General features: G+C 41.1%; 4 protein-coding genes across 4 annotated transcripts; all 4 read right to left on the bottom strand.

The window, feature by feature from the left end:
* Nucleotides 1–947: 947 nt before the first annotated feature.
* LOC120913476 (mucin-17-like) lies at nt 948–29652 on the bottom strand. Its single transcript, XM_040323440.1, has 4 exons — nt 29423–29652; nt 17809–23850; nt 2321–2409; nt 948–1876 (listed from the first exon to the last, which is right to left on the bottom strand). The coding sequence occupies exons 1-4, from the start codon at nt 29511–29513 to the stop codon at nt 1814–1816; spliced, it is 6285 nt and encodes a 2094-aa protein (XP_040179374.1). The 5' UTR covers nt 29514–29652; the 3' UTR covers nt 948–1813.
* A 7716-nt stretch (nt 29653–37368) lies between these two features.
* Nucleotides 37369–60875, bottom strand: LOC120914544 (uncharacterized threonine-rich GPI-anchored glycoprotein PJ4664.02-like). The gene is made up of 6 exons (XM_040325220.1): nt 56705–60875; nt 56501–56532; nt 54008–54032; nt 46709–51625; nt 41834–41931; nt 37369–38147 (listed from the first exon to the last, which is right to left on the bottom strand). Exons 1-6 carry the CDS (start codon nt 60873–60875, stop codon nt 38085–38087), a joined length of 9306 nt encoding a protein of 3101 aa, XP_040181154.1. The 3' UTR covers nt 37369–38084.
* Nucleotides 60876–65032: 4157 nt separating this feature from the next.
* Nucleotides 65033–68369, bottom strand: LOC120914545 (serine-rich adhesin for platelets-like). The gene is made up of 2 exons (XM_040325221.1): nt 65139–68369; nt 65033–65038 (listed from the first exon to the last, which is right to left on the bottom strand). The coding sequence occupies exons 1-2, from the start codon at nt 68367–68369 to the stop codon at nt 65033–65035; spliced, it is 3237 nt and encodes a 1078-aa protein (XP_040181155.1).
* Nucleotides 68370–70156: 1787 nt separating this feature from the next.
* Nucleotides 70157–96286, bottom strand: LOC120914546 (serine-rich adhesin for platelets-like). The gene is made up of 5 exons (XM_040325222.1): nt 96212–96286; nt 86107–86177; nt 73220–75843; nt 70245–72163; nt 70157–70189 (listed from the first exon to the last, which is right to left on the bottom strand). Exons 1-5 carry the CDS (start codon nt 96284–96286, stop codon nt 70157–70159), a joined length of 4722 nt encoding a protein of 1573 aa, XP_040181156.1.
* Between the last annotated feature and the right edge of the window lie 47893 nt (nt 96287–144179).

The raw sequence follows: 144179 nt of genomic DNA on the forward strand, positions 1-144179 counted from the left end.
TGAGTGGCACTGATAAAGTGGCACTGATGGGCACTGATGAGGAGGCACTGATATGTAGAATTGATGGGCACCAATAGGCGGCACTGATATGCAGCACTGATGTGCACTGATAGGTGGCACTGTTGGGCACTGACAGGCGGCTGTGATGGACGCTGACAGGCGACTGTGATGGACACTGACAGGCAGCACTGATTGGCACTGATAGGCAGAACTGATTGGCACTGACAGGTGGCACTGATGGGCAGCACTGATGGGCAGCACTGATGATGAGGTACTGATAAGTACTGACAGGTGTTTCTGCTGGGCAGTTATTAGCACTGTGTTGGGCACTGATTTGCACTGTGGTGGGCAGTGATTGGCACTCTGGTGGGTAATGGCAGAATTTAATGTTGGTACATTGCTGGGCACTGGTTGGCAGGTGATTGATACATCTGAGCGGGCGGTGCTGATAATCAATGTGCTGATTATCAGCACAGAACCCCGCCCCCTCTGACAGGGAGAGCCGCCGATCGGCTCTCCCTGTCAGCGCGAACCGAGGAATGCCATTTACGGGCACTTCCTGGTTCACGCTGTGATCAGCTGTGATTGGTCACAGCTGATCACGTGGTAAGAAGCATCACGATCGGAATTTGCGGGGTGTCAGACTGACAATCTTTTGTTGGCGGAAATTCCGACAGCAAAAGTCCGATGGAGCATACACACGGTCGGAGTTTCCGACCAATAGCTCACATCAGACTTTTCTTGGTGTAATTTCAGATCGTGTGTACGCGACATTACACCTACTCCTTCTACTTCCCAATTATGTGCCACTTTGTGTTGGTTTATCACATACAAGCCCAATAAAATACATTTATGTTTTTGGTTGTAACATGACAAAATGTGGAAAATTTCAAGGGGTATGAATACTTTTTCAAGGCACTGTATAAAACACAAATACAGTATATGGCTGCTATGACCTCCCTCTTTTATTGTGAGGGGACTGACTTATCCAAAAGCCCTCTATTGGCCCTTCTAAGTCATGTGACCTAAATGTAAAGGCTCTGCGTTATGCTTACAAAGAACTTGTTCTGGTGAATTACCGCATTAGCTTGTCCACGGGAGTGGTAAACCAGAACTTCATGCTTCATGTGACATCTTTTATAATTCATAAGCAACAACTGTCCCCTTGTCCTCTGTATTCTTCTCCAGATAGAAATGTCAATTATTTTTAAGTTCATGTGTGGTGTATTGACATTGCCAAAAGTGGTTGTAAACCTCTGAAATGAAGAATAAACACAGCATATTCTTCTATTGTGTGTACATGTCTCCATCCAAAGCACCAAGTGTGATCTCTGTCTCTGCTATCAGCATGAGTCACTTCTGCCAGTCCATGCCAACATCAGTCAATCCCGGAAGATGTCCCACCCTCCTTCAGCAACACAGCAGGTTGTTGAAAGCCTCAGCTGTGCATATTTCCTTATGAGACTGTGTAGAAGGGGTGTGTCCTTTCACTCCCCTCAGGCCTCAGATTACACTCAGCTCCATGCTCTCTGCTGTGCTGTGTGTAACATTCACTGTTGTACTTTCAACAGCTATAGAACAGCCAGGGTTACAGATAAATAGGTACAACATATGCAGGAGGATTTGTTTCTTCTCTGTGTATCACAGGAGGCCAGTCACTTCACTGGGTATATATAAGGATTTACAACCACTTTATTGTTTTCATTCTGGAAGTTGATAGTTCTAGAAGTGCATCACTGTATGAAGCTGACTGAAATTTTCAGGGAGAAATCTTAAACATTCAGTGACCACCTTTCAAATCTTTTTTTCTTCTTCATATATTATGCACATTATACACTGGAAGTTCATATTGATCTTTCCGCCGACCAGCCAACAACTGTCAGAAGAAAAGAAAAAAGAGCCTGTATAAGTAATTATCAAAAATGGCTTCTGCTATGCATAATAGCAAGCTATGTCATGAATTAAGGATTGTAAAACATTAATACAAAAAGAAAAAACAAGCTTAATCCCGCGTACACACGATCAGAAATTCCAACAACAAAACTGTGGTTTTTTTTTCAGATTGAATTTTGGCTCATACTTGAGTTGCATACACACGGTCACACAAATGTTGTCTGAAAATCCAAACGTTAAGAATGCGGTGACGCACAACACTACGACGAGCCAAGAAAAATTAAGTTCAATGAGTTTGAGCGAACATTCCGTCGGAAAAATCCACGGTTTTCTTGTCCGAATGTCCAATCGTGTGTATGCGGCATGAGACAAAATTCTCACCCAGCCTAATAGTAGGAACAGAACTGTCTGGATGAACTGTACTTACCCCACAGCATGTCCAAAAAGTACAGAACATCCCACATGCCGAGGCAAGTCCAATGAGAATAATAGCCCAAAAAGGAAGGTCATCTGTATCTGTCAAAGATGAAAAATAGGAGGTGAAAATGTCAGAAGGCAAAATAGAAAAATTTAGAAAAGTGCAGAGCAAATGCCAACGAGACATAAGCTTCCTGGAGATTATAGAATTGTAGGTACATAATCAGAGCAGTACCCAAAAGCAAACATTTATTATAACATTAAACATTTATTATATTGCAGCTTAGCAATTCTTATGCCGCGTACACACGATAATTTTTCAGCAAGAAAGAAAACGCAGTTTTTCAGCATGTCCAAACAACGAAGTTTTTCCAACTTCATCATTAAAAACGACGTTGCCCACACACCATCATTTTTAAAAAATGATGAACAAAGCGCGGTGACGTACAACACGTACGACGGCACTCTAAAGTTCTATTCGCCTTTGGGCTGCTTTAGCCGATTCCTTGTTAGTAAAAGACGGTTTGCGCTTTTTTGTCTGTTACAGCGTGATAAATGTGCTTACTCCATTAAGAACGGTAGTTTTACCAGAACGAGCGCTCCCGTCTCATAACTCGCTTCTGAGCATGCATGGGTTTAAAATGTCGTTTTAGCCCACACACGATCATTTTTTACAACCCGAAAAACAAAATTTTTTAAAACGACGTTAAAAAATGCAGCATGTTCAAAAATGTTGTCATTTTTCAGAAACTGAAAAACGAAGTGCAGCTCACACACAATCATTTTAAATGACGTTTTTTTCATGCTGAAAAATGATTGTGTGTACGCGGCATGTGGTGGCTGCATTTATTTTATTTTTTAGACTTTTTTTCTTTGATTTATACCTGGTGATCCTGCCAGTAAGCCTGTTGTTTTTCAACAGAACAAGCTCCCTTGAAAATTAAAAAAATTGAGTATAGAGACAAACCATTTACCACTGATAGGTGTGCTTACAATGATCAGCTTTTATTTATTTATGTAAAACTTTATCCCCAACGCAAAATAAACTGTTTGGTGCAACTGCATGTAACGTTTTAGTTAGAGTTTGGCTTCACTTTGATAATGTATCTAAGCCTAGGTTCACACTGCTGCGAATTCAAAATCGCGGTAAAATGCGCGATTTTACCGCAATTTCGCGGCTGCGATTTTGCCACGATTTTGCTGCGATTTCGGCCGCAATTTAATGTAAATCGCGGCCCGAAATCGCAAAAAGTAGTACAGGAACTACTTTTTGAAATCGCAGATGCGGCGTCGCACTGATTAGGACAGTGCCATTGCCGACAATTGCCGCCGATTTGAGATGCGATTTGACATGTCAAATCGCATCTCAAATCGTTCCAAATCGTACCCAGTGTGAACCAGGGCTAAATCTGTTAAAGCCCCGTACACATGGTAGGACATCCAACAAAATTTCCCTTGGATTTTTGTCCTAATTGATTTGTCCTGCCACACCCATAGCATACACACAGTCAGACTTTTCTGCAAACTTTTCTAAAAGTTTCCTAACATCATGTGTTTTTTTTTGCTATTTTCTGCTCTTTACCGCCACCCTTTGGTTAACTTCTGCTATTGTTTGTTGCTTTTAACATTGGTTTTGAGCATTCGTATTTGCACTTTGTCCAAAAGTTGGTTGGATTGCTGTACACACGGTCACACAAAGCACCATCGGACTTTTGTTGCCGAAAAGTTGGTCCGTTCGCAGACCCAACTTTTTGTTGGATGAAACCAGAAAAAGTTGGTCTGATGGAGCGTACACACGGTCGGACAAATTTGAAAAGTTGCAGATTTTGAAGTTGGTTGGCCAAAAGTCCTACCGTGTGTACAGGGCTTTAGGCCCCGTACACACGACAGAGTTTCTCGGCAGAATTCACCGAGAAACTCGGTCAAAACCCGGATTCTGCCGAGAAACTCTGTCGTCTGTACAGTTTTGGCTCGATGGAGCCGCCGAGGAGCTCGACGAGAAAATAGAGAACATGTTCTCTATTTTCTCGTTGTTCTATGGGAGAAGTCGGCCCACCGAGCTCCTTGGCGGCTTCATCCCAGAACTCGACGAGGAACTCGACGTGCTTGGCACGTCGAGTTCCTCGGCCGTGTGTACGGGGCCTTAAAGTGATTGTAAACAATCATCTTGTAAAACAACCCTTTCAGTTTAAAATATAAATGAATGACAAAATATTTTTGTATAGATATATATACAAAAATATATAATATATGTTTCCCCCTTTTTTTTTATAAATGATCACATTCCCTCTCTTTTCAGCTGCATAAGAGCTGGGGGAGAAGAAGCAGCAGTACACTTCTCTCTCCTCAATTATACTATGTGGCCCAATTTCTCTCCTTAAAGCGGGGGTTCACCCTTAGAGGGCACTTTTCCCCCTTAGATTCCTGCTCGTTATTACTAGGGGAATCGGCTATTTATTTTAAAATATGTGCAGTACTTACCCGTTTACGAGACGCATCCTCTCCGTCGCTTCCGGGTATGGGCTTCGGGAATGGGCGTTCCTTCTTTTTTTTTTTTTTTTTATAAATTGTTTTTATTTGAAAAAATTTTCATCAAACATACACTTGGTGCCAAGGGAGCAAGGATACATACACAATACGGCAGCAAGGGAGCGGCCCCCACAATGGGACCACGACCAAATTAACCATCATACTACTATACAATATAACACATTTCCATTATATGCATCCAAGGACACCAGTGTGAGCAACTCAAATTAACTTGTTAGACCCTTCAGTTTATCGGTCCTCTATTGAGGTGAGATGAGATCGATAATAAGGAAGGTGCTAAACCATAGGAAGTAAAACCTGAGGAGAAGAGAGAGAAGAGGGGAGACAGAAGAGGAGAGAGGAAGAGAAGGGAAGGGAGGGGAGGGAAGGCTGAGATGGTGAGGAGTAGGTTTGTAATCAGAAGAAGAACATCTTAGTCCGCTTTTACGGGAGTGAACCAAATATCAATAAGTCAGATATCAGTTTTTAACCATATACCATGTAGTCCATATCTTCCACAGGGCATCAAATTTACGTCGCACCCCTCTTCTATTGGCCAGAAGAGACTCAAAAGTGTATTGTGTCTGTGTCATAAGGAGAACCTCTGATGCGTTTGGGGCCCTGTCAGCTTTCCACTGTTGTGCGAGCAATGATCTAGCTGCTAAGAGGATATGAGTCACCACCGCTCTGCAATCCACAGGGAAGATTTCTATCCCCACATGTAGAATCGCCAAGCTGGGACTGGGCCGAGTTAGAATACCTGTGATCCTAGATATATATTGGAAGATAGAGTGCCAAAAACTAGTCAAATGCTTGCAGGACCATAGCATATGGAATAGATTACCTATTCCGCCACAATTCCTCCAGCATAACGGGGAACTTTGGTTTCCAAATTTGGAGATTCTATAAGGGGTGAGGTACCACCTAAGTGCTATTTTCTGGGATAGCTCCCAGTGGTTGATACATCTAGAGGAGGAATAGATTGAGCTGAACGCTTTAGTCCACTGAGCTTCCGTGATTGTCATTCCTAGGTCGGACTCCCACTTCCTGAAGGGTTGAGATTTAACAAAGCGCAACTTGCTTTGGAAGAGGTTGTAGAAAAATGAAATACCCTTACGGGGTGTTGGGGAAGTGTGATAAAAACTCCACACCTCCCTAGCCATGAATATACGATACGATCCCAATGAGTTCAGGAAGTGGGAGATGCGAAGATAGGCATAATGGTCTGGGGAGCCCAGGTTGAACTTGTCTTCCAAGGATTTGAAGATGAGAAGGGCATCCTCCAGGAACAAGTCCTGAACAATTCCAATCCCCCTTGCCCTCCAACTGGATAGGGAAAGGTTCGGGATGACCAGAGACAGTGTTTCCAACGGGATGGGGACTTCTATTAACTCAGAAGTAGGAAACTGAACCTCCCTCAGAGCCCTCCAGGCCATCAGTGAGGCCCGGATAGTAATCGGGAGGTCCCGCAGACCAAACGGTCTCCAGACATCTGCCAGGAGAAGAAGATCGAGGCCGGTGGCTGGACCCAGGGCCCGTTCGATGGACCCCCAAACTGAATCAGCCTGGGGGGTCATCCAAGTCACAAGTTGCGTCAGAATAGACGCTCTATAATAGTCCCTAATGTCCACCAGTCCCATACCTCCGGCCCTCCTATGTTTAGTCAGTAGCGGCTTAGAGCATCTGGGACGTCTGGAGCGCCAAATGAATCTGGAAAGGAGTGTGTTTAGGGCTTTGAGATATGTGGCTGGTAGAGGGATGGGGAGAGTTCTAAACACATAGAGTATCTGCGGAAGAAGTAGCATTTTAAATGCCGCCAGTCTTCCAGACCAGGACATTTCTACATTGGCGAGTCTGCAAACTTCTTTAGTTAATTTATCAATTAAGGGTGGGTAGTTGGCACTTGCTAAATCACTTGGGTCCGGGGTCAGCTTAAGGCCCAGATAGGAGATATGGGATTTAGCCCAGGAGTAGGGGAAACTCAATTTAAGTCTCGACTGTAAGGGGGAGGGAACGCTCAGTCCCAGGATAACCGATTTGGTAAAATTAACTTTGTAGAATGAGATCTCACTAAACACCTGTAGGGTATCATGAGCATGTCGTAGGGACACTTGGGGAGAAGTCGGAAAGAGGATGATGTCATCCGCAAACAGATTGATGACATGAGACCTATGCCGTATCTGAAAGCCCTCAATACCTGGGTGGGACCTGATCCTCTCCGCCAACGGCTCCATCAGCAGATTGAAAATTGAGGGGGACAGAGGACACCCCTGACGGGTGCCATTTGATATTGAAAAGGTGTCTGAGAGTAGGTTTGAGGTATACACCTGGGCACACGGGGAGGAGTAGAGAGCGAGGACTGCCGAGAGTATCGGCCCAGAGAACCCAAATTTCCCCAGGGTGCTTTTCATATATCCCCAATGTATCCTGTCGAACGCCTTCTCCGCATCCAAAGAGAGTAGCAGAGAAGGCGTCCGACAGGATCTAGCATGTTGCATAACCCCCAACACCCTCCTTGTAGCATCTGACGCCTGCCTCCCTGGAGTGAAGCCAGATTGGTCAGACTTAACAAGGAAGGGAAGGACAGATAAAATTCTATGGGCCACTATCTTTGCATATAATTTTACATCGGAGTTTAACAGCGAGATCGGCCTGAAGTTGGAAGGAGTGGTGGGGTCTTTACCTGGTTTTGGGATAGTAACCACATACGCCTTGAGCATCTCGGGAGGGAAGGAGGCAGAGGACACCGCTTTGGCATATAGGGTATGTAGAGCTGGGACCAGCTCGTCTTGGAACGTTCTGTAATAATCGTTCGGAAGACCGTCGGGTCCGGGGGACTTGCCTAGAGGGAGTGAGCTGATAGTCTTCCTAATTTCAGGCTCCGAGATAGGAGCATTCAGAGAGTCAAGTTGTGACTGAGAGAGGGACGGAAGGTTGACACTAGCCAGGAATTCCTGGATCTTGTCATCGGAGGGTTGTGGAGTGTCAGGGTCATCCCTGAGGTTATACAGGGACGAATAATAATCGGCGAAGGAATTCGCTATGTCTTTAGGATTGATAATTTTGTGCTTGTTGGTCGGATGGATCAGGAAAGGGATCTTAGCTTTAGTTCGGACTGCTCGGAGCCTTTGGGCTAAAAATTTTCCCGCCCGATTGCCCGACGAGTAATGGTTCAATTTCAGCCGTTGGAAATGTTTATCATATTGCTCAATAAGAAAGGACCTGAGCTCTGCCCGACGCTGCGAGAGGGTTTTCCCCAGTGCTGCATTAGCACAGGATTTATTTTGAGCTTCTAACTTTTTGATGTCATCTAGGAGCTGAGTCATTCTCAGTGTCCTCTGCCTCTTCTCCCTTGCACAGATCTGAAGTATCACTCCTCTAACCACTGCCTTATGGGCACACCACACAGTAGTTGTGTCAGAAACCGACCCCACATTATTTGCAAAGAATTCTGACAAACATTTAGCAATGGTAGTAGCATGAGTAGGCATTTGAAACACTCTCGAATTTGCCCTCCAAAGATATGCAGGACTGGGAGTGTGCCCCTCCGCCACCGTTATAGAGACAGGAGCGTGATCTGACCACGTTATATTGTGGATGGCGGAGGAGGACACTGCCTGTAAAAGCATCTTATCAACCAGTATGAGGTCAATTCTAGAATAGGAATTGTGCCTGGCTGAGTGAAAGGAATAGTCACGTTCGGTTGGATGATGGCACCTCCAAACATCAAAGACGTCTTCTGAGTGCAACAGCTGCTGGAGTTGAGGAGGGGGTCTTTTCAATGTAGAGGAGGAGTCCAGGGCACAATCAACTGTCAGGTTGTGGTCACCACAAATTACCAGGGACCCTCGTTTCACCGAGGCAATCTTAGCATAGGTCTTTTTCAGAAAACGGAGCTGATGGGAGTTAGGTGCGTACACATTAGCAATAGTGAAGGGTTTGTTGTTAATTTCTCCCACCACGACCAGGTATCGCCCCCCAGGATCTGCAAGAACTTGCTGTAAGCTGAAAGCCACTGAGTCTTTTATAGCTACCAAAACACCCTTGTTCTTGGCTGGGGTAGAGGCCATAAAAACGTGTGGGAAGCGTTTGTGTGAGAAGCGAGGCGGGTTGTCAGTGGAGAAATGGGTCTCCTGAAGGCAGAGGACATCTGCCTGGAGGGCCAGAGCCTCTCTCCAGACCGAGGCCCGTTTGGCGGGGTGATTAAGCCCATTCACATTAAAGGACACAATTTTAACCGCCATTTGGGAATAATAAACGAGAATGGAAACAGTACCTTGGTTTCATCCGTGGAAAGCAGTTCATCTTGTGGTGCGGCCAGCGTTCAGTGCTGAGTGGATCCAGCCTTCCCAGGGCGGTGGGGAGAGTAGAGGGTATATACAGATCTTTCCGGTGTAGAACAGAGTCCGACGTCCAGAGAGAAGGAGAATAGGTAAAGAGGTCAGAGTCAAAGGAGAAAAAAAACACAGAGTCCACTAAAAAAGCTTGAAAAAGCAAGAACCAGAGGGTAGAGTTTCTACCCATAATCATAATGAAGGGGGATCAAAAGGAACGTAACAACCTGAATACTCCGGATGGAGTGGGAACCTTGGTGTGGTTACTGAGCCACTACATTCTGTAGGGGGAAGGATCACTCAGTGCGCTTCTTGCCTCTTTTCTTCCTAGAGACTGTTTGCCATTGGTAGTGCTGATCAATCTTGGCAGATGGCATGGGACCAGGGGGTGTCTGAGCCGGGAGGATATCCAGGGATCGGAGCAAAGAGAGGCCCTCCTCTAGACTGGCAATGGATGTGTCTTTCCCATCATGAGTGACAGTAAGCTTCACTGGAAAACCCCATCTGTAGGGGATGTTGTGATTGCGCAGAGCTTTGGTGATCGTCACCAGTGACCGTCTCTTCTGCATAGTGAATTGTGATAAGTCTGCAAACAGTTGGAGCCCAGCAAACTGTTCCGGGAGTTGTTGAACTTTCCTGAAAGAGCCCATGAGCTGCTCTTTAACTTGGTAAAAATGTATCCTCATCAGGACGTCTCGGGGTACATTCTCAGGCAGGAACCCTGGTTTGGGCAGTCTGTGGATTCTGTCAATCTGCAGCTCTGACTCAGAGACATCAGGGAGGATCTGCTGCAACAGGCCTCTGGCAAATTTCTGTAGCTGGGCGGGGAGCACTGTTTCAGGGACCCCCCTTAGCTTAACATTATTACGCCTTGACCTGTCCTCGAGGTCAGCGACCTTTGCCCTCAGCCAGGCTATTTCATTATCATGTTCAGAATGGGCATCAATCAGTGAGTTGTGGGAGGATGCAAATTCTCCCATTTTTTCTTCAACGTGGGTGATTCTCTCCCCCAGCTCACCTACATCTGCTTTAAAATTTCTCATGCACTGCAGCATGTCCGCATGCATGGAGCTTCTGAGGGAGACAAGCATGTCTTTTAACGTAGTGTCAGACACTGCCTTCCCTGATGTGGGGAAGGCAGTGAAGGGGTCAATTAGCTCCCTCGTGTCCTCCAGGGCCTCAGCCCCTCCGCTCACCTGACTGGTGTTCGCCTCCAGGCGAGGCCTAGATTTGGCAGGGCTCCTGTCGGCCGGGGACGATCCGCCCGGAGAGTGCTGTGTGGGGCCTGGATGCATCACCGGGCTCGAGGCCGTTGATCGGGAGCTGCAGGGTGAGGTAGGGGATGCGTCCTCCAGGCCGGCGCCGGCGCCATCTTGTTTTAGGCCGCGGCTTTTGGGAGGATAGAATTCTTCCAATTTCCGGGGCTGGGACCCCTCTTTTCGCTTGCGGGTCATGCCACCCGTGTCTCCGAACCCTCCGGCGAGAATGGGGCAAGTGATGGGCGGAATATCCGCCGCTGTAGCTAAGTGCTAGGTTCCCTTGAACGGAGCAGCGCGGTCACACGTCCATACAGCCGCGCGGTAGCCGGGCGTTCCTTCTTGATTGACAGGTTTCCGAGAGGCTTCCGACGGTCGCATCCATCGCGTCACGCTTTTCCGAAAGAAGCCGAACGTCGGTGCGCAGGCGCAGTATAGAGCCGCACCGACGTTCGGCTTCTTTCGGCTACGAGTGACGCGATGGATGCGACCGTCGGAAGCCTCTCGGAAGAATGTCAATCAAGAAGGAACGCCCGCTCCCGAAGACCATACCCGGAAGCGACGGAAGAAGATGCAGCTCGAAAACGGGTAAGTACTGCACCTATTTTAATACAAATAGCCGATTCCCCTAGACCGAACGAGCAGGAATCTAGGGGAAGAAAAAAATTTTTTTTAGAAATGGGTGAACTCCCGCTTTAACATATGTTACACTGGGAGGATTTGTGTATGAAGTAACATTGCTTAAACCTATGGTGGATACTCATTGATGTCAATATAGTGGAATATCATCGCCTGGTCTCACTGTCTGGCCCCATTGGAAGCTGTGCTTGCTGTACCTCTCCCTGGGGGTGTTACACCAACAAGCTCATTCGATCCTTCAGGCAAATGCCCTGCTGGGTCCATCTTGTCTGGTAAGCCTTTGATCTTCATGGTGGTGGATTGCCTACAGCAGTGGTTCTCAACCTTCTAGTGCCATGACCCCTTGATAACATTTCCCAAGTTGTGGGGACCCCCAACAGTAAAAAAAAAAAAAAAAAAAAAAAAAACTGTAGCGTGGGTTGTCAGCACCCAAGGCAAGATGCGTAATTTGCACTCCTAACCCACAGACATTTAGCGCTCCCTTCTACTCGTACAGTATTAAATCCCCTTATGGTACATTTTAGGATGTACCACTCTCTTTGTTCTTCTTTTATCTCTTTATCCTAATTTTTTTTTGCCATCTTTCTTGTTCTTTCTGTCCCCTTTTCTTTGTTCCTCCCCCTCTTTTTCCTTTTCCTTCCATGTATTCTCTATTTTTACTCCTTCTCTTACTCCTTGGTGGGGAGTTGGGATGAGTGGCAGTGCTGGGGAGAGTTCTGATCAGCCAACTTAGGTGCTCTTGATCAAGGTCATCTGCTGATCTGAGAACTGTCGTAGGGACTTTTAATGGCATCTATAAGTGTTACTCACTGTGTCTTCGGGTTCAAGTGTCTCGTAGCAGTGACACCTATGCCGAAATCAGGAGATAGGGTCTCCTCCAGCCCCTCCCACTTCACATTCCTCACCAGTCAGCTGACCTCTAGTCTCTGCCCCCCAACCATGCTGTGAACAGAATGGGCGTGCTGCGAAGAGACTAAGTGGGCGGGTGTGGGCTCCAGGAACAGCCATGCTGGATGGCCGTGAAAAGGCTGGGAGAGCAGCGCGGGCTTCAGGAACAGCCCAGGATTCGGTGACCCCTGGCAAATCATAATTTGACCCCCGAGGGGGTCCCGACCCCCAGGTTGAGAACCACTGGCCTACAGACTACTATATACAGAGTCACTTTTATCACAGTGGATCAATTTTGGACTTTATATTTCATTTGTTTACTAGCACTTTTTTGGTTTATTTCCATCTTTGGTGCTTCACTTTGTATTTATTATATTTATTTATATAATATTGGTTAGTTATTCACTATATTCATTTGGTGCCTTTTTAACCTACACATATTATTTTGGATCATGTCCAAATTTTGAATAACACAATTTTGTTCAGTCAATGATTGCATTATATTATCACTTTGATTAATCATTTGTATAGTTTTCATATTATGTTTGCAATTTAATTAATTTAAAGTATAACACAGAGGTTATATGTACACTTATATCTTTTGAGCATACCGAGAGTAATATTTTGCGCGCCGCACTTTCTCTTTTTCAGTTCCTTAACATGTTATACTTACCTGCTCTGTGAAGTGGTTTTGCACGGAGCAGCCCAGATCCTCCTCTTCTCTGGTCCCTCTTGAGTGCTCCTGGCCCCTCTCTCATGTCAAGTGCCCCCACAGCAAGCAGCTTGCTATGGGGGCACCCAAGCCGAGCTGCAGCTCTGTGTGTCCATTTAAACACAGAGCTTTGGTTCAGCCCTGTCCCCTCTATCTCCTGATTGGCTAACTGACTTTTATTGACAGCAAGGGGAGCCAATGGCGCTGCTGATGTGTTTCAGCCAATCAGGAGGGAGAGTCTGCGACAGCCAAGGGACCTGTGGACATCGCTCGATAGAGATGGGGCTTGGGTAGATAGCATTAAGATAAAAAATCTTCTGACTTTACATCCCCTTTAAGGAAGGGATATATTATAACTGGACAATATTGGGGACATTTTGTCACACACGATTAAGACATATTTTGTTGCATTTATATAGATGAGTAGATGTGAGCAGCACATTAAATTGTTATATATATTTGTACTGATGTTATTCACATACTTAGTGTAGGCTATCTGGTGATTTATTTATATTATTTCCCTTTTTACTTCAATAGCATTACTAATACTAACATTCAGATTTAATCTCTTCCCACCCGTAGGCCTTATATATACTGCTTCGGGTTGAAGTGGCTATACCAGGATCATGGTTGCAGCTACAATCATGATTCTATTACTGGTTTTTTTCAGCAGCCAGTTCTCTTTTTGGTAAGTGATCTGAGCGGCTATAAAGCCACTCAATCACTTTTACAGGTGGTGGAAAACGGTCAGGTCACATTCACTGGGAAGAGTAGAATAACCAAAGTTCCCGTACCTCTTCTTTGATGTCTGAAACTTGAAGCATTGAGGATTTCATCACTTCCAGTTTGTTTGTTTACTGGCAGTTTTTAGAGTCATACAGCATCTGATCTCAGTTTGATCAGATGCTTTGGAGGCCAGCAGGGAGATATGGGGTTCAAAATAAGGATCTGTCGCAGCCCATGCTATGGACAACATCCCGTGTGATAGCAATAAGTTTGATCCCAAAAAATTATTTAAAGGTACAATTTAAAAAAAATATTAATTAACAAAATTCCTCCCATGCTCATGCGTAAATGCGAACACTCATGTAGAGCCTGCACACATATGTAAACAGAGATCGTTAAAAGCGAACGTCAAAGTGAGAGCAATAATTCTAGCGCAAGACCTCCTGTGTAACTCTAAACTGTTAAGCTGTAAAGAGTTTAGGTTGTCATCTATGGATAATTAATGTACCATAGTTTGGGTGTGTGTGTAATATTTGGTTTCTAATTACTCGGCATACCATTATTTATATTTTACCCAAAAAATGGGGTATTATATTATGTTTGTGTTCTCCAAAATGTATTACATTTTTTTTAACAAAACAATTGTTTACATATCGTGCGAAACAAATAATTTCAACAGCCACCATTTTTATTCTCTAGGGGAGCAGAGGTGCTTAAAAAATATAGAATGTGGCAGATACTCAGACTCCTTCTCCATAGGCAGGGGGACCAGACAGGGATGCCCTCTCTCCCCTCTCCTTTTTGCTATGACCATCGAAACTCTGGCCATTGCTCTGAGATCGAATCCTGACATTAAGGGAGTGACCTGTGGACCTCAGGAACATAAATGCGCGTTATATGCCGACGACCTCCTCCTTTTTGTCACCTCCCCCCTAACTTCCACCCCTATGATACTTAAGACACTACGGGTTTTCAGTGAAATTTCTGGCTTGCGGGTTAAAATGAACAAATCATTGGCACTGAATATAAATGTTCCCCTGGATCAACTTAAACAAGTAATTTTGCCTTCTCTTGGGCTCCCTCACAAATTCCATACCTAGAAAGCAAACTAACGCCTGACGCCAATAACCTTTTCAAAGCAAACTATCCCCCTATGGTGCTTAAATGCAGAGGAGACATTGAGCGGCAGGCCAGGTGTGGCTTGTCCTGGTTGGGCAGAGTCCATGCTGTTAAAATGACCCTTCTCCCACGTCTTTTGTATTTATTTCACTCTCTCCCCATCCCGGTAAAGAAGCAATTCCTTGATAAACCCCAGTCAGATATAGTCCAGTTTGCTTGAGGGTAAGAAAGGATACAGATGTCCCTCTGGAATACTTTTCTGCCTAAAAACACAGGGAGGCTTGCGGCTCTCTAATCTATGGGGCTACTATCAGGCAGCGCAATTGGCGCAGATGTCGATGGTTTTCTCCAGGGGCTCAAAACCTGATTGACTCGCTATGGAACGTCAAGCTATCCCTTTAAATACCATTGATTACCTTCTAGGGTGTGGCCCCAAATTCAGACCAGCTATTATGTCACCCACTCTCTCCCACTCCGTAGCCCTTTGCTCCAAGCTTTATGCTCTACACACCCTGATATCCCCCCTCAAGCCACTAACACATTTATTTCATAATACTAATTTCCCTCCGGGGCTGAATTTCGAAACATTTAGATGGTGGACAGACAAAGGCCTCTACCGGATTGGGCACTTTCTCTCCCCTGTGGGCAGCCTTTCCCTTTCACACTGCAGGAAAAAATTAGAAATGCCTGATTCAAAACTTTTTAGATTCTCCCAAATCTCAAATTTTCTACACTCCATATGAACCAACAAATCAGTACCCCCCGTTATAACTTCCTATGAACACTGGTGCTTAAATACTGCGGATCAGAGGGGAGGTATCTTGTTGATCTATACAGCTCTGATGACTAAGATGGATAAGCCAACCTATGCCTGGGCCAGGGAGGAGGACACGGACAGCACGTGGACCCCCGCGGTCTGGTTCCGCTCATCAAATTGAGCCTATAAAGGTATTCTTAATATTTCTCTCATTGAAGCAAGTCTAAAAGTTATGCTTAGGTGGTACTATGTTCCTTCCAGACTGGCAAGGATCTATCTGGGGACCTTGCCACTATGTTTTAGAGGATGTCAACTGGAGGGTTCTATGCTTCACACTTGGTGGTCCTGCCCTCGCATTAGATCCTTCTGACGGAAAGTGTTCCGTACCACTGGCTCCTTGACGAGGGTAGTGGTGACTCCTCATTCCAGCATAGCTCTTTTAAACCACTGTATTCCTGACTTAGCTAAACACTCTCAGGCACTGTCATTTTTTCATTTTATTGATAGCCAAAATGACCATAGCCAAAGCCTGGAAGAAACCCACAGTGTCCTTCCAAGGGTTCAGGAGAAAAGTCTCCTGGATCATGGTGTAAGAGCAAATCGTAGCAAATTTACTGACCAAACTGAGAGATTTATTACCACTTGGGAACCTTGGGCCACCTTCTGCAATATTTCCCTCATACCTGGAATTCAGCCTGAAAGCTTGATCGCTCCCATACCTTCTTGAGTGCATCCTTTCAAACCTCCTTTCTTCTTTCCCATGTTTTTCTTTTCCCCTCTTTTCTGATGTCTTCCCTGTTGTATCTACATTATTCTGTTGGTACTGAGAATTCTTGCTATCTGTTATAATGCACTGTTTTGCATTAGTAACAATGTTATGTGAAACCTTTCTCTTCCATTAAGATTGTACCATTCTGAAGGCCACGTGAGAGAGCTTCGTGACCTCGTCCCCTAGGATGCGGTGTGATCCCTTTGGGGCATTCAGGGGGTCGAGAATCGCAATGCTTGACCAGTTTTTGTAGTACTTAATGTTATACTGTCTGGCAAACACAGTTATGATATTGGTTGAGTCGCTCAGAACAATGCGGACAAGTTAGAATGCTATTTTACCTCATGCAATTAGAGAAAGATATTCAAGAGTATAAACTAATGCCGCGTACACACGATCATTTTTCGGCAGGAAAAAACGACGTTTTAAAAAAATGTCATTTAAAATGATCGTGTGTGGGCTTCACATCATTTTTCGGGTTCTGAAAAACGACAATTTTTTTTCTCGAACATGCTGCATTTTTTAATGACGTTTTAAACTATGTCGTTTTTCAGGTTGTAAAAAATGATCGTGTGTGGGCTAAAACGACGTTAAAAACCCACGCATGCTCAGAAGCAAGTTATGAGATGGGAGCGTTCCTTCTGGTAAAACTACCGTTCGCAATGGAGTAAGCACATTCGTCACGCTGTAGCGCGAATCGTCTTTTACTAACACAAAATCAGCTAAAGCAGCCCCAAGGGTGGCGTCATCCTTATGGAACTTCCCCTTTATAGTGCCATCGTACATGTTTTACGTCACTGCGCTTTGCTAGAGCATTTTTTTTTTCACGACCGTGTGTGGGCAACGTGGTTTTAATGATGAAGTTGAAAAAACATTGTTTTTTCTACATGCCGAAAAACTTTGTTTTTTTTTCATGCCGAAAAATGATCGTGTGTACCCGGCATTAGAGTTTGGAATGTGTTGTTCACTCGCATAACATTGCATTTTTTTCCTTGCGTTATCATATAATTATCAATAAAAATTATTGAAATTAAAAAAATATTAAATGTTTGGTGGTTCTAAGTCAATTTAAAAAAAAAATTGATTTTAACATGGATGTCAGAATTGGACTGGGAGTCAAGTGGCTAGACTTAACTTCCAAAATTATCTTGTCAGTCAAATATTAGGAATGAAGTTGGGGCTTGTTGCTACCGTGGGTATATGGTGAATCCATAGGATTAGCAAAAATCACAACGTTTTGGCTAAAAAAATTGCAGGCTCACCACCAGAAATAAACCCAACAACCCATAGGCCATTTGATTAAAAAAGGGTAGAAGAAGTTTTACGTCTGTGTATCTGTGTACATGTACACGCAAATACGTTTGGATATGTACATATCCTCATAATTTTGTGTACAAGTACCCATAATGCAGTGAATAGCCTGTACCACTGGTTAGATGAGTCACAGAAGGCAGCATTTAAAAGGTACAGTATGTATAACCCAGGAACCTTTTTATTATATGGAGAGCTCACAGCAGTGATATTGTCAGTTTGTGTTGGGGAGAGCCAACAGTTTTGTGTAGGGAGAGATACTGATTTTCTTTATTTCCTTAATTTTGGCATTGGTACACGTTCCCACAGCAGCATGGTTTCCCATTACCTTTGCAGGTAAGAATTTGCAATAAAATCATATCCACTGTAAGTTTGTATGTATGTATGTAAATATATATTATGATCATTACCTATAACCATAACTATAATAAAATTCATGCAAATAAATATACCATTACCTGTTTGTTTCATCTTGGTATATGCATCCAGCATGGTCACATTCACATAAATTATTGGATCGTTATCCATGCTAACACCAACTGATTCCGTATTACTAAATGTTATGGCAAGTGATGTAGAAATCCCTCTTGTAGTTGATGTAGTGCCTGGAATTGATATTGAGCTTTTGGTCATATCTTTTGTTGTCCCTGTTGTTACCTCTGTCCTTGCTGCTGTACCTGTTGTTGATGCTGTTGTGATATCTGTATAATTTTTCTCTGTGGTTACTGTAGCACTTGCAACTGTTGGTGTTTCTGCTGTCGCTACACTTTCAGTTGTTTCTGCAGTACCTTCCTTAGTTAACTTGGTGCCCACATCTGTAAATATTGTTGTTGAAACTCCAGTAATTGGTAGTGGGGTACTCTCTGAAGTTTCCGTAGTTGCCACTGTAACTTGTCTTGAAACTTCTAAACTTTTTGTGGATAATACAGTTGCTCCTCCTGCTGTGGTTTTTACTTTTGTACCTTCTACATTTGTTATCACACCCATGGAAGTTTCTGCTGTTGTAAATTTTGTATTTGCTAACGATGTGCTCTGAATAGTTAATACTGAAGTTCCCTCTGACGATGAGCTACTCATTATTGTTGTTCTTCCTGTATTTAATATTGTAGTGCCTTCTGGAGTCACTGTTGTTGGCATAATGTTAGATGTTGCTGACATTATTGAAACATGTGTGGATAATTCTGTTGTAGCTGCTGCTGATGAACCCCCAGAAGCTGGAATTGATGTACCCTGTGACGTTGTTACAACTGTATTTTCCGTTGTTGGTGGTGTGCTGCCTTGTGTAATTGCTATACTTTCTGCAGTTGTGACTGCTCCCCCTGTTGTTATTTGTTCTGTGCTTGTAAATAAAGCTGTGGTTTCAAGCGTAGTTTCTTCAGTAGTTACTGTTGATCCTCCTTCAGCTGATGTACCCATGGCAGGTTTTGCTATTGTGACTTTTGTAGTCATGGCCATGGATGTAGTCTCTGTCATTCCTATTTTACTATCTGAATTTGTTATGGCTGTATTTTTATCGGTTACTGGATTGGTAATTTTAGTAATTATTGCTGTGGAACCTTCCATAGTTTTCACTGTTGTACTGTCTGTAGTTATTTGTGTTGATCCCTTTGTAGGTACTGGAGTTGAGCCTTGAGTGGTGAATGCTGATGAACCTACACTAGAGGGTGTTGTTTTACTTTCCAAAGTTGTTAGGGCGGTATTTAGTGTAGTTTTTGGCGTGGTGGCCTCTGTAATTGCTGCACTTATACTTGCTATTCCAGTTGTGATATCTGGAGATTTAACTGTTGTGCCTTCTGTAATACTAACAGTATTACCAGAAGTGACTAATGTAGATAATATAATGGTACCTTGTGTTGTTGCTATTGTGTCTTTAGAATCTTTTGTTGTTAGCCCTGTTGCTACTTGAGTTGAGCTTGGTGTGGTATTGGTTGTGAGTGCTGTCAATATTTCTGTAGTTGCTGCAGTCATGGCTGAAGTCCCTTCTTTGGTTGCTGTTGTAATACCAGCTGTTGTATATTTTGTAGATGTAGTTATTGCATTTGTAGGTGCCTTTTTGGATGCATCATCAGTAGCTAATCTTGTGGTACTGTCTATAACTGTTGTTCCTTTATTAGTTGTTACTGCTTTACCTTCTGTAGTCATCAAACTAGCACCTACTGTAGTTGAGGCTGAAGTGCCCTGTGTTGTTGATTTTGTTGGACCAGTGTTAGTTTCTGTTGTTGCCTGTGTAGACATGTTGCCCTTTTCTGTGGATATTGCTGTTGTGTGTTCTGTAGTCACTACTGATATTCCCACTGAAGAAGCTGTTGTTGTATCAACAGTTTTTTCTGTTACTGTACCTTTTGTAATTACTACTGTTGATGTAAATGGAGTAGTTAATAATGTTGTGCTCTCTGCAAATGTTTTTTCTGAGGCTTTTGTGTCATCTGTGGTTTTGGGTGTGGTACCTTCTACCGTGGTTACCAGTACACCTTCTGTAGATGATACTGAGGTACCTTTTGTGCTAAAGTCGGTTGTACCTTCTGTAAGTGCTGAAACTGTACTTACACTAGATGTTTCTCTTTTTGAAGTTGTTAAAGCTGTCCTTTCTGTAATTATTGATGTGGTGACCCCTGCAACTGCTGATGTTGAACTTTCTATAGCAGTCACCATTGTGACTTGGTTGGTAGTGATTTGTGTGTTGAGGTCTGATACTGCAACTGTTGAGGCTTCAGTAGACCCAACTGGTTCAGAAGTTGTGCCTAATGTGGTTAATGCCATGCTGACTTCTGGTGTTGCTGATGTTAAGGCTCCCGTGGTTTCTGTAGCTGCCACTGTTGATACCTGAGTTGAAAATTGTGCACAATTAGTGGTTAACACAGTTGTGACTGCTGTACCTTCGGTAGATGTCACTGATGTTTTTTCTTCAGTTGTTATTACATGAGTTGGTGTTTGTGTTTTTGTCTCCAACGTTGTTGCCACTGATGTAACTGAAGCAGTTGTTACTGAAGTGCTCTCCGAAATGGATGTTATGTCCCCGGTAGTTTTCATTGTTTCCTTATTTCTAGTTGGCATGGTTGAACCCTCTGTAGTTAATGTTGGAGTGCCTTGTGGACTAATTGTGATTGAGATACTACTGGCCTCTGTTGTTGTTTTTTCAAGCACTGTTGTGGCTTCTGTTGGGTTCGGAGTAGTTAACACTGAAGTTCCCTCTGATGATGAGCTACTCATTATTGGTGTACTTCCTGTAGTAAATATTGTAGTGCCTTCTGAAGTCACTGTTGTTGACATAATGCTATTTTTTTCTGACATCATTGAAACATGTGTGGATAATTCTGTTGTATGGACTGTAGTTGCTGTTGATGAACCCTCAGAAGCAGAGGCTGACATACCCTGTGAAGTTGTTACAACTGTATTTACCATTGTTGTTGGTGTGCTGCCTTGTGTAATTGCTATACTTTCTGCAGTTGTGACTTCTCCCCCTGTCGTTATTTGTTCTGTGCTTGTAATTGAAACTGTTGTTTCAAATGTAGTTCCTTCAGTATTTACTGTTGGATTGGTAATTTTTGGTGTTGAAGTTGCGACTAGTGTGGTTAATGCCATGCTGTCTTCTGGTATTGTTGATGTTAAGGCTTTGATGGTTTCTGTACCTGCCACTGTTGATACTTGAGTTGAAAATAATGCACTATTTGTGGATAACAAAGTTGTTCCTTTTGTATTTGTGGCTGCTGTACCTTCTGTAGATGTCGCTGATGTTTTTTCTTCAGTTGTTATTACATGAGTTGGTGTTTCTTTTGTTGTCTCTAACATTGTTGTAACTAAAGTATTTGTTACTGAAGTGCTCTCTGAAATGGATGTTATGCCCCCAGTAGTTGTCATTGTTTCCTCATTTCTAGTTGGCATGGTTGTAACTTCTGTAGTTAATGTTGGAGTGCCCTGTGGAGTAATTGTTATTGGGATACTGCTGGCTTCCGCTGTTGCCATACTTGTTGTTTTTCCAAACACTGTTGTGGCTTCTGTTGGGTTCTGAGTAGTTAATACTGAAGTTCCCTCTGATGATGAGCTACTCATTATTGGTGTACTTCCTGTAGTAAATATTGTAGTGCCTTCTGAAGTCACTGTTGTTGGCATAATGCTAGATTTTTCCGACATTATTGAAACATGTGTGGATAATTCTGTTGTATGAACTGTAGCTGCTGCTGATGAACCCCCAGAAGCTGGAATTGATGTACCCTGTGAAGTTGTTACAACTGTATTTTCCATTGTTGTTGGTTTGCTGCCTTGTGTAATTGCTATACTTTCTGCAGTTGTGACTGCTCCCCCTGTTGTTATTTGTCCTGGGCTTGTAATTGAAGCTGTTGTTTCAAGTGTCGTTCCTTCAGTGGTTACTATTGGATTGGTAATTGTTGCTGTTAAAGTTGCGACTAGTGTGGTTAATGCCATGCTGTCTTCTGGTGTTGATGATGTTAAGGCTTTGGTGGTTTCTGTACCTGCCACTGTTGATACTTGAGTTGAAAATAATGCACTATTTGTGGATAACAAAGTTGTTCCTTTTGTGGTTGTGGCTGCTGTACCTTCTGTAGATGTCGCTGATGTTTTTTCTTCAGTTGTTATTACATGAGTCTGTGTTTCTTTTGTTGTCTCAAACGTTGTTGTAACTAAAGTATTTGTTACTGAAGTGCTCTCTGAAATGGATGTTATGCCCCCAGTAGTTGTCATTGTTTCCTCATTTCTAGTTTGCATGGTTGTAACTTCTGTAGTTAATGTTGGAGTGCCCTGTGGAGTAATTGTTATTGGGATACTGCTGGCTTCCGCTGTTGCCATACTTGTTGTTTTTCCAAACTCTGTTGTGGCTTCTGTTGGGTTCTCAGTAGTTAATACCGAAGTTCCCTCTGACAATGAGCTGCTCATTATTGTTGTACTTCCTGTAGTTAATATTGTAGTGCCTTCTGGAGCCACTGTTGTTGGCATAATGCTAGATTTTTCTGACATTATTGAAACATATGTGGATAATTCTGTTGTATGGACTGTAGCTGCTGCTGATGAACCCTCAGAAGCTGGAATTGATGTACCCTGTGAAGTTGTTACAACTGTATTTTCCATTGTTGTTGGTGTGCTGCCTTGTGTAATTGCTATACTTTCTGCAGTTGTGACTGCTCCACCTGTTGTTATTTGTCCTGGGCTTGTAATTGAAGCTGTTGTTTCAAGTGTAGTTCCTTCAGTGGTTACTATTGGATTGGTAATTGTTGCAGTTAAAGTTGCGACTAGTGTGGTTAATGCCGTGCTGTCCTCTGGTGTTGATGATGTTAAGGCTTTGGTGGTTTCTGTACCTGCCACTGTTGATACCTGAGTTGGAAATAGTGCATTGGTGGTGGTTAACACCACTGTCCCTTCTGCGGTTGTGGCTGATGTACCTTCTGCAGATGTTGCTGATGTTTTTTCTTCGGTTGTTATTACATGAGTTGGTGTTTCTATTGTTGTCCCCAACGTTGTTGCCACTGAAGTAGTTGTTAGTGAAGTGCTCTCTGAAATGGATGTTATGCCCCCAGTAGTTGTCATTGTTTCCTCATTTCTAGTTGGCATGGTTGTAACTTCTGTAGTTAATGTTGGAGTGCCCTGTGGAGTAATTGTTAATGGGATACTGCTGGCTTCCGCTGTTGCCATACTTGTTTTTCCAAACACTGTTGTGGCCTCTGTTTGCATTGTTATTTCATGGTCTGTTGTTACCCCTGTTGTCCCTTCGATAGTTGCGGCTGATGTTGTGACTCCTTCGGATTCTCCTGTTTTATCTTTTGTTGTTGCTGCTACTGATGCAACCGCACTAGTTAATACTGTAGTCCCTGCTGAACTTATGGTGTTGTCATACCTAATTGTCCCTGTTGTTATTTCTGTTTTTAATGTTGTGTCACCTTCAGCAGATGACATTGGTTTTGTAACAGATGACACTAGGTTGCCTTCTGTGGTAATAACGTTTGTACTTTTTATATTTTCTGTGGTCAATTTTGTACTTTCTACTGTTGTTACCTTTTTATCTTCTGTAGTCATACCAGTTTGACCATTGCTAGTTTCTATTGTATCTTTTGTAGGTTTAATAGCTGTGGTTTCACTATTTAATATTGTAGTTGCTGATGTTTCTTTAAAAACTGTTATGCGTTCAGCACTCATTGAAGTCGTGTCCAAAGTTGTTTGAGTGCTTTTTTTAACTGCTACTGTTGTAGATTGGGACATTTCTGCAATCATGTTTTTGCTAGTTGTTAATTTTGCACCTTCTGTATCCAGTTTAGCTGTACTTTCCAAATGTGATGTTGGTACATTAAGCGTTGTCATTACTGTTGCCCCTTTTATAGCATCTTTTGTAGTTAGATCTGCAATGCTATGAGTTAGAGAAAGTGTGGGGGATCGAGTGAGACTTGGAGCTGTTGCAGGGACTGTGGTGCTTGAAGATGTTTTTTCATTTGAAACTGGTGAAGGTAAATTCGTTGATGCATTTGTTGTTTCACTCTGTGCCATTATTTCTGTCACTGCAAAATATTAACAAATGCTATAAGCAAGCATATAAGATTCACTTATAAAAAAATTAACTAAAGGCTTCTCTATCACAGCTTAACATGCCAAGCTTTCTAAAGTAATCAAAAAGCCTTACTTTTTTTTTCAACCAGAATAACTATGTTCCTGAGCCAAATCTTCTTCTCTGCCTGACCAGTCATAGCTCTCCAATGTTATCAAGAACAATGTAGTAAGGGCAGGAGTTTGAATGACCCAGAGTGACAGCTAGGGAGTGCACAATTGTAGTGTCCAGTCTGTCCTGCAAAAAACAGGATGGAGGGGGATCAAGGGGCTAACAGTTTATGTGGAGCGCCCAACACAGCTGGATGTGTAGTGGGAGGAGGTTCAGCATTTAAAACAGGAGGACTGCCGGTATGTACTATTCAGAAGATAAGGATGTGCATAGGGTGTTTTTTTGGGGAAAAATGTTGCTGAAGGTGAACTTTTCAAATTTCAAATACCCCAACAAATAAATAAATATGCTCTTGGGAATTTGGATTTAAAAACTCATTATTGGCATTATGTTGGAAATCAGTTCCTAAGCTAAGACATGTTGGATAATTAAATAAGGGATCACCCAGAAGCACCAATCTTTTTGTCACTCCCAGTCTGTTGCCATTCTATTCAGCCACTGATACACAAGCTGGCATTTTTTTATCCTGCCCGAGACTGTGTGGTCGGAAGTGGGTGCAAATACCTGTCTTTAGACAGGTATCTGCACCCCCCTCCCCCTTGAAAGGTGTCAAATGTGACACCGGAGGGGGGAGGGTTCCGATCAGCGGGAGTTCCACTTTAGGGTGGAGCTCCGCTTTAACACAACACAAATTAACGTGTGACATTATCCCAGTGCCCAGTGCAGCCATTTGTAGTCCCCTTCAGGAATCTGGGTGACAATGCAGGAGCACAAATGAGTTGTTTACTCTATAACAGCTGATTTATATTTTTTTATTTTATTATACTTTTGAAATTACAAGTTAGAGCTAACACAATTTTGGCAATTAGACTTATGTATACTGTTTAATATATATATTTTTTGCTTTGATTCAACTTACAAAATCAATTAAAAGTACTATAGTTTCTTACAAAAAATCAGAACATGACAGCCACTGGTAGCACAGAAAAATGGGTGCTATTTTTAAGTAAAGGGGAGCATGTGACTTTCCTTACATGCTAGTACTTGATGATTGGCTGCTCAGACACCAAGCATTGCCAAATGAGTGGTGGAAATTCTTAGCCCTGTGTAAGCTCCAAGTCTTAGGTCTCGTACACACAACAGTTTTCCATTACATGAATCCATCAAGAAACTTGGTGGCAGAGCTTTTTTGCCGAGGAAAACGGTCGTGTGTATGTTTTTCATCGAGGAAACTGTCAAGGAACTCGACGAGGAAAAAAGAGAACAAGTTCTCTTTTTCCTCGACGGGAGTCTCAATTTCGTTGGGCTGGTTTTCGACGAGAAACATGCTAAGAAACCCGCGCATGCTCAGAATAAAGTATGAGACGGGAGCGCACCTTCGGTAAAAGTAACCTTTGTAATGGAGATAACACATTTGTCACGCTGTAACAGACTGAAAAGTGCAAATCGTCTCTTACCAAACTTTTACTTAACACGCAGTAACATGAGATTAGCAAAAGCAGCCAGAAGGGTTGTGCCAGTGGAATCAAACTTCCCCTGCCATTGTATGTGTTGTACGTCACCGCGTTTGAGAATGAGGAGATTTTGTCTTGACCGTGTGTACGCAAAGCAAGCTTGTCGAGTTTCTTGACAAGTCTAAGAAAGGAACTCGTCGAGGAAAACAATGTGTCTTTTCCGTCGAGTTCCTCGGTCGTGTGTACGAGGCCTTAGAGCTTAGACAAGGCTTCTTCTCTTCACTCCAGTTAGTTAATCAGAACAGCAGGGGAGCAGAAGGCCGGGGAGTATGTGCAGCTATCATGGCATGAATCTTTACCTATTTACTTGTATAGGCAAAGTTCAGGATTACTTTAAAGCATAACTTTATGTTATTGTACAGATCAAGCCACCCTCCCTAAGTCTAAGGGGTACAGCACCAGAGAACGGATACTTGTTCCAGTGAAAAAAAATACTTTTGTATTTTTTTAGTGACGGCACAATTTTTTTTTATATGTAGAAAAGTAGTGGCGTTGGACTTTATGTAATGAGTAAATTAAAGGTGTGGTCTAATGGACATTGGACCTAACTTCTAACAATTTGGTCATATTATTGGATGGCTCCAGTAGGATTAATAAGCTCCTGTTAACCACTTACCCCCCGGACCATATTGCTGCCCAAAGACCAGAGTACTTTTTGCGATTCGGGACTGCGTCGCTTTAACAGACAATTGCGCGGTCGTGCGACGTGGCTCCCAAACAAAATTGGCGTCCTTTTTTTCCCACAAATAGAGCTTTCTTTTGGTGGTATTTGATCACCTCTGCGTTTTTTATTTTTTGCGCTATAAACAAAAATAGAGCGACAATTTTGAAAAAAATTAATATTTTTTACTTTTTGCTGTAATAAATATCCCCCAAAAATATATAAAAAAAACATTTTTTTTTCCTCAGTTTAGGCCGATACGTATTCTTCTACATATTTTTCGTTAAAAAAAATCGCAATAAGCGTTTATTGATTGGTTTGCGCAAAATTTATAGCGTTTACAAAATAGGGGGTATTTTTATGTCATTTTTATTAATATATATTTTTTACTAGTAATGGCGGCGATCAGTGATTTTTTTTCTGTATTGCGACATTATGGCGGACACTTCGGACATTTTTGACACATTTTTGGGACCATTGGCATTTTTATAGCGATCAGTGCTATGAAAATGCATTGGATTACTATAAAAATGCCACTGGCAGTGAAGGGGTTAACACTAGGGGGCGGGGAAGGGGTTAAGTATGCCTGGGTGTGTTCTTACTGTGGGGGGGGGTGGCCTCACTAGGGGAAACACTGATCCTCTGTTCATACATTGTATGAACAGAAGATCAGCATTTCCCCTGCTGACAGGACCGAGAGCTGTGTGTTTACACACACAGCTCCCGGTCCCCGCTCTGTACCGAGCGATCGCGTGTGCCCGGCGCCGATCGCGCCCGCCGGGCACACGCACGGGAGTCGGGGGCGCGCGCGCCCCTAGTGGCGGCTGAGAGAGAGGACGTTATACTACGTGCTCTCGCCCAGCCGAGCCGACCTGCCGACGTAGAACGGCGGTGCGCGGTCGGCTAGTGGTTAAACTACAATATATTTTGCACACTTTGTGTGAATATACAAAAAATTCCCATTCTCTAAACTTGTAAAGGAAAATGTAGTAATACACAAGCTGGCATTTTTTTATCCTGCCCGAGACTGTGTGGCAGGAAGTGGGTGAAAATACCTGTCTTTAGACAAGTATCTGCACCCCCCTCCCCCCTGAAAGGTGTCAAATGTGACACCGGAGGGGGGGAGGGTTCCCGATCAGTGGGAGTTCCACTTTAGGGTGGAGCTCCGCTTTAACACAACACACATTAACGTGTGACATAATCCCAGTGCCCAGTGCAGCCATTTGTAGTCCCCTTCAGGAATCCGTGTGACAATGGGTGACACAATGCAGGAGCACAAATGTGTTGTTACTCTATAACAGCTGATTTATATTTTTTTATTTTATTATACTTTTGAAATTACAAGTTAGAGCTAACACAATTTTGGCAATTAGACTTATGTATACTGTTTAATATATTTTTTTTTTTGCTTTGATTCAACTTACAAAATCAATTAAAAGTACTATAGTTTCTCACAAAAAATCAGAACATAGAAATGACTGGAACAAAGACAGATTTTTTGGAAACATGGAAACATTTATAGCTGAATCTCAATTCACCAGTTACAAAAAAAAAAAAAAAAAAAAGTAGATATAATTCTTTATTTATTCTGACTGGTCTTAAAGGAAACTTGTACTGAGAAAACTTGGAAGCACCCAATACTGAACTCTTTCCTTAATGCAGCCATCTCTCAAGGGCATGTAGACATGAAGAGGCTGCTGGAGATCAAGAGCAAAAAAGATGAAAAAAGGTGAAAAAAGGTGAAAAAATATATTTTATTAAGAAAAACAAAACAAAAAAATACATGGTAATTGTTTCTGATACTCAGTGATTTAGTCAACTGGCATACAATCAGAATTGCATCTTTTTTTTAATTGTTAGATTACCATGGCAGCCAAGCAAACATGATTTTCAGGAGGCCAATAATGCCAGTACAAGTTTCCACTAATGGATTTTCTACTGAAAGCTCATTAGCTATTTTATTAACTTATTTTGTGACATATTATATTACAGAGGAGCATTGTATGCAATGTAATATTAGTTAATATTAACAATAAGAATAAAGTCACATTAGGCAGAAAAGTATCTTTGGAAATTATAATTGTATTATGTAAAAATGAATATGATCTGTGGACTAGAAACCTAGAAGGGTCTAATTATTACTTGGAATCCAGCAGCAGGTACACATATATCCACAGTGGTGAGCCACCAATTGAGATTGAAGAATATAAAAATATATATTATACATAGGCGTGCGCAGGGGGTGTGCCAGGTGTGCCTGGGCACACCCTAATCATCTCATGCAATACGGATTGCCCCTGCTGATATTTCACCCAAGTCCCCCCCCCCCAATGAGGCTCTTAAAACAATTGTAAAACATATAACAAATAAATAAAAATAAATAAATAAAAACTACTGACACCAACCTCTGCCTTACTGATACATCCACTGCCCTACTACATTTTAATATGTTTTTTTTTACATTTGTTTATAAGAATGTATATATATATATATATATATATATATATATATATATATATATATATATATATATATATATATATATATATATATATATATACAGTATATGCATGTGTTTGAGCCTTGGGGTGCACACCCTAATCCAATAGGCTGCACACACATATGATATTATATATATATATAAAATATAAAATATATATTATAGCACAGAACCCCAGACTGATCTGTAGTTTGTTTGGGCTTTACAGATGTCAAAGACTGTCATGTGTCACTACTGCATTAAAATTTGTGCCACAAGCAGAATACGGTTTCTGTATTTCATCAGTAACCAACCTAAGTCAGGTCATTGTTATGGACTTTGGGCCTCATTGGCACTTATGTACAAAAAATCCATATTATATGTGTTTTAGAATATGTATTTGATCTTTTTTTCTACATGTTAAACTACTTGTTTTTATGTACGGTACTTTCTTGTAAATTTAGAGTGAGAATTTTCATGCATTGTTGTGTTCTTTGTGCATTTTTAGGGTGCATATTTTATTCATATACTTTTGAATGCATTTTAACATATAAAAGTATCTAAAATACACACAAATGTATTTAAAATGTGCACACAAAATCACATAAAATGCACAGAAACATATGAAAGCCCACCCAGAAGGCAGGGAGAAGATGCTATTGCAAATGCTACTATAACTAAAAGGAAATTAAACATATGTAGTAGACAGAAATGTGAATAGGCTGTTATTAATCCACATTGGTAGATATTGAATTCTTACCTGCAGGCAGTAGGAAAAAGTAAAGAATAAAAATAATATTCCATTTAGTGCAGTTTTGGCTGTGGGGATAAAATCCATGCAACATCTCCATAGTGCAGAAACTGTATTACGAGATCTTCTCCTAATTCAAAACTTTGAAGTAAAATAAATGTCAATTAATTCATTAAAGTCCATTTTCATATGACAGCAGAAGGCAGCTGGCTAAATTATAGCTGATTTATATAGAAGGCATGTCATATTGTACAGCCACGTATAATATGAGGAATGAGGAAAAAGCCTGGGGAATGGCTGCAAGTATACAGAATAGTACTGAAACATGTTAAAACATAAAAATGGTAGTCATTACCAAACATTTCTTCTATATGGACTGTTCGTTGCATGTCAAAGTATATGAACTTAAATTCTAAATATCTTCAAGCAACCTCTTATTGAGTGCCAATATACCAAAAAAAAAAAAAAAGTACTTTTGAGGAAAAAAACAGTTGACACCATTTACAAATGTACATAAGGGAGTACTCCTACCTTTACAGAAATTAAAATGTGCAGCGATGAAACATTGTAACATAACATTTTGTGTGCTGTCATTTTAGGGGAAAAGAGACTAGCAGTTTCAGTTTACAAGAATACGGTACAATGGAGTCAGCTGAGTGTACCCCAAGGTTCACACCTATGTGTCTTTTTAGTGTGTTTAACATGGTTTCCTATGGCACATGTTCACAAATATGCGTTTTTTGGAAAGGGTCAGGGACTTTTTTCCTGCAGCAGATTGCATTTTGCGTGCAATAGACTTCAATGGACCAACACCAACAATGTGTTGCGTTTTTGAGCGTTTTTACATGCATTTTGCGATTTACATTTGATTTTTTTTCTCTCCATAACACACTGTGTAAAGCTGATTGCTAAGGAGCGGGATTCCCTGCTGATAGCTGAATGTAAAAACAAGCATTGCTGGCAAATAAAAAAAAAAGCGGCATGTGGTCCTTCCCCCCTATCCATACCAGGCCATTCTGGTCTAGTATTGATTTTGAAGGGAACCCCACACCAAAATTTAGCTGATGACTTATCGGTTGTTAAGGACACAGCGGCTGGCTTCTTGGCCTGCTCCTTAACAACCAGCTACAGTATACACAGTTTGTTAAAATCACTTGGCAATTGTATCTACACCATTTGTTAAAATGTCTGATTCATTTGGCAATTGTATCTACTCAGTGAATTGGTAAAGGTGTCCTTTACAAGTTCAATGAGATGAGGAGCTCCAGCCTCAATTTTCCAACCAGAGGTCAACAAGTGAATACGATTTCAGTGGAGAGTACTCTTTTACTGAATAATGGTAGGAGGTGGGGGCTGTAAATAAAGATTTTAATAAACATGGTCATTGACACTTTTGATTATGAATTTGAAAAAAAAATGCAGGTGCTTTAGAATATGTTTGTACTATATTTGCTGTATGTTTCAGATTACGGTAATTAAATTAAATGTGTGTAATGTTAAATGTGTGGAACATGCTTAAATGGTACAGACTGCTTTCATAAAAATCAGCCACGATCTGAAAGAGTCCGTGTCCCGTAGAATGCATGAATAATAAAAATAGATTTTTTCTTTGATCTTTGTAGGCCGTTTATAAATATCAAAGAACACAAGCACTTTAAAGGGGTTGTAAAGGTTTGTTTTTTATTTTCTAAATAGGTTTCTTTAAGCTAGTGCATTGTTAGTTCACTTAGATTTAAAAAAAAAAAAAAACATTTTTTCTTTGTCTGAATTTCTCACTTCCTGTTCCTCCTCAGTAAGCTGTTCTGGCTTCTAGCTGACTAACCCCCAGCCAGAACGTCTTGGATGATGGGGGCAAGCTTACTGAGGAGGAACATGAAGTGAGAAATTCAGACAATGGAAAAAAACAATTATGCCTCGTACACACGGCCAAACTTTCCAACAAAAAAAGTCAGACAGGATTTTTTTCTCGGAAAGTCCGGCCATGTGTAGCCTCCATTGGACTTTTTTTCTCTGAAGTCTGATGGATCTAAGATAGAGAACCTGTTCTCTTTCTTTCCGTCGGGCTTCCGACGGACTCACGGCAGACTTTTGCGCGGTCAACAAGGGATTAGACATTAGAAGGAAAATCAAAGGAAAAGGTAAGTGAACCAACAATGCACTAGCTTAAAGGAACCTATTTAGAAAATAAAAAACAAACCTTTACAACCCCTTTAATCCTGTATGGTAACTTGCAAAAAAAGAAGACAATAGTCTTAAAAGAAGGCTGTTAACAGGAGATAACATCCTAACATCTTCCAACTCCCTGCCAAGAAATTATTTCATCTCGTCCATCTGGTATATAGCAAGCCCAATAGTTCACTTGAAAAGCTCAGAAATCTTAAAGTACATTATATGTAAATACTAACAATAATCTCCTTTTATTTGCTTTAGTTTAGTCTGTTTAATATATATATATTTTTTTTACTTACCGTATATACTCAAGTATAAGCCGACCCGATAATAAGCCAAGGCACCTAATTTTAGCACAAAAAAATGGGAAAACGTATTGACTCGAGTATAAGCCTAGAGTGTCCATCTGCATGCCTCACTGTGCCTCACTTTGTCTCACTGTGTCCATGTGCATGTGTCACTGTGTCCATGCCTCACTTTGCCCATGCCTCAAAGTGTCCATGACTTGACTGACGTTTAACATGGGAGTCTATGGAAGGGGTGCCCGGCTTCGAAAAATCGGTGCTCCCTGGCCGTAGGCCCCCCAGACACCAAACTTTGCACACTCGTAGTGTAAGAGTGGGCCAAGTTCGGGGTCCAGGGGACCTATGGCTGGCCGGTACCGGGTCCCCAAATCCAGAAGATCAGGCGCAAAAAGGTGACTTGAGTATAAGCCAGGGGGGGCATTTTCAGCACAAAAAAATTTGCTGAAAAACTCGGCTTATACTCGAGTATATACGGTAAGTGAAAAGAATACTTGTTGATTGAGCAGAACTTCAGTACTGTCCCGTGTACTCTGTAGAGTTATCTCAAGCAGTGTTATCAGGCCTACTTTGGTTACTACTGTGGACTACAGAATCTCTCTTTTGTTATGAAGAGGGGAGAAGTTCTATACTTCTGCCACACTTTCTGTCCTAGGGTGACAATGCTTCTCTCCATAGATACAGTACTCAGTGCAACCACCACTTCTAAGGACTGTGACGCTGATCCATGTTGACATGCTTGCATCAAGCAATTTCTTCTGATTTGTCAGCTGCACATTCATTCTGTAAATCTCCCATCCTAACATATCTCAAAGGTGTTAAATAAAATGTAGATCCTTTACTAGTCTACCATTTGTATGCCTCAGCAGAAATCGAGATTCATCAGACCAGTCTACGTTTTCCAGTCTTCATCTATCCAGTGTTGGTGATCCCCTGCCAGGGTTGTCAACCTCCCGTAGCATTTTTTACTGACAAAACATGAAAAAATTACTGGCGGAGCACATTTTTTACTGACAACCCGAGAAATTACAGAACTTCTATTGAAAACTAACACAGTAAATATTTGAACAGTATAAACATGATATGGAAACACTAACAATAGTAAACAAAAGTAATTTTTCTTGATTTACACTTAAAAAGTCAACACAGCATGAAATTATCATCCCCTGATATTTACTGGCAGTTGTAAAACAAATCACAGATTTTTACAAATTGTCAGTAAATTTATTGGTGGTTGGCAAACCTGTCCCCTGCCCCTTGCCCACTGTACCTTCAGCTTTTTATTCTCTGGAATTCAACTGCAAAACCAAAGCACACAACAAAAATGACCACAGTGGTTGAAGAAGAAAAACGTGAATGTCCTTGCATGGCCTAGTCAGAGCCCAGACTTAAACCTCATTGAAAATCTGTGGAATGGCTTGAAGACTGCAGTCCATAAATGGTCACCATTAAATGTAACTGACTTGAGCAGGTCTGCAAAGAAGAGTGGGCAAATATTGCAAAGTCTAGATGTGCAAAGTTTATAGAGACATCTCAACAGACTAATGGCTGTAATCAAAGCAAAAGGTGGTTCAACAAAATATTGACACAAGGGGTTGATCCTTTTTCCAACTCTGTTTTTTTTATATATATTTTTTTATGACATGTTGGTGTTATATCTTTCACCTGGATGTTATAAGTAAATACAGCTGGATAAAACTGTGTCTGTCTTCATTTCAGGCTGCAATGCAACAAAATTAGATTTTTTTAAAAGGGGGTGATTCTTTTCTATACCCTTTGTACATGTGCATTCCCTGTGCCTAGAAGCTCCTGTGATTTGATCTTCATAGCTGTAATTCTACACTGCAAGATTATCTAAGGTGGCCATACATGTGTCGAATTCTGAACGATTTTTCCATCAAAAATCACACCTTTAAATAATTGTTCGATTTTCAACCATTAGTGGGGCCACAGAAACGGACGATTTTGGTGCGGAAATATTTAAAAAAACGAATGAATGAGCTCTTTGAAGAGAGATAACAAAATACTGCAGATATATGTGTCCAGATCAAATTTCATGAATTGGGTTTACATCTACTTTAAGGGGACAGCTCTATCAAGATGGACGCCTCCATGCAGAGACAAAGCGCCGAAACATAGGCATTACTGAAGACTAGGCTTTTGTCACCTGCTGCCATTTTTGGGCACAGCTTCCAGAGTTTAGTTCAAGGAAAAAGAATACTTCTGAAACAGGTGTCTTGTAGGAGAATGCTACTTTCACACTGGGGCGCTTTGCATGCCCTATAGCGATAAAAATAGCGCCTGTAAAGCTCCCTGAAAGAGCCGCTCTTTCACTCCAGTGTGAATGCTAGAGTGCTTTCACACTGGAGCGGTTTGCTGGCAGGATGCTCAAAAATTTCCTGCCAGCCACATCTTTGAGGCGCTGTAGGAGCTGAACCGCCGGCAAAGCACTGCTGCTGGTGGTTTTATCCCTTTTTCGGCCGCTAGCGCAAAAATGACGAATACGCCCGCAAAACGATGGTAAAGCGCTTCTAAAAATAGCAGCTCTTTACCGCCGACGCTGCCAACGCCCCAGAGTGAAAGGGGCCTAATAGATGCTAAACCAGTGTTTCTCAACCTTTTTTCCAGTCAAGGTACCCTTACAAATTATGTACAATCTAAAGGCACCCTTTAAAATTAAGGACAGTCCTGAGGCACCCCATTCTAAAATTTTAAAATCATTCTAATAGTTTTACATAATGAAGCAACATCAATACACGTAGGATGCCAAAATTTAGAGGTGATTTATTCTTCTAAAGCAAATACACTTTTGCAAACTGGTACTGACTATTTTATTATATTTATTTATTAAAATGCTTAACCTACGCAGTCTTACCCGAAGGCCTCAATACACAAAATAAAAGACATTTAGGTAGATTCAGGTACGTTGGCGTAACTTTGCGGCGGCGTAGCTTAAGGAATTTAAGCTACGCCGCCGTAAGTTAGCGAGGCAAGTACATGATTCACAATGTACTTGCCTGCTAAGTTACGTCGGCGTAGCCTAAATCGGCGGGCGTAAGGGCATCTAATTCAAATGTGTTTGAGGGGGCCGTGTTTTATGTTAATGGCGTTTGACCTCACGTTCTTTACGTTTTTTTTTACTGCACATGCGCCGGGCGCCTACATTTCCCAGTGTGCATTGCGGCTAAGTACGCCGCACGGGCCTATTGATTTTGACGTGGACATAAACGACGTAAATCCAGATTCACTGACGACTTACGCAAACGACGTAAAAAATTTGAATTTCGACGCGGGAACGGCGGCCATACTTGACATTACTATTCCAATAGGGCCTAGCTCTAACTTTACGCGGCCTATCTCTTACGTAAACGGCGTAAAAGTACTGCGTCTGCCGGGCGTACGTTCGTGAATCGGCGGATCTCCTCATTTACATATTCTACGCCGACCGCAATGGAAGCGTCATCCAAAATATTGCAATCTAAGATAGTACGGCGCAAGCCGTCGTATCTTAGATATGTTTAAGCGTATCTCTGTTTGAGCATACGCTTAAACATAAGTCGGTGTCGATTCTGAGTTAGGTCGGCTTATCTACTGATAAGTGGGCCTAACTCTTACCGAATCTACCTAATTGACATTAAAAGACTTTAGAAAAAAACAACATGCCAAAATGACAACACACAGAGTAAAAACCTGGGGGTCTGTCCGTCACACCACATTAAAATTAGGTGACTCCGAAAGCTTGTACAAAAAGTACGGTTTTCAATTCCTTACGGAATTTCAAAAAGTCATTCTCAAGTCTCAGTGTCAAGGCAAGGAGTTCCAAAATTCAGCTTCTTGCACTTCACTTGTTCTCCCTCCGCATTTTTTGTTTTTTAATTTTGGAATCTTCAATTTGGCCAGATTCGCCGATCTCAAGGATCGGGTAGGCGCATACTTGATGAATTTTTCCTTCAGATGCTCTGGGCCACATCCATGCAATGCCTTATGGACAAGACATCCAGTTTTGAACAGAACCCTTTCTTTAATGAGCAGCCAATGATGGAGTGATGTGGTCACGACGACTGACTAGTATTCCAATGTTTCTCCCTCGAATTCCTAGGTGTGGATGATGCATATTGCATTTGGTAGAAGTAAAGGAATGTCCGCAACAGGTGCTCTTTGCTGTGCTCTTTATTACCCAGCCAGGTAAAAACAATTAACTTGTGGTGAGGAAAGTAAAGTTGAAAAAGAAAAGAGAACAGCAGATTCAGGCGTGATGGTAGGGAAACAGTCCTGCTCCCAAGCGTAACACTTCTCTGCGCCACTCCTGCGTGAGTGGGTTTAGCGTACCCGGACAGGCCTCTCTCGCTGACCTGGCAGCCGGAGTATCACTCGAATCTTTGTAGGATAAAGTCCCTACCACAGACCCTCCTTGGTGAACTTGAACTTGAGGAAAAGTCTCTGCCACAGACCCTCCTTGGTGAACCTCAAAAAGACACCTCTGCCACAGGCCCTCTCTGATTGATAGTTACGGAGATAATCCTCCTTTGATGAATTACGCCTGGATCTCCGTCAACTTGTCGCCCAGGTACCGACTGACAGGTGATCAATCCTTCAATGTCCGGCTACTTGATCCCGGTGGTTTGTCGAGGCCCTTTTGGACCGCCAGCCTCTCAATGTCGCTCCTTAGATGGACTCCCCACCGAACAGCTGTTCAAATGCTCCGGGCCAACATGGTCCCTGAACCAGGAACACCGCGTGGCACGCACGCCCCAGCCAGGTAAGCCATAACGCTGGGGCACCGTCAGGTGGTCATCACCATAAAGGTGGATGCCAGATTCGAAAAAGAAGACCCAGAACCAATGGTGTCTGCCTCATAAATACCCCTCCCAGCATGCACAGCGAGGCCAAACCCTCCTGATTGGCTGCTGGGAAAAAGTACAAAAACCTTGACTCCACTGCTGCCACCTGCAGCACCGGGGTTGGAAGAACACCCCAGTGTAACAGAATAGCCTACAGCAAAGCCAAGCTGAGACAGAGACCCTGTTTTGCACTTAACAATTTGGATCAGAGTTTAACTACACTCTGATCTCTAAATCTCTAAATTTAACTTGCACCGGTACTATAAAGTACCCAGACACTACAGGTGTATAATGAAAACCTGTGGCTTTGTGTAACTAAAAGGCAGGGTTCATCCACCTGCTGGTTTGTATACAATTTTGAGGAAATGTTTAGGCATGTTGCCAAGGTACCCCTGAAGAAACCTCAAGGCACCCTGGTTGAAAAAGACTGGGCTAAACTCTACAAGAACTCACACATATGCTTAAAAGTAACCAGAATTTAAAACATATGGAGGCTGCCATTACTGAAATATTTTACATATGTTCTTTCACTTTTCACCCACGTATTTGGTTAATTGATGACAAATTGTTTATTTCAAAAAGTCAAACATTTACAAAGAAGTTACCATTTTTACAGAGTTTTTTCAATAAATAGCATAATAAATGTGAACTAAATTCATTTATTTTACAATTGGCTGTTTAATAAATAGAATTTTGTCAAAAAAATGTATATACATACTTTTCTATTTACAAACTTATCACAAAGCGTTATTGGACAAAGAACAATCAGCTCCATTTTGTAACAATTCAAAAATCTGTCTTTGTTCTCAATAATGAGCTGATGAATGATGAGATCCGATGGATTATTATGGGTGATTGAACAACGTTGTTATAATGTCTATGCCTTTTTCCATCACATGCTTAACTTGAATTGCTCAGCTTTGTGACAGATTTACTATGACTTAATTGAAATCAAAAAGCAGATATCATATATCATATAGTAAGCTGTTTAGCCAAAGGCGATATTTAAAGCAACTTAGTATATGGCTATAAAACTGTATGGAGTGGTTCGTTTTCTACATAGTTTACAACGCATCACAAATGACAGTTTATATATAATATTTACACTTTTTTTTACTAAAAGTTGCTAATTTCTTTTTTAATAAATACCAGTGTATTTTAAGTAATATTAAAGATAAACTCTAGGCAGATATTAAAAAAAAAATGACATGCCAGCGTATGGACATTGCTCAATGCATTCATGTCTTGCATGGTGAAAGTTGTTAGTGCCAGAAGTGCATGACTCCATGTACTAGACTGGAACTTTCAGGGAGCAATCTTCAACATTTAATGTTCCTCATTCAAGTCTTCTTTTCATCTTCATATATTATGCACATGATATACTGGAAGCTCATATTTACGCTTCCGCCGGCCAGCCAGAAACTGTCAGTAGAAAAGAAAAAGTTGGCATATGTAAGTAACATGAATGGCTTCCCCCATATTCATACATAATAAGCTATGGAACAAATCATGAATTTGAAAACATTAGCACTGAAATGGTGGAGGTTATTTACTAAAACTACATGGTGCAAAATCTAGTGCAGCTCTGTATAGAAAAAAATCAGCTTCCAGCTTTTATTGACAAAACTTGACTGAACAAGCTGAAATTAGAAGCTGATTGGTTCATGTAGAGCTGCACCAGAGTGCTCCAATTTTAGTAAATCTGCCCCGGTTACTTACATAAAACTTTTCACTAGTTAGATAACATTTAGCAGTTATAGTTCAGGTTAGTTTAAGTTAAGTGTAAACTCTTTAAAATATATGTAAACCCCATCAATAAAAACTCATTACTATCACCGATGTGCTCTTGTTTTATTTATCTTTTAATAACAAACATGTTATACTTACCTGTTCTGTGCAATGGTTTTTGCACATAGCAGCCCCGATCCTCCACTTCCCAGGTCCCCGATAGTGCTCCTGGCTCCTCCTATTCTATGAGTACCCCCATAGCAAGCCGCTTGCTTTGGGGGCACTTGGGTTTGCTTGCTCCCAAGCCCTTCTCTGTGTGTCCATAAGACACACAGAACGAGGCTTGGCCCTGCCTCCTGCTCCCTCCTCACTGCCTGTGAGCGACAGCAGTGGGAGCCAATAGCTTGTGCTGCTGTCTCTCAGCCAACGAGGAGGCAGAGGACCAGGAGAGCGGCTGCTCTTGTGCACATTGCTGGATTGTGATGGCGCTCGAATAAGTATTGGGGGGCTATGGGGGAGCTGCATAGTGAAGTTATTTTTACCTTTTTACCTTGACCAAAATGAACCCTCACAAAAATATGAGGCCTCTGGATAAGGCTACAAACACACGTGTTCCAGGTGCGAGCCAAGACTTCCTGTCTCATACCTGAAACACAATATAGTCTATCTGAGTGGCACTCAGCCATTCATAGTATGCAATGTATTCTAGCAATGAACACAAAGCTTCCTCTGATTGGCAGAGTCATAGGTTGTGACATCATTAGCCTCCTCTCTGACTTAGCTAATCAGAGGAAGCTCTGTATTCATTGCTAAAATACATCACTTTCTCTGAATGGCTGAGTGCCTCTGTGATAGACACTATAGTGCTCCGGGTATGAGACAGAAAATGTCATCTTAAACCCAGAACACAGCGCAGTATGCTGTATGTAGCCTTAGCCACCACTGCTTTTAGTAAATCACTAGAATGAATTAGAAAATACAAAAGCCATTGGTACACCATGAGTACCATGAAGCTAGTATTTTCAGAAAGAGAGGTAAGCAATGGTTGCTTCCATACCTCCTCAATAGTGGTTGCCTAAAAAGTTGGAATGAAGCATTTTTCTCAAGGTGACAAGGTTAAAGAGAGCCACACTATTCCGTTCTCATTCCTTCAAAAACATGTTATCCCCATCCTAATTTGAAAATCCTTCACTGCATTACATAAGACATTCCATTCCTTTAAACCCTTTGTTCTAGTTTATAATACAGACAAACAGCAGAAGACAAAAGCTGCAAATAGTTTTTGTTTTTTTAAAGAGTTGAACACATTGAGCACACCCCTTTGGCACCACTAACCAAACACTGCCATGAAGACCAAGGAACTCTCCAAACAAGTAAGGGAAAATGTTGTTGAGAAGTACAAGTAAAATGGTTAGGTTATAAAAAAATATCCAAATCTTTGATGATCCCTAGGAGCACCATCAAATCTATCATAACCAAATGGAAAAAACATGGCACACCAGCAAACCTGCCAAGAGACAGCCACACACCAAAACTCACGGACTGGGCAAGGGGGGCATTAATCAGAGAGGCAGCACAGAGACCTAAGGTAAGCCTGGAGTAGCTGCAAAGTTCCACAGCAGAGACTGGAGTATCGGTACATAGGATAACAATAAACCGTACGCTCCACAGAGTTGGGCTTTATGGCAGAGTGGCCAGAAGAAAGCCATTACTTTCAGCAAAAAACAAAATGGCACATTTTGAGCTTGCGAAAAGGCATGTGGGAGACTCCCAAAATGTATGGGGGAAGGTGTTCTGGTCTAATGATACTAAAATTTAACTTTTTGGCCATCAAAGAAAACGCTATATCTGGCACAAACTCAACACATCACATCACCAAAAGAACACCACCCCCACAGTGAAACATAGCGGTGGCAGCATCATTCTGTGGGGATGTTTTTCAGCAGTTGGGACTGGGAAACTGGTCAGAGTTGAGGGGAAGATGGATGGTGCTAAATACAGGGCTATTCTTGAGCAAAACCTGTACCACTCTGTGTGTGATTTGTGGCTAGGACAGAGGTTCACCTTCCAGCAGGACAATGACCCCAAACACACTGCTAAAGAAACACTTGAGTGGTTTAGGGGGAAACATGCAAATGTGTTGGAATACCCAGTGGTAAGATGTGGCAAGCTCATAGGGCCAGATTCACGAATAATTGCGGCCGTGTAACGTAACCCGTTTACGTTACACCGCCGCAAGTTTTCAGTGTAAGTGCCTGATCCTCAAAGCACTTACCTGAAAAAATTGCGGCGGTGTAACGTAAAGTCGTCCGGCGCAAGCCCGCCCAATTCAAATGGGGCGGGCACCATTTAAATTAGGCGCGCTCACGTTCTGCGCATGCTCCGTTCGCAATTTTCCCGATGTGCTTTGCACGAACTTACGGCGGCCCGACGTGTTTGTGAATCGCGACGTGCGTAACGTACTTACGCCGGGAAAAAACAAAATTCAAAAGCAACGCGGGAATGACGGGCATACTTTAACATGGTGGAGTAATTTTACACCATGTTAATAGCACACCTAACTTTGCGACGGGAAAAAAAGACTTGCGCTGACGTAACGACAAGAAAAACCTTTGTGGATCGCCGTAAATCCTCATTTGCATACCCGACGCTGGAATACGACGCGAACTCCCCCCAGCGGCGGCCGAAGTATTGCATCCTAAGATCCGACGGTGTAAGTCAATTACACCTGTCGGATCTTAGGGCTATCTATGCGGAACTGATTCTATGAATCAGCCGCATAGATATGACAAGAGATACGACGGTGTATCAGGAGATACGCCGTCGTATCTGGTCTGTGAATCTGGCCCATAAAGACTTTTCCAAAGGTACTTGGAGCTGTGATAGCCACAAAAGGTGGCTCTACAAAGTATTGACTTTAGGGGGGTGAATAGTTATGCACATTGACTTTTTCTGTTATTTTGTCCTATTTATTGTTTGCTTCACAAGAAAAAAAAAAACATCTTCAAAGTTATGGGCATGATCTGTAAATTAAATGGTGCAAATCCTCAAACACTCCATGTTAATTTCAGGTTGTGAGGCAACAGAACGCAAAAAATGCCAAGGGGGTGAATACTTTTGCAAAGCACTGTATTAAGGGCATAAAAATGGGATGGCAAAATTAAGGTATTCGCATTTAGAATGAGAAATTTTGAGGATTTCATGAAGTAAAAGAGACAGCTTCTGATTTGTATAGCCTGCTAAATTAATCTTGTCATGAAATCCTCCAAATGCTGCAAATTACAGTTGGAAGGCAGTAAACATTAGGACTGTATTGGTACCATGATAAATAGTGCTTTAATTCTGTAAAATTGTTTTATAAAAAAAAGATCCAAACTTACCATACAACAAAGGATCAAAAGCAAAACCGTTCCTGCTATTACCCCCAGGCAGACAAGTATGATACCCCAGCTAGCCAAATCCTCATATTCACTTGCCACTAAAATATCAACAAACAAAAATAGTATAAATAATTAAGAGGGGTTATTGAGATGAGGAACATGCATACAGTTGATTGGAAACAAATATGGTAGATTAGAGAAGAACTATAGGCAAAATCTTTTTTTCATTTTGGATAGAGTAAGGAAGGGTTTTAACCCCTGTCAGATTTTTTCACCGTCTGTGTCCCATTGCGGAGATTTCCCTTTACTTCTTGTCCCATAGCCAAACAGGAAGTGAGAAGAATTCTCTGCAAATTAAGGGAATTCCTTGGGGACCCCCAGGTCACCAGCACTAGTGTCCCCATTGGAAGATTTCCCCTCTATTACTTTTCTGGAGGCAACCTCAAATTTTGGATTTTCTTTTACGTTCACTTTCATTTACATTACATTTTATTAAGGAAATTCAAAGCAAGTATACAGAGATGGCTGGATATAGAATACCAGAATTTACATGGGCCCAACGACCTAAAGATATAAATGCATACCATAACCGTAACAGTGGTTTATCAATTAATCCAAAGATAACAAGAAGTTGTATAGCAACGCTATAATGCACTGAAGGAAATACAAAAGAGTACTAAAAGTTGTATGGTGAGTATTAATGAAATTTGTTACTTGTAGGCCTCAAGGAACCTATTTTTAAGCAAGTCAAATTTGTGTTGGAGTTAACTTTGTTGTGAATTGAACTGGTTTCTTGAGATAAGAAAGATTAATTAGGGGAGTCTCTGTGAAGTGTAGGGATGAGCTTAACACCCCCCTGTTCGGTTCGCACCAGAACTTGCGAACACACCAAATGTTTGTGTGAACTTTAGAACCCCGTTAAAGTCTATGGGACTCGAACGTTTAAAATCTAAAGTGCTAATTTTAAAGGCTAATATGCAAGCTATTGTCCTAAAAAGTGTTTGGGGACCTGGGTCCTGTCCCAGGGGACATGTATCAATGCAAAAAAAAGTTTTAAAAACGTTAGTTTTTTCAGGAGCAGTGAATTTAATAATGCTAAAAGTGAAACAATAAAAGTGAAATATTCCTTTAAATTTCGTACCTGGGGGGGGGGGGGGGGGTGTAAAGTTAGCATGTGAAATAGCGCATGTTTCCAGTACATAGAACTGTCCCTGCACAAAGTGTCATTTCTGAAAGGAAAAAAAGTCTTTTAAAACTGACTTGCGGCTATAATGAATTATCGACTCTGGCAATTCAGAGAGAATTCATTCATAAAAAATAAAAAAATAGCGTGGGGGTCCCCCCAAATTCCATTACCAGGCCCTTCAGGTCTGGAATGGATATTAAGGGGAACCCCGCCGTCAATTAAAAAAAAAAATTACGTGGGGGTTCCCCCCAAATATCCATTCCAGACCCTTTGGGGTGTTCGTGGCAAATTCGAAAAGCCATGGAACACCCTGTAAAAGTCTATGGGAGATATCTAAAGTGCTAATTTTAAAGGTTAATTTTCGAGTTATTGTCCTAAAAAGTGTTTGGGGACCTGGGTCCTGCCCCAGGAGACATGTATCAATGCAAAAAAAGTTTTAAAAACTGCAGTTTATTCGGGAGCAGTGATTTTAATAATGCTTAAAGTGAAACAATAAAAGTGAAATATTCCTTTACATTTCGTACCTGGGGGGTGTCTAAAGTATGCACGTAAAGTAGCGCATGTTTCCCGTGAAGGGCCTGATATAAAATTTGGGGGGACCCCCCACACATTTTTTTTTTATATTTTGGTTCCCTGCACAAAATGTCAATTTTTAAGGAAAAAACTACTTGCGCTATTAACCCCCCTGGCGGTGTTCCCGAGTCTGACTCGGGGTTAGATTTTCATGCTGTGATCGGTAACCCCCGAGTCAGACTCGGGCTCGCCTCGCTAGATCCACAGGCATGGTTTACTTACCTTGTCCCTGGATCCAGCGATGCTACCGCGCTGTGTGAGCGAGCGGGACCTCGCTCGATTCACACAGTGTCCTCCTGTGCCGCCAATCTCTGTTCCCTGCGACGTTACGAGGGCGGAGATCGGCGCCAAATTCAAAAACATACACAAACACATTACATACAGTATACTGTAATCTTATAGATTACAGTACTGTATGTAAAAAATACACACCCCCCTTGTCCCTAGTGGTCTGCCCAGTGCCCTACATGTTCTTTTATATAATAAAAACTGTTCTTTCTGCCTGCAAACTGTATATTGTCCATAGCAACCAAAAGTGTCTTTTTATGTCAAAAATGGTTTTAGAGCAGCTAGAAAACAGCGATAATAAATTATAATCACTTGCAGAATTGTGCGATAGCGATTTGTGGGGAAATTCGTCATAAAAAAAAATAATGACAGCGACAATTCTGCAACTGAGCAAATTTCAGTGATTTTGAGTTGATTACATTATTGAATAATTTTTATTATAATTATATTATTATTTGTTATAATTATTTATAATTATTTATTATATTATAATTTATAATTTTGTTTTTAAAAAAATGTCATACCCGGGATCCCTACAATACTCTTGTTTGGTCAGATTTAAGTGAGTTATTCCTAAGAATTACAGGCCTACAGTATAAAACGCCAAATTTCCTTGCAAATAATGGTACCGCTTTCAGCACCTTTTTTCTGAAAGAATCATACTGCCAGGGAGGTTAATGAATTGTCGGGTCCCGGCAATACAGATAAAAGTCATTGAAAAAAATGACAGGGGTTCCCCTTAATATTCATATCGGACCCAAAGGGCCTGGTAATAGACTGGGGGGGACCCCTGAAATTTAAAGGAATATTTCACTTTTATTGTTTCACTTTAGGCATTATTAAAATCACTGCTCCCGAAAAAAAATGCAGTTTTTAATAGACATGTGCACACTGAAATATTTTGTTTCGTAATTTTTTTGTTTTAAGTCCGAAAAATAAATTTATTTAGTTACTCCAGAAAATTCGTTTTTATTTATTTTGTTTTTCATTGGAAATTGCATTAGTCCGAAAATCCGAACGAATTAAGGTTGAATCTGACATTGAAGGCTTATGGTGTCTGTCGAATGTTCAAAGAAGATTCGACGGAGTAGCGAAACTGTACGACGCTGCAATCATACTTTTCCGGTGGAATGTTCCGCCTACAAGCTATAGTAGAATTCTAATGTTGTATGACACTAGTAATAATTACATTTATTAATTATTATTACTAGTCAACCAACATTAGAATTTTTCTATAGTCTATGGGCCGAGCATTTGACCGGAAATGTACGATTGCAGCGTCGTACAGTTTAGATACTCCGTCTAATCTTCTTGGAACTATCAACAGACACCATAAGCCTTCAATGACAGATTCAACGTTTGCATGTTGAATTGTTAAGTTTGTTCTAGCTATTTTACTGCTCCTCCTCTTTGGTTACAATCAGCCAATAACATTCATCATCATCATTATTTTTATTTTACTTCCCCCACCCAATTCCAGCAGTGATCTTTTCTCTCTATAATGTTGAATCTTTTCTCTCTATAATGTCAAATCTTTTCTCTCTATAATGTCAAATCTTTTCTCTCTATGTAGAATAATCTTGGACAAATAGAGTTAAGGTTAGGCACATTCGACCAACGAAAATGAAAATAAAGCATTTGTTTATGTCGGATCTTTCGGTTTTTGAATTCTGTGCGTTCGTTTTCGTTTGTAAAAACGATAACGAAAATACCTGAAATTTGGACAAAAATGCATTCTGACGAAAACGAATGCACATGTCTAGTTTTTAAAACTTTTTTTTTGCATTGATACATGTCCTTTGGGGAAGGACCCAGCCCCCAAACACTTTTTAGGACAATAACTTGCATATTAACCTTTAAAATTAGCACTTTTGATTTTTCATGTTCGTGTCCCATAGACTTTAACGGTGTTCGCATGTTCGAACAAATTTTTTGCCTGTTCTCATGTTCTGGTGCTAACCGAACTGGGGGGTGTTCAGCTCATCCCTACTGCTGAAGTACTTTCTTCAAATGGTTTTCACATCCCAGATGACAAGATAACAGGAAGTCACAGAGGTGTTTTCCAGAGGAGAAACTGGAGGCTGAGGTAAATCTGCCCTAGAATATAGAAAAAGCTGTTTCCTTTCTGCAACAGAGGTACAATAAGGGTGCTTTTACACTGAGGCGCTTTGCAGGCGCTTTTGCGCTAAAAATAGCGCCTGCAAAGCACCCTGAAAGAGCAGCTCCTTTCTATCCAGTGTGAAAGCCCAAGGGCTTTCACACTGGAGCATTGCGCTGGCAGGACGGTAAAAAATGTCCTGCCAGCCGCATCTTTGAAGCGCGGTAGGAGCAGTGAAAATACCGCTCCTATAGTACCCCTGCCCATTGAAATTAATGGGGCAGCGTGGCCATACCGCCTGAAAACCGCCGCTGCAGCAGCGGTTTGCGGCGGGTTTAACCCTTTTTCACCTGCTAGCGGGAGATAAAAATCTTCCCGCTAGCTGCCGAGTGTGAAAGTACCCTAATGGTATATTGGTAGGAACCTGGAATTTAGAAAACAGTGAACTGAACCATTAACGCCTGCCTCAAAACTAATCCTGGAACTAAGCCTGATCCTTACCATTCAGTAGCCTCATGCGAGACTCTCCACTGGGCAGTAAGGCTCTATTGGTGGACTATCAAATAGCGGGGAAGAGTTTGGTTGCAATATGGGCAGGGCTTATCTTATAGTCATTGCCAAATTTGAAGGTACAATAGGATTGAGAAACTTTCCAGGGACACAAAAAATCTACTTTAACTTTCATTTAAAATAGATATATTATATAGTGTACACATATATAAATCTTTACCTGGTGGCATTGTTATATTTGTAGGCAATGAGGTGTTGACTGCAATAAGGACAATTGTAATATTTCCTATATGATATGGAGTTGTTACATTTACATGGACTGTAGCGTTAATACTGATTGTCCCAGGTTTGGTGGTGTTTGGTTTTAGACTGCTGGTCACTTGTCCTCTGGTTGTTTTGGTAATAGCAGTTGAGCTTTCAGTGATATTAATATGGCTTCTTATTGTTGTTGCGCTGACTGTTGCATTGACTGACCTTTCTGTTGTTTTGGTGGAAATAATTAAACCTATGTGACCAGATGATGTTATTAAAGGTTTGCTTGTTGTATTTTTTGGTGACGTTGCTTCTCCTATTTGAGTGGCGACTGTAGAAGCTTTGCCAGCTGTTTGCTTTGTGATATTTGTAGTTGAACTCGTAATTATGTCTCTTGCAGCTCCTATGCCTGGAACAGTCGCTTTGCTAATTGCTATAGTAACAATACCTGCTGTTGTTGTTTTAGATGTTCCTACAGTAGTTTTTCCAGTGACACTTACAGAGTCCACTTTTTGGGTTGAGACCTCCCCAACTAGAGCAACAGTACCTTTTGCATCTGTCGTGCTGTGCAAAGTCACATTCCTCTCAGGTTGCATTGTTAACCCTTTTATAAGTTCCAAGGTGCTCCGTGGTATAGATTTTGTAGTTGTAGGTTGTGTTGTTGCTAATGTTTTTTCGATTATAACTGCTTTTGTTTCAGTTGGAAAAACGTTTCCAGTCACTGGAAAACTTGAGAAAGGTAAAGAAACTTTAGTAACCTCAGTGAATGGCTCAGCTGTAACTTTTGTTAGTGGAGATGTTTGCGCTGCTGTTGTACTTATAGTAGTTGGAACTCCAGATGTTGTTTGCCTCGTGTGTGCAAAATCTGCAGTTGAATCGGTAGTATGCATTGCCATTTTAGTTTCTGAGAAGTTTCCTTTCTTGACAGCTGGCTCTGTTGTTTGCTGGACGGAAGGTATTTTTGAGGATCCTGCTAAAACACTTGTAGCCATTTTCACAAGGGCTTTTAAAGTTGTTGCCTGCTTTGCAAATATTGTATTTTCAGTAGATTTGGGAATGTCTGCATCAAAAGTAGTCTCTAGCACTTGTGTGGTCTTCTCTTGTTTGCTTTCAGTAGTTGATTTTGATGTTATGATGGCTTCAGCAGTGTGTATTGCCAATGTAATGTTGTCTGGTGGTGCTGGTGTTACAGTGTCAGTTGACAGCTGCACAGTAGTAATTTCACTTGTATAAGGTCCTTTAGGTTCAGTGGTTGTGGATTTGGATAACCCTGTTGTAATCATTTTGGTAGGATGTGCTTCCAAAGTAGCATTGGTAATTGGTGCTGACATTGAAGTTCCAGCTGTAAAAGGTGCTTTTGATTTAACAGATGGAATTATGGTTGTTTTTACTGTTGTGTTGTATTCTGTAGAAGAAGCTACTTTATTAGTGCTAGTTGTTGGTGCTGTTGTAGCAGTGCCAAGGGGCAATGGTGAGGTAATTTTACCAGTTGTAAAAAGCATTATAGATGTGGTAGGTAAAGTTTCTGCTATTTCTGAAGCTGTATTTGACTCCGCTGTATGTGATATTGTGTTGGTATTGGTTGTTGCTTCTAATGTAGTAGTTTCAGATATAATGGGGATTTTATGTGTAGTGGCTGTAGTCACTATTGCTTTTGTAATAGACTCAACAGTTTGCCCTCCTGTAGTACCACTGGTTGTTGATGTTGATGTAGATGTGTCTGGTGAGGTAGGGGTTTTAATTGTTATTTCAGTGGATTTAATATCTGTTGTTTTTGCTGTTGAAATTGATTCAAAAGTTTGCAACATCTTAGTGGTTTTAGTTGTTGGTGCTGAAGTTACAGTGCCAGCTGCCATTGCTGTTGTATTTTTAAACATGATAGGTGTTTTGGGTTCAGTAGTCATGAATTTAGTTGTCTTTATTGTTGTACTAGATTCAGTGGTTTGTGCTCCCATAGTAGTATTGGATGTTGATGTAGGAGTGACAGTTGCCAGCACTGCCGTAGTATTTCCTGCTGTCGTAACTAATTCAGGTTCGCTAGATTTGACTAACTCTGTTGTTGCTGTTGATTCAGACGTTTGTACTTTTATAGTTGTTGGTATAATTGTGTCACTGCCAGCTGTCAATCTTTGTGTTGTTGTGCCAGCTATGTAATCTCCTTTTGAAGTAAGTACTGGAGTCTTATAGGTGGTCTCCATAGTGGATTTTGGTAATATTGTGGTTATTTTACCAGGATGCAGTTTTAGAGTTGTTTCAGTTTCTCCCTTTGATATAATTCCTGCAGTTGCCTCTGTAGTTATTCCCAAGGTAACATTTGCGGTTAAAATTGTCACATCCAATCCTCTGGTACCTTTCTCTGGGTTGGTGGTTACCTCTTCTGGAGTGAAGGTCATTGTCGGTTGTGCTACCGTACTAATAACACTAATTGTATTGCCTCTGCTTTCTGTGCTCAAGCTTGCTGTTTCTGTTTCTGTATGAGTACTTGTTATTATTGTTGTTGTATTTGCCTCAATCAAAGGTGTAATTTTAGATGATTGGGCTCCAGTGGTAGTTGTGTGTTCCATTGTGGCAACTCCCTTTTCGACTGTTGTAATTTTTACACTTTCAGCAATTGTCATTCCTGTTATTTCTTTTGTTATGTCTTTGATGGATTCTTTGGTTGTTGTTCCAGGTACAGCCGTGCTTTTTGTAATATTTGTCAGTTTTTCTTTTGCTGATCCTAAATGTGATGCAGGTGATGCTAAAACTTCATCTCTCACAGTCATACCTATTTTTTTTATCACTGTAGTAGAGCTTACATCTGCTGTTGTACTCTTTATTGTTGTAGGCTTTTTGTACTCTCCTGTAGCTGGTGAATTTGTAACTTCTTTATGTGAACTAAATGTTGCTTTAATGGGAGTTGTTATCTTTTCTGTTGTACCTTGTGTTATGGAACCTTCTTTACTTGGAGTCACTACTTCATTAGCTGGTTTTGAATTGGTAAATATCGTTGTTTCTGATGTCCTCTGACTAGGTTCAGATAGCGTTGTAAATTCTTTTGCTCTGCTCATTCCTTCTTGAGTTGTTTGATTTTTAGGAGTTGTTTCTTGTGTTGCTTTTATAGATATTGTTTTAGCTAATTGAGAGCCAACAGTAACATTTGTAGTTTCTTCCGTAACTGTTAACGTACCGTTAGATGTTCCAATAATCCCTGAAAATGTTTCCATTGTTGTAGAGGTTGAAGCCCCAATAAGCTCTTTGGTTGCAGGTGGACTTGTAACTCTGAAAGGTTTGTCAGTAAAGGGTGCATTTGTCTGTACATCTGCACTTATTGTACTATCCTGTTTTGTCACAGTATTTACTGGTGTTGTAAGATCAGTGGTGGTTGCTAAAGCTTGGACTGTTGTAAATGAGGTTGATAAAGTTGATGTTCCTTTATATTCTGTTGGCAAATCTACAACCATTGTGCCTGTTGCCTTACTAATATCCCTACTGGTTGGAATCATACTTGTTGGTCCAGTTGAAACCTCTGTTGAATGTATTATGATGGTTTTTACAGTAGTCTCTACTTGTTTCTCTGTTGTGTCTTTGAATGGGTTTGTGGTCATTGTAGGACTAAACTCTTTTTGTTGTGAAATTGGTTCAGTTGCACCTTTTGTTGATGGCAGCAAAGCTGAAGTTCCAGAACTTGTGAGTGTTTTTTCTGTAGCTGGTGTGCTCTCTGACTCTTTCGCACTTTCTTGTGTTGATGTCATAAAAGTTTGTACTGTTGCTGCAACAGTATAATTTTCAGAGGTGGGGGCTGACGTTAGTCCAGCTTCTGCTTGCGTTCCTGGTGTTGTGACCTGAAGTGGTGGTGTAGTAATTTTAGTCATAAATAAATGTGAAGATGTACTACCTAGACTTCTACCTGCTGAAATTGTTGCAGTATCTGTAGATGTTGAAATCACAGTTTCCTTCATTTTTCCAGCCTCTTCTGCCACTGTAGACCATAAGGAAGAAACTTCAGATGTCATGGCTGCTGGCAGTGTATTGGGGTCTAAAGAACTACTTACAGAAGAGGAATCATTTTTAGTTGTGAAATCTGTGGCTGTTAGTTTAGTCTCAGCTGTGCTACCTACAGTTGGTCCTAAATAGGATGTAGTTACAACATCACTGACTGCTGTTATAGTCATTTTTGTATCAGATGTAGCAGCTGTTGATAAAATTGTTGACTCTTCTACAGAGGTGACTACAGTGACCTTTGTTACATCTGTTGACACAGTACTTGCCGAGGTTGATATATTCTTAACATGGGTGTCTGTTGTAAGTTTTGTACTTTGTGTATTTTGTGTTTTGAAATTTTCTGTGACGGTTTGGGTTGTTGCAGAATCTATAGATGTTTGTGGCTCCTCTTTAATTGTTACCATTGTAGATAATGTTGTTTCTTCTTTTGATTTTACTGTATCTTCGGTTCTTCTTACAACAGATGTCCATGGTTTTGCTATTGAAGATGTCCCTGAACTTGGCATGGTTGAAGCATCTATGGAATTTGCTGTAGTTGTTTCCTTGGATGTAAGAGCTGTAGTTTTGCTGTCAATTGATTTTGTACCCTGAGATGTGATTTCAGCAGCTATTTTTGTAGTGGTTCCTTGGATGGTGGAATATAGAACTGTTGATGCAGCTTTTGTATAGTTTCCTAATGGTATTGGAGTTGTAGTGCCCAAAAATGAAATAACAGCCTTGGGAGCTTTGTCTGTGGTTGCAGAATCTATTGATGTAGTTGAGCTTTCTGTAGCAATTCCTGTGGTAACCAGTGCAACAGCTTTGGTTGCTGGTGAGGTTTTACCCTCTGTAACGCTCTCTATTGATGATCTTTCTTTTGATTTTCCACTTGTAGACATCCATGAAGATGGTGTTGTCACATCTTGCGGGGTGTTAAGGAAAATGGATGAATGTAAAAAATTAAAAGGAATATATTACTACAAATTTACAATTCTTACAGAAATAATATTCACAATACATTTTTCTCTAGACCAGGGGCGTAAATAAAGCATTTGACACCCGGGGCAGATCCTATATCTGACACCCCCCATGTTAAAATGTAAAAACACCCCACTGTGCCCCCTGCATACCTCTGCATCCTTCAATATCTCTTTGTTACTACTGTGTACCCCCTCTCCACAACTGCACCTCTGGACCCCTTTACATTATACAGCACCCTGCATCTCTGGGCCCCTTTACATTATACAGCACCCTGCACCCTGCATCTCTGGGCCCCTTTACATTACACAGCCCCCTGCAATCCTTTACATTACACAGCACCCTGCACCTCTGGACCCCCTTAAATTACACAGCCCCCTGCACCTCTGGACCCCTTTACATTACGTAGAACCCTGCATCGCTGGACTCCTTTGTATTACACAGCCCCCTGCACCTCTGGACCCCTTTATATTACACAGCCCCATGCACCTCTTTACATTACACAGCACCCTGCACCTCTGGACCCCTTTACATTACACAGCCCCATGCACCTCTTTACATTACACAGCACCCTGCACCTCTGGACCCCTTTACATTACACAGCCCACTGAACCTCTGGACCCCTTTACATTACACAGCCCCTGCACCTCTGGACCCTTTTACATTACAAAGTCATTGGGTCTGACTTTAAGCGGTCTTATGTTCATCCAAAGAAAAATTTGTCTGGATTCATTTTATTGTGTTTTTTATCTATGATCTTTACTCATGTTGTATTTAATAAAATTCATACTTATATATCATTTATTCTGTTTGTGGTCACTTTCAAAGTCCCACCCTTAGGGGGTTTATTGTGTTTTTTCTTTTTTCTTTTACATTACACAGCCCCCTGCACCTCTGGTCCAACAAAAGAAGGAAAGAAGACATGGAGTAAAGAAGAAAGAGGGTGAGATGAGAGAGTATTAACCACTTAAGGACCACCTCCTGCACATATACCTCGGGAGAATGGCACGGCTGGGCACAAGCACGTACAGGTACGTCGCCTTTAAGAGCCCAGCCGTGGGTCGCGTGCGCGCGCACGTGACCCGGTCCGAAGCTCCGTGACCACGGCCGCAGTCACAAAAAAATCGCTGATCGCCGCCATTAGTAGTAAAAAAAATATTATTTATAAAAATGCCATAAAACTATCCCCTATTTTGTAAACTCTATACATTTTGCGCAAAGCAATCGTTAAACACTTATTGCGTTTTTTTTTTACTAAAAATAGGTAGAAGAATACGTATAGGCCTAAACTGAGGAAATTTTTTTTTTTTTATATCTTTTTTGGGGATATTTATTATAGAAAAAAGTAAAAAATTCTATATTTTTGTTTATAGCGCAAAAAATAAAAACCGCAGAGGTGATCAAATACCACCAAAATAAAGCTCTATTTGTGGGAACATAAGGACACCAATTCTGTTTGGAAGCCACGTCGCATGACCACGCAATTGTCAGTTAAAGCGATGCAGTGCCGAATCGCAAAAAGGGGCAAGGTCCTTAACCTGCATATTGGTCCGGCTCATAAGTGGTTAAAGGAGATAGTTCAGACATGCAATAACAGGTGGCCCCTTCCAGTGTTGGACCCCACACTCCATCGCTGTGCCACCATTAGTCCGTTCATTGCAAATATCGATGTCAAGGATCCCAGATTTTATGAAATTTGGGTTGTCTATGTAGTAAAGTACTAGCCAGTTTCTCATGGATCATAATCCATGAAACTTTGTTTTTGGCAGAAGCTAGTGAACAACAGAGGATTTCCATGCGATTTAAAAAAAAAATATTAAGAATATCAGTGTCTGGGTATGTTTAGGTACATCTACTGCTGATTCATTCAAGACCACCACCCTTGCATTCTTGGGTATGTTAACTGTTACTATGGTATAAATGAGCGTGAATATTCAAATTCAAAACCGCCCAACCTTGGCATGTGTCCACCAAACGTTGAACATGGTGCTCTCCTGTCTGCAACCACAAAAGCATAGGGAGGATGAAAGAAGAACAACTTTAAACCAGTTACCTCATCACTATGTGTTATACACTGCTCATGAACTTATTAAAGGCTATGGATAATATTTAAATCCTTTCCTCTTACTGTTGGATTTAGGAAATGTAAAACAAATTTATGTCAACAGAAATGTTATCAACAAAAAGATATGGCATATTATATATCTCTAATTGTCTCTTGCATATAATACAAACATAATCTATACAGTGTAATATGTTACTTTTTTTCTGGTTATGTTAACTGAAATTGTAAAAAAAATAAATATTGTAGCATAGGATTACTTACTTATGTATTTGGTGAGGATTTCCCTCTACAAAAAAGAAAAAAAAAGTTTAGGTCTAGACATAACACTTTATATTAACATAACAGAAGTAGATGTGACTATTCCTATAGAGGTACCTAGAAAATCTGCTTTTAAGCACATCTCTCTGTATATAATATTGAAAAAAAATGTAAAACACATGCCAGATTTTTAGATTTTCCTTTTTGCTCCTGAGATATTTCCTAGTGCTTTGTACCCAGCAACAGAGTCTGGTGAAGCTGAATATGAATCTCTGCATTAAGGGGGTTAAACAGCATTTAGCTAAACGTGTGTGGCTGTCTGCTTATAGCACTGTTGTGATCTTCACTAATTACGTCCAGGGCAGGTTCACAGAACACAACTAAATTTCAAATGCCGAATCTGAACCCTGTTTAAGTCAGTGGGAGATGAATGTTGAAAAAAAAACATTAAAAACAATGGGCGTTTTGCAGACTAATAGGAAATAGATTGCTCAACAAATTGTATGGAGTTATTTTTCTTTAAATGACTTGCAAAAAACTGTGTCTGTCTCTATCGACTATTTTTTAGTGAATGAGTATGGTTACTATATACCCCTTGCTCATTCACCCAGGGGCATTATCTGGGGGCTGATAAGCCCATCCAACCACAGAACCCCACAACCACTGGGGCAGGGCTGTGGTGAAGAGGTCCTTGTCTCCATCAACATGGCAAGGTCCCTCCCCATGTTAAGGGCATGTGGCCTAGTATGATTCAGGAAGGGCTGCAGATTCAACCACCCCTTTCCTGGCTTGCTAGGCTGCATGCTCAGATATGGGTCTGCTGTGGATTTTTAGGGGGGACCCCATATCAGGATAGTCATGCCAGTGGACAAGATAGCTCCTCTGGACAGACTTCTGTGCAAAGGGTAATACATGTTCCCTGTCATGCTTGCAGGAATTGGGCGCTGGCTAATGCATACACGCATTCGCATACTCGCGCCCTCGCGCATTCTCATGCATGCTGGCGCTTACGTGCACCTGTGATAAATGCTGGTGCCAAACATGCTATTTAAACTTGTCCAGTGCTCAGGATCAGTGCTGCATTGTCTTCAGCATTCTGTGTCCTGAGAACCTGTGTTCCTGTTTTCGGTTTTCAGTTACTGACCCGGGTTGTCTGACCTCTCCCTGAACTTTGCCTGTACAGATCTTGACTTACCTCCTGACCACTGCTTCTGCCTGCTCCATTTGCTACTGTTCCACTGATCAGATTGTGACCTGGCTTGTACCTTGACCATGCTCCTGCCTGTGCCCATGTACCTGATCTGTCTCGCCAGTGTATGACCCGGCTGGCCTGACTCTGCTATTCCTCCTGCTGTGGCCAAGACCTACCTGTCTACTGGCTGTGCTCAATACCCATTGTCTGCTACCAGTATACACCTCGCCTGCCTGCTATTGCCAGTACCAGCCTTCTTTGGCCAACTGCTCACCAGCTGCCACCCTGCATGCCTTCTTCATTATAGACCTTTGGTGACTACCCTATCTGGCGTGTACACCTACTTTGCTTACAAGGCTTACAGGCACTTGTGCCATTTTGCACTCCTGCGCCTTCTGTTCACACTATCAGGGGCCCAGAGTCAGAGGTGTAAGAGAGGCCTTCCTCATCATATCAGGCTCTGCTACCAGGTACTCCATGCTTTTTTTCCTATATTTAAAATCCATACTAGATCTGAATGGCCTGCCAGGAATTATTGGCGGAAAACTTTTTTTTAACGCAAACTCTGGCATTTGTTTACATTCCACTGTTGACCAGTCATCCCCGGATGACAGCTGAATGTGGGAGGTGGGAATGAGTCATGGTTGTTAAGACGCCTGCAGCTGCTGGCTTCCTAACAACCAGCCAGAGTGGAAGCTGTCACATTTAGCAGTGGTCTGCCACCAGAGGTTCCAACACAGCTGAACACCAATTTAGTTTGACTGATTGCTGAGCCTCCGAACAACAACATTTCAGTCCAAACTTAAGTTTGCTCATCCCTATAAAGTATGATAAAATTAATTCTTCATGGCCTCTGGCAGTGAAAACAATATAGTAATATAATTCAAATAATAAAGACTATTTACTTTTTGTACAGCAGAAACTGTTAGAGCCGGTTCACACACAGGCGGCACGACTTTGGGGGCAACTCAGCAAGGCGATCTCAAGGCGACTTGAGAGGCAACTTGCAAAATTACTTCTGTATTGAAGTCAATGCAAGTCGCCCCGAGACGCCCCCAAAGTCATACAGGAACCTTTTTCTAAGTCGCAGCGACTTGCGTCGCTCCTATTAGAACGGTTCCATTGACTACTGTGGACCGCGACTTGTCAGGCGGCTGAGTTGCCTTACAGGTTGCCCCTGTGTGAACCGGCTCTAATTGTGTGATATGTTTAGTGAATAGATATTAATCAGCATTCATATCATTCAAATAAGACAATATCAAATATTTATTTGTAGCTGATTGTTTATATTAAAGACTATTTACCTGTTGAGCTTCCATTCTTCCAAAATCAACCCCTAGAAACAGCAAATACAGAAGGTCAGTATGTATCTTTGTACAATTTTAATACTATATTGCGCACACTTGTAAAATAAAAAATTAAGGCAGGAAAGCCATTAAAATACAATACTGCTGTAATTACTATACATTTTCTTCTGGGCTCTCTATTATCTCTATAAATGTATGTACCTTTTGCGATTAATGTTGTTGTATGTTCAGTCAAGTTTTTCATGCTCGGTTCCGTGGGAATTCTTTGTTCATGTTCTAAAGATTTTTTTGTGTAATTTCCTAAAGTCATTGTTGCAAATTCTGTAGCTGCTGCCACTAATGTTTCAGTAGGTTTTGCTATATTTACAGTATGTGATGATGACATGCTTTGTTTAGATGTTTCTGATGTCTCTCTTGTGGATATCAGTGTTTTTGTAGAAGCAGATGTTGAGTTCATTGAAGAAACATGTGTAAAAGTTGATATTGATGTTGCTGTGGCGGATTCTGCAGAGGATAATGTTTCTGATGCCCCTACTGTTGTTGCTGGTGTTGTAGATGTTGAGACCATTGAAGAAACAAGTATAGATGGTAAAATCGGTGTTGTTGTAGAAGTATGTTGTGGGTCCTTTGAAGAAACATATGTTGACATAATTGATGCAAAAGAACTAGATGTTGAGTCTGTTGATGAAACATGTGCAGACGTTAAAATTGGTGTTTCTGTAGAGTTAGATGTTAAATCTGAAACATGTGTAGAAGCTATTGGTGTTGCTGTAGAGGTAGATGTTGATTCCATCGAAGAAACATACTTTGATATCAGTGTTGCTGTAGAAGCAGATGCTGCTATCGATGTTGTTGTAAAATTAGATGTTGACTCTACTGAAGAAAATGTAGATGTTAATGTTGGTGTTGATGTATACGTAGATGTTAAATTTGTTGAAGAAACATGTGTAGATGCCATTGGTGTTGCTGAAGAAGTAGATGATGGTTTCATTGAAGAAACATGTGTTGATATCAATGTTGCTGTGGAAGTAGATGTCGGTTCTGTTGATGATGAGGGTGATGCTGATTCCATTGAAGAAACATATGGTGATGTTAATGTTGTTGTTAAAGTAGATTGTGAGTCGTTTGAAGAAACATGCGTATATGTTGATATATGTGTTGTAGAAGGAGATGCTGTGTCCACTGAAGAAACATGTGTTGACGTTAATATCTGTGTTGCTAAAACAGAGTCTGCAGATGATAATATGCTTTGAGTAGGATTTTCTGATGTCTCTGAGGTTGCTGATATTGATACTATAGATGTTGAGTCCATTGAAGAAACATGTGTAGAAGCTGAAATCAGTGTTGCTGCAGAAGTAGACATTGGTTCTATTGAAGAAACATATGTTGAAATTGGTGTTGATGTAGAAGTGAATGTGGCTTCTGTTGAAGAAAAATCTGTTGCTATCAATGTGGCTGTTGAAGTAGATGCTGAGACTGTTGTTGGAACATGTGTAGATGTTAATAACGGTATTGTCGTAGAATTAGACGTTAAATCTGTATAAGGCACATGTGTAGATGAGATTGGTGTTGTTGCAGAAGTAAATGTTGGTTCTACTGAAACATATGTTGATATCGGTGTTAATATAGAGGATGATGTTGAGTCTGTTGAAGAAACATGTGTAGATATTAATATCGAAGATGCTGTAGCAGTAGATGTTAAATCTGTTGAAGAAGCATGTGTAGATGTTAATATTGGTGTTGCTGTAGAACTAGATGTTAAATCTATTGAAGAAACATGTGTAGATAATATTGGTGTTGTTGCGTAAGTAGATATTGCATCTGTTAAATACATACTTGTTGATTTTGGTGTTGCTGTAGCAGTGGATGTTGGCTCCGTTGAAGAAAAATATGTTGATATCATTGCTGCAGTAGAAGTAGAAGAAGATATTGAGCCTGTTGAAGGTACATGTGTAGATGTTAATAAAGGTGTTGCTGTTGCAGTAGATGTTAAATCTGTATAGGAGTCATGTGTAGATGATTTTGGTGTTGCTGCTGCAGTAGATGTTGGTTTGTTTGAAGAAACATATGTTAATATCCGTGTTGTCGTTGAAGAAGATATTAAGTCTGCTGATGCATCATGTGCAGATGTTTTTATCAGTTTTGTTGTTTCAGATATCTCTCCTGTTAATACCTGAGTTGTAGATTTTGAGTCCATGATGGGTACAGGTGTAGAAGTTGGTGTTACAGTAAAATCTGTTAATATCAGTGTTGCTGTAGAAGAGGATGTTAAGTCTGTTGAAGGATCATGTGCAGATGTTGGTACCGTTTTTTTTGTTTCAGATATCTCTGCTGTTGATATTTGAGTTGTAGATTTTGAGTCCATGATAGATACAGGTGTAGAAGATAAAATTGGAGTTACAGTAGAAATAGTTGATATTGGTGTTGTTTTAGAAGCAGATGTAAAATCTGTTGAATAAACAAGCATAGTAGTTGCTATAGGTGTTGCTGTAGAATTGGAGGTTGGTTCAGTTGAAGAAATAAAAGATGACATTTGATTTTTTGTAGAAGTAGATGTTGAGTCTGTTGAAGAAACATGTGTTGAAGATAATATTGGTGTTGCTAAAGAAGATTCTGCTGATGGTAATATGCTTTGTTTAGGTGTTTCTGATGTTTCCGATGTTGCTGATATTGGTGTTAAAGATGGTGAGTCTGTTGAAGGAACATGTGTAGATGTTAATACTGGTGTTGCTGTAAAAGTAGATATTGGTTCTATTGAAGAAACATATGTTGAAATTGGTGTTACTGTAGCAGTGGATGTTGGTTCAGCTGAAGAAAAATCTGTTGATATCACTGCTCCTGTAGAAGTAGATATTGAGTCTGTTGAAAAAACATGTGTAGATGCTGGAATCGGTGTAGCTGTAGAAGTAGATATTGGTTCTATTGAAGAAGCATATGTTGAAATTGGTGGTGCTGTAGCAGTGGATGTTGGTTCAGCTGAAGAAAAATCTGTTGATATCACTGCTACTGTAGAAGTAGAAGTAGATATTGAGTCTGTTGAAGGAACATGTGTAGATGTTAAAGTCAGTGTTGCTGTTGAAGTAGATGTTAGATCTGTATAAGAGTCATGCGTAGATGATATTGGTGTTGTTGCAGTAGATATTGGTTCTTTTGAGGTAGCATACGTTAACATCAGTGTTGCTGTAGAAGAGGATGTTAAGTCTGTTGAAGGATTATGTGCAGATGTTGTTATCAGGTTTGCAGTTTCAGATATCTCTCCTGTTGATATTTGAGTTGTAGATTTTGTGTCCATGATGGGTACAGGTGTAGAAGTTAAAATTGGTGTTACAGTAAAAATATATACAGGTTCTATTGAAGAAACAGATGTTGATATTGGTGATATTTTAGCAGTAGATGTTAAGTTCATTGAGGAAACCAATGTTGATATTGGTGTTGTTATAGAAGCAGGTATTGGTTCTATTGAAGAAACATCTGTAGAAATTGGTGTTGCTGTAGCAGTGGACGTTGGTTCAACTGAAGAAAACTCTGTTGATATCACTGCTCCTGTAGAAGTAGATATTGAGTCTGTTGAAAAAACATGTGTAGATGCTGAAATCGGTGTTGCTGTAGAAGTAGATATTGTTTCTATTGAAGAAGCATATGTTGAAATTGGTGTTGCTGTAGCAGTGGATGTTGGTTCTGCTGAAGAAAAAACTGTTGGTATCAATATTGGTGTTGAAGTAGATGTTGAATCTGTTGAAGGAACATGTGGTGTTGTTTTAGCAGTAGATGTTAAGTCCATTGATGAAACAAATGTTGATATTGGTGTTGTTGTAGAGGCAGGTGTTGGTTCTATTGAAAAAGCATCTGTAGAAATTGGTGTTGCTGTAGCAGTGGACGTTGGTTCAGCTGAAGACAAATCTGTTGATATCACTGCTCCTGTAGAAGTAGATATTGAGTCTGTTGAAAAAACATGTGCAGATGCTGAAATCGGTGTTGCTGTAGAAGTAGATATTGTTTCTATTGAAGAAGCATATGTTGAAATTGGTGTTGCTGTAGCAGTGGATTTTGGTTCAGCTGAGGAAAAATCTGTTGATATCACTGCTACTGTAGAAGTAGAAGTAGATATTGAGTCTGTTGACGGAACATGTATAGATGTTAAAGTCAGTGTTGCTGTTGAAGTAGATGTTAGATCTGTATAAGAGTCATGCGTAGATGATATTGGTGTTGTTGCAGTAGATATTGGTTCTTTTGAGGTAGCATACGTTAACATCAGTGTTGCTGTAGAAGAGGATGTTAAGTCTGTTGAAGGATTATGTGCAGATGTTGTTATCAGGTTTGCTGTTTCAGATATCTCTCCTGTTGATATTTGAGTTGTAGATTTTGTGTCCATGATGGGTACAGGTGTAGAAGTTAAAATTGGTGTTACAGTAAAAATAGATATAGGTTCTATTGAAGAAACAGATGTTGATATTGGTGATATTTTAGCAGTAGATGTTAAGTTCATTGATGAAACCAATGTTGATATTGGTGTTGTTATAGAAGCAGGTGTTGGTTCTATTGAAGAAACATCTGTAGAAATTGGTGTTGCTGTAGCAGTGGACGTTGGTTCAACTGAAGAAAACTCTGTTGATATCACTGCTCCTGTAGAAGTAGATATTGAGTCTGTTGAAAAAACATGTGTAGATGCTGAAATCGGTGTTGCTGTAGAAGTAGATATTGTTTCTATTGAAGAAGCATATGTTGAAATTGGTGTTGCTGTAGCAGTGGATGTTGGTTCTGCTGAAGAAAAAACTGTTGGTATCAATATTGGTGTTGAAGTAGATGTTGAATCTGTTGAAGGAACATGTGGTGTTGTTTTAGCAGTAGATGTTAAGTCCATTGATGAAACAAATGTTGATATTGGTGCTGTTGTAGAAGCAGGTGTTGGTTCTATTGAAGAAGCAGCTGTAGAAATTGGTGTTGCTGTAGCAGTGGACGTTGGTTCAGCTGAAGAAAAATCTGTTGATATCACTGCTCCTGTAGAAGTAGATATTGAGTCTGTTGAAAAAACATGTGTAGATGCTGGAATCGGTGTTGCTGTAGAAGTAGATATTGGTTCTATTGAAGAAGCATATGTTGAAATTGGTGGTGCTGTAGCAGTGGATGTTGGTTCAGCTGAAGAAAAATCTGTTGATTTCACTGCTACTGTAGAAGTAGAAGTAGATATTGAGTCTGTTGAAGGAACATGTGTAGATGTTAATACAGGTGTTGATGTTGAACTAGATGTTATATCTGTATAAGAGTCATGCGTAGATGATATTGGTGTTGTTGCAGTAGATATTGGTTCTTTTGAGGTATAATATGTTAATATCAGTGTTGCCGTAGAAGAGGATGTTAAGTCTGTTGAAGGATCATGTGCAGATGTTGTTATCAGATTTGCTGATTCAGATATCTCTCCTGTTGATATTTGAGTTGAAGATTTTGAGTCCATGATAGATACAGGTGTAGAAGTTAATATTGGTGTTACAGTAAAAATAGATATAGGTTCTATTGAAGAAAAAGATGTTGATATTGGTGATATTTTAACAGTAGATGTTAAGTTCATTAAAGAAACCAATGTTGATATTGGTGTTGTTATAGAAGCAGGTGTTGGTTCTATTGAAGAAACATCTGTAGAAATTGGTGTTGCTGTAGCAGTGGACGTTGGTTCAACTGAAGAAAACTCTGTTGATATCACTGCTCCTGTAGAAGTAGATATTGTTTGTATTGAAGAAGCATATGTTGAAATTGCTGTTGCTGTAGCAGTGGATGTTGGTTCTGCTGAAGAAAAAACTGTTGGTATCAATATTGGTGTTAAAGTAGATGTTGAATCTGTTGAAGGAACATGTGGTGTTGTTTTAGCAGTAGATGTTAAGTCCATTGATGGAACAAATGTTGATATTGGTGTTGTTGTAGAAGCAGGTGTTGGTTCTATTGAAGAAGCATCTGTAGAAATTGGTGTTGCTGTAGGAGTGGACGTTGGTTCAGCTGAAGAAAAATCTGTTGATATCACTGCTCCTGTAGAAGTAGATATTGAGTCTGTTGAAAAAACATGTGCAGATGCTGAAATCGGTGTTGCTGTAGAAGTAGATATTGGTTCTATTGAAGAAGCATATGTTGAAATTGGTGTTGCTGTAGCAGTGGATTTTGGTTCAGCTGAAGAAAAATCTGTTGATATCACTGCTACTGTAGAAGTAGATATTGAGTCTGTTGAAGGAACATGTGTAGATGTTAAAGTCAGTGTTGCTGTTGAAGTAGATGTTAGATCTGTATAAGAGTCATGCGTAGATGATATTGGTGTTGTTGCAGTAGATATTGGTTCTTTTGAGGTAGCATACGTTAACATCAGTGTTGCTGTAGAAGAGGATGTTAAGTCTGTTGAAGGATTATGTGCAGATGTTGTTATCAGGTTTGCTGTTTCAGATATCTCTCCTGTTGATATTTGAGTTGTAGATTTTGTGTCCATGATGGGTACAGGTGTAGAAGTTAAAATTGATGTTACAGTAAAAATAGATATAGGTTCTATTGAAGAAACAGATGTTGATATTGGTGATATTTTAGCAGTAGATGTTAAGTTCATTGATGAAACCAATGTTGATATTGGTGTTGTTATAGAAGCAGGTGTTGGTTCTATTGAAGAAACATCTGTAGAAATTGGTGTTGCTGTAGCAGTGGACGTTGGTTCAACTGAAGAAAACTCTGTTGATATCACTGCTCCTGTAGAAGTAGATATTGAGTCTGTTGAAAAAACATGTGTAGATGCTGAAATCGGTGTTGCTGTAGAAGTAGATATTGTTTCTATTGAAGAAGCATATGTTGAAATTGGTGTTGCTGTAGCAGTGGATGTTGATTCGGCTGAAGAAAAAACTGTTGGTATCAATATTGGTGTTGAAGTAGATGTTGAATCTGTTGAAGGAACATGTGGTGTTGTTTTAGCAGTAGATGTTAAGTCCATTGATGAAACAAATGTTGACATTGGTGCTGTTGTAGAAGCAGGTGTTGGTTCTATTGAAGAAGCAGCTGTAGAAATTGGTGTTGCTGTAGCAGTGGACGTTGGTTCAGCTGAAGAAAAATCTGTTGATATCACTGCTCTTGTAGAAGTAGATATTGAGTCTGTTGAAAAAACATGTGTAGATGCTGGAATCGGTGTAGCTGTAGAAGTAGATATTGGTTCTATTGAAGAAGCATATGTTGAAATTGGTGGTGCTGTAGCAGTGGATGTTGGTTCAGCTGAAGAAAAATCTGTTGATATCACTGCTACTGTAGAAGTAGAAGTAGATATTGAGTCTGTTGAAGGAACATGTGTAGATGTTAATACAGATGTTGCTGTTGAACTAGATGTTATATCTGTATAAGAGTCATGCGTAGATGATATTGGTGTTGTTGCAGTAGATATTGGTTCTTTTGAGGTATAATACGTTAATATCAGTGTTGCCGAAGAAGAGGATGTTAAGTCTGTTGAAGGATTATGTGCAGATGTTGTTATCAGGTTTGCTGTTTCAGATATCTCTCCTGTTGATATTTGAGTTGTAGATTTTGTGTCCATGATGGGTACAGGTGTAGAAGTTAAAATTGATGTTACAGTAAAAATAGATATAGGTTCTATTGAAGAAACAGATGTTGATATTGGTGATATTTTAGCAGTAGATGTTAAGTTCATTGATGAAACCAATGTTGATATTGGTGTTGTTATAGAAGCAGGTGTTGGTTCTATTGAAGAAACATCTGTAGAAATTGGTGTTGCTGTAGCAGTGGACGTTGGTTCAACTGAAGAAAACTCTGTTGATATCACTGCTCCTGTAGAAGTAGATATTGAGTCTGTTGAAAAAACATGTGTAGATGCTGAAATCGGTGTTGCTGTAGAAGTAGATATTGTTTCTATTGAAGAAGCATATGTTGAAATTGGTGTTGCTGTAGCAGTGGATGTTGATTCGGCTGAAGAAAAAACTGTTGGTATCAATATTGGTGTTGAAGTAGATGTTGAATCTGTTGAAGGAACATGTGGTGTTGTTTTAGCAGTAGATGTTAAGTCCATTGATGAAACAAATGTTGACATTGGTGCTGTTGTAGAAGCAGGTGTTGGTTCTATTGAAGAAGCAGCTGTAGAAATTGGTGTTGCTGTAGCAGTGGACGTTGGTTCAGCTGAAGAAAAATCTGTTGATATCACTGCTCTTGTAGAAGTAGATATTGAGTCTGTTGAAAAAACATGTGTAGATGCTGGAATCGGTGTAGCTGTAGAAGTAGATATTGGTTCTATTGAAGAAGCATATGTTGAAATTGGTGGTGCTGTAGCAGTGGATGTTGGTTCAGCTGAAGAAAAATCTGTTGATATCACTGCTACTGTAGAAGTAGAAGTAGATATTGAGTCTGTTGAAGGAACATGTGTAGATGTTAATACAGATGTTGCTGTTGAACTAGATGTTATATCTGTATAAGAGTCATGCGTAGATGATATTGGTGTTGTTGCAGTAGATATTGGTTCTTTTGAGGTATAATACGTTAATATCAGTGTTGCCGAAGAAGAGGATGTTAAGTCTGTTGAAGGATCACGTGCAGATGTTGTTATCAGATTTGCTGATTCAGATATCTCTGCTGTTGATATTTGAGTTGTAGATTTTGAGTCCATGATAGATACAGGTGTAGAAGTTAAGATTGGTTTTACAGTAGAAAAAGATATAGGTTCTATTGAAGAAACAGATGTTGATATTGGTATTGTTTTAGCAGTAGATGTTAAGTCCATTGATGAAACCAATGTTGATATTGGTGTTGTTTTAGAAGCAGATGTTGGTTCTATTGAAGAAACATCTGTAGAAATCGGTGTTGCTGTAGCAGTGGACGTTGGTTCAACTGAAGAAAACTCTGTTGATATCACTGCTCCTGTAGAAGTAGATATTGAGTCTGTTGAAAAAACATGTGTAGATGCTGAAATCGGTGTTGCTGTAGAAGTAGATATTGTTTCAATTGAAGAAGCATATGTTGAAATTGGTGTTGCTGTAGCAGTGGATGTTGGGTCTGCTGAAGAAAAAACTGTTGGTATCAATATTGGTGTTGAAGTAGATGTTGAATCTGTTGAAGGAACATGTGGTGTTGTTTTAGCAGTAGATGTTAAGTCCATTGATGAAACAAATGTTGATATTGATGTTGTTGTAGAGGCAGGTGTTGGTTCTATTGAAAAAGCATCTGTAGAAATTGGTGTTGCTGTAGCAGTGGACGTTGGTTCAGCTGAAGACAAATCTGTTGATATCACTGCTCCTGTAGAAGTAGATATTGAGTCTGTTGAAAAAACATGTGCAGATGCTGAAATCGGTGTTGCTGTAGAAGTAGATATTGTTTCTATTGAAGAAGCATATGTTGAAATTGGTGTTGCTGTAGCAGTGGATTTTGGTTCAGCTGAGGAAAAATCTGTTGATATCACTGCTACTGTAGAAGTAGAAGTAGATATTGAGTCTGTTGACGGAACATGTGTAGATGTTAAAGTCAGTGTTGCTGTTGAAGTAGATGTTAGATCTGTATAAGAGTCATGCGTAGATGATATTGGTGTTGTTGCAGTAGATATTGGTTCTTTTGAGGTAGCATACGTTAACATCAGTGTTGCTGTAGAAGAGGATGTTAAGTCTGTTGAAGGATTATGTGCAGATGTTGTTATCAGGTTTGCAGTTTCAGATATCTCTCCTGTTGATATTTGAGTTGTAGATTTTGTGTCCATGATGGGTACAGGTGTAGAAGTTAAAATTGGTGTTACAGTAAAAATAGATATAGGTTCTATTGAAGAAACAGATGTTGATATTGGTGATATTTTAGCAGTAGATGTTAAGTTCATTGATGAAACCAATGTTGATATTGGTGTTGTTATAGAAGCAGGTGTTGGTTCTATTGAAGAAACATCTGTAGAAATTGGTGTTGCTGTAGCAGTGGACGTTGGTTCAACTGAAGAAAACTCTGTTGATATCACTGCTCCTGTAGAAGTAGATATTGAGTCTGTTGAAAAAACATGTGTAGATCCTGAAATCGGTGTTGCTGTAGAAGTAGATATTGTTTCTATTGAAGAAGCATATGTTGAAATTGGTGTTGCTGTAGCAGTGGATGTTGATTCGGCTGAAGAAAAAACTGTTGGTATCAATATTGGTGTTGAAGTAGATGTTGAATCTGTTGAAGGAACATGTGGTGTTGTTTTAGCAGTAGATGTTAAGTCCATTGATGAAACAAATGTTGATATTGGTGCTGTTGTAGAAGCAGGTGTTGGTTCTATTGAAGAAGCAGCTGTAGAAATTGGTGTTGCTGTAGCAGTGGACGTTGGTTCAGCTGAAGAAAAATCTGTTGATATCACTGCTCTTGTAGAAGTAGATATTGAGTCTGTTGAAAAAACATGTGTAGATGCTGAAATCGGTGTAGCTGTAGAAGTAGATATTGGTTCTATTGAAGAAGCATATGTTGAAATTGGTGGTGCTGTAGCAGTGGATGTTGGTTCAGCTGAAGAAAAATCTGTTGATATCACTGCTACTGTAGAAGTAGAAGTAGATATTGAGTCTGTTGAAGGAACATGTGTAGATGTTAATACAGATGTTGCTGTTGAACTAGATGTTATATCTGTATAAGAGTCATGCGTAGATGATATTGGTGTTGTTGCAGTAGATATTGGTTCTTTTGAGGTATAATACGTTAATATCAGTGTTGCCGTAGAAGAGGATGTTAAGTCTGTTGAAGGATCACGTGCAGATGTTGTTATCAGATTTGCTGATTCAGATATCTCTGCTGTTGATATTTGAGTTGTAGATTTTGAGTCCATGATAGATACAGGTGTAGAAGTTAAGATTGGTGTTACAGTAGAAAAAGATATAGGTTCTATTGAAGAAACAGATGTTGATATTGGTATTGTTTTAGCAGTAGATGTTAAGTCCATTGATGAAACCAATGTTGATATTGGTGTTGTTTTAGAAGCAGATGTTGGTTCTATTGAAGAAACATCTGTAGAAATCGGTGTTGCTGTAGCAGTGGACGTTGGTTCAACTAAAGAAAACTCTGTTGATATCACTGCTCCTGTAGAAGTAGATATTGAGTCTGTTGAAAAAACATGTGTAGATGCTGAAATCGGTGTTGCTGTAGAAGTAGATATTGTTTCAATTGAAGAAGCATATGTTGAAATTGGTGTTGCTGTAGCAGTGGATGTTGGGTCTGCTGAAGAAAAAACTGTTGGTATCAATATGGGTGTTGAAGTAGATGTTGAATCTGTTGAAGGAACATGTGGTGTTGTTTTAGCAGTAGATGTTAAGTCCATTGATGAAACAAATGTTGATATTGGTGTTGTTGTAGAGGCAGGTGTTGGTTCTATTGAAAAAGCATCTGTAGAAATTGGTGTTGCTGTAACAGTGGACGTTGGTTCAGCTGAAGACAAATCTGTTGATATCACTGCTCCTGTAGAAGTAGATATTGAGTCTGTTGAAAAAACATGTGCAGATGCTGAAATCGGTGTTGCTGTAGAAGTAGATATTGTTTCTATTGAAGAAGCATATGTTGAAATTGGTGTTGCTGTAGCAGTGGATTTTGGTTCAGCTGAGGAAAAATCTGTTGATATCACTGCTACTGTAGAAGTAGAAGTAGATATTGAGTCTGTTGACGGAACATGTGTAGATGTTAAAGTCAGTGTTGCTGTTGAAGTAGATGTTAGATCTGTATAAGAGTCAAGCGTAGATGATATTGGTGTTGTTGCAGTAGATATTGGTTCTTTTGAGGTAGCATACGTTAACATCAGTGTTGCTGTAGAAGAGGATGTTAAGTCTGTTGAAGGATTATGTGCAGATGTTGTTATCAGGTTTGCTGTTTCAGATATCTCTCCTGTTGATATTTGAGTTGTAGATTTTGTGTCCATGATGGGTACAGGTGTAGAAGTTAAAATTGGTGTTACAGTAAAAATAGATATAGGTTCTATTGAAGAAACAGATGTTGATATTGGTGATATTTTAGCAGTAGATGTTAAGTTCATTGATGAAACCAATGTTGATATTGGTGTTGTTATAGAAGCAGGTGTTGGTTCTATTGAAGAAACATCTGTAGAAATTGGTGTTGCTGTAGCAGTGGACGTTGGTTCAACTGAAGAAAACTCTGTTGATATCACTGCTCCTGTAGAAGTAGATATTGAGTCTGTTGAAAAAACATGTGTAGATGCTGAAATCGGTGTTGCTGTAGAAGTAGATATTGTTTCTATTGAAGAAGCATATGTTGAAATTGGTGTTGCTGTAGCAGTGGATGTTGATTCGGCTGAAGAAAAAACTGTTGGTATCAATATTGGTGTTGAAGTAGATGTTGAATCTGTTGAAGGAACATGTGGTGTTGTTTTAGCAGTAGATGTTAAGTCCATTGATGAAACAAATGTTGATATTGGTGCTGTTGTAGAAGCAGGTGTTGGTTCTATTGAAGAAGCAGCTGTAGAAATTGGTGTTGCTGTAGCAGTGGACGTTGGTTCAGCTGAAGAAAAATCTGTTGATATCACTGCTCTTGTAGAAGTAGATATTGAGTCTGTTGAAAAAACATGTGTAGATGCTGGAATCGGCGTAGCTGTAGAAGTAGATATTGGTTCTATTGAAGAAGCATATGTTGAAATTGGTGGTGCTATAGCAGTGGATGTTGGTTCAGCTGAAGAAAAATCTGTTGATATCACTGCTACTGTAGAAGTAGAAGTAGATATTGAGTCTGTTGAAGGAACATGTGTAGATGTTAATACAGATGTTGCTGTTGAACTAGATGTTATATCTGTATAAGAGTCATGCGTAGATGATATTGGTGTTGTTGCAGTAGATATTGGTTCTTTTGAGGTATAATACGTTAATATCAGTGTTGCCGTAGAAGAGGATGTTAAGTCTGTTGAAGGATCACGTGCAGATGTTGTTATCAGATTTGCTGATTCAGATATCTCTGCTGTTGATATTTGAGTTGTAGATTTTGAGTCCATGATAGATACAGGTGTAGAAGTTAAGATTGGTTTTACAGTAGAAAAAGATATAGGTTCTATTGAAGAAACAGATGTTGATATTGGTATTGTTTTAGCAGTAGATGTTAAGTCCATTGATGAAACCAATGTTGATATTGGTGTTGTTTTAGAAGCAGATGTTGGTTCTATTGAAGAAACATCTGTAGAAATCGGTGTTGCTGTAGCAGTGGACGTTGGTTCAACTGAAGAAAACTCTGTTGATATCACTGCTCCTGTAGAAGTAGATATTGAGTCTGTTGAAAAAACATGTGTAGATGCTGAAATCGGTGTTGCTGTAGAAGTAGATATTGTTTCTATTGAAGAAGCATATGTTGAAATTGGTGTTGCTGTAGCAGTGGATGTTGGGTCTGCTGAAGAAAAAACTGTTGGTATCAATATTGGTGTTGAAGTAGATGTTGAATCTGTTGAAGGAACATGTGGTGTTGTTTTAGCAGTAGATGTTAAGTCCATTGATGAAACAAATGTTGATATTGGTGTTGTTGTAGAGGCAGGTGTTGGTTCTATTGAAAAAGCATCTGTAGAAATTGGTGTTGCTGTAGCAGTGGACGTTGGTTCAGCTGAAGACAAATCTGTTGATATCACTGCTCTTGTAGAAGTAGATATTGAGTCTGTTGAAAAAACATGTGTAGATGCTGGAATCGGTGTAGGTGTAGAAGTAGATATTGGTTCTATTGAAGAAGCATATGTTGAAATTGGTGGTGCTGTAGCAGTGGATGTTGGTTCAGCTGAAGAAAAATCTGTTGATATCACTGCTACTGTAGAAGTAGAAGTAGATATTGAGTCTGTTGAAGGAACATGTGTAGATGTTAAAGTCAGTGTTGCTGTTGAAGTAGATGTTAGATCTGTATAAGAGTCATGCGTAGATGATATTGCTGTTGTTGCAGTAGATATTGGTTCTTTTGAGGTAGCATACGTTAACATCAGTGTTGCTGTAGAAGAGGATGTTAAGTCTGTTGAAGGATTATGTGCAGATGTTGTTATCAGGTTTGCAGTTTCAGATATCTCTTCTGTTGATATTTGAGTTGTAGATTTTGTGTCCATGATGGGTACAGGTGTAGAAGTTAAAATTGGTGATACAGTATAAATAGATACAGGTTCTATTGAAGAAACAGATGTTGATATTGGTGATATTTTAACAGTAGATGTTAAGTTCATTGAGGAAACCAATGTTGATATTGGTGTTGTTATAGAAGCAGGTGTTGGTTCTATTGAAGAAACATCTGTAGAAATTGGTGTTGCTGTAGCAGTGGACGTTGGTTCAACTGAAGAAAACTCTGTTGATATCACTGCTCCTGTAGAAGTAGATATTGAGTCTGTTGAAAAAACATGTGTAGATGCTGAAATCGGTGTAGCTGTAGAAGTAGATATTGGTTCTATTGAAGACGCATATGTTGAAATTGGTGGTGCTGTAGCAGTGGATGTTGGTTCAGCTGAAAAAAAATCTGTTGATATCACTGCTACTGTAGAAGTAGAAGTAGATATTGAGTCTGTTGAAGGAACATGTGTAGATGTTAATACAGATGTTGCTGTTGAACTAGATGTTATATCTGTATAAGAGTCATGCGTAGATGATATTGGTGTTGTTGCAGTAGATATTGGTTCTTTTGAGGTATAATACGTTAATATCAGTGTTGCCGTAGAAGAGGATGTTAAGTCTGTTGAAGGATCACGTGCAGATGTTGTTATCAGATTTGCTGATTCAGATATCTCTGCTGTTGATATTTGAGTTGTAGATTTTGAGTCCATGATAGATACAGGTGTAGAAGTTAAGATTGGTGTTACAGTAAAAATAGATATAGGTTCTATTGAAGAAACAGATGTTGATAGTGGTGATATTTTAGCAGTAGATGTTAAGTTCATTGATGAAACCAATGTTGATATTGGTGTTGTTATAGAAGCAGTTGTTGGTTCTATTGAAGAAACATCTGTAGAAATTGGTGTTGCTGTAGCAGTGGACGTTGGTTCAACTGAAGAAAACTCTGTTGATATCACTGCTCCTGTAGAAGTAGATATTGAGTCTGTTGAAAAAACATGTGTAGATGCTGAAATCGGTGTTGCTGTAGAAGTAGATATTGTTTCTATTGAAGAAGCATATGTTGAAATTGGTGTTGCTGTAGCAGTGGATGTTGGTTCTGCTGAAGAAAAAACTGTTGGTATCAATATTGGTGTTGAAGTAGATGTTGAATCTGTTGAAGGAACATGTGGTGTTGTTTTAGCAGTAGATGTTAAGTCCATTGATGAAACAAATGTTGATATTGGTGTTGTTGTAGAAGCAGGTGTTGGTTCTATTGAAGAAGCATCTGAAGAAATTGGCGTTGCTGTAGCAGTGGATGTTGGTTCAGCTGAAGAAAAATCTGTTGATATCACTGCTCCTGTAGAAGTAGATATTGAGTCTGTTGAAAAAACATGTGTAGATGCTGAAATCGGTGTTGCTGTAGAAGTAGATATTGTTTCTATTGAAGAAGCATATGTTGAAATTGGTGTTGCTGTAGCAGTGGATGTTGGTTCTGCTGAAGAAAAAACTGTTGGTATCAATATTGGTGTTGAAGTAGATGTTGAATCTGTTGAAGGAACATGTGGTGTTGTTTTAGCAGTAGATGTTAAGTCCATTGATGAAACAAATGTTGATATTGGTGTTGTTGTAGAAGCAGGTGTTGGTTCTATTGAAGAAGCATCTGAAGAAATTGGTGTTGCTGTAGCAGTGGACGTTGGTTCAGCTGAAGAAAAATATGTTGATATCACTGCTCCTGTAGAAGTAGATATTGAGTCTGTTGAAAAAACATGTGTAGATGCTGGAATCGGTGTAGCTGTAGAAGTAGATATTGGTTCTATTGAAGACGCATATGTTGAAATTGGTGGTGCTGTAGCAGTGGATGTTGGTTCAGCTGAAGAAAAATCTGTTGATATCACTGCTACTGTAGAAGTAGAAGTAGATATTGAGTCTGTTGAAGGAACATGTGTAGATGTTAATACAGATGTTGCTGTTGAACTAGATGTTATATCTCTATAAGAGTCATGCGTAGATGATATTGGTGTTGTTGCAGTAGATATTGGTTCTTTTGAGGTATAATACGTTAATATCAGTGTTGCCGTAGAAGAGGATGTTAAGTCTGTTGAAGGATCACGTGCAGATGTTGTTATCAGATTTTCTGATTCAGATATCTCTGCTGTTGATATTTGAGTTGTAGATTTTGAGTCCATGATAGATACAGGTGTAGAAGTTAAGATTGGTGTTACAGTAAAAATAGATATAGGTTCTATTGAAGAAACAGATGTTGATAGTGGTGATATTTTAGCAGTAGATGTTAAGTTCATTGATGAAACCAATGTTGATATTGGTGTTGTTATAGAAGCAGGTGTTGGTTCTATTGAAGAAACATCTGTAGAAATTGGTGTTGCTGTAGCAGTGGACGTTGGTTCAACTGAAGAAAACTCTGTTGATATCACTGCTCCTGTAGAAGTAGATATTGAGTCTGTTGAAAAAACATGTGTAGATGCTGAAATCGGTGTAGCTGTAGAAGTAGATATTGTTTCTATTGAAGAAGCATATGTTGAAATTGGTGTTGCTGTAGCAGTGGATGTTGATTCTGCTGAAGAAAAAACTGTCGGTATCAATATTGGTGTTGAAGTAGATGTTGAATCTGTTGAAGGAACATGTGGTGTTGTTTTAGCAGTAGATGTTAAGTCCATTGATGAAACAAATGTTGATATTGGTGTTGTTGAAGAAGCATCTGTAGAAATTGGTGTTGCTGTAGCAGTGGACGTTGGTTCAGCTGAAGAAAAATCTGTTGATATCACTGCTCCTGTAGAAGTAGATATTGAGTCTGTTGAAAAAACATGTGCAGATGCTGAAATCGGTGTTGCTGTAGAAGTCGATATTGTTTCTATTGAAGAAGCATATGTTGAAATTGGTGTTGCTGTAGCAGTGGATGTTGGTTCAGTTGAAGAAAAATCTTTTGATATCACTGCTACTGTAGAAGTAGAAGTAGATATTGAGTCTGTTGAAGGAACATGTGTAGATGTTAATACAGATGTTTCTGTTGAAGTAGATGTTAGATCTGTATAAGAGTAATGCGTAGATGATATTGGTGTTGTTGCAGTAGATATTGGTTCTTTTGAGGTAGCATACGTTAATATCAGTGTTGCTGTAGAAGAGGATGTTAAGTCTGTTGAAGGATCACGTGCAGATGTTGTTATCGGATTTGCTGATTCAGATATTTCTGCTGTTGATATTTGAGGTGTAGATTTTGAGTCCATGATAGATACAGGTGTAGAAGTTAAAATTGGTTTTACGGTAGAAAAAGATATAGGTATTATTGAAGAAACAGATGTTGATATTGGTATTGTTTTAGCAGTAGATGTTAAGTCCATTGATGAAACCAATGTTGATATTGGTGTTGTTTTAGAAGCAGATGTTGGTTCTATTGAAGAAACATCTGTAGAAATTGGTGTTGCTGTAGCAGTGGACGTTGGTTCAGCTGAAGAAAAATCTGTTGATATCACTGCTACTGTAGAAGTAGATATTGAGTCTGTTGAAGGAACATGTGTAGATGTTATTACAGATGTTGCTGTTGAAGTAGATGTTAGATCTGTATAAGAGTCATGCGTAGTTGACATTGGTGTTGTTGCAGTAGATATTGGTTCTTTTGAGGTAGCATACGTTAATATCAGTGTTGCCGTAGAAGAGGATGTTAAGTCTGTTGAAGGATCACGTGCAGATGTTGTTATCGGATTTGCTGATTCAGATATCTCTGCTGTTGATATTTGAGTTGTAGATTTTGAGTCCATGATAGATACAGGTGTAGAAGTTAAGATTGGTTTTACAGTAGAAAAAGATAAAGGTTCTATTGAAGAAACAGTTGTTGATATTGGTATTGTTTTAGCAGTAGATATTAAGTCCATTGATGAAACCAATGTTGATATTGGTGTTGTTTTAGAAGCAGATGTTAAATCTGTTGAAGAAACAAGCATTGTTGTTGCTATAGGTGTTGATTTAGAATTAGAGGTTGGTTCAGTTGAAGAAATAAAAGATGATATTTGATTTTTTTTAGAAGAAGATGTTGAGTCTGTTGAAGAAACACGTGTTGAAGATAATATTGGTGTTGCTAAAGTAGATTCTGCAGATAGTAAAATGCTTTGTTTAGGTGTTTCTGATGTCTCTGATGTTGTTGATATTGGTGTTGTAGATGTTGAGTCCATTGAAGAAACATGTGTAGATTCTGAATTCTGTTTAGCTGTAGAAGTAGATATTAATTCTATTGAAGAAACATATGTTGAAATTGGTGTTACTGTAGAGATGGATGTTGGTTCTGCTGAAGATAAAACTGTTGATACCAATGTTGCTGTGGAAGTAGATGTTGAATCAATTGAAGAAACATGTGTAGATGTTGGTGTTGTTGCAGAAATAGTTGTTGGTTCTGTTGAAACACATGTTGATATAGGTGTTGATGCAGAGGATGATGTTGAGTCTGTTGAAGAAAGATGTGCATGTACTAATTTTGATGATGCTGTGGCAGTTAAATCCATTGAAGAGACATGTGTAGATGTTAATATTGGTGTTTTTGTAGAAGTAGATGTTGAATCCATTGAAGAAACAAATGTAGATGATTTTGGTGTTCTTGTAAACATAGGAGTTGGTTCGGTTGATGAAATATGTGTTGAATTTGGTTTTGCTGAAAAAGGTGTTGGAAAAACATGATCACTCATTTTCATTGGTATAGAAGTTGATGCAGATATCAGTGTTGTTGCAGAGTCATGTGTAGATGTTAATTCTGGTGTAGCCATAGAAGCAGGCAAAGGTGTTGGTAATGATGAAGAAACATGTGAGATTGTTCTTACTGGTATAGAAGTAGATGTAGATTCTGATGTTGGAGTAGCATAGGTCAAAGTCCATAACGGTGTAGCTATAGAAGTAGATATTGGCATCGGTTTTGTAGTATTATTAAAATTTGTTGTGTCAGCTTTGATATCTGCTGTGGATACAGCATTTGTAGAGGCAGTTTCAGGTTTTCCAGGGCTGCCACGTGCACTGGGAGCTGAATGAATAGAATTTAAACCTCGAACTAGAGGAGGCTGTACATTTCTTGTTTGATTTTGCTTATTTCCACGTAAAAGTTTGGCAGATCTTTGTAGTCTCTTTCCTATTCTATTAGTTTCATCATTTGTCTGTGAAGTAGATGAAGTAGATGAAGAAGATAGCTTTTGAAGCTGAACATTTGAATTTATAGATGTGCTGTGTGTTCCTTTGGGTCCTGTTAGTGTGAAGACAGAAGGTTTGCTTCTTGCTGATGTATTAAGCACAGTTTCCCATGAAGGTGTTACCGTTATTTCGACTGTAATATAAAAACAAATGAGTCTGATTTACTGAGAAAAAAAATTTTCAGTGAAAAAATATAGTTATTGGATAGGGCAGTAAAACAAACAGTGGTGTATTAAAGAATAATCTAGCCAAAATGTTTATAAATTTTTTTAGAGTGAGGAAGAACTGGAACATCTTTCACATTTTTCACATTTTTTCTATCTTGGGCTTCATTATAAAGATCCACCTACTCTCATAAAGACAATGTTTCACAAAGCAGGAAAGGGAGACACAGATAGCAACAAAAAGCTGAAAGGGGTTCTAGCTCTCTCCTATTTTGCAAATATATAAATATTTCTGTTTGCATTGCTATTGCAGATTGTCACCATGACAGTAAGGGAGGGGAGCTCCAAATAACAGTAAAAACCTGCTTTAATCCAAACACACTTTAAGTAAAAAATAAAACAAAAAGTGGGAGGACACACACCATAGTTTATTAAAAGCCAAATATAGATTTTATTTCACTGTAGCCAGATCATTAAAAGATAAAGACTTTTGTTTATATGGACTACTGGGTACTGAATAGACATTATTTAACCACTTCCCGCCCGGCCTATGGCCGATTTACGTCCGGGAAGTGGTTATGAAATCCTGACAGGACGTTCTAGAACGTCCTGCAGGATTTCATGCCGCGCGCGCCCTGACACCCTGACACCCTGCATCTCTGATCTCGGTAAAGAGCCTCCGGCGGAGACTCTTTACCACGTGATCAGCCGTGTCCAACCACGGCTGATCACGATGTAAACAGGAAGCGCCGCCGATGGCACTTCCTCACTCGCGTCTGACAGACGCGAGTAGAGGATAGCCGATCGGCGGCTCTCCTGACAGGGGGGGTTCGCGCTGATTGTTTATCAGCGCAGCCCCCCCTCGGATCGCCACACTGGACCACCAGGGATGCCCACCCTGGAGCACCAGGGTGGGCAAAAAAAAAAAAAAGCCAGAAAAAAAAAAAAAAAAGTTAAAAAATAAATAAATAAAAAAAACAAAAAGAAAAAAGATGCCAGTCAGTGCCCACAAATGGGCACTGACTGGCAACAATCAGTGCTGCCACCCCAGTGTCCATCAGCGCCACCCCAGTGTCCATCAGCGCCACCCCAGTGTCCATCAGCACCACCCCACAGTGCCCATCCATGCCCAGTGCCCACCTAGCAGTGCCCATCTGTGCCACCCATAAGTATCCATCAGTGCCGCCCATGAGTGCCCATCTGTGCCGCCTATGAGTGCCCAGTGCCGCCCATGAGTGCCCATCAGTGCCGCCTATGTGTGCCCATCAGTGCCGCCTATGTGTGCCCATCAGTGACGCCTATGTGTGCCCATCAGTGACGCCTATGTGTGCCCATCAGTGACGCCTATGTGTGCCCATCAGTGTCGCATACCAGCGCCGCCAATCAGTGCCACCTCATCTGTGCCCGTCAGTACTACCTCATCGATGTCCATCAGTGCCATCTCATCGGTGCCCATTAGTGCCGCCATATCAGTGCCCGTAATTGAAAGAGAAAACTTATTTACAAAAAAATTAACAGAAAAAAATAAAAACGTAATTTTTTTTCCAAATTTTCAGCCTTTTTTTAGTTGTTGCGCAAAAAAAAAAAATCGCAGAGGTGATCAAATACCACCAAAAGAAAGCTCTATTTGTGGGGAAAAAAGGACGCCAATTTTGTTTGGGTACAGTGTAGCATGACCGCGCAATTGCCATTCAAAGTGCGACAGTGCTGAAAGCTGAAAATTGGCTTGGGCGGGAAGCTGCGTAAGTACCTGGTATGGAAGTGGTTAATGTGTGGGTGTGTTGTATTTTGCATTTAGGCAGTATTTATTATTTAGGCGGTATTCCCGAGTCTGACTCGGGGTGAGATTTCCATACCAAAAGCGGTAACCCCGAGTCAGACTCGGGCTTGCCTCGCTGCAGCAGCAGACAAAGTTACTTACCTTGTCCCTGGATCCAGCGATGCCACCGCGCTGTGTGAGCGAGCGGGACCTCGCTCGATTCACACAGTGCCTCTGTGTGCCGCCGATCTCCGTTCCCTGCGACATTACCATGCACGGGAGCGGAGAACGGCGCCAAATTCAAAAATGTAAACAAACACATTACATACAGTATACTGTAATCTTATAGATTACAGTACTGTATGTAAAAAATACACACCCCCCTTGTTCCTAGTGGTCTGCCCAGTGCCCTACATGTTCTTTTATATAATAAAAACGGTTCTTTCTCCCTGCAAACTGTAGATTGTCCATAGCAACCAAAAGTGTCCCTTTATGTCAAAATTGGTTTTAGAGCAGCTAGAAAACAGCGATAATAAATTATAATCACTTGCAGAATTGTGCGATAGCGATTTGTGGGGAAATTTGTCATAAAAAAAATAAATAAATGACAGCAACAATTCTGCAACTGAGCAAATTTCAGTGATTTTGAGTTGATTACATTATTGAATAATTTTTATTATAATTATATTATTATTTGTTATAATTATTTATAATTATTTATTATATTATAATTTATAATTTTGTTTTTAAAAAAAATGTCATACCCGGGATGCCTATTAGAATCTTGTTTGGTCAGATTTAAGTGAGTTATTTCTAAAAATTACAGGCCTACAATATAAAACGCCAAATTTCCTTGCAAATAATGGTACTGCTTTCAGCATGTTTTTTCTGAAAGAATCATACCGCCAGGGAGGTTAATCAGTACAGTTGTTGTTTGAAAATACAATACAAATACACTACAACACATTACATTACTTCCAAATTTTTATTCTGTCGTATGAGAATTTTCGTAACTTTAGTGATATGAGACTAGCATGCAAAAAAAAAAAAGTAATTTGTCCGATAATCCCATTGTGTACACCAGGCATTAGTCAACAGCATTAGCCAGCATCCCCACTCCTTTGTTTAGAATCAAGTTGCCAGCTGGGGTAATTGTCTTTCATGGCGAGTCTCAGGAGGAACCAGGAGTGAACTGCAATGGAGGATTAGCATTTGTATTTTAGGCAGATCAGCGGGCAACGTTCATTGCAATTGACAATGGATCTATATCACTGGATAATGTGATTGATGATAGATTTACATCATGTTTCTTTTTTTTAAATAAAGTGCATCCTAAATGCTTATTTACTTTTCAAATATTTTTGTGATTGAGTATTGCCGCGTACACATGATCGGTCAAACCGATAAGAACGGTCTGATGGACCGTTTTCATCGAACCAAACCGATCGTGTGTAGGCCCCATCGGTTATTTATCCATAGGTTAAAAAAAGCAATCTTGTTTTAAATTTAACCGATGGATACCTAACCAATATAAAAAAAAAACGATTGTTTGTAGGCCTGTCCATCGGTTAAAAATCGACACATGCTCAGAATCAAGTTGACGCATGCTTGGAAACATTGAACTTTCGTTTTTTTTCAGCACGTCGTTGTGTTTTACGTCACCGCGTTCTGACACGATCGTTTTTTTAACCGATGGTGTGTAGGCACGACTAACCATCAGTCAGCTTCATCGGTTAACCGATGAAAACGGTCCATCAGACCGTTTTCATTGGATGGACCGATCGTGTGTACAGGGCTTAATACTTTTGTGAATGAGTACCCCTTACTCATTAACAAAGGGGGTCCTGGAAAAGCACTTCACCCTTGCTGCTCCTTTTTCCTGAGTAGCCAGGCTGCATGTGGGACCCCCCCTCCCCCAACATCTATATCCGACCCACATCTGGGATAAGGGTCTGTGGTATGGTTTAAGGGAATCGCCACACTCTTTATTTACAAACAGTACCAAGCAACTGATGAATGTAATTTACCTGCAATTTAAATTGTATTTTTTATTTGTATATAGTATGCACATGCATATGTACAGGTGTGCAGCTTCACAAGCAGGATTAGGGCATCCCTCAAATATTTTATTTGAAGGAATTCTGTATTTTTAATGAATCTCTTAATGCATTATTAAAAGACACCATGACACCATTTGAACCAAATACGTTTATCTAGGTCTCATCAGATCACAGATCACAGGACATGGTTCCAGTAATCCATGTTCTTAGTCTGCTTGGCTTCAGAAAACTGTTTGCGGGCTTTCTTGTGCATCATCTTTAGAAGAGGGATGACAGCCATGCAGACCAATTTGATGCAGTGTGCAGCATATGGTCTGAGCACTGACAGGCTGACCCCCCACCCCTTTAACCACTGCAGCAATGCTGGCAGGACTCATATGTCTATTTCCCTAAGACAAACTCTGGATATTATGCTGAGCATGTGCACTCAACTTCTTTGGTCGACCATGGCGAGGCCTGTTCTGAGTGGAACCTGTCATGTCAAACCGCTGTATAGTCTTGGCCGCCATGCTGCAGCTCAGTTTCAGGGTCTTGGCAATCTTCTTATAGCCTAGGCCATATTTATGTAGAGCAGCAATTCTTTTTTCAGATCCTCAGAGAATTCCTTTGCCATGAGGTGCCATGCTGAACTTCCAGTGACCAGTATGAGAGAGTGAGAGCGATAACACCAAATTTTTTACACACCTGCTTCCCATTCACACCTGAGACCTTGAAACACTAACGAGTCACATGACACTGGGAAGGGAAAATGGCTAATTGGGCCCAATTTGGACATTTTCACTTAGGGGTGTACTCACTTTTGTTGCCAGCGGTTTAAACATTAATGGCTGTGTTGAGTTATTTTGAGAGGACAGCAAATTTACACTGTTATACAAGCTGTACACTTACTACTTTACATTGTAGCAAAGTGTGATTTCTTCTGTGTTGTCACAGGAAAAGGTATAATAAGATATTTACAAAAATGTGAGGGGTGTACTCACTTTTGTGAGATACTGTATATCCCATAGAAACATAACCTGGACAGAATGGGATTAATATATGTTTGTTATTTTAAATCCTTAGAATACTAGAATTTTCAGGGCCTTACAATTTAAAGAAGCCTAACTAGGGTTACAGTGGTTGCTAAAATGTCCTTAAAGGGGATGTAAAGGTTTGTCTTTTGTTTTCTAAATTGGTTCCTTTAAGCTAGTGCATTGTTTGTTCACTTACCTTTTCCTTCAATTTCCCTTCTAAAAATTTTTTTTCTTTGTTTGAATTTCTCACTTCCTGTTTCTCCTCAGTAAGCTTTCCACCATCATCCGAGCGGTGGAAAGTCATTTAGAACAGCTTACTGAACACCTTACTGAGGAGGAACAGGAAGTGAGAGATTCAGACAAAGAAAACAAAGAAAAAAACATTTAGAAGGGAAATGGAAGGAAAAGGTAAGGGAACCTACAATGCACTAGCTTAAAGGAACCTATTTAGAAAAAAAAAAAAAACCTTTACAACCCCTTTAAGGTCCAATAGAGCTTTTCCTCTCATTTCTCAGGTAAGTTGCCACTGACAACAATGACCATGTTATCTGTCTTTGGGGGAAACATTCTTCCCGCTGACCTCCAATCTATGGGGGCATTCCAGTGGTCATCATTGTCGAGGGGGTTTCTTTCTCAGTGACCACCAGTGTAACAGGGTATTCCTTCTACTAACCCCTAGGGTAAGGGACCCGTCTTGCTTACCCATCATGAGCTGTAAATATAATTATTTTCAGGAGACATTCCTTGAGACCTTAACCTCTTTCCCACCGGGCTTGTTTTTCAGATTCGGTGTTTACGAGACTAAAAAGTTTTTTTTGCTAGAAAATTACTTAAAACCCCCAAACATTATATATATTTTTTTCTAACACCCTAGAGAATAAAATGGCAGTCATTGCAATACTTTTTGTCACACCGTATTTGCGCAGCGGTCTTACATGCGCACTTTTTTTTGGAAAAAAAACACTTTTTTTGAATTAAAAAATAAGACAACAATAAATTTGGCCCAATTTTTTTACATACTGTGCAAGATAATGTCACGCCGAGTAAAATGATAGCCAACATGTCACGCTTAAAAATTGCGCCCGCTCGTGGCATGACGTCAAACTTTTACCCTTAAAAATCTCGAAATTCTACAGGTTGCATTTTTTGAGTTACAGAGGAGGTCTAGGCCTAGAATTATTGCTCTCGCTCTAACGATTGCGGCGATACCTCACTTGTGTGGTTTGAACACCGTTTTCATATGCGGGCGCTACTCGCGTATGCGTTCGCTTCTGTGCGCGAGCTCGTCGGGACGGGGCGCTTTAAACATTTTTTTTTTGTTTTCTTATTTATTTTTATTTAGTTAATAATTTTTTACACTGAAATAAAAAAAAAATGGATCACTTTTATTCCTATTACAAGGAATGTAAACATCCCTTGTAATAGAAAAAAGCATGACAGGTCCTCTTAAATATGAGATCCGGGGTCAAAAAGACCTCAGATCTCATATTTAGACTTAAATGCAAAAAAGAAAAAACAATTTAAACTGTCATTTTTTCAAATGACAAAAAAAAAATGTTTCTTTAAGACGCTGGGCGGGACTGACGTTTTGACGTCACTTCCGCCCAGCAGAGCTATGGGGACGGGTGAAGGAAATTTTTCCTTCACTCGCAACCCCAGTCACTTGCCGAACAGTCCCGATCGCCTCCGCTGCTACCGACGGCTTCCGGTAAGCTGCGAGGGCGCGGGAGAGCGGCGGGAGGGGGGCCTCTCCCGCCACCGATAACGGCGATCTCGCGGTGAATCGTGTACACCACCGCCCACTGAAAAGATGGATACCTCGGTTGTGGCAGCAGCTGCTGCCGTTACCGAGATATCCATCTTTAAAAATAGGACGTCTTTTGGACATGGGGCGGTTGTCAAGAGGTTAACATTGTTTCAAGGGTTCCTCCATTACAAAAAGCCTAGAAAAGACTGATATAAAGGGGATTATACACTCTATAAGCTGCTTTATCAGCTCAGCTTTGGCTTGGACAAAATTAAACATAAATAGACTTTTACAATTTTAAACTTGCCACATTAGGCTTTGGTTCAAACTCTAGTACTTTTTTTGAATCCTTCATGGCAAGTTACTCTTCCATTATTTAGAGCATGTAGCCTGCACCACCTCTTAATGGCCTGCCAGGTCACATGCTTGAATAACAGTATGGGATGGATTTTGGATGGGGGGGTCACTTCCTTTATCATTTTTGAATCTGGTTTCCCCTTAAAATCCATAACAAATCCAAATTGTATTTGGAATATGGTTGTTTTTTTCACAGGGTCAGCCTTGACCTCTATACCGGATCTTCATCAGGGATAAAGATCTGGTATGTATTTTTAGGGCAAACAGCATGCAGTCCAAACAAAGCCACTCCGAGTGCATAAGGAAGTAGGATCCCCTCTGCCCTCAGTATGGATGTATCATACAGCTACTCTGTGCTTGCTGAGGGTAGCATACACTAACATAACAAACAATATCAAAATGGTGAATTAATGGGCATATCCCATATTAAAGGGACCTGCAATCTCAATGGTTGCTAATGCAGTGATAGCATTAGGCTTTTATTTACAACTTATATATGAATGAAGCCTTATTTTTCTGCAAAAAAAAAACACAACATAATTTCACCTATAAACAGCTCAAAATATTTATTCTTTATGATATACAGTGGAACCTCGGTTTAAGAGTAACTTGGTTTGAGAGCGTTTTGATTTGTGAGCAACTTTTTTTTTTTTTAATTCTGACTGCGAGTGTTGACTCGCAAGACGAGCAGAATTCAATCTAAATATGCCTGCAGTACCTAATTTGGCCTGAGGTAGGGGGGTGCAGAAGCTGAGCAGAGCCTAAAATAGGCCTGCAGTACCTCATTTGGCCTGAGGTTCGGGGGCGCAGGAGCCGAGAAAAGCCGAACATTGGCCTGAAGTACCTCATTTGGCCGGGGCGCAGGAAACGAGCCGAAGTGTCCTCGGGCCGTATTCAGTATTGCATCCCATTGATGTCAATGCGGAACAAATTATTTTAGTTTCCATTGACTTCAATGGGGAAAACTCACTTTGATATGTGAGTACTTTGAATTAAGAGCATACTCCTGGAACGAATTATGCCCGTAATCTGAGGTTCAACTGTATTATAAAAAAAAGTGCATTATTTTTAGTTTAGTGGTTACAGAGCAATAGGAACCCCATTGGACATATTTATAAAGCAGTGAAAGTGACTTTCACCAAACATTCGCTGTTGGTAAATCAATCACTATCATTTAAAAAACACACATGCACCAGGAAGATTCACCTGTAGTGAATGTTTGATGAATGTCAGATTATTTGCTTATACATATATATAAATATGCCCTATCATGTATAAGACCTAGTATTGTTACCTCTGATTATTGAGAAAGATAATGAAAGTGTTACTAAAAGAGTTATTAACCACTTAAGGACCTATTCACGCCGATATACGTCGGCAGAATGGCACGGCTGGGCACATCCACGTACATGTACGTGGCTCTTTAAGCCCAGCCGTGGGGTCGTGCGCGAGCCGCAGGCGCGTGCACGCGCCCCGGTCCGAAACTCCGTGACCGTGGCCGTGGGACTCGCGGACCCGATCGCCGCTGGAGTCCCGCGATCGGTCCCCGGAGCTGAAGAACGGGGAGAGCTGTGTGTAAACACAGCTTCCCTGTTCTTCACTGTGGTGGTGTCATCGATCGTGTGTTCCCTTTTATAGGGAATCACAATCGATGATGTCACACCTACAGCCACACCCCCCTACAGTTGTAAACACACATGAGGTCACACATAACCCCTTCAGCGCCCCCCTGTGTTTAACTCCCAAACTGCAACTGTAATTTTCACAGTAAACAATGCATTTTAAATGCATTTTTTGCTGTGAAAATGACAATGGTCCAAAAAATGTGTAAAAATTGTCCGAAGTGTCTGCCATAATGTCGCAGTCACGAAAAAAATCACTGATCGCCGCCATTAGTAGTAAAAAAATAAATAATTAATAAAAATGCAATAAAACTATCCCCTTTTTTTTAAACGCTATAAATTTTGCGCAAACCAATCGATAAACGTTTATTGCGATTTTTTTTATACCAAAAATAGGTAGAAGAATACGTATCGGCCTAAACTGAGGAAAAAAAATTATGTTTCATATATTTTTGGGGGATATTTATTATAGAAAAAAGTAAAAAATATAGAATTTTTTTCAAAATTGTCGCTCTATTTTTTTTTATAGCGCAAAAAATGAAAACCGCAGAGGTGATCCAATACCACCAAAAGAAAGCTCTATTTGTGGGAAAAAAAGGACGCCAATTTAGTTTGGGAGCCACGTCGCACGACCGCGCAATTGTCAGTTTTTTTTTAAAGTGTATTTTGTGCGTGTACTCGAGAGAGAGGAGCCGGACTGTAGGAGTTGGGAGGCCTCCCCCAGAGGCAATCTGCCACCTTTCTCCATGCCCCGGGTGGCAATGGCAGGTGTGTGAGGGGGTCCTCCCACACAGCCCACCCTACCTGCTCCGCTTTGAAGCCCAACAGGGCAGAGGGACTCCCTATAAGGGAGTGAGAGGATTTGCCCACTCAACCAGCCCCATTAGTCCTTTGCCTCTCTTTTTTAGAGATCGCGTGGTCAAAGTGTGTGCATGTTAACCCAATTTCGAGTGCGTGTAAGTGTGGTGGTTTTTGTGGAAGGGGGGTGGGCGTACTAAGCGCAGGCTTACCTCGCATAGCACACCCACCGGGAGCCGGGCTGAGACCACCAAACTCAATTCACATGTAGCCGAGACCGGGATCCGAACGCCTAGCTGCAGAGGTGAATGGCTTGTCAGCGCAGTGCCAATCGCGTTGAGGCACCGCAGCTCCCTGCAATTGTCAGTTAAAGCGACGCAGTGCCGAATCACAAAAACTGCCTAAAGGTCCGGGTCTTAAGTGGTTAAAGTCAAAAATGGTATTACTATTTATTTCAACGATGATAATAACTATATATAATAGGATTTTTTTTTTTTTTTAAAACAGCAATCCCTTTGTTTGTTTTGATATTTCCATTTGTTTCTTTTTTTTTAAAGAAAGTAATATGATTCTTCTAATCATATCCAATCCCAGTTATACTAAAGGAGAAATTTAGGAAGTGAGGTTGTGGGATGGCCACACCCTTTCCCATGACAGAGTTTAGCTGATGTGTGTTTTATACACAGACGCCAATTTTTTATTATACTCTACATTCTCTGAATCCTCTCACTCTGTATATTGTGATGTACGTGACACACTTTGGACTACCCTCTTTTATTTACCTTGTGGTGGTTACATGCTTCAAATGGTTCCACTTTGAACACTGTGCTGTATGTTATATACTCCACAGTGCTCCACAATGAAGGAGCACATAACCTGCTAGCTCATATATAAGTTACTTGCTGAACATTTCTAGTAAAGTATAAAGGATGCAGATTATATCAAGGTTTCTATTCTTCCTACCTGTACACTGAAAAAGAAGGCAGAGAGTAAAGATAATATTCCATTTTCTGCAGATCATGTAGACGCTGATCTTCTTCTGGGACTTCTCCATTATGTGATGGAAAGACCACAGGACCTGCCGATGTTTCTCAGCCCAGATCAACAAATAGTCAATAACTCATTGACATTCCCTTTTATATGACAGTGAAAGGCAGCTGGTTTCATTGTGAGTTATACTTGAAGGGGGTCATGTTTTTTTTTTTTTTTTTTGCCATGAAACGACTGGAATGAAGAAAGTGCTTAGGGCATGGATGAACTGTATGGAACATGTCACAACACACTTGCAAAAAAGTATTAGTTACAATTTAACGTGAACAATCTCTTAGTTTCCTTTCTTTTCTGTACATTTACCAATTCTGAAATGTAGCCCATTAACCACTTAAGACCCGGAAGACTTTAGGCAGCTAAAGGACCTGGCCAATTTTTGCGATTCGGCACTGCGTCGCTTTAACTGACAATTGCGCGGTCGTGCGACGTGGCTCCCAAAACAAAATTGGCGGCCTTTTTTTCCCCACAAATAGAGCTTTCTTTTGGTGGTATTTGATCACCTTTTGCGGTTTTAATTTTTTGCGCTATAAACAAAAATAGAGCGACAATTTAAAAAAATATATATATATTTTTTACTTTTTGCTATAATAAATATCCCCCAAAAATATATAAAAAAAATGTTTTCCTCAGTTTAGGCCGATACGTATTCTTCTACCTGTTTTTGGTAAAAAAAATTGCAATAAGCGTTTATTGATTGGTTTGCGCAAAATTTATAGCGTTTACAAAATAGGGGATAGTTTTATTGCATTTTTATAAAAAAATAATGTTTTACTACTAATGGCGGCGATCATCGATTTTATTCATGACTGCGACATTATGGCGGACACTTCGGACAATTTTGACACATTTTTGGGACCATTGTCATTTTCACAGCAAAAAATGCATTAAAAATGCATTGTTTACGGTGAAAATGACAATTGCAGTTTGGGAGTTAACCACAAGGGGGCGCTGAAGGGGTTAAGTGTGACCTCATTTGTGTTTCTAACTGTAGGGGGGTGTGGCTGTAGGTGTGACTTTATTGATTGTGTTTCCCTATAAAAGGGAACACACGATCAATGACGGCGCCACAATGAAGAACGGGGAAGCTGTGCAGCTCTCCCCGTTCTTCAGCTCCGGGGGCCGATCGCGGGACTCCAGCGGCGATTGGGTCTGCTGGTCCCGCGGTCACGGAGCTTCAGACCTGGTCGCGGGCACGCGCACGCGACCCTCGGCTGGGCACTTAAAGCGGACGTACCTGTACGTGCTTGTGCCCAGCTGTGCCATTCTGCCGACGTATATGTGCAGGAGGCGGTCCTTAAGTGGTTAAATGTGGTTGCGTGTATAATACTGAAAGCTATAATTATTCGATAAGACAAATTGCAAAGTGCAATAATAGCATGAAACTATAATCTGATGAGGTAGTATAAGTTATGGATGTTGTTCATTGGGGTTTCTTTTATTTAAAGGCAATAAATACTGGTCTTATACATAATTTATTCCTTAAAATAATAATAATAATAATAATAATAATACATTTTTAGCTAATTGAACAATGCATATAAAAATTATAGGTTATGTACAGTGGATATAAAAAGTTTACATAGAGGCATAGAGGAGACTCTGGGCACCGCGATCTCCAGGCTGTAGAAATGTCAAAAAAATGTTCCCTAGCCTTCACTTTCGGGTGCTGGTGTAGTAATATCCTGTGACAGACAAGTACATGACAGTCCTGGCACAGAATATTACTATGAAATTGAAGAAACAGTGCGCTTGGCTAGGCAAAGTTAAAAAAAAATAAAAAAGGCTACAGCCTGCAGACCGCAGTATCCAGAGTCTCTTTTTTGGACATGCCGCTATTCACAACCTGGGACAAACCTTTTCATGTTTTCATGTTGTCCCAGGTTTAAGTCCAGGCTCCTTCTGGGGGATTCCTCTGAGGCCTTGTACACACGGTCGGTCAAAACCGATGAAAACTTACTGAAGGTCCATTTCATCGGTCCAAACCGATCGTGTGTGTGGGCCCCATCGGTCAGTTATCCTTCGGTCAAAAGATTTAGAACTTGCTTTAAAATTGAACCGATGGACGCCTAACCGATAGGTCAAAACTGACGGTTAGTATGCAAAAGCATCGGTTAAAAACCCGCGCATGCTCAGAATCAAGTCGACGCATGCTTGGAAGCATTGAACATAATTTTTCTCAGCACGTCGTTGTGTTTTACGTCACCGCGTTGGACTCGATCGTTTTTTTTAACTGATGGTGTGTAGGCACATCAGACCATCAGTCAGCTTCTTCGGACCGTTCTCATCGGATGGACTGGTCGTGTGTACAGGGCTTTATTGAGATGGCTGTGTGTGCAGGAAGGGGGTCTTCCATCTAAAAGGTGTGGAGGTGCCCGCTAGAAGGACCTGTCTGTGTGTTGAATGTGACACCTTTTTTAACAATTGCTGTATGAGGATGTCTCTTTGCTGTATATATGGGCATGTCTCTGCTGGATTGGGCAGTTTCTTTGCTGGATTGGGCTGTCTCTTTGCTGAATTGGGATGTCTCTATGCTGAATATATTAGAAAGTCTCTTTGCTGGATTGGACTGTCTCTTTGCTGGTTTAAGATGTCTCTTAGCTGGATTGGGCCATCTCTTTGCTGAATATGTGGGGATGTCTCTTTTCTGGATTGGGCTGTCTCTTTGTTGAATACAAAGCACTGATGCAAGCACTCATGACTTGGAATACCCTTTTAAAAGAGAAGTTTGGGATTTAAAAAAAAATCATACTCGTGGCTCATGCATGTACACTAGAAAGCCGTCTGTGAAGTCGCAAGGCTTTATACTGCCTGTTTCCCTTACATGAGATGCCGATGCCTACACCTGAAGCCAATTGAAGAATCGGCTCTGGTGAGGACATCACTGGATCCCTGGACAGGAAGGTGTCCTTATATTAGAAGTCAGCTGCTACAGTATTTATACCTGGAGTCTGGAGCTCCTCTTCACAATGTATGAGTTAAAATAAAAGTGGGTGCACTGAAGGACATGGCGGGTTGGCCAGTGGGCAGATTCAGTAGAACGCCCAGTGGGCAGTCCCTGGGGAATGTTGGTGGTCAGGCTAGGGGGGGCCAAGGCCTAGGGCTGTATAAGGGGCCCCAACATTTTTGATGGCTGCCCTGGCTACCATGCACAACTGCGCCAGATTATGCACTTTTAGTAAATCAACCTCTTTTTGTCAGAAGATACTATAGATAAGTGCGTAATAATTTATTACTACTCACTGACTTTGATATAAATTGCAATTCTATAGTTTTGCTTGTATGATTTGGATGCCATTATCTGCAAACTATGGTATAATAATGCTTCAGTGGATCAAAATTAGCAAAGGAGATGTATGCTAAGCTATATTGGACAGACACACAACGGCCCGGATTTAGAAACGAGATACGATGGCGTATCTCTGGATACGCCGTTGTATCTCTGAGTGCGGGCCGTCGTATCTATGCGACTGATTCAGAGAATCAGTTACGCATTGATTTCCCTAAGATCCGACTGGTGTAAGTGTCTTACACCGTCGTATCTTAGGCTGCATATTTACGCTGGGCTCTAGGTGGCGCTTCCGTATAGTTACGCGAGGAATCTGCTAATTAGGTATTTACGCCGATTCAGAAACGTACGTCCGGCCGGCGCATTTATTTACGTTAGGCTTTTTCCGGTGTAACGTTACCCCTGCTATATGAGGCGTAGCTAATGTTAAGTATGGACATCGTTCCCGCGCCGAGTTTTGAAAATTTTACGTCGCTTGCGTAAATCGTTGCGTAAGTTACGTTCACGTCAAAACCAATGAGGCTTTGCTGCATTAATTTCGTGCATGCGCACTGGGATTTTTTCACGAACGGCGCATGCGCCATTCGTAAAATACATCGAATACGTGGGGTCAAAGTGAATTTGAATAAAACACGCCCACATCAAACACATTTGAATTAGGCAGGCTTACGCTGGACGACATACCTTACGCCGCCGTAACATAGGGTGCAAGTCCTTTCTGAATACGGAACTTGCGCCCTAATTTACGGCGGCGTAACGTATCGCAGATACGTTACGCCAGCAGATAGATAGACAAATCTATCTGAATCCGGCCCAACATGTTTTCTTATCCGCAGAGCTGGATTTAGCAGAGGCAGCTGGCTTGTAAAGACGTGCACGTAGAATATGATCATAAGTGGTACAATTTCATAAAGTTCCTACAATATATCTACAAATAGCCACCAGCAATATAGTAGGTTTCTTTGAAGTGTTACATTTTCTGTCACAACTTATAAGACCTGGAGGAGATTCTGATGGTTGCGGAGTCTCAGTTTCCAGTAAGAAAGTTATTTAGTAAATGACGTTTTGGATGAAGACACAATGTACCAGGATAAACAGTTTAGAGGTGGAAGAATAAAGAGACATGAGCTGAAATGAGATATTACATAAATTACAAACCCAATCACTAAAACCTCATATAAGCGTTACATGTCATTGTCATTTCAAATGTTTGTAATCTTTTTCAATCTGCAGCTTTCATAAAAATAACAACACTCTCATTGAGTTTATGTGGGACCTTATTGGTACCAAAACTCAACATATGTATTATGGAAAATGAAATATATACTGTGTGTATATATATATATATATATATATATATATATATATATATATATTTATAATATAGTATCTCACAAAAGTGAGTATACGATCAAATTTTTGTAAATATTTTATTATATCTTTTCATGTGAAATGACACTTTGCTACAATGTAATGATGTAGTGAGTGTACAGCTTGTATAACAGTGTAAATTTGCTGTTCCCTCAAAATAACTCAACACACCAATTAATGTCTAAACCACTGGAAACAAAAGTGAGTACACCCATTGGGCCCAACTGGCCATTTTCGCTCCCCGGTGTGACTTGTTAGTGTTACAAGGTCTCAGGTGTGAATGGGGAGCAGGTGTGTTAAATTCGGTGTTATCGCTCTCACTCTGTCATACTGGTCACTGAAAGTTCAACATGGCACCTCATGGCAAGGAACTCTTTGAGGATCTGAAAAAAAGAATTGTTGCTCTACATAAAGATGGCCTAGGCTATAAGAAGATGGCCAAGACCCTGAAACTGAGCTGCAGCACGGTGGCCAAGACCATACATCGGTTTAACAGGACAGGTTCTACTCATAACAGGCCTCGCCATGGTCGACCAAAGAAGTTGAGTGCACATGCTCAGCGTCATATCCAGAGGTCGTGTTTGTGATATAGACATATGAGTGCTGCCAGTATTGCTGGAGAGGTTGATGGGGTGGAGGTCAGCTTGTCAGTGCTCAGACCATACACCGCACACTGCATCAAATTGGTCTGCATGGCTGTCATCCCAGAAGGAAGTCTCTTCTAAAGATGATACACAAGAAAGCCTGCAAACAGTTTTCTGAGGAGACCAAGGTAAACTTATTTGGTTCAGATGGTGTCAAGCATGTGTGGCAGCAACCAGGTGAGGAGTACAAATACAAGTGTTTCCTGCCTACAGCCAAGCATGGTGGTGAAATTGTCATAGTCTGGGGCTGCATGAGTGCTTCCGGCACTGGGAAGCTACAGTTAATTGAGGGAACCATGAATGCCCACATATATTGTGATATACTGAAGCAGAACATGATGCCTTCCCTTCAGAGACTGGGCTGCAGGGCAGTATTCCAACATCATAACAACCCCAAACACACCTCCAAGACGACCACTACCTTGCTAAGGAAGCTGATGGACTGGCCAAGCATGTCTCCAGGCCTGTGATTGGATGCCTATCAGGCGTCCAATCACAGAGTCACTGTGTCACAGCAGAAGACGGAAGAGGACGGGAAAAGGGAGAAGACAATGAGGACTCGGAGGACAGCTTTGACCTAGACAAGTAAGTGCCAGGTGGGGGCACACTGGCGGCAATTGATGGGGCAAATCTGGCAGCACACTGGCAGCATTTGATCTGACAAACTGGCAGCACACTGGCGACAATTGATGGGGCAAACTGGCAGCAAACTGGCAGCACGCTGGTGGCAATTGATGGGGCAAACTGGCAGCACACTGGCAGAATTTGATGGGGCAAATTGGCAGCACACTGGTGGCATTGGATGGGGCAAGCTGTCAGCACACTGGCGGCAATTGATGGGGCAAACTGGCAGAACACTGGCAGCGATTGATGGGGCAAACTGGCAGCACACTGGAGGCAATTGATGGGCACACTGTCGGCAATTGATGGGCACACACTGGCAGCAATTGATGGGGCAAACTAGCAGCACACTGTCGGCAATTGATGGGCACACTGGCAGCACACTGTCGGCAATTGATGGGCACACACTGGCAGCAATTGATGGGGAACACTGGCAACACTGGCAACAATTGATGGTTACAGTAGCAGCGTTTGATGGCACAGTGGCTGAGTTTGATGGGGGTTTTTTTCAGTTTGTTTGCGCTCCCCCAAAGAATTTTGAGCACCAGCCACCACTGTACTCATGTATGAGGTGAGCAGGTATAACGGCTGGTGAAGGTATGCACATTATTTGCACAGTGTTGGATGATATATGAATTAAGAAGTCACAATAATTCAATGCAGAAAAGTTTCAGAATATGAACTTTTATTGAACACATTATATAGATTTATTTATTTATTTGAATATAATTTGATATCACTGGATATTTCACATGATAGAATAATAGCGCTGCACTTATATTTTTCATTTAATTTATACACTGTATGTTGTATGGTGAGGTGAATTCACTGGAAGTGTACAGCAGCTGTGGAGTACTAATTAGTATACTTTATAGTTTATTTATAGCACATAACACTTTAGGTAGAGGGCGCTAATTGTCTTTTATACACAGAAAGTAAAGATATATTGTTTGTTTTTCAAAATTGTCTGCTTTTTTTGTTTATATCGGCAACAAATAAATACTGCAGAGGTGATCAAATACCACCAAAAGAAAGCTCTATTTGTGGGGAAAAAAGGACATACATTTTATTTGTGTACAGCGTCCCATGACCACGCATTGTCAGTTAAAGTAACACAGTGCCTTATTGCAAAAAATGACCCGATCATAAAGAGGGGTACATTTTCCAAAGGTCAAGTGGTTAATCTCTTACCGACCAGCGCACGACGATATACGTTGACACAATGGCACGAGCAGGAAAATGGGCGTACCTGTACCCGCCGCGTGCCTTCTTAGTGCGCTCGCGGGTCCCGGAAACTCGATGTTCCCGGGCGGCCCGCAATTGCGTCGGCAAAGGCAGAACAGGGGATGCCTTTGGAAACAAGGCATTCCCCTGTTCTGCCTAGTGACACGTCAGTGATCTACTGTTCCCTGTGATCAGGAACAGTGATCAGTGATGTTTCACTGCTAGCTCCTCCCCCTAACAGGTAGAACCACTCCCTAGTACACACTTAACCCCTTCAGCTCCACCTAGTGGTTAACCCTTTCACTGCCAGTGTAATTTTCACAGTAAACAGTGCATTTTTTTTAGCACTGATCGCTGTAAAAATGACAATGGTCCCAAAAATGTATCAAAAGTGTCTGATGTGTCTGCCATAATGTCGCAGTCACGATAAAAATCGCTGATCGCTGCCATTACTAGTAAAAAAAAAAATTACAATAAAAATGCCATAAAGCTATCCCCTATTTTATAGATGCTATAACTTTTGCGCAAACCAATCAATATATGCTTATTGCGATACAGAATGTATATCGGCCTAAACTGAGAAAAAAAATTGGGGATATTTATTATAGCAAAAAGTACAACATTTTGCTTTTTTTTCAAAATTGTCACTCTATTTTTGTGATGTGACGATACGTAGGGATTGGAGCACCGGGTACAGACAGAGTCTGAAGTTTTAATACGAGTTTAGCACTCGTGGATGTTTTATTCTACTTCACTACCTAAATGTGAGTTTTTTATCTGTTTTTTGTTAAATTTATTCATTATATGGAGTCACGCTATGGTCTCTTTTCCGCTATTCCTAATGCTCCTATGATACATTGAGCCTTACCATTTGGACGTATGAGGATCAGATCACATTCTCACCTGTATAGCTGACACTCTGAGGGGGATACGAGTTTGGCACTCGTGGATTTATGCCCGCTGTCCTTCCATTCATGTGAGTGCATTTCTCTCAAATATTTACCTGTTCGAGGTACCCTCACAGTGTCACGCTATATGCATTGCATATAGCTTCTCTTTTCCATGACACACATTGGCCGCTGAGAGCTATCTTAGGAGTCAGGAGGAGGTGTTTTATCAGCCCACTCATCCAGCTGCGATCAGTGTCTCTGTAAGGCCTCGTACACACGATAGGATAGCCAGAGGACAACGGTCTGAAGGACTGTTTTCATCGGTCAAAACCGATCGTGTGTGGGCCCCATAGGTTATTTAACCTTCGGTTAAAAAAATAGGAACTTGCTTTAAAATTTAACCGATGGACGCCTAACAGATAGGTCAAAACCGATCGTTAGTATGCAAAAGCATTGGTTAAAAACCCATGCATGCTCAGAATCAACTCGACGCATGCTTGGAAGCATTAAACTTGTTTTTTTTCAGCACGTTGTTTTTTTACGTCACCGCGTTCTGACACGATCGTTTTTTTAACTGATGGTGTGTAGGCACAATGGACCATCAGTCAGCTTCATCGGTTAACCTATGACAACGGTCCTTCAGACCGTTCTCATCGGATGGACTGATCGTGTGTACGAGGCTTTAGCTGTTTGGAAAAACAGCCGTGAGGTGAGCTGCTAGCACACTCAGAGGTGTCATCACTGAAGATTTCATTTGTGCATGTTGCATTTTGGGTGGATGTGTTTCATCTAGACACTGTTCTGCGGAGGAATTACTGGACTGCTAAATCTGATCCTTATTTATGGACAGGACTTTATCACATGTGTGATTTTTGATAGTTTTGCACTTTTTTCCACTTATTTTATGCTAGTTTTGGTGTTTGTATATGTAGTAGCCATTTTACTATGTATTTTCACTGTTAAATCTTTACAGGATTATAGGTGTTTGTTCACTTTCATCTGTATTGTTCATTGTAGTATCATCAGATACCCTTTTTTATTTTTTTTCACTGTTTAGTTCACCCACGATCCCTTTACTTTGCATTCCCTTTTCACTACCCCTTCCCATTCCCTCATGCACAGCGCACCTATCATACTTCACATTATTATCACTTTTTCTTATAGGATCAGATCCACAGGTGCTGCTACAGTTGCCCCCCCCCCCCCAGTCAATCAGACAGCGCCGGAGTTCTCTATTTCTATAAGTCCAGTTAAATGTAACTAACCACTGCTGGGGATGAGAACATATTAACTGAAACCACTACATTGCATTTCTTGTACAGTAGCTGATAAATCATCTGCACTGGTTATAACATGTTGTAAATAGTTCTAGAGAACTTCAACTGGTCCTAGGTGATAAACAACTTTTCACAGGTTTACCTATAGTAAACTTGATGACTCATAACATTGCTATGTTAGGTCCATGTTATACCAGCAGAGATCTGTAGCAACATTTTAGGCTAACAGGAGTGGCATTGTCAAATAATTGGCAAAGGGCACTGCCATGGGTAACATGCACCAAAAATATTTTTGTAAGGCTGGGGGAAGTGATTTTAGTAATGTTTAAAGTAAAACATTAAAAGATAAGTTCACCTTTGGTAACATGTTACATATTACACCCGTATTTAGGGTGTAATATGCAACATCATACCAAAGAGCACCTGACTGCGCTCCTCTGATTCCCCCACTGTGGCTGCTCACAAGAGCGCCGCCCACACGGCCAAGTCATTCATTCACAGAGTTCAAACAGCTTGCAGTTCTCAATGAACTATGAGGGTGCTGATGAGAGCTCTCATACTATGCCTGTGAAGTGGCACATCTGTGCAATATATACAATCTAGAACTCGCTCGTTAAATGCCAGAACATTTTCAACATTACCATAGCCAAAAGGTCAATGTAATCCTTTTCCAGGAAGCACATTTCTTCAGACAGTACAACCCTTCGTTCATCCATTCTAAATCCCCTACCTTTTACCTGGTCAATGCCCTGGATAAAACAAGGGGGATGGCGAACCTTTTCTCCCGTAGATGTAAATTCATGCTTCTTTGAGAACTGGAGGACCTGGATTCTTGCTGGTTAGGAGGGTTATGGATGACCAACTCTACTCTTTTATATCCTATTATGCACCTAACCGGGAATAAGGCCATTTAATTTGATCTATGTTTCGAACCCTGGGCCCCTTGGTGGATGGTTTGGTAATCTTCGTTGGGGACATCAATATAGCCTTTGATGAGGGCCTGGACAAGGGTCACCCACTTGGCAGTCAATTTGTCCGCCCAGCTAAGCAAAGCCTACCCATTGCCAGGCCGATCCATCTGCAGGGATTGGTTGACATCTGGAGGGAAATTAACCCAATGATGCAGGATTATACTAATTTATCCTGCCCCCACAAATCTTTTGCTAGGATTGACCACATCTTTATCTCATCTGCCCAAATCCCTCAAGCAACCCGGTCCTTTATTAGAGACTCTGTATGGTCAAATCACACCTCGGTTTTCTTGGTCATTCATCGGCCCTCAGGCCTAAAAGGCTCCAGGTGCTGGAGGCTTAATGAATCCATCCTTAGTGATCCCATCAGGGCCCTCGAAAGGGCTATTCGAGAATACTTTCTCTTGAATGACGTGGGCAAGATCTCCCCAGAAACACTTCTGGCAGCGCATAAAGCCACGATCAGAGGAAAACTTATACAGCTTGCATCGCAAATCCATAGATCTAGGCGTTTGGATATAGACAAATTGGAGGGTAAATTCCAGTCTCTCAGTAAACGTCATAAGCGTGACTCTCAGTCTATCTCAACCGACAAGTTGCATGAGGCCCATACAGCACTCAATCTGGCCCTAGCTTCTAGGGCAGAGAAAAGTTTGAGATGGAGTGGGGCTCAGTTCTACTATCAGAGAGATAGGACAGGCTCTATGGTGGTGGCCAGACCTTCCCCCAAACACCGTTTTTACACCTTAGCTAAAATTTAAATTTTGGGAGGTACCTTGTCTCATAACCTGCAACGTATTATGGAAGCTTTTCACAAATGTTATAAAAGCTTTACACCACTGACAAAGATGCTAATCGCTCCCTGCGGGATCCTTTCCTGAACTCGATTCCGGTCCCCAGGCTGGAGGATCGAAATTGGGAGAAATTGGAAGCTCCGAGCTCTGCAGAAGAAGTGACTTAAGACATTAAAAATTTCAATGACTTAAGTAATTTCAAAATGCCATTTCAAAGTCACTCAGCCCCTCGGTTCTGTACTATAAAAACCTTTGCTTCTACCTTATCTCTATATATATAGCCCATTTTTTCAATGTACTGCAGCAGGGTGCTCCTTTGGAACGCTTGTAAATAGGGATGAGCTTTATGTTCGAGTCTATCATGAGTTTCACTCGAACATTGGCTGTTCGCTCGTTTGGCGAAGAGTGAACAATTTTGGGTGTTCGCGGCAAATTCTAAAAGCCGCAGAACACTGTTAAAAGTCTATGGAAAAAATAAAAGTGTTCATTTTAAAGGTTAATATGCAAGTTATTGTCATAAAAAGTGTTTGGGGACCTGTTTGGTGATTTTAATAGTGCTTAAAGTGAAACAATAAAAGTGAAATATTCCTTTAAATGTCATACCTGGGGGGTGTATATAGTATGCCTGTAAAGTAGCGCATGTTTCCCGTACTTAGAACTGTCCCTGCACAAAGTGTAATTTCTAAAGGAAAAAAAAGGAATTTAAAACTACTCGCGGCTATTCATGAATTGTCGGGTCCAGCAATACAGATCCAAGTCATTGAAAAAAATGTCAGGGGTTGCCCCCCCAGTCCATTCCCAAAATTATTTTGGTTCGGGGTTCACCTTAATATTCATACCAGACCCAAAGGGCCTGGCAATGGACTGGGGGGGGGACCATGTCGTTTTTTTTAATGGCTTTTATCTGTATTGCTGGGACCCGACAATTTATTATAGCCGTAGTAGTTTTAAATTACTTTTTTCCCTTTAGAAATTTCATTTTGTGCAGGGACTATTATAAACACGGGAAACATGCGCTACTTTACAGGCATACTATATACACCCCCCAGGTACAACATTTTAAGAAATGCTTTGCACTTTTATTGTTTCACTTTAAACATTATTTAAATCACTGCTCCCGAAAAAATGCAGTTTTTGAAACTTTTTTTGCATTGAAACATGTTCCCTGGGGCAGGACCCAGGTCCCCAAACACTTTTTATGACAATAACTTGCATATTAACCTTTAAAATTAGCACTTCTTATTTCTCCCATAGACTTTTAAAGGGTGTTCTGCGGCTTTCGAATTTCCCGCGAACACCCCAAATTGTTCGCTATTCGGTGAACGAGCGAACAGCCAATGTTCGAGTCAAACTCATGTTCGACCCGAACATAAAGCTCATCTCTAATAGCCAGTGCCTCACCAGTCATTGACCTCACTGCACGTCCCTGAGTGGGACAGAGACACCCTAAGACTGTAAGTGTGTCACTGGCTTGATCACCAGGTAAAAATAAAGTAGCCCTAAAAAAAGAAAACGAATGCAGCCACCACATCTAAGGGTGGTAAGCTGAAAAATATGAAATGTTTGTTTTTGGGTTTAATACCACTTTAAGCAGAATTGTAAATCATTTGGCAGCTGAAACCGCTGTATCTCAGTTGCATATTTCACTGTTTGCCTGAAGGTCAGCTTTATCAAAGTCATCAAGCTTTACATGTGCCATACAAACCACACAAACCTCATCTTAGGTTTACATCCGGCAGGTTTGACCACAGAAAGTGCTGCACCTGCTTTATATAGTAGTCAATAGTAGTAAAATCGTACAACTTAGCTTACTTCAGTGTGAAAGAGATATCCAGAGGGCAATTAACAAAAAAATCATGTGCTTTTGCAGCAAATGGAGCAGTAAATTTTTCTTCCCATGCCTCAGGCACGCTGTCATATGGAATGTCTCAGTTTTCTGGCGGTGAAGACTGAAAACTGTTTTTAAAGAATGCAAATTTTACACTTCTTATAAGTTTATTGAGTTTCATTTCAAACTCAAGTGGTCATTTTAAATTCTGTGCATTCTTCATGATTTTGTTTATGTTTGTTTAAAGAGACCCTGTCACCAGTGAAAAAAGTAGGTAAAAACTGAAAAATCAAATATTTGCTAACCTGCAGCGTTTTTCCTTTCCATAAACTATTTTTGAATGACTTGCAATGTGCCTGTAAGGTTGCTAGCAAATCTATCTGGTCCAGATTAGTAAATTCCTTTAGCACACGCTCATTTTTGGAGAGCATATAATTACTATCTGTGCTGACCTCAACTAATATAGAATTTTATGTAGCTAAAAATAATAACTGCTTTAAAATGTGAATATGATTTTAGTGTTTGTTTTTTCATATACATGTCCTTTAACTTAGCCACTCGCAGACTGCCCACTGTATGTATACTGCAGTAGGGCAGTTTCTCTGCGCCAGATCACGTGCCTAGTACGTGATATGACACTTCCGCATCTGGGGCACGCACACGTGCCGTCAGCGACCTGCTCCCGCTGTGATCACACACTGGGAGCCCAGCGGCAGGTACTGCGGACTCGATGTTAGTGGGCACCCGCTGATTATTCAGCACACAGGCAGAACGGACATCAAGAACTAGACGAGGGTCCGCTTCCCTACGCACCAAAAGGCCACTTAACTAAAACTTAAAACTTTATTTTAAATCATAAAAAGTATGTAAATGACCATATCAGGTTCACCATGTGACAGTCAGCTACTCTTGGTTGCTTATTTTCTTCACTTTTTTTTTATATTTTTACCTCTGACTGTATTTGAAGAGTGAAACATGTTAGGTTTGGGTGATTTGATTGGAGCACCTTCTGACTTTATTTTCATTTAGGTTCACATGATTTCATTTCTGTCCTGACACATTCTTTTCCCACCTCCCCTCCATTTTTCTTTTTTGTGGTATGAGATATGCCTTGTGTCAATGTAGCCTTGATTAAGAGAGAAGCTTGTTTGTGGATATGGTGATATATATATATATATAATTCCATTGACCTCATCCTATAGGTAGACCCGATATGGTAATTTACATACTTTTTATGATTTACAATAAAGGTTACGTTTTAGTTAAGTGGCCTTTTGGTGCGTAGGGAAGTGAACCCTCATCTAGTCTAATTTTGCCACAGTTAAGTGTTCTCAATATCACAGGCTTTTGTATATATGTAATTTGATTAAAACAGAGACCTGCATTAATGGGATTTCTTATACCATAAATATGTAGCAGAATACATATTGGCCTAAATTTCTGAAGAAATTTTATTTTTTATTTTTTATCGGATATGTTTTATGGCAGAAAGTAAAAAAATATTGTGTTTTTTTTCTTCAAAATTGTCGTTTAAATTTTCAAATTTGATTATAGCGCAAACAAAAAAAAAAAAAACTCCAGAGGTGATCAAATACCACCAAAAGAAAGCTCTATTTGTGACAAAAAAAAGAACATCAACTTTATTTAGATACAGCGTCAGTTGTCAGTTAAATAATAAAGTGCTGTATTGCAAATAATGGCCTGGTCATTAAGGGGGTAAATCTTTTGGAGGGCAAATGGTTTATTTTTAACATTTTTTTGAAGGAAATGTGAAGTCTTCTTATTTTTTAAAGCTATGTATTTAAAACTGATCTGATTAATGCAAATAATCTAATAGTTGCTTATTGTAATTTAAAAAAAACATGTTTCTTTATACAGTTTGCAATGATATATGCACACATACAGTAGGCAGTCATATTACATTTGAAGGCCCTACTTTGCTGTGTCAAATGTATAATGTAAGCCTGGGAATCGGCTGAGTCATAGAAAATAATGCATGTCCTCTGTGACTCACTATTTATCTTGGTAGCTGCTGAGACTTGATTATTTGGAAATAATGGTTGTTATGCATATACATGTATTTTTTGAAGGGACTACAGCTGGAGTAGGGCTTGTAAACACTTGTATATTCTTGGTGTAGTTCGGTGCATATAAAGTTATTCTCAGCAGTAGAACGTGGTCAACTTCTTTGGAAAATTGCTCCAAAAAATAGAATTGTCAGGCAACCAATTTAGGTCTGTTCACATCTTGGCAATGCAGTTTACTGCATCAACTTGCATTTTCATAGAAATTAAAGCGGAGGTCCACACAAAAATGGAACCTCCGCTGTCTGGATTACTTCCCCCCTCCGGTGACACATGGATCCCAAAAGAACTCTCATTGTGAAATAGTAAAACCAAGAAATGTAATAAAGCATAAAAATTGGGCACTTACAAGCAGAGTAAAAACAAAGCAGGGATAAAAAAACGTAATTACGGACGAAATCCACGTCACTTCCGGTCACTTGCATGTGACCGGGAGTGACGTAGATTTCGTCCGTAATTACGATTTTTATGCCTGCTTTGCTTGTAAGCGCCCAATTTTTATGCTTTATTAAATTTCTTGGTTTTACTATTTCACAATGAGAGTTCTTTTTATTCTGCCATTTTCTCCATCCATATTGTGAGCCTCCATTTTAGTGTAGCACTACCCCCGGGGGAGCTGCTGGTTGTTTCAAGTGGCATGATTACCTCATGGCTCCCCCGAATTCCTAGGGGTGAATGATGCGTATTGCATTTCGTAGAAGTAAAGGAATGTCCACAACAGGTGCTCTTTGCTGTGCTCTTTATTACCCAGCCGGGTAAAAACAATAAACTTGTGGTGAGGAAAGTAAAGTTGAAGAAGAAAGGAGAACAGCAGATTCAGGCGTGATGATAGAGAAACAGTCCTGCTCCCAAGCATTTCAATTTTCTGCCCCACTCCTGCCGGAGTGGGTTTAGTGTACCGGGCCAGGCCTCTCGCACTGACCTGGCAGCCGGAGTATCACTCGAACATTTGTAGGATAAAGTCCCTGCCACAGACCATCCTTGGTGAACTTGAGCTTGAGGAAAAGTCTCTGCCACAGAGCCTCCTTGGTGAACTTCAGGGAGACACCTCTGCCACAGGCCCTCTCTGACTTTTAGTTACGGAGGCAATCCTCATTAGATAAATGACGCCTGGATCTACTTCAACTTGACGCTCAGGTACCGACTGACAGGTGATCAATCCCTCAGAGTCCAACTACATTGATCCCTGGTGGTTTGTCGAGGCCCTTTTGGTTCGCCAGCCTCTCAATGGCGCTCCTCAGACGTACTCCCCACCGAACAGCAAATACAGCTTGGGATCCTCAAAGGTGGGAACCCAGTCGCTCACTGGGTTCCTGTTGCTGTTCAGATGCTCCGCGCCAACATGGTCCCGAAACCAGGAACACTGCGTGGCACGCACGCCCCGGCCAGGTAGGCCATAACGCAGGGGCACCGTGACGTGGCCACCATAAAGGTGGGCGCCACACTCGAAGAAGAAGACCCAGACCAATGTCGTCTGCCCCATAAATACCCTCCCCCAGCATGCACAGCGAGGCCACACCCTGATGATTGGCTGCTGGGGAAGAGCACCCAAACCTTGACTCCACTGCTGCCATCTACCGCACAGGGGTGGGAAGAGCAATGCCAACAGAATTGCCTACAGCACAGCCAAGCTGAGACAGAGACCCTGCTTTACACTTAAAGGAGTTGTAAATAAAGATTATGCTGAAATGACTGTTTACAGGGTATAGAGACATAATAGTTAACTGATTTCTTTTAAAAACAATTAAAAATAGATTAAAGTTAATCATATAATGTACCTGTAGTTTCTAGTTTTGTTTTTGCATGTTGTTTCCTGCCTCTTTGCTGTACAGAGCATACAGAGCCACAGAGCAGTGATGGTTTGGGAAACTGATCCAAAGGGGAGGTGCTGTGGGGTTTTAGACACACAGTAATCATACCTCCTTGAAGTTAGTGACCACAGAGAGAAAGCTCCCAGCACTGTGGTTTCTCCAGCTTAGTAGAATTGTCTGCGGTCCCTGGGACTATATCTCTCTCATCTGATTTATCACTTGCCATTTATCTCCAATTGAGCAGTATTACTATACCACTATATAGTGGATTCCTCTCATGTCCCCATTTTTGAGCTTTTTCTTTTTTGCAACTTTTCCCACTTAGACGGTGGTACTTTCACCTGTAGTTACAGGGAACCACCGCATGGTGTGGAAATCTTTAGGATTATTGATAGCAGTGGGGGTTTTATATGTGCTTGGGGTGGGGGGTCTCTTTGTGTTGTGTGGAGGGTGAATGGGTGAGTTATGGACTTAGATCTCCTTATTGGATGATCAAGCTCCAGTTTTCAATTTGTCACTGTTTTTTGCCGTCTCGCTTTTGTGAGTGTATTCTCAGGTCACTTCTAGGGTACTATACCATTATTGGTTACCTGTGTGTTTTTAATGCCTTTTATGCTCTATTTTCTGATATTTAATAAAACGTAGTAATAACTCTCAAGGGTGTGCAGCAGTCATTTTTCTTTTTTTCTTTTTTTCTCTCTTGGTACATTATATTTTTGATTGCACCCCCCGAAAATATCGGTGAGTACTACATATTTGATAAATAGGTGGGATTCCCATATCCTTCTCTCCTTTGTTTATAGCACTGTGGTTATCAGGAAGCAGACAACCAGGAAGTGTGGCGATCAGAGAAGAATTACAGCAACTTGAGAGCAAAAACGAACAATGAGGACATGAAAACAGCACTGCATTAAGGTAAAGGAAGCTACTAAGATAAAAAAATGTTTTCCTTTACAAACCCTTTAACAATTTGGATCAGAGTTTAACTACACTCTGATCTCCCTCTAAATTTAACTAGCACCGATACCATAAAGTACACAGGCGCTACATTAGTAAGACGTCCTGCAGTTATACAAGGCTTATGATCTTTGGTATTGAGGTAAGCGCTCTTTGAGCCCACATATAAAAAGGACCATCAATTGAAGCACGTTGATTATTTGAAGCACTTGAAGCCAGCATTTGATTATTTATCAGCAAAAGCACTTTGGACTGATCAATAGATTCATAGTTTGCTCATGATTGTTTTTCTTTTATTGTTAGCACCGGGTTTGTGTGTTAGACACCCCCACATGTTATACATTTAGGAGGTTTAGTGGTATTTGGCTCCATGCTCCTACATGTTTAACATATTGCACTTTTGCACATTATTTAATGGGTACTCACATTTTTGGGCTATTTATTTGGATTATAACGTTGACCCTTATATCTCATTCAGAGAGTGTTCTTAGAGGTTGCGCTCATCACACTTTTTTCTTTATGTCAAGAAGTGATTGGAGATGAATCTTGGTCCATAAATGCTTGAAGACAGAAAAGTGAATCCGTGACCAAAACTGACTGTAGACAGAAAAGTGGATCTTTGCCGAGAGTTGTTTGAAGATAAAGGAGTCAGGCCTCGTACACACGACCATTTTCCTCGACAGAATCCATCAAGAAACTTGGTGGCAGAGCTTTTTTGCAGAGGAAAACGGTCATGTGTATGTTTTTCGTAGAGAAAACTGTTGTGGAACTTGACGAGAAAAAAAGACAACAAGTTCTCTTTTTCCTCGTCGGGAGTTTCAATTTCCTCGTCGTGTTCCTCGTCGGGCTGGTTTACGACGAGAAACACGTTCGTGTGTATGCTTAGAAACCCGTGCATGCTCAGAATAAAGTATGAGATGGGAGCGTGCCTTCGGTAAAAGTAGGGTTTGTAATGGAGATAGCACATTCGTCACGCTGTAACAGACTGAAAAGCGCGAATCGTCTCTCACCAAACTTTTACTTAACACGCAGTAACATGAGATTAGCAAAAGCAGCCCCAAGGGTGGCGCCAGTGGAATCAAAATTCCCCTTTATAGTGCCGTTGTACGTGTTGTACGTCACCGCGTTTGAAACAACGAGATTTTGACTTGACAGTGTGTACGCAAAGAAAGCTTGTCAAGATTCTCGACAAGCCTAACAAGGAACTCGTCGAGGAAAAAACGATGTTTAATTTACGACAAGTTGCTTGGTCGTGTGCACAAGGCCTAAATCTTTGTCTAGCTCTGATTTCAGAAAGAGGAGTTGATCTTCTGAGTATATTTGACTGAGATAGAGAAGTGGATCTTTGTTTTGGAACTGACTGGAGATGGAGGATTTGATCTTTGTTTTGGAACTAGATCAATGGATTATTGTCCAGCACTGATTTGAAGATAGAGGACTGAATCTTTGCACAGAACTGCTCGGAGACAGGGAAACCAACCAAGTATAGACAAGGATTCATCCTGGGTTGATTGGAGCATGATCTGTGTAGCGCAAAAATGGTGCCAAGATTATACCCTTTATTTACCAGAAAATATGTGATCTACTTTATTATAACAAACGTTGATTTAGCCTCGTAATGATCCACCACTAACTACTGCCATACCAGATGGTTCTGCAACAGCATTTCCTTGTGTTCTATTTTTGCTCTTTTACATTTTTTGTCTGTCCAATATCTCACACATTTTTTCTAGTCAGAATTTATTTAACACACTTTGTTCTTTTTTTTTTCTCAAGTGAAAACTGTTATGTGGAATCAGATAATAATCAGCACAAAAAAATGAGCGAAGGTTATATAATACAGTGATTTTAAGAATACATTTACAGAGGTTTTGTTTCCCCATGCTCAGCAAAATTATAATCTCCTATACTTTCCTGTGTTTTTTTTCCTTGTTGCTAAAAAAATACTCAACTCCTTGAAGTAACTAAGATGTGGTGTATACACTCAAAGCCTCGCCCTTTGTAGAGCTTTTCCAACTAGACTGACCAATAGACTGAAAGTGGGAGAGATTTACTAAAACTGGAGCACTCAGAATATGGTACAGCGAGCTGTGCATCGTAGCCAATCATCTTCTAACTTGGTTTCTATGTAGAGCTGTACCAGGTTTTACACCAGTTGAATAAATCGCTCTGAGAGTGACCATCACTGGGGCAGATCAACTGAGCAGTTAACCCTTTACACACACAGTAGCCCCCAAAACAAAGTCGGAGGGGAGTGTTGTAGGTGTGTGGAGCATTGTATAATGCACAGCAGTGGTGATCTGAACTGCCCTGTGTTTGGTTTGATCAGGAGCTTGGATGCCAATTGCAAACCCCGTTGAAATCAATAGGAGCTAGATCTGTTGAATTAAAAATGCCCATTTTCTGGTCTAATAGGCAAGGATGTGTCATAAAATAGTATGGAGGGTGGGCACTGCCCTGGGGAACATATACCAATCCAAAGAACGTTTTTTTTTTTAAATATTCATTTGACCAGGAGCAAAATATAAATGTCACATTTGCTGTAGTGCATTCTACAGCAAGAATGAAAAAAATATTGCATAGAGCCCCCCCAAAATACATACCGGCCCTAAAAATCCTTACCAGACCCTTAATCAGAACAGGCAGTCTGGCTAGCAAGGAAAAGGGGAAGGACAAGTATGTGCCCCTCTTTCTGAACCATGCCAGCCAACTATGTTGCTCCCTTTGTTGATGAGGAAAGAAGGCTCCATTTTTATCATCTGGTTCTGTTTGGCTCCCCTCGGTCCTCCCCCCCATCACCTTTCGCCTCCCCCCGCCTAGTGTGGGGTCTTTAAGTGCGACCTCTCGTAGGCATAGAGGATGCCCACTCATTTGCAGACTGTTCTTTTCCATCGACCCTCCCGTTCCGCGTGGTTTTCTGGGGGTGCTTTTTCTCGGTGATGGGGTCTGTGGTGGACCTATGGTTTCAGTTTCTTTACATTATATTCTTTGGTAAATATACTCACCTATGCCAATATGGCGAACAATGTTTGTATATATTCTACTGTATAATATTTATTTGTTTGTTTTTTTGTTTTAACAAATATAATTTATATGTATCTTTTTCCAGAGTTCATGTTTTCAATCTTTCACCCTGAAGAGACCTCCATTATCAAAGGTCGAAATGCGTTGGGGTTTCGAGCACAAGTTTACCTACTTCATTGTTACATGAACTCATATGGTTGTATCTATTCATATGCATATATTTTTAAATTGTATTCTGGAACTCATGTCCCACTAGAACGCCTCTTCTCACTATGTACCTTTTTAAACAAATTATTTCTTCAACTTTTGAACCCATTATAATTTTTTGCTGCAACTCAAAGCCCCTTGGGGTACCCTTTCCTTCTACTAAGTTGTTATCAGGGGTGTGCAGCACCGATAACCCACAGCTAGTATCGCCTTCCCTCTGCTAGGAAAAATGCCTCTTTCCCACCACCCTTATCCAGGGGTTGCAGGGGTCTGCAGGCAGGGGGTTTATTGGAATCTGGAAGCTACCTTTAATATTGAGGGCTTCCAGATACCACTCCCCACGTGAATGAGTAGGAGTACATAATACCCATAGGAAAAAACAACACAATTGTATGTATCCTGAGAGTGTTGTGTTAAATGAGGGGAGGTGCTTCCCCTTATCTTGTCCAATAAATACAATTTTGTATTGAAATCGATAGTCTCTGTAGGTGCGTTTTTCCTTTGGTGTTTTTTGTACATAGTACCTCTATTCATCTACCAAAAAAAATTCTAACCTAGAAATAGACACCCAAATGTTTGACATTCACTGGCTCGTTGAAAAAAAATCCCAAATTTTTCAGTTAAAATACACTATAGTTAATTGTAGTACACACAAATTAATACATTACCCAATTATTTGGTTACACTTTGTAAATAGACACCCAACATGTAGATCCCTAAAATGATGCGTGCCTGTGAAATGGCAACAAACTTCGGTACACAATATTGTCCATAGCTATGGCTTTAAAAGTCCATCAGTTTGAAGTACACCATAAATGATGGCCCTAGAATTAGTGCTTTCACTCTGGTGTGCCCCCCGAAATACGTAACATGTGTTAAGTAATTGCTGCTTCTGTACATAGACACCCCAGTGCATGCATTTATGTTTGTGTTAAGTAAAAAAAAGTGAACAAAAATCTGACAGAGGTTCTATGCCTTCCTCACTCAATCCAAGTCTTAGCTGAAGTGGGTTTTTAATACTCACTGGTAGGTCATGCCCTACATTTTTGTTTCATGGGCAATATGGTCTAGGGCAGTGATTGCGAACCTTGGCACCCGAGATGTTTTGGAACTATATTTCCCATGATGCTCCAGTACACCGCCGAGTGAATAAGCATCATGGGAAATGTAGTTCAAAAACATCTGGAGTGCCAAGGTTCGCCATCACTGGTCTAGGGGGTAAACTGTGACATTTGGCACATATATTTTACTGTTCTTGCAAAGTTACAGGAACGGGTAGATGAACAGTTTGCTGGTGACTGTAAAGCCCTGTACACACGCTCGGTTTTCCCGGTGGTAAAAAGTCTGCTGAGAAAACCGAGGGGAAAGCCATGAATCCCGGCCGTGTGTATGCTCCATCGGCACTGCCTCGCAGTGTTTCCCATAGGAAAGTAGGCAGAAATAAAACGCCGGGAATCCCGACGGGAAAATAGAGAGCAGGTTCTCTATTTTCCAGACAGGATTCCCAGCTGTTTTCCTGTCGGGAAAACTGTGAGGAAGCATACACATGTCCGGTTTTCCTGGCCAAAAGCTCTCTTGGCAGTATTCCTGGCAGCAAAACCGGTCTTGTGTACGGGGCTTGAAGCAACAAAAGAGTATTTTAAGGGGAGACAGCTGTTAACACACTGAGATGAGAACTAGATCTCCCTATAGTACACATATAAGGGAGAAAAAGAAACACACTATACTAAAACAAAAAATAATAATTTATTGGCTTACAGTCTTAATAAATAGTTGCTAAAATGTATGTTTTGCACTGAGATTGTAATATATATATATATATATATATATATATATATATATATATATATATATATATATATATATATATATATATATATATATATATATATGTTTATTTAGGAAAACTATTATTTTCATTCATTTCTATATACAATATAATTGTAAATTTCTTTATAGCTAATGAATGTGTTTTTTAGTATTACAAAGCTTGAAAAAAAATAAAAATATTTTAACAGAATACATTATAACATTTATGACCAGTATTATATAATCTTTTTAAGGAGACACCGTAACTGTGCTCATTCAAGTAAATAGCAGCCTACAGATATTCATCTCTAAATAATATAGAGACATAACCCATTATATATGGCACCACATCTAAAAGAATATGAAAACCAAAAACAGAAAATGTATAGGATTTACTGGTTGCCAATTATAATCCCAGCGGACGTCTCATCTTTTCCCTGTGAGAAAGTGGAGGCTAGAGCCAGGATCGGCATGGACAAGTTTAGATGCTAAACACATGAGAAAGCAACTATAGATGGCACCATTTTCCCATTCGACTGTAAACCTGGAGTTCACTATTCGTCTTTACAAGTGTAGGCTCTGCCCTAGGGTGATTACTCCTCTATAGCTGCACTATCTCCAATACATACTCCTCCCAGAACTGGTTGTACGTGACTTTTTCCCCACAATGTTGTGGAACAGGCACTCCATGTTTCTTCACTTTGGATTAGTACCTATAGGATCCCGTAAAGAAGCCTTTGACGAAACGCGTAGTGAACTATATTGGTGATGGTACATTTATCCTTTCATTGGGCCCTGTATATGGAAGATTATCGTGCATCCAATTTCATATAACTAGGTTGTGAATACTAATGGACCATCATAACAGGTTTCTCTGTACAGCCATACACCCTTATATGTGAGAAGGTGTTCTGTATATAACTTTTTGATATGCTTTTATGACATTTCAATTATGTTATCATAATAAATTTTGTATTTTATACCCTCGTGAGTACTCTCTTTTCCTATTTGGGATTATAATTGGCAACCAGTAAAGTCCTATAGATATTCATTTTTCTCTATTGGTCCCTTGATGCTCTTACCTCACAGGCACCACTAAAATACCAATGGTGGTTGGCTTAAAAGGAGCAGTGTGGCCTTTCCATTATCATCATCAGATAGACAGTGCTCATCCCTAGGGACTGGCTGCTAGAACTGAGCACTGCATTATGGGTGGAGGTCACAACAGGGGCAGGAACAGTAGAAAATATCGGGAGGGGTTGGTATCAGTGGGCCGGTGATGGAGGCAGCTTTACACAGACACTTTTATAGTGCCTCAAATGGGCAAACTAACAGTGTCTCTTTACGTATACAGAATAAAGGAGTTAAAGCCTAGAAAGTTTGCAGTCAGTTTGATGCACTAACCAATGAATTTTTTTTTATCAATATATCTTTATCGTCAACATTTTCCTGCCAACATGAACATACAGGGGGAGATTTAAAACCGGAGAACACAGAATGTAGTGCACCCGTGCATTAGCTTCTAGGTTTTATTGTCAAAGCTTACCATAAGAAGCTAAAGATAGAAGCTGATTGGTTACTAATACGCACAGCTGCATCAGATTCTGTGTTCGCCAGTTTTAGTAGATCTCCTCCACAGTGTGCCTTCAGTACAGTAAACATAACTGAATAACTGAACATGGAATTCTTAATAAATTCCTCTGTGATTTGTGAATGGTCTCAATATTTATCTACGGTAAATCTATTATCTGAATTATGTGTGGTTGCAGTGGCGGCTGGTGATCAATATTTGTGGGGTGGGAAACCAACCACACAGGAATATTGCAATTACCCGCCCCCCTCACGGGAGATGGACGGACGGACAGAGGCCTCCTCACCATGGGAGGCAGATGACAGAGATCTCACTCCTCGCTCCGGGGCCATTGCTTCTCCTCCCAGCCGAACAGGAAGTGGGTCCCTGAGACATGGTTCGCTAGGAGCTCTAAGATTCACTGGCCAATTCGGTCACAGGACCTGCTCCCTGATTGGCTGGGAGGAGAATTAGGAAGACAATAGCGAATATTAATTCTCTACTATCATACAACTGGGTGGGCTCAGCGTAAGCCTAAACTTTTTTTTACCTTAATGCATTCCTTGCAAAAAAGGTAAACATTTTTAGGGTAGTAGTATTCCCCCTTACCACCCATTTATATTTACCTGAGCCCTCATTTGATCCAGTGCTGTGTCCATCTGAGTGGCTCTCTCCCCTCACTTCCTGGTCACACAGGTGTTGCTGAGGCAATGGCTAAGGGGTCAGGAGCCAACAGTCTAAGCCAGTGATGAGGAAATGAGGGGCGGGCCCGAGCACCACTATCTGTGTCTATAGACAGAGGCAACAGGGCTCAGGAGGGAACCCGCACGAGTGTCCCCATTCAAACCAACTTCCTATGGGGGCAATCACCCCAGAGAGGAGGAGCCAGGAAAGGGACCTGGGAAGCGAAGGGGCACAGAGCAGATAAGTATAAACCTGTTTGTATTTTTTTGTTGTTTAAATTTTCATTTACAATCACTTAACGGCTATATATGTATATGTAAACATGCACAATATTGATTTCTTTCACATTTTCTGATATACAGAATATTTCAGACTTGGACATAAAATATAACATTGTGACATTATGGAAACAGTATGACTGGTGAATTCTGTTTTCTTGTTGAAATAATCTTTTCCAAGAAAGCTTTTCTTTACACTTTATTATCCACTTGTAGGGGTGGGATCTTCATTTAATCCCCATCTGAATGCTAAATGGGGAAAGTAGGACTGAACCCAGTTATTCTGTGTTCGCATGGATGGTCTTGATATAGTACAGATCTGTAAGCAAGAAAAAACAGGTTGATTAAAGGATAATTAGTGTTTGCACTTTGCTAACCAGACTTATTTGAAGCGGCTGTAAACGTCAGACATGAAATATGGAGAAAGCGCACATACCCCTCTATAGTGTGTACTTGTCTAAGTCCAGAGCACTAAGTTCAATTTCTGTCTGCTGCCTCATTCCTCTGTCAGTTTTCCTGACACCAAGAGATGAAAGGTGACAGGGGAGGGAGCTCAAGCTGATTGATAGCCCCAGCTCTGTTCATGTGAGCTGCGTGAAGGGGGTTTGTCTCTTTCCTCCAATCATCTCTCAGAGCTCTCCTCACTGAGCACTGCTGTGTATAATTTTAGCTCCATGCTGCCTACTTTCTAATTGCTCAGATACTGTAATTGTTATAAATTCTGCAGTTTAAACTGATGTAGAGAAGAGATGGCTGCAGATAAACAGATACAACTTATGTAGGAATATGTATTTCATCTGTGTGCCTCACCTGAGGCCAGTCACTTGGGTGTATGAAAAGGGGTCTACAAAGATTGTCCCATCAGCCGTTAAAGTGGAGCTCCACCCTAAAGTGGAACTCCCACTGATCGGGAACCCTCCCCCCCTCCGGTGTCACATTTGACACCGGAGGGGGGTGCAGATACCTGTCTAAAGACAGGTATTTGCACCCACTTCCGGCCACACTGCGGGCATGACGTCACCTCCCGTCCCCCCCTGTTGTGTTCTGGGAACACTCGGCTCCCACTACACAGCGGGAGCCATTCAGCAGGCGTAGCTCGACTCGGGCATGCGCCGTAGGGAACCGGGGAGTGAACCTGGAGCGCTTCACTTTCTGGTTCCCTCATCGAGGATGGCGGGGGGGCAGCAGAGTGACGAGCGATCGCTCGTCCTCTGCTGCGGACGGCGCTGGACTCCAGGACAGGTAAGTTTTCTAATATTAAAAGTCAGCAGCTGCAGTATTTGTAGCTGCTGGCTTTTAATATTTTTTTTCCGCTGACATCTGCTTTAAGTGAGCTCTATAAAGTCCTAACCATAGAGGAATTACACTATATTGCCAAAAGTATTGGGACGCCTGCCTTTATACGCACATGAACTTTGATGTCATCTCAGTCTTAGTCTGTAGGGTTCAATATTGAGGTGGCCCACCCTTTGCATCTATAACAGCTTTAACTCTTCTGGGAAGGCCGTCCACAAGGTCTAGGAGTGTGTCTACGGGAATGTTTGATCATTCTCCAAGAAACACATTTGTGAGGTCAGGCACAGATTTTGGACAAAAAGACCTAGGCCCAGATTCTCAAAAGAGATACGACGGCGCATCTCCAGATACGCCGTCGTATCTCTGCGTAGCGCCGTCGTATCTATGCGACTGATTCTTAGAATCAGTTACGCATAGATATTCATTAGATCTGACAGGCGTAAGTCTCTTACGCCGTCGGATCTAAACTGCTAATTTTTTTTGGCCCGCTAGGTGGCGCTTCCGTCGATTTCCGCGTCGAGTATGCAAATTAGCTAGATACGCGAATTCACGAACGTACGCGCGGCCGACGCAGTAAAGTTACGACGTTTACGCTAGGCTTTCCCCGGCGTAAAGTTGCCCCTGGGTCTATGAGGCGCAGCCAATGTTAAGTATGGCCGTCGTTCCCGCGTCGAAAATTTTAAAATTTACGTAGTTTGCGTAAGTCGTCCGTGAATGGGGTTGGACGTCATTTATGTTCACGTCGAAACCAATGACGTCCTTGCGACGTCATTTGGAGCAATGCACACTGGGATATTTTAGGGATGGCGCATGCGCAGTTCATTGGGCGCGGGGACGTGCTTCATTTAAATGAAACACGCCCCCTACCCGCCGATTTTGAATTCCGCCGGGTGATTTACGCTACGCCACCAAAACTTTACAGGCACTTGCCTGAAAAACTTGCGGTGGCGTAACGTAAATGAGATACGTTACGCCCACACAATTTTGCGCCCAGCTACGTGAATCTGGGCCATAGTGTCTATTCTGCTCTAACATCCATAGATTTGTTGTAATTCGACCTCTTTAGTATGGCAGAAAGATGGTATACACATTATAGCTAATTTATTAAAGCTCCTTGAGGATTGTTTTTTTCATGAAGCAATAGATAAAATATATTCCTGGATTGGTGCTTCAGGTGAGTATAATAATCCACCAGAAAGGAAGGGCTGGGTGCTAGATCGGCCGGCTCGTAACTGTGAACATGTACATCAAGTGAGAAAAATTTGCTGCACACCAACATCCGTCCAACAGGTTTATTGAAAGACTGCCACCAGGACTAAAACAATGGACCAAAGGGTAATTACTTGGTCCGTTGTTTCAGTCCTGGTGGCGGTCTTTCAATAAACCTGTTGGATGGATGCTGGTGTGCAACTAATATTTCTCACTTGGTCTAAAATATATTCCTTACTTAAATGTTTTGTTTTAATTTTAGTAAAGCGTGCAGGAGTGACCCTTTCAAACCAAAACAACACTAAATTCTTTATTCCTGTGCCTTTCTACTAAAGTTCAAGATCTTTCCAAGGTAGGTGGGACATTTCTGATTGGTGAGCAAATTAAAGGAGGGCTGCAGCATGAAATATTCTGATATCAGTTCGGACTCATCCAGATAGTTACAGACCAGTGGCGTCGCTAGGGGGGGTGTGTGGCTGCACCCGGGTTAAAACCAACCAAGGGGGTGACACCTGTGTTTAGCGGCACCGCTAACATTGCACGGTCAGTACCTCCTGCAATTATCTGCATCTCGCCAGCTGTGTTCCTCAGCGGAGTGGACCAAAGCCGCCTCCCCCTCCTCTTTCTTTACATCTACTCAGGAGGAGGAAGAAGTCTGAGGGACACACCGCTGTTATGAGGTCTGTACACTACAGTGTATTGTAGAGCAGATGGACAGGTGCAGGGGGGTGCTATGGGAGGGGAGAGGGGGTTCACATTGGGGAGGGTGGTCTATATTATTAGATTGCACTAAGGGGGGTCTGCACTGGGGGGTTTCTGCACTGAGGGGGGTCTGCACAGAGGAGAGGTCTGCACTGAGGTGGAGGATCTGCACAGAGGAGGATTCTGCACTGAGGGGGGGTCTGCATTGAAGAGGGGTTTGCACTAAGGGGAGTTTGCACTGAAGGGGTGTGCACTGAGGGGGGTTTTAACTGAGGGGGAGTCTGAACCGAGAGGGGTTTGCTCTGAGGGGGGTTTGCACTAAGAGGGGTCTGCATTAAGGGGGGGTCTGCACTGAGGTGGGTCTGTGCCGAGGGGGAGGTCTATACTGATGGAGGGGGTCTATACTGATGGAGGGGGTCTATACTGCGAGAAGGGGGTTTGCACTTAGTAGTGTGGGGTCTATACTGTGGGTGGGGGCTCTCTAGTTAGTGGAGGGGAGTCTGTACTGAGGGAGGGGGGACTACAGTTTGTGGATGGAGGGTGACACCAATCCTAGTGACGCCACTGTTACAGACTATTGCTACACATGGTAAGGTTAGCAAAAGTCTTGTTATTGGTAGCCTGGACAAAAAACCTTGTGGTTGAGGTGGGGAGCCCCACATTTTACCATTCCTTGCACTATTGAAAATAATAATAGTAAATAATAATAGTTTAACTTTATATATACTTTGAAGTTTTTGCAAACCCTAACAATGAACAAAGTAGGGTTGCCACCTATCCGGGATTCACCCAGACAGTCCGGGTTTTGAATTATGTGTCCGGGTTTCAGTCCACCTGAAACCCAGACACATTATTCAGAAAAGGAATGTGGCTTGGAACAGGGCCTGGCAGGAGGGTGAGGGGGCACTATGCGTGCCACATTACTATTCTGTCTGTAGCACCAAAGGTGTCCCAGGTCTGTGTGCCACTAAAGTGTTTGGGTTTAGCTTGAGGAAAAAGTGGCAACCCTATCTGTAAGCCCTGTTTAGTTCTCTGCAGACTGCAGAACACCTCCCACCTATCTGTGGTAGCGCAAAATAAATAAATACATGGTCCTTCCAGGAAACGTGAAAGCTAATTCATTCCTTTGGCCTCTGCTGACTGTTGGCAGATAGCATTGTTCCAACATTTGTGAAGATTAAAGGACACCTTCCCTCTGTGGTATGGATGTGAGGAATGGGGAGGAATTCTGTAGCCCTAAAACACCTTTTTAACTTGAGTGACAAAAATGCTTCTCCATAAATACAGCATGGTAAGTGAACATCACCCTAGAGCAGAAAGGGAGTTACCGACAGGATCAACAGGTGAAAATAAGAAAAAAAGATGAATGCGGTCACCACACCTAACACATGGTAAAGCCACAATATATAACATTTTTGTTCTTGGCTTTAGATACACTTTAAGCCGATGCATCTTATGGAAAGCTTCTCTCTTTTAGGTCACTTACTATGCAAAGGAGGCACCATAAAGTCATCAAGAGCAGAGCACAGCCCAATGAGATGAGAATGATGGACCAGAATGGAAGATCTTTTTCACTGGCTGTAAAGGACACATTCAAGTCACATTAGAAGATGTTCAGTACAAATGACACACTTACAAGATGATACAATCTTACGATATGAAAATAATTATGAAAAATAGTTTTTCATCATTAAAATTACTTAGGGATTTATTTATAAAAAGTATATAAAATGTATATATATATATATATATATATATATATATATATATATATATATATATATATATATATATATATATATATATATATATATATATATATATAAATTATCCTGTGAAACTGCATGTGCATTTGTTCTGTGCGAGAGAGAGTGAAGCCAAATGTTATTAGGCTATTTTCTCTTCAGTTTAAATGTGTGAATCAGGAAAATACCCCATTTTAGCCACTAGATGGAGTTGATCATCACAAAAAATAAATACTGATTTACTATGATCATCAGATTCATCCAGTGACCATAATGTGTTATTTTCTTGATTCACTATATTCTGTATGAATGAAAAGTGTTTAACCTGGAGAGGCCTAAGTTTGAGTTTTCGACCCCATTAATGATCATGCATGCAGTTCACAAAATGAAAAGCTTAACTTTTTTTTTTTTATAAATACAACTCTAGGTCTATATATTGCTTAATCAAATAATCTCTGCAGCTGTTTAAAAAAAAAAAGCATACAGCCTAATCCTAAATCCAAGCCTACACCTAAATAAGTACAATCAGTGTTAACGTGTATGTTACCCCAACATTTCATATGTCTATGATGTACCATGTAATAAAACGTTATTTTTGTATTGCTTCCTTTGTGTGAAACACCTGGTGTTCCTATTAGTCCCCTTTGGTATTTCAAACTGACCATGCTAGGTATGAGAGCACATCCATCCCAGTGTGGTCGGTTTTCTGCTTTGAATTCTACTTGGGAGCACAACCTGTCTATACTCCAGTGGTCAGATTGTACCGACATGTCCCGCTGCACAGCTTTTCACTGAGTGGAGTTTACAGGTACTGCTGTTTCTCTGCCTCCTGCTCACATGCCTCCCTGCAGTCTCCACCCCCACTTCTCTAAACCCTTTATGCAGTTGAGAGGGTCATGTGGCACAAAAAAAGTTATTTATAAAATATATATATTCATATATATATATATACCGTATTTATCGGCGTATACGCGCACTTTTTTGCCCTGAAAATCAGGACAAAATCGTGGGTGCGCGATATACGCCGATACCCGCTTTCCCGCGCCGAGTTTGAATACTGCACCGACATATACCGAGCGCAGTACACTCGTGTATAGTCGGCCAGTTTTGGCTCCTCTCGCGCTGACGTCCTGGACGTACAGGACGTCAGCGCGAGAGTAGCCGAGCCTGCCCGACCATACACGAGTGTACTGCGCTCTGTATATGTCGGCGCAGTATTCAAACTCGGCGCGGGAAACGAGCGGGGAGGACGCGAGGACGCCGCAGAAGGACGCCGGACCCAACGAGGCTACCGATGGATGCCGCGCAAGACACCAAAACTGTAAGTACAAAAAATATTTTTTCTACCGGAATTTCGGGCAACTTTAGGGGTGCACGCTATACGCGGGAGCGCGCTATACCCCAATTAATACGGTATATATAATATTGTCAAAAGTATTGGGACATCTGCCTTTACACGCACATGAACTTTAGTCCGTAGGGTTCAATATTGAGTTGGCCCACCCTTTGCAGCTATCACAGCTTCTACCCTTCTGGGAAGGCTGTCCACATGGTTTAGGAGTGTGTTTATGAGAATGTTTTACTACCAAATTAAAAACCCAATTTGTCCTGAAAAAAACACGATATAATCCACCTGGATGCACAAAGTGATGATGTGTACAGTTTTTCTAACACGTGTAAAAATTGCAAAATTGTGCTTAGGTGTTTATATTTGTTGCACCCTTAGGCCCCGTACACACGAGAGGATCGATCCGCTGAAATTGATCCGCGGATCAGTATCAGCGGATAGATCCGCTGGTGTGTACGATCCAGCGGATATTTATCCGCGGATATATTTCGGGCCGACCGATTTCCAGCGGATAAAAATTTCTTAGCATGCTAAGAAATCTATCCGCTGGAATCGGCTCCAGCGGATCGATCCGGTGGTCTGTACAGACTCACCGGATCGATCCGCCCGAACACATCCCTCGCATGTGTCGTAATGATTCGACGCATGCGTGGATATCCTTATATGACAGCGTCGCGCACGTCGCCGCGTCATCATCGCGGCGATGGCGCGACACGTCACCGCGGACGGAATTCCGCGGGGATTTTGATCTCCTGGATAGTACAACCAGGAGATCAAAATCCGCCAGAGGATTTATCCGCGGATATGGTCCGGAGGACCGTTTCCGCGGATAAATCCTCTCGTGTGTACCCGGCATTAGGTGTGAAGGGGTTAAGCTTGTGCTTTCACTTTAAGACATGGTTGATACACAGAGTGCGGCCCAGGGCTTTGTATTACTGTAGATGGATGGAGCCAGGGCTGTCTTTAATATTAATTAGACCATGGTCAAATGTTTTTTCTTGGGCCCTCTTGAATCCACTTATCAACTATTTGCAGGCTTAAGGGGCAGCTGCATTGGGCCCCACAACACTGACTGGGCCTAGGGCAGCTGCCCCTTTTGCCATGTGCTACAGACAACCCTGGATGGAGCAGGATGCGCTCCTTGTGGGACCAGTACCTGGAGCAAAAAGAAAGCCAGTGGGATTGTATGCAGGAGGCTGTGAGTGGCGCCATATCTGTCAAGCATAGTAATGCATTCCTAATGATCACATGACCAAAAGCCTAAATTGTTGGTCATGAGATTACACCTTTACAGATTAAAGGTGAGAAATAGATTTCAAATTGTGTAATCCTACCAAGCAGTGACCACATTCCTAACCTAGAATGAACTCCAAGGAGGAAGGAACTGTAAGCATTTAAAAATGTTGGTCCTTTTGGAACTTTATCTTTTTTCATTTAAGCAAAGCAGTTCACATGTAAATGTAAAAAAAATAGATCTGTCTTAAGAACTAAAACAAATTTGTAGAAAAATAGAGACTAAATTGTATGGTTGGTAAAAAAGCAAAAAAAATTGCAAGGACCAGAAAATCCAGAATTGGATTTACTCCCTTTGCCACCCCAAGGCCGGGTCCTTCAATGCCGCCCCTCCCCCCTGTTTATATAATCCTCTCCTGACACTTGTACAGAGTGAACGGAAAGTCCACAGGGATGCCGCTCGTCAACTCCCCCCCCCCAGGTCGCCTCTCGCCTCAGCTTCACAATTATAGCCCGTACGTCATGATATCAGCGGGACACCTATGTCCAGTCCACTGGTGACGTCACGCTCTCCACCTTCCGGGTAGAAACTGAGGAAAGCGGTGGGGCGGATCGGATGGAAGGGGGCGTGACCATTCGGGGGACACAAAATCGGGTGCTGGGGAGGCGGAAAGCAGCCAGGCAAAGAGGTGCCGTGGCGCCGCCCCTGCACTCACTGCCGCCCCGAGGCCTGGCCTTGGTGGCCTTGTCTGGAATCCGGCCCTGTCTGTTTCCTACTGTTGTTAAATGTTACCATTGCTCTGTTTTCTTCAGTAGAAAGTGTCAGTGATGACTTACTCCAAAGGCAAATAGGGATGTACAGTATCCACATATTGCATTAAACCAAAGCAACCAATCACAATTCTTTCAGTGTTCTGGGTGCACTAAATTGACATCATATTGTTTTATGACTTTGTACATCATTTGCACTTTCCACCTTGAAAGAACCTAGTTTTTATTTTGCATTAGGATGTATGTTATCATTGACGTGATATTTTCTTCCAAGTGTCACAGAGCACAATTCCAGCCTGAGCAGTTTATGGGACTGGTTAGGTCAGAATTACACACAGAGGATTGAGGTCACATCAGAATGATTAAGGAACAATACGTGTTATCTTTTTCAGAGCATTAAACAATTCTAAGTAAGAACTCATGAATATTCAGATGTATTCTCTAAATGCCTGGCATGTCTAAGCCACAAAAAGTTCATGCATTCCATTCATATGTATGCTATGAATTCATCATACAGCAACGCCTGCCAGAATAAATCAACAAGAGAGGAAGTATGAAGGTTGGTAGAAAATAAATGTAGCGAAGATTGTGTCATGCAAACTCCGCACATTGATTAGGTAAACCATATGTCTAGGCCAAAGGAAAAAAAATATGTCGTACATTTCTGAAATACATGCACATCCCCCAATGTGTTATAAAGGGCTTTTCTTTTACAGAATAGGTGCAGGAACTCTCCCAAGCCACCCCTTGTCCCCACACCCTACCCACCTCCAAGCACCGTCAGATGTCCCCACCCCCTACCCACCTCCAAGCGCCGTCAGATGTCCCCACCCCCTACCCACCTCCAAGCACCGTCAGATGTCCCCACCCCCTACCCACCTCCAAGCACCGTCAGATGTCCCCACCCCCTACCCACCTCCAAGCACCGTCAGATGTCTCCACCCCCTACCCACCTCCAAGCACCGTCAGATGTCTCCGCCCCTACCCACCTCCAAGCACTGTCAGATGTCTCCGCCCCCTACCCACCTCCAAGCACTGTCAGATGTCTCCGCCCCCTACCCACCTCCAAGCACCATCAGGTGTCTCCGCCCATAACCCACCTCCCAGTACCACCTATTTTACAGAAAACAGAACCAAGTATCATTTTGTGGTGCATAAATAATCTGTATGAAATTTGGTAATTATAATAAGAAAGCAGTAAAATGGATCACATGCAGCCAGCAATGATAGCCCCCCCAAAGCAAAAATATCCCCCCCCCCGCAATAATAGACACCCCCAGCAATATTGCATGGCAACAACAGATCTACCCCAGGAACAATAGACCCCACCAGCAACAATAGGCTCTCCCTCAACTTTAGATCCCCCAGCAACAGTAGATCCCCCAGCAGCTAACATTAATAGACCCTCCAGCAGCCAGCAAAAACAGACTCCTCCCTCAATGGTAGATCCCTCCCAGCAACAATTGACCCACTAGCAACACAAGAACCCCCCCCCCAGCAACAATAGCTCCCCCAGCAGCTGACGTCATTGGACCCTTCAGCACACCCCACTAGCCCTTGCCATTGCATACATTCAGTGCTGGAGGTGACGGAACTGCTACATGCGGCGGTCGGATTCCCGCGGGGAGCGATCCGGGACGACGGCGCGGCTATTTGTTTATAGCCGCTCCGTCACGATCGCTCCCCAGAGCTGAAGAACAGGGAGAGCCGTATGTAAACACTGCTTCCCCGTGCTTCACTATGGCGCTGCATCGATCGAGTGATCCCTTTTATAGGGAGACTCGATCGATGAAGTCAGTCCTACAGCCACACCCCCCTACAGTTGTAAACACACACTAGGTGAACACTAACTCCTACAGCGCCCCCTGTGGTTAACTCCCAAACTGCAACTGTCATTTTCACAATAAACAATGCAATTTAAATGCATGTTTTGCTGTGAAAATTACAATGGTCCCAAAAATGTGTCAAAATTGTCCGAAGTGTCCGCCATAATGTCGCAGTCATGAAAAAAATCCCTGATCGCCGCCATTAGTAGTAAAAAAAAAAATGAATAAAAATGCAATAAAACTATCCCCTATTTTGTAAACGCTATACATTTTGCGCAAACCAATTGATAAACGCTTATTGCGATTTTTTTTTACCGAAAATAGGTAGAAGAATACGTATCGGCCTAAACTGAGAAAAAAAAATGATATATGTTTTTGGGGGATATTTATTATAGCAAAAAGTAAAAAATATTGCATTTTTTTCAAAATTGTCGCTCTATTTTTGTTTATAGCGCAAAAAATAAAAACCGCAGAGGTGATCAAATACCACCAAAAGAAAGCTCTATTTGTGGGAAAAAAAGGACGCCAATTTTGTTTGGGAGCCACGTCGCACGACCGCGCAATTGTCTGTTAAAGCGACGCAGTGCCGAATTGTAAAAACCCCTTGGGTCATGTAGCAGCATATTGGTCCGGTCTTTAAGTGGTTAAAGAACCTGAACATTCAAAAATACCTGTTGAGCTGCCAGAAACACTATGGGGTGAGATTTACTAAAACTGGAGCACTCAGAATCTGGTGCAGCTGTGCATTGTAGCCAATCATCTTCTAACTTCAGCTTGTTTAATTAAGCTTTGACTATAAAACCTGGAAGCTGATTGGTTTCTATGCAGAGCTGCACTCTCCTTTTAGTAAATCCCCCAAACATTGAACTTCTGCTTTAAGTACTGGTGATTGATCCCCTGACATGTCACATTTGGCATGTCATTCTTTTTTGGGGGGGCTGGTACCTGGTACCCTGTTCTGTTGGACCAAGTGCCTTACACATGGACCGTTTTTTATTGAAGCGGCCAATGTAGACTGGTTTTCGGTTTGTGTGTACGGGGCTTTAGCCTTGTTGTGGACTGACAACACACAGCTTTTTTGTGGACTGAGTGGTGTCAGTGTTGCCAATCAAATGCAGCCACTGTGCCCATCAATTGTTGCCACTGTGCCCATCAATTATCGCCACTGTGCCATCAAACGCAGCCACTGTGCCCAGCAATTGTCGCCACTGTGCCATGCCATCAAATGTCGCCACTGTGCCATGCCATCAATTGTCGCCACTGTGCCATCAATTGTCGCCACTGTGCCATCAAACGCAGCCACTGTGCCATGCCATCAAATGCAGCCACTGTGCCATGCCATCAAATGCAGCCGCTGTTTCATGCCATCAAACACAGCCACTGTGCCATGCCATCAAACGCAGCCACTGTGCCCATCAATTGTCACCACTGTGCCCATCAATTCTCACCACTGTGCCCATCAATTCTCACCAATGTGCCCATCAATTGCCGCCAGTTTGCCCCCTCAAAAACCGCCAGATTGCTTCTCCCCCCCCATCACCTGGCACTTACCTTTCTCGGGTCAGCCATCCTCCCTCTGCGCTCCCTCGATGTCATCTCCCGAGTCCCGCCCTCGATGTCAATTCAGCCAATCAGGTTACCGGTAACCAGACCCGGTGAACCTGATTGGCTGAGACAAGTGTCAGTGTTAACCAGGGAACGCACACCCCCTGCGTCCCCTGGTTAACTATTTGCAAGCCGTTTAGAGCCAAGCATGCACTATGACCCGCATGCTTGACTAATCACAGCGTCGTCTGTACAGAGAGCCGTAATTGGCCAAATACTGGGTGGCTTTTGCCAATTATGCCTCAGGGGATTTAGTACACGCCCCACACTATATAAGGCGGCCTGGAAGTCAGCCTAGTGTAGTGTGTTGTGGCGTTGGTGAAAAACAGACAGACAGAGAGAGAGAGAGAGAGAGAGAAAGAGAGACAGGCAGGCAGGTGAGTCAGTCCACACAACTGCCGCTCACTGGATATTTTCGCTTTTTCGGATCATTCTCTGTAAACCTTAGAGATGGTGTGCGTGAAAATCTCAGTAGATCAGCAGTTTTTTAAATCCTCAGACCAGCTCGTCTGGCACCAACAACCAAGTCACTTAAATCCCCTTTCTTCCTTCTTCTGATGTTCGGTTTGAACATCAGCAAGTCGTCTTCACCACGTCTAGATGCCTAAATGCATTGAGTTGCTGCCATGTGATTGGTTGATTAGCAATTTGTGTTACCAAGCGATTGAACGGGTGTTCCTAATAAAGTGGCAGGCGTGTGTAGGTACATGTTAATGCTTTCTGTACTTGTCCTTCAATCCAAGTTAAAGTGAATGTAAACCCTAACAAGGCACTTGTTTTGGTCTGTTAACCACTTAAGCCCCGGACCATTATGCAGTTTAAGGACCTTGCCCCTTTTTGCGATTCCGCACTGCGTCACTTTAACTCACAATTACGCGGTCGTGCAACTTGGCTCCCAAACAAAATTGATGTCCTTTTTTTTCCCACAAATAGAGCTTTCTTTTGGTGGTATTTGATCACCTCTGCGGTTTTTAGTTTTTGCGCTATAAACAAAAATATAACGACAAATTTAAAAAAAAAAACAATATTTTTTACTTTTTGCTATAATAAATTTCCCCAAAAAATATAAAAAAAAAAATTCCCTTCAGTTTAGGCCGATACGTATTCTTCTACTTATTTTTGTTAAAAAAAACGCAATAAGCGTTTATTGATTGGTTTGCGCAAAAGTTATAGCTTTTACAAAATAGGGGATGTTTTTTTTTTACTAGTAATGGCAGCAATTTTTTTTCGTGACTGCAACATTATGGCGGACACATAAGACACTTTTGACACATTTTTGGGAACATTGTCATTTTCACAGCGAAAAGTGCTTTTAAAATATGATTACTGTGAAAATGACAATGGCAGTGAATGGGGTTAACCACTAGGGGGCCCTAAGGGGTTAAGTGTGCCCTAAGGGAGTGATTCTTACTGTAGGGGGGCGTAGCTGCAGCTGTGATGTCACTGATTGTCGTTCCCTATAACAGGGAACAGACGATCAGTGACACTGCCACAGAAAAGAACGGGGAAGGTGTGTTTACACTCACCTCTCTCCGTTCTTCAGCTCCTGTGACCCGATCCCAGGACACCGGCGGCGATCGGGTTCACAGGTCCCGCAGGCACGGTCACGGAGCTTCGAACCGGGTCTCAAAGCGATTCACCGGCGGCACGCGTGCGACCCACGGCTGGGCTTTTAAAGGCAACGTACAGGTACGTGCCTGTGCCCAGACGTGCCATTTTGCCGACGTATATCGGCGTTAGGCGGTCCTTAAGTGGTTAAATATGATATTAAAAGTGTATTGTTAAAATATTGGTTGGTTTGTCTGACATATTTTGAGCTGATAACTTCCTGTGCTCTCTGCCACTCTTATCAGCTACATTGTTCCCAGTTATCTCTGTTAAACAGGAAACACCTTCCCCTATACCAGTGATGGCGAACCTTGGCACCCCAGGTGTTTTGGAAGTACATTTCCCATGATGCTCAACTACACTGCAGAGCATGAGCATCTTAGGAAATGTAGTTCCAAAACATCTGGGGTGCCAAGGTTCACCATCACTGTTCTATACTATGGAGAAGAGAAGATTGGGAGGTTTTCTGCAATCTGTCATAAGATGAGAATGCAGCTCCTTCATAGATGCAGCCCTTGGATATGAAATGCATTACGGGCAGGCTCACCGGGTAGGAACAAAGGAAAAAATTAACAAAAAAATAAAATAAATTCCATCGTCACATCGTACTGGCAATCTGCAATATACAGTGTTTCATTTTTGTTTTGTGTCTTTCAATTAATTATTTAGTGTCTTAAAAATGTACTTAGATTTTCACACAATAAATTCCTTACCTGCCGCCACAGCAGTTCTGCTCAGCACACCTATAACAAATAATGTTTTTTTTTTACATTAGCAAGTCTATACAGTAAGATGAAAGTCTTATAGAAATAGTCTCTATGATAAATGTGTCCTTAACCACTTCCATACCGCGCCTATTCTGCCACTTCTCTCCTTCATGTAAAAATCATATTTTTTTTGCTAGAAAATTACTCAGAACCCCCAAACATTAATATATATATATATATATATATATATATATATATATATATATATATATATATATATACATACATATTTATATATATATATTAGCAGACACCCTAGGGAATAAAGTGGCGGTCATTGCAACTTTTTATCTCGCACGGTATTTGCGCAATCATTTTTCAAATGCAATTTTTGGGGGGAAAAAACGGTTTCATGAATTAAAAAATAATTAAACAGTAAAGTTAGCCTAATTTTTTTGTACAATGTGAAAGATGATGTTACGCCGAGTAAATAGATACCTAACTTGTCATGCTTTAAAATTACGCACACACTCATGAAATGGCGCCAAACTTCGGTACTTAAAAATCTCCATAGGTGACACTTTAAATTTTGTTTACAGGTTACCAGTTTAGAATTACAGAGGAGGTCTAGTGCTAGAAATACCCTGTTTCCCCAAAAATAAGGCCTACCCTGAAAATAAGACCTAGCGTTATTTTCCAGGAGGGCTGCAATATAAGACCTACCCCCGAAAATAAGCCCTAGTTAAAAATATTTGTAAAATCCTATAATTCACTCTATTACAGTAGTATATAATGTACAATGTGTGTGTTTCTGCAATATAATTGCGGGGAAGAGAGCTCCGGCGGATAACAGAAGCGCAGAGCGGCGCTATAACAAATGTATTTGGCACAATTATATTACAGAAACACATACATTGTACATATAATACTGTAATAGAGTGGATTATAGGATTTGACAAGCATTTTAACTCAGTTCACACTGGGGATTCCTGACAGGCAGGGAGGGAGAGGGGGAGAGAAGACAGCACATTACATGGTAAGACCTACCCCGAAAATAAGCCCTACTGTGTCTTTTGTTGCCAAAATTAATATAAGACCCAGGCTTATTTTCGGGGAAACGCGGTATTGCACTCGCTCTAACGCACGCTGCGATACCTCACATGTGTGGTTTGAACAGCGTTTACATATGTGGGCGGGACTTGCGTGCGCGTTCGCTTATTATTTTATTTTTTATTTTACTTATTTATTTGTTTTTTACACTTTTTTTTTACAGATTTTTTTTGATCACTTTTATTCCTATTACAAGGAATGTAAACATCCCTTGTAATAGGAATAGTGTGTGACAGGTCCCCTTTATGGAGAGATGTGGGGTCAATAAGACCAGCCGTGCCATTCTGCTGACGTAAGCGTACAGGAGCCGATCCTTAACTGGTTAAAACAATTCCCCCTGACCTCTGTAGCTACAGGTATCGTGGAGCAGTTGTAATCCCCAAGACTTACTCTTAACATCTAAATAAGATGTGTAGTCACTTGACATAGTAAGCAGTAGTATTTTGTGGGTACAAGGACTATATGGTATGGTATATGCAAGCAAAGTATAAACTGACTATGCAGAGATTCTGTTTAATCGTCCCACTTGAAGTTCCCACTGTTAGGCAAAATCTTTCCTCTGCCTCACTTACTACTGAACTCTGAACTCTGCCTCATCTACTACTGACCATTAACCATTTAAAGACTGCCCACCACATATATACTGCAGCAGGGTGACTCTATTGTGTGAAACAACATACCTGTACGCCGTTTAATGCAATAGGTAGAGTGGGTGCGCGCACGCCGCTGGAAGGCGCACGCCCGCTGCATGCACGGCTGAGGAGCCGATGCACATGCCCGGTGGACCCGATGTCCACCGGCCACCCGCGATCACAGTACAGAAAGGCAGAACAGGGATCTGCTTTTGTAAACAAGGCAGATCCCTGTTCTGAAAGGGGACAACATGGAGATCTGCTGTTCCTAGTGATTAGGAAGAATGATCTCTCTGTTGTTCCCGACAGCACTTCCCCCACACAGTAAGGGAACACATTTAACCCTTTGATCGCCCCTCATGTTAACCCCTTCCCTGCCAGTGTCATTGTCATTCTTACAGTAATCAATGCATTGTTTTTAGCACTGAATTGGTGTCACTGGTCCCCAAAAGTGTCACTAAAGCCCTGTACACACGATCGGTTTGTCTGATGAAAACGGACAGATTAACCGTTTTCATCCAACAAACCGATCGTGTGTGGGCCCCATCGGTTTGTTTTCCATCAGTGAAAAAAAATAGAACATGTTTTACATTTTTCCTATGGATAAAAAAAATGATAGAAAAAAACGATCGTCTGTGTGGAAGTCCATCGGTCAGAAATCCACGCATGCTCAGAATCAAATCGACGCATGCTCGGAAGCGTTAAACTTAATTTTTCTCAGCACGTCGTAGTGTTTTACGTCACCGCGTTTGGACACGGTCGGATTTTTGACCGATGGTGTGTAGGCAAGACTGATGAAAGTCAGCTTCATCGGATATCTGACGAAAAATCCATCGGATTAGATTCCATCAGATATCCGATTGTGTGCACAGGGCTTTAGGGTCAGATTTTTTCACCACAATGATACAGTCCCACTAAAAATCGCTGATTACCGCCATAACTAGTAAAACCATAAAAATAATTAAAAGTCCATAAATCTATCCCGTAGTTTGTAGACGCTATAACTTTTATGCAAACCAATCAATATATCCGCTTATTGGTTTTTTTTTTACCAAAAATATGTAGCAGAATACATATTGGCCTAAATTGATGAAGAAATTCGTTTTTTTCCCCTTTTTTTGGGGAAATTAATTATATCAAAAAGTTAAAAATATTGTTTTATTTTTCAAAAAAATAAATAAAAATAAAGCTCTATTTGTGGGAAAAAAGGGATATTAATTTTATTTGGGTACATATTTGGATGCCTGCGGAATTGTTAGTTAGAGTAACGTAGTGCTGTTATTTAAAAAATGGCCCGGTCATAGGGAAATTAATTTTTTTTAAAAAAAAAATTGGGTTGTCACCAGAATAGTACTAGAGAGGAAATCTTCCATTGTGGACACTAGTTCTGGTGATCTTGGTGACAACTGGGGATTTGTCAGGGCTGGGCTCAGCACTCCCTTCCCAATGCTCAGCTGTCAGTTATTTGCCAGCACTCATCGTTCCTCAGTGCCTCACCTGGTGATCATTTCCTGCTTGTCCACTAGCCCTTTTGGCTATTTAAACTGCCTGGTTCATTTCTCCCATGGCTTTGCCTTGGTCAACAAATCTGTAAATTCTCTGCTGTATTCCTGTAAAAGACTTGCCTGACTAATGTCCCTTCTGGTTCCTGATCCTGTCTGATGTCTCCGGCTACACTGATCTCAGGCTTCCTGATTTACTGGCTTATACTGACTACCTGCTTTGATTACCAAACCCTGACTATGTTTTGACTACCTTTACTATTTGTACCATTTTTACCACTATATTAAAAGTTGTTATTTTTACTGTATTTTCTGTCTCCGTCTGATTAACCACTTAAGACCCTGACCAAGATGCAGGTAAACGACCTGCCCAGTTTTTGCGATTCGGCACTGCGTCGCTTTAACTGACAATTGCGCGGTCGTGCGACGTGGCTCCCAAACAAAATTGGCGTCCTTTTTTTCCCACAAATAGAGCTTTCTTTTGGTGGTATTTGATCACCTCTGCGGTTTTTATTTTTTGCGCTATAAACAAAAATAGAGCGCCAATTTTGAAAAAAATTCAATATTTTTTCCTTTTTGCTAAAATAAATATCCCCCAAAAATATATAAAAACATATTTTTTCCTCAGTTTAGGCCGATACGTATTCTTCTACCTATTTTTGGTAACAAAAATCGCAATAGGCGTTAATCGATTGGTTTGCGCACAATTTATAGTGTTTACAAAATAGGGGATAGTTTTATTGCATTTTTATTAATAATTGTTTTTTTTACTACTAATGTTTACACACAGCTCTCCTTGTTCTTCAGCTCCGGGGACCGATCGTGGGACTCCAGCGGCGATCGGGTCCGCGGGTCCCGCGGCCACCGAGCTTCGGACCATGGCTGGGCACTTAAAGAGGACGTACAGGTACGTGCTTGTGCCCAGCCATGCCATTCTGCTGACGTATATGTGCAGGAGGTGGTCCTAAAGTGGTTAATGGTTCCTGACAGGATTCCCTCACTTTTAAGGGATCTTTTTCACTTCCTGTTTTGGCAATGGGACAGGAAGTGAAGGAAATTCTGCCCAACTGGACAAGATAGCAAAAAAAAAACTGACAGGAGTTATAACCCTCCCTTACACCATCCAAAATTAAATGTTTTGCCTTTAGTTCTACTTTAAAGCAATATTAAAGCCTTTTTTTTGTTAAATAACAAACATGTTATACTTACCTTCTCTGTGTAATGGTTTTGCACAGAGCAGCCCAAATCCTCCTCTTCTCGCATCCCCGGTTGGTGCTCCTTGCTCCTCCCTCCTGCCGGGTGCCCCCACAGCAAGCAGCTTGCTGTGGGGGCACCCAGGCAGGTGCACTCCCAAGCCACGGCTCTGTGTGTCCATTTACACATGAAGCTGTGGCTCGGCCCGCCCCATCCATCTCCTGAGTGGCTCACTGGCTGTGATTGACAACAGTGAGAGCCAATGGCTTCCACTGCTGCCAAAATCCAATAAGGAGTGCAAGTTGCTGGAGAGGTAATGCTCTTGTGGACATCGCTTGATCGAGAGAATGTTTAGGTAAGTATTAGGAGGGCTGAAGGGGGAGCTGCACACAGAAGGTTTTTTTACCTTCATGCATAGAATGCATGAAGGTAAAAACCTTGTACCTTTATAACCACCTTAAAGCGAAATTAAAGGTAGGAATGTAGGAATACCCACTTTCTTCCAATGGTCCCTGTCCCTCACCACCGGCATCTTTTCCTGTGTGCCAGTTTTCGGCCATCTGCATTGGCCTGGCACAAGGTGAAATCACTCCTGCACAGCAGGAGATAGTCATCCCGACACACAGGGATCAGCCACCTTTTATGTACTTAAAGTAGTTGTATAGTCCATTTTTACACTTTTACCTACAGGTACTGTAAGCCTATAATAAGGCTTACCTGTAGGTAAAAAAAAAAATTACTAAACCTTTATGGTTAAGGTAATATTCCCCTCGCAATGAGCCGCTGACTGCAGTGGCGGATGCGCACAGGGGATTCTTGGCTAAAGGCACGGCAGACGCCGGACCTTGCCGGAAAAAAGTCTCCCACGCGCATGCGCAGGAGTGACGACATTGCGGCTCCAGCCACTCACAGCGCTGGAGCCGCGATACCCAGAAGACACGCAGTGGCAACATGTCAGCTACCGCGGCGTGGAGCAGGTGAGTGACTGATGCCTTGTTCTTAGTTTTTTTTAGAATGAGCTAGTATGCGGTGCATACTAGCTCTTTATGCCTTTTGCCTTACAGGTGACAAAAAAATTAAAATAAATTGGGACTATACAACCACTTTAAGATTACTGTGAGCAGGCAGGTGTGTTTTATTGCAGACATTGCATGCCTCTTCTGCAATTAAAAGCCTGCCTGTTTATAGTCGATAACAGTAGATATTTAGTTTCACTTTAAAGGAGTTGTAAAGGCAGAAGTTTTTTATGAATGAATGAATTGTATAGCGCTACACATGCGAACTGAATCGCCTCTGGGTGCTTTTTCCAGCCAGTGTCTGCTTGGCTGGTGCGGCCATTTTACCCCGTAGTATCTCGACACACTTCAGACACACAGTCATACATATATATACTGGGCCAATTTTTTGGACAGGATCCAATTTACCTACCAGCATGTCTTTGGAGTGTGGGAGGAAACCGGAGGAAACCCACGCAGGCACAGGGAGAACATGCAAACTCCAAGCAGATGGTGTCGTGGTCAGGATTCGAACCAGCGACCCTTTTGCTGCTAGGCGAAAGTGCTACTCACTGCACCACTGTGCTGCCCTTTATCTAAATGCTTTCTATGCAGTAAAACCTTCTGTGTGTGGCAGCTCCCCCACCACCCCCCTAATCACTTACCTGAGCCCCCTCTCTCTCCAGCGATGTCTACGAGTGTCTTAGCAGTTCCAGACATTCCCCTTGATTGGCTAAAAAAGCAGCGGCATCATTGGCTCAGATGGCTGTCAATCAAAATCAGTCAGCCAATCAGGGGAGAGAGGGGGTGGGTCCGTGTCTGAATGGATACACAGAGCTCGGGTGCCCCCTGTAGCAAGCTGCTGACTGTGGGGGCACTCGGCAGGAGGGAGGGGCCAGGAAAGCAGACGAGGGACCCGAGAAGAGGAGGATCCAGGCGGCTCTGTGCAAATCCAACTGCACAGAGGAGGTGAATATAACATGTTTGTAATTAAAAAAACTAAAAAACAAGCCTTTACCATAACTTTAAGTCTTAACATAAAAATCTATCATGCTGCTTTGGTTTACAACTTAGAATTGACCCCTGATTTAATTAACATTTCCGATGACCCTAACTCTATGGAGCCCTTTTCAACAGTTACAACCTGAGAGTTAGCCAGTTTCTACAATATTGCCTTTTAATAGTATAACTATAACATATGTTGTTAAGCAAAATGATACGTATAGTTTGAATAACTACATGAATAAAGATTTAAATAGATTTCTGATAACACCAATACAAGATCCAACAATGCATAATAAACTAAAATAATCAGGTTAAGGACTCCAAGAGACAGTGCTGATTGTATTAAAATACCAATAGTAAAGGAGAACATACAATAATTATATAAAGAAGACATCCCGTCTGCCATCCATAACATAATAACTCATAAGGGTTCTTACCAAAAAGGAGAATGAGAATCCCCCATGTTTTTGTGTACATGGTCCAAGCGATAAGATATGTGCTGCTTCTTATCAGGAAAATAAAAGGTTTGTTGTATGAAGTTTCTACCCTGAAGGGTGACCTGGTCCCTCCCTGCTTATTAAGAACTAAACAGGTCTGATTAACAACATTATCTGTGTATGTGTCATGTGCCAGGCAGGGCAGACTTCATTGTGTACTAATGATGTCATCAATACCGGAGTAGGAACATAGAAAGATGAGGAAACACTGTCTATTGAATTATCCATCTACAGTATCTATCTATCTATCTATCTATCTATCTATCTATCTATCTATCTATCTATCTATCTATCTATCTATCTATCTATCTATCTATCTATCTATCTATCTATCTATCTATCCCTATTAATAACGAGTAAATGAGGCACAGGAGATATTTTGCTGTTTCCCTACTCTCGTCATTTTCATTGACCCCATTCTTTTCTTCCCTTCCATTGCCTTACGTTCCCCATCCCTTCCCCTTCCCTTCCCCATCACCTCTGATCTTCACTTTATATCTTTTTTGCCGCGTACACGTGACCATTTTTCATGCAATTTTTTAAATTGGTCGTTAAAAGCGGTCGTGTGTAGGCTTCAGAGCATTTTTCTCGACGAGAAAAATGGGCATTAAACATTTATGGCCAGATTCACATACATTTCCGCTACGCAGCGGTGGCGTAACATAATCCATTTACGTTACACAGCCGCAAGTTTGCAGCGTACGTGCCTGATTCACAAAGCACTTACCTGTAAACTTGTGGTGGTGTAGCGTAAATGCGCTCAGCGCAAGCCCGCCCAATTCAAATGGGGCAGGCACCATTTAAATTAGGCGCGTTCCCGCGCCGAGCGTACTGCGCATGCTCCGTCGGGTAAATTACCCGACGTGGATTGCGCTAAATGACGTCGCAAGGAGGTCATTGGTTTCGGCGTTAACGTAAATGGCGTCCAGCGCCATTCACGGACGACTTACGCAAACGACGTGATGTTTTAAGTTTCGACGCGGGAACAATGGCAATACTTAACATGGCTTAGAACACCTAGGGCTCAGCCCTAATTTTACGACGTGTATCTCAACGGAAACAACGTAAAGTTAGAGTGACGGCTAATGCGTTCGGGGATCGCAGTAACTAGTCATTTGCATATTCTACACCGACCGCAATGGCCTCGCCACCTAGCGGCCGGCATAGAATTGCATCCTAAGATCCGACAGTGTAAGTCAATTACACCTGTCGGATCTTAGGGCTATCTATGCGTAACTAATTCTATGAATCAGCCGCATAGTTAGGACGGGCGGATCACAGAGATACGACGGCGTATCAGGAGATACGCCGTCGTATCTCTTTTGTGAATCTGGCCCTTAGAACCTGCTCTATTTTTTCTTGTCGTTTTTCACGTGGACGTTTTTTTTCCCATCGTGAAAGACGGTCGTGTGTAGGGTTTAACTATGAGGAAAAAAAATGTGCATTCTCAGAAGCAAGTTATGAAAAGGGAAATTTGCATATTCAGCTCAAAGGGTGGCACCATTCGAATGGAACTTCCCCTTTCTAGTGCCGTCGTACATGTTGTACGTCACCACGCTTTGCTCAAGCATTTTTTATCACAATTGTGTGTATACAAGGCAGGCTTGAGAGGAATCACGTCAAGAAAAACGTCGTTTTTTTCCATGACATGAAAAACAGTCGTGTGTACGGGGCATCTTTCTCTTTTTATGACAGTATCTATGACATCCATCATGACCCCTTTACATCTAGGCCCAGATTCACGTAGATAGGCGTAAATATAAGCGGGCGTATCGTATCGTAGTTACGCTACGCCGCCGCAACTTAGAGAGGCAAGTGCTGTATTCACAAAGCACTTGCGTCTAAAGTTACGGCGGCGTATCGTAAATGTGCCGGCGTAAGCACGCCTAAATCAAATGAGGAACAGGGGGCGTGTTTTATGTAAACTAAGCATGACCCCACGTAAATGACGCTTTTTTTTCGAACGGCGCATGCGCGCGCATGCTCAGTATCACGTTGAATTTTCAAATTAAATTACGCCCGCTCAATGCCTAGACGACGTGAATGTAACTTACGTCCAGCCCCATTCATGGACGACTTACACAAACAAAGTAAAATCCGACGCTGTTCGTACGTTTTCGACGTCCATACCTAACATGACTCACCCCTGCATTATGAGGGGTAACTTTACACCGGCGTATGTCTTACGTAAACTACGTATCTTGATACGCCGGGCGCACGTACGTTAGTGAATCGGCGTATCTAGCTAATTAGCATATTCTATGCGGAAATATACGGAAGCTCCACCTAGCGGCCAGCGTAAATATGCACCCTAAGATACGACAGTGTAAGAGACTTACGCCGCTCGTATCTTAGCCGAATTTATGCGTAACTGATTCTAAGAATCAGCCGCATAGATACGACGGCTCTCATTCGGACTTACGACGGCGTACATGGCGCTACGCCCTCGTAAGTCCTTTGAGAATCTGGGCCCTAGTGTTGAAATGGAATTACTGTGGGGAAGGTGGCCAACAGTGGTAATAATGTGAGTTTTGCGGTGAGAGCTGATTATTATAATTTCTTTTTTAATTTGTTTATTTTATTTAAACCCTTGGGGTTTAAAATGTCCAAAAGCTATGAAAAAAAAAAAAAAATTCTTTCACTCAGCAAAATAAAGGCAGTCACCATCCTAAGAGAGTGTTCCGTATTCCTATCAAGAATTAAGGTACTAAATACATGCGCATTGTGCTGTGAACTACCTAGGAACCTCCTTAGAAAGATTGTAGAAGTGTGAACAAAAAAAAACACCTTTCTCTACAAGCTTTAGAATCACTGGTCATTGGATTACCTTGAGTTCCACTTTTGCTAGCCTGCGTTGTTTGCGTTACTCGGATAGAGAAATTCTGACTATAAGCCCAGGGGGCTGTGGGAATGAAGCCATGCGAGTTCAGCTGAACTCGCTCGATTTCACTCCCGCTTGTCAGTCCCGATTTCTGCACAGATATCAATGTAAGTCGCGGGCCAAAATCGCAAAAAGTAGTACAGAAACTACTTTTTGAAATCGATGCGCACCGATTAGGACGGTGCCATTGCCGGCAAATGCCGCCGATTTTATATGTCAAATCCCACCAGTGTGAACCATGGCTAATTCTGCGTACACACGACCGTTTTTCGGGTTGTAAAAAATGCCGTGTTTTTTTAATGTCATTAAAAACGATCGTGTGTGGGCTCCAGTGCATTTTTCACGATGTAAAAAATGGGCATTAAAAATTTAGAACATGCTCCAATTTTTCACGACATTTTTAACGTTGTCATTTTTAACGTCGTAAAAATGGTCGTGTGTGGACTTTAACAACGTGAAAAAAAGCTCAGAAGCAAGTTATGAGACGGGAGCACTCGTTCTGGTAAAACTAGCGTTCGTAATGGAGTAAGCACATTCATCACGCTGAAAAGCGCAAATCGTCTTTTACTAACACAAAATCAGCAAAAGCAGCCCCAAGGGTGGCGCCATCCGAATGGAACTTCCCCTTTATAGTGCCGTTGTGCGTGTTGTAGGTCACCGCACTTTGCTAGAGCATTTTTTTTTTCACGACCGTGTGTAGGCAAGGCCGTTTTAACGATCGGGTTGAAAAAAACTTTGTTTTTTCTAGACCATTAAAAACTTCATTTTTTTACAACCCAAAAAATGGTCGTGTGTACGCGGCATTAGAGTTCAATGGACCAAGTAACACATATACCAGTTTATTTTACTACAGGAATCAAATGGAAATGGGACTGCCCCACCCCCTTAGTAGTAAATTGACAGCAAAATAATCCTAACCAAGGTTCAAACTGTGTTTCGTATTCCAAAAATCTTAATACAGAAGGGATACAACTGGGTTGTCATTGCATGGATGATTCACACACATACGTTTAGTAAATCTGGTTCTCTGTGAGCATATGGTTCTTTGATGATATTGCATGCATAAAACATCTATAATGCCTGAATAAATCTTCTGACACGTATTTGTGGCAGATAATTAAACATAGAGTTTTATAAATATGTTGGCAACAACTGCTGATTTTCAAGGCTTGATATGCCACAAATGAACATGTAATTAGTGTCCTAAGGAGACTTGAAATACCTGTTTAGAAATGCGGACAGTCACGTGACTAAGGATATAAAGTCCAACTCTGGACATTTTTTTCAAAATGGTGCCCCATAAAAACCGTCTCTAAAAACAATATTTACCTCCTCTTCGACGTTTTCCCCCGCAGTAATTCCTTTCCGCCATAGTCTTCCAGGTTAAATGGTGTCCAGTGTCATTCAGCTTGAAAAACTAAGGATATTCTCTAAGTTCAGGACCTCATTGTCCCACTGCCTAAGGGGGCCTCCCCATAGTGCCCCGCACATACATGCAATGCCACATAAGTGTCACTTTATTTATTATTAACCTTTTGCTGCCAGAACAATCTTTTTTTTTTCATGCATCCTAAATTGCAAAATAGTATATTTTTTATGAACACAAAAGACCCATAGATTAAATATGGTCCTTGCAATTTTCTATGGCATATGATATTAGTGCAACTGTTTATTAACCTCCCTGGCGGTATGATTCTGTCTGGAATTACGTACCAAAAATGGTACAATTATTTTGCAAGGAAATTTGGCGTTTTATACTGTAGGCCTGTAATTTTTAGGAATAACTCATTTAAATCTGACCAAACAAGAGTCTAGTAGGCATCCCGGGTATGAATTTGTTTTAAAAACAAAATTATAAATTATAATATAATAAATAATTATAAATAATTATAACAAATAATAATATAATTATAATAAAAAAATATTCAATAATGTAATCAACTCAAAATCACTGAAATTTGCTCAGTTGCAGAATTGTCGCTGTCATTACTTTTATTTTTTTATGACGAATTTCCCCACAAATCGCTATCGCACAATTCTGCAAGTGATTATAATTTATTATCGCTGTTTTCTAGCTGCTCTAAAAACATTTTTGACATAAAGGGACACTTTTGGTTGCTATGGACAATCTACAGTTTGCATTTAGAAAGAACAGTTTTTATTATATAAAAGAACATGTAGGGCACTGGGCAGACCACTAGGGACAAGGGGGGTGTGTATTTTTTTACATACAGTACTGTAATCTATAAGATTACAGTATACTGTATGTAATGTGTTTGTTTACTTTTTTGAATTTGGCGCCGTTCTCCGCTCCCGTGCGTCGTAACGTTGCAGGGAACGGAGATCGGCAGCACACAGGGACACTGTGAATCGAGCGAGGTCCCGCTCGCTGACACAGCGGGGATGCATCGCAGGATCTAGGGACAAGGTAAGTAACTTTGTCTATGGATGCTGCGAAAGGTAAGCAGCGCCGCTGCACGCTCTGCACATCTACCCCGAGCGTGACTCTGGGATACCGATAGTAGCATAGAAAAACCACCCCGAGTCACGCTCAGGGATACCACTAAGAGGGTTAAGCTTATATTTGTTGTGCTATAAACAAAAAAAGTGCGACAATTTTGAAAAATAAATAATATTTTTTAATTTTTGTTATAATAAATATCCCCAAAAATGTTTTTAAAAAACAGATTTCTTCAGCAGTTTACGCCAATATGTATTCTTCTACATATTTTTGGTAAAAAAAATCGTAATAAGCGTATATTGATTGGTTTGCGCAAAAGATATAGGGCCAGATTCACAAAAGAGATACGCCGGCGTATCTCCTGATACGCCGTCGTATCTCTGTTTTATGGCCGTTCTAATTATGCGACTGATTCATAGAATCAGTTACGCATAGCTAGCCCTAACATCCGACAGGTGTAATTGAATTACACCGTCGGATCCTAGGATGCAATACTTCGGCCGCCGCTGGGGGGAGTTTGCGTCGTAAACCAGCGTCGGGGATGCAAATTAGCAGTTACGGTGATCCACGAAGGTTTTTCCCGTCGTTACGTTGTCCCAAGTTTTAGATTCCCGTCGCAAAGATAGGGCTGCTCTTAACATGGTGGAAAATTACTCCACCATGTTAAAGTATGCCCGTCTTTCCCGCGTTGCTTTTGAATTTTTTGGTTTTCCCAGCGTAAGTACGTTACGCACGTCGCGATTCTCAACACGTCGGCGCGTCGTAATTTTGCGCAAAGCACGTCAGGAAACTTGCGAACGGAGCATGCGCAGTACGTCCGGCGCGGGAGCGCGCCTAATTTAAATGGTACCCGCCCTATTTGAATTGGGCCGCCTTGCGCCGGACGTGTTTACGATACACCGCCACAAGTTTCCAGGTAAGTGCTTTGTGGATCGGGCACTTAGACTGAAAACTTGCGGCGGTGTAACGTAAACGGGTTACGTTACGCTGCGCCGCAGGTACGAGAATCTGGCCCATAGAGTCTACAAACTATGGGAAAGATTTATGGCATTTGTATGGCGTTTTAATTTTTCTACTAGTAATGGTGATCTGTGATTTTTAGCGGTATTGTGACATTGCAACGGACAGATCGGAGACTTTTGACACATTTTTGGGATCATTGACATTTATAGAGCGATCAGCGCTATAAATATGCACTGATTACTGTATAACTGTCACTGGCAGGGAAGGGGTTAACACTAGGGGGTGATCAAGGGGTGGTTCACGCTCGCGAGCGCTCTCCTAAGCAAAGTCATATATGTGCGGGATTTGGCCCAGGAGAGCCATTCTGCCGCAGTACATCTGCGTGAGCTGGTTCGGAACCGGTTAATATTATTGCAAGTCCAGTTTAAAATTACAAACCAAGAAATTGGATAGTGGTTTAACTCACCAGTATTTACAAAAAAAAAGAAAAAAAAATGTATCCTATGACACAGATCCCTGAAAACCTTGTTTTACTGTGGTTTTATTTTTTGCTTTTTGCAATGGGTAAGCTGTAAATCTGCCACAGGCATTATGACTCAGTCACTTCTGATCAGGGTGAATCGTCCAATGTTTCGCCTTGTAAACACACATAGCATTATGTGCAGGGAAAAGTGAAATACAATTTTGTATACTATGTAGTGAAAATCTTTCTAGAGCACAGTGACAACTTGTGCAATAGTTTATTACCAGCCAAAACAAATCCTTGCCTTAGCCAGAGCTCTATCTTATTAACCAAGGGCATGTTTAATTGATTGGTAAAATGATAAACAGACACAAGTACGATAAGTATTTATCTTTATAACCCAGTGAACTTTTCAGGTACATTCATGTATCCAGGTTAGTAATTTTGCCAGACAGCAGACCTTGTGGTGCCTGCAAGTATTATGTTTGATCCTCCAAATAAATTATTTGCACCCAGAAAGTCCTTGAACCTTAAACACAGGCTGCCTATCTTATGGTATGGCAACATGTATGGCTTTCTGGTTAATTGTAGAATATACCTGCCTTTGGATTGATCAATCAGGGTTGCCTAGTTTATTTTGAACACCTGTTTGGGCAGTAACCAGAGATAGAGAGAGCCAAGGCCTCAAGCTAAATATCAGGCTTAGTGCACATGTTCGTTGTTTTAGAAGCATTCCCCTTTAAATTGAACTTTCAGTACAGCTAAGTTTAAAAGTTGGCAAGTGGCAGTGATACGGAGCTGCAAACTGCCAGAATCAAAGTTAGGCGTGCCAAGCAGTACATTGGACTGTCCACTGTTGTACCTGTGTGACAGTGGTAGGATGGTCAACTTTAACATAAGCATGTACTGAAGTGAGAGGACTATAGCCCAATGTATAGACACTAAAACAGAATTATTTGTCATCCTGTATGGACTTGTCCTGCCCTTTACTACTATGTATGCATGGCCCACCTGTGAGTTATAGAGCTCTGTAGTAAAAGTGCACACTGTCAGATTACTCTCTATGAACCATATTTTGGATAAAGTAGTGCAGCGCCTGTGTACTTTATGGTACTGGTGCTAGTTAAATTTAAGGTTAGATCAGAGTGTAGTAAGACTCTGATCCAGATTGTTAAGTGCAAAACAGGGTCTCTGTCTCAGCTTGGCTGTGCTATAGGCTATTCTGTTGCGTTGGGGTGTTCTTCCAACCCCAGTGCTGCAGGTGGCAGCAGTGGAGTCAAGGTTTGGGTGCTCTTTCCCAGCAGCCAATCAGGAGGGTTTGACCTCGCTGTGCATGCTGGGGAGGGGTATTTATGAGACAGACGCCATTAGTTCTGGGTTCCTCTTCGTCCAGTGTGGCACCCACCTTTAGAGTGGCCACATCACGGCGCCCCGGCGTTATGGCCTACCTGGCCGGGGCGTGCATGCCACGCGGTGTTCCTGGTTCCGGGGCCATGCTGACCCGGAGCATCTGAACAGCGACGGGGACCTAGTGAATGACTGGGTTCCCACCTTTGAGGATCCCAAGCTGTACTGCTGTTTGATGGGGAGTCAGTCTGAGGAGCGCCATTGAGAGGTTGGCGGTTCAAAAGGGCCTGGACAAACCACCGGGGATCAAGGTAGCCGGACACTGAGGGTTCGATCACCTGTCAGTTGGTACCTGGGCGACAAGTTGAAGGAGATCCAGGCATAATTCATCTAAGGAGGGATATCTCCAAGAATTTAATCCAGAGAGGACCTGTGGCAGTGGTACCTTTCTGAGGCTCACCAAGGAGGGTCTGTGGCAGAGACTTTATCCTACACGTTGTCCGAGTGATACTCCGGCTGCCAGGTCAGTGAGAGAGACCTGTCCGGGTACACTAAACCCACTTCGGCAGGAGTGGCGCAGAGTAGTGTTACGCTTGGGAGCAGGACTGTTTCCCTGTCATCACACCTAAATCTGCTATTCTCCCTTCTTCTTCAGCTTTACTTTCCTCACCACAAGTTTATTGTTTTTTCCCGGCTGGATAATAAAGAGCACAGCAAAAAGCACCTGTCGTGGACATTCCTTTACTTCTACTACATGCAATACGCATCACTCACCCCTAGGAATTTGGAGGAGCCATGAGGTAATGTGCCACCCAAACATTCAGCAGCTCCTCCGGGGGGTAAGTAGGAACAAGGGTAATTAACCCCACCATGGGTTAGTAGTGGACATGACTTTTTACAGTTGCCAAGGAACCCGAGTATTATACTGTATACATTACATACAGAGAACCATAACTTCTCCCTGATTTGAAGGTTATCTCCACTCCACCTTGTTCTACTGCTGAGCCCTCACTTTACATTACACACTCCAATGTGAGACCATGTACTGATCACTGAGGCTCAGATTTTGAATCATTGAATGAAAGGGAGGGGGCTCCAAGTTATGCAAAACTGGCATTCATAGAGTGCAAACACTAATATAATTGAAAGGTACCATTTAAGAAAGAAACTCAATAGTAACACAAACTAATGGATCAGATCTGAAACATTTTTTTTATTTGAATATTATTTATACAGTACTTATACATTTCAGCAGATAATAAAATACAAAATCCATAGCATTCACCTTCAATTTAATGGTACATTTGCCAGGAATTATATTTTAATGAAGTAAAAAAAACACTTTTGGAGTAGAAATGAATTCTAGAGAAAGGAGGTAGATTAAATTAAATTCTAGATTCCCCCTTTGGAGGTAGATTAAAATGAAAATGGAATTCTTCACAGACTATATGGTAAAGACCTTCTGAATTCACAGGTGGAGTATCCAGAACACAACGGGGCAAAGACTCAGGACATATATAAACGTGAAGATTTGTGTTTAACAGAACCAAGATGAAACAAAACAGAATGTTGTCCTTTCCGTACTTTCTGCTACTATTTGCTCAGAGAAAATCCACAATGACTGTCTCCACCGCTCTTGCATAGCAGAGGCTGCAAGGAAGGGAAAAAAATTGTGAAAAGCATATCACTATACTGGAAAAGAAAAACAAGTCACTATACACTATATACACTATACACCTAATTATTAATATTAATAATACTATTATTATTGTTTCTTAAAAAAAAATTAAAGCTGTCTTCAAAGAAGATATGAGACTGCAACATTTTATCTAGTTATTTGTTCATTTAAAAAAATCAATACAAATATTTTTTTAGGTAGAATTCATATATAGTACGCAAATCTATTTTGATATTAGCTTACTGTATTCCCTGTCCAGCAGCACTTTGATTTGGAGGGTTGGGTATATTAATAGGAGCCAATCAGAGCTCTGCTACTTTGCACAGTGTCCTCACTAAAAAGGTGTTCTGTTATGTTACTATTTGTAATATATTCTTAGGATTTGACAACAGCTACAGTATGTCATGGATATAAAGTGAATGAATGAAGTTGGATATAAAGTGAATGAAAGTAAATTGTACAGAGATTAGAAGTAGAGGCTGATCCCTTATCAAAATTATTGTCAATTTGCAAATTGAATGTTAGTAGATAAGGAAAACCTGTATTCACTTTAATTTGCATGCCATGTGTGAGAGATATCACCATATACTGCCATATGATTGGTTAATTGAACACAACTTCACCCTATGACTAAGCTCAGAAGATATTCTCTTTGCTTGATGAACTGTCTACTCCCTTGGTATATCACCCTCATTGACTGAGGTGAACTTTAGAGAACAGGGGGACAATGTTATCTTTGTATTGCTGTTTTTTGTTGTTAAACCAAAAACGTCTTGAAAAAATGAAACCCTATAATTTCTTTATATGTTACTTATACCTTATTGATGTTATCCAATAATACAGCAATCGTGTAAATGTATAGAATATAAATAATTTACTGGCAGCTTCTGCTCACCAAAGGGCTTCTATGATCACTTTGGGATGTGATAGAAACGGGTGAATTTAAAAATGAAGCTCCACATGATAATATTCAAGTCCAAATACAAGTTTATTCTAATGAAAGATTGTTTGCAAAGGCAAGCAGCCTTGATGCCACTCAAACTAGCTGCTAACAGATGTTGTGCTAACTAATAACACTCCAACCACATCCAACTACATAGTGGTCATTGAGTCCATATCTACTGTATCACCATTTACATTTTCAAATGGTCATATGTAAAATGCTGGCTTTGCAAATAATCTATTGTTGGGATAAACTTGTATTTGGACTTGAATATTATGAACTGCATTGCAAAATGGCTTTGTAGCCCCCAGAGAGGGTCATCAGGACCTGATTGTAACATCTGCCAAGGGCATCAGTTTCAAACAAAAGCTGGACAGATTTAAAAGTCCATTGGCTGGTAGCACAGTTCACATATATACATTACCACAGTTTTTTTTAGCTGTCTATCAAAAGTTATGTTTTTTATCTGCCTTTTTAAATACTTTATATGTTGGATTTGCATTTAAAACTGTAACTTTATTATAAACTTGCATTCGAGAAATTATTACATTAAAATTCAAAACATGCATCCACCATGAAAGTATTTGGTAAGATAATAACTTGATAATAACTGTTATTTTACGATTAGACCAACAAGTAGTTCTTCATGATTATAGACTCACCACACAGCACAGACTGCACAGCATTGAGGCCAGGATCAGAGATGTTAACACCAGCAAAGCTACACCCCATCCAGGCACTCCTGTGGAAAGAAGAGATCATGTTAGCTTACATACCAGAGATAGAGGTAAAAAAAGTACACTTATTATGAAATAACATGTAGTTAAAGTAAAACCAACAGTTACTGTGTTTCCACTTTGTATGTATTTAT

This window comes from Rana temporaria, chromosome 9 (genome assembly GCF_905171775.1).
Source record: "Rana temporaria chromosome 9, aRanTem1.1, whole genome shotgun sequence".
NCBI lineage: Eukaryota > Metazoa > Chordata > Amphibia > Anura > Ranidae > Rana > Rana temporaria.

Coding starts and splice junctions, on each gene's coding strand:
- LOC120913476 (XM_040323440.1), bottom strand. CDS start 29,513: ATGGAGATGTTGCATGGATTTTATCCCCACAGCCAAAACTGCACTAAA. Junction 2,410..17,808: donor TACCAAGATGAAACAAACAG/GTAATGGTATAT, acceptor CATCTTTGACAG/ATACAGATGACCTTCCTTTT. Junction 1,877..2,320: donor CTTTTTGGACATGCTGTGGG/GTAAGTACAGTT, acceptor TTCTTCTGACAG/TTGTTGGCTGGTCGGCGGAA.
- LOC120914544 (XM_040325220.1), bottom strand. CDS start 60,875: ATGGACACAAAATCTACAACTCAAATATCAACAGGAGAGATATCTGAA. Junction 56,533..56,704: donor AACAACATTAATCGCAAAAG/GTACATACATTT, acceptor TGCTGTTTCTAG/GGGTTGATTTTGGAAGAATG. Junction 54,033..56,500: donor GAAGAATGGAAGCTCAACAG/GTAAATAGTCTT, acceptor TCTTTTTTGTAG/AGGGAAATCCTCACCAAATA.
- LOC120914545 (XM_040325221.1), bottom strand. CDS start 68,369: ATGGACACAAAATCTACAACTCAAATATCAACAGGAGAGATATCTGAA.
- LOC120914546 (XM_040325222.1), bottom strand. CDS start 96,286: ATGGATGAACGAAGGGTTGTACTGTCTGAAGAAATGTGCTTCCTGGAA. Junction 75,844..86,106: donor TTACTAGAAATGTTCAGCAA/GTAACTTATATA, acceptor TCAGTAAATCAG/ACTCATTTGTTTTTATATTA. Junction 70,190..70,244: donor TATCTACTTCTACTTCTACA/GTAGCAGTGATA, acceptor CCACTGCTACAG/CACCACCAATTTCAACATAT.